The sequence below is a fragment of the Schistosoma mansoni genome, chromosome W, assembly GCF_000237925.1.
Source record: "Schistosoma mansoni strain Puerto Rico chromosome W, complete genome".
NCBI lineage: Eukaryota > Metazoa > Platyhelminthes > Trematoda > Strigeidida > Schistosomatidae > Schistosoma > Schistosoma mansoni.
Window position 1 is genome coordinate 26,680,865 of NC_031502.1, and position 130,047 is coordinate 26,810,911.

The 130,047-nt window shown below is 34.0% G+C and overlaps 5 protein-coding genes across 5 annotated transcripts in view; 3 read left to right on the forward strand and 2 right to left on the reverse strand.

The window, feature by feature from the left end:
- The window catches only part of Smp_165460 (hypothetical protein), a gene marked incomplete at its 3' end in the record, with an annotated part of 10,035 nt that extends 8,526 nt beyond the window's left edge, over positions 1–1,509 (forward strand). The window contains exon 7 of the mRNA XM_018789171.1: positions 1,312–1,509. Within this exon, the coding sequence (XP_018654641.1) occupies positions 1,312–1,509 (198 nt within the window). The remainder of the gene's footprint in view (positions 1–1,311) is intronic.
- A 25,891-nt stretch (positions 1,510–27,400) lies between these two features.
- Smp_080420 (hypothetical protein) lies at positions 27,401–29,134 on the reverse strand (the record flags this gene model as incomplete). Its single annotated transcript, XM_018789172.1, has 2 exons — positions 27,401–28,821; positions 28,857–29,134. The coding sequence occupies 2 exons, from the start codon at positions 29,132–29,134 to the stop codon at positions 27,771–27,773; spliced, it is 1,329 nt and encodes a 442-aa protein (XP_018654642.1). The 3' UTR covers positions 27,401–27,770.
- Positions 29,135–35,524: 6,390 nt separating this feature from the next.
- On the reverse strand, positions 35,525–96,376 carry Smp_165470 (putative receptor Tyrosine Kinase; the record flags this gene model as incomplete). Its single annotated transcript, XM_018789173.1, has 25 exons — positions 35,525–37,208; positions 39,491–39,588; positions 40,632–40,778; positions 41,798–42,003; positions 43,443–43,660; positions 46,852–46,996; positions 47,150–47,369; positions 48,580–48,828; positions 48,973–49,067; positions 52,818–52,980; positions 53,837–54,067; positions 55,046–55,262; positions 55,714–56,081; positions 59,588–59,737; positions 60,916–61,079; positions 63,737–63,872; positions 66,481–66,585; positions 68,934–69,069; positions 72,637–72,752; positions 72,986–73,060; positions 82,746–82,976; positions 90,425–90,658; positions 93,031–93,102; positions 95,614–95,669; positions 96,339–96,376. The coding sequence occupies 25 exons, from the start codon at positions 96,374–96,376 to the stop codon at positions 35,997–35,999; spliced, it is 5,082 nt and encodes a 1,693-aa protein (XP_018654643.1). The 3' UTR covers positions 35,525–35,996.
- An 18,697-nt stretch (positions 96,377–115,073) lies between these two features.
- On the forward strand, positions 115,074–115,538 carry Smp_194830 (SmKK7). The gene is made up of 2 exons (XM_018789174.1): positions 115,074–115,104; positions 115,221–115,538. Exons 1-2 carry the CDS (start codon positions 115,099–115,101, stop codon positions 115,452–115,454), a joined length of 240 nt encoding a protein of 79 aa, XP_018654644.1. The 5' UTR covers positions 115,074–115,098; the 3' UTR covers positions 115,455–115,538.
- Positions 115,539–125,664: 10,126 nt separating this feature from the next.
- On the forward strand, positions 125,665–126,962 carry Smp_179600 (hypothetical protein; the record flags this gene model as incomplete). Its single annotated transcript, XM_018789176.1, has 2 exons — positions 125,665–125,677; positions 126,429–126,962. The coding sequence occupies 2 exons, from the start codon at positions 125,665–125,667 to the stop codon at positions 126,791–126,793; spliced, it is 378 nt and encodes a 125-aa protein (XP_018654645.1). The 3' UTR covers positions 126,794–126,962.
- Between the last annotated feature and the right edge of the window lie 3,085 nt (positions 126,963–130,047).

The window sequence follows — 130,047 nt, forward strand, 5'->3', positions numbered from 1 at the left end:
CTCCACAAAACCCCCTCTGATCTATAATCATATGCTCACTAGTGACTGACTTCAAGAGATATTTCCTTGAGTTCTAGTGGGAAGCAGTGGCCAGTGGAGTTCTACCAAGTCTGTTGTAGAGATATCAGCCCACTGAAGACAATTGGTGAACGGTCGCTCAAAATCGTGAATTGGTTGACATTAACACCATCGGATGCCGGCTCAGTGGTCCACCGGTTAAGGGCTCTGGCTCGGGACTGGTAGGTCCTGGGTTCGAATCTCGCGAGTGCGGGATCGTGGATGCGCACTGCTGAGGAGTCCCATAGTAGGACGAAATAGCCGTCCAGTGTTTCCAGGTTTTCCATGGTGGTCTAGCTTCAATTGACTCATGATTTCAACTGTGAAAATTGGTGATTAATTGATATTGCCGAACAGACAAGTGTTAGACTTGTAACCTATTCCAAAATTTCTGCCAAAATAAATTTCAGAGGACAGAATGACTGCTCCATTAACTACGAATGTACAGCAGATATATAGAACTGTCACGATGCTCACAAATACAAATTAATTAATAACCAGATAATTCATATACAATAAAGTATCAAAATGGTTTTAAAGCAAACGATTCTACATCTCTAATCACCTTATTACTTTCTAACTATTGCATCTAATTATAGCGGTTGTGAAGTACAGTATTTTTTGCTTTTCAACATAGTTTGTGTTTAATTTGATAAATCATCAAACGGAGGTCACTTAAAGCTGAAGTCTCATTTTTCTAGTATTGATTTTTAGTGGGCTATAGTCTGTGAAACATAATATCATTCTTGTGTTCAGCTGACAAAGGACTGATTACTAATCTTCATGTGCTAAAGCTGTGGTAAAACCCATAGTCTACTAATTTACTAGCCATAAAATTAAAGATTTATGACATGTTTTCACTTGTTCAGATAAGTGATTCGGTTATTTTTTTCATCCATATACATATTATGTGAATAAATTTGTGGATTCTCAGATAGTACGTACTACTAAACAGTTCTCTGAAACGTGTGGTTCAGCCGTCTCTTTATTTATTCACTGATTAGCAAGAAAGGACGATTTGTCTTCACACTCACCTTGTGAAGACATATAGTCTTCTTTATGAGCCGCATGTGTAATAGTAATAACAATATTTGTCTCATTTCTATATAAGAGATGTGAAGCAATCATCTATACACTATGATAACCCTTCATATTGTATTTTGAAGCTAGTTAAAAAAGCTTCATTTTTCAATATATACATTTGTGGAAAACATACACCACTTTTGTCCTATTCTGTACTGTTTTCTTTGACAGAGGTCGAATATTTCTTCAGAAGAAGCAAGCATCTTTATGGATGATTTCTACCCTGTTTCAGGTATGAGCCAAATAAAACTTGACAGCTTGGGAAGTGAAGAGCATAAAGTTTTAAGACAAGAAATTGATCGCGTTGCTGCATCCAATCGTGAGCTGCTTCGAAGACTTGTCAATTTTGAATTGAGATCGTCAGTGTGATTTTTTGTAAGATGCACAAAATACACTCTTTTCCATGAAAAAAACGTAGCATTTAGTTGTGATGTTTTCATTCTGTCGTAATTACTTGACTTCGTGCATATGCTTGGTATCTTCAGTATCAAGGATCTGTTTGAATCTAGATGTATGCTACGATAAATAGATTGCGTTAAAACACAGTCTAGGTTTTAACTCTGTACTTTGCGAACCATCATAAATCAATAACAGACATAAAAAGTGGGAAAATCACCTCTTTAGCTTCAAACATTCTATTTTCTTTCAAATCGATTCTGTCCATCGGGTTTTTATACTATAACACCGGTTTAAACTTGCTCTATAAATGTTATTGCAGCAACTTCTATATAAAGCATTATCTTTTTACTTTACGGTTGCTTTATCATGACTAGTTGGAGTACTGGTGATCACATGTTCCGAGATGGCGACAACACCTCCACATTTATTCCGTTTTGCTTCGTCTTCTCCCATAATCGGTCACATTCACTATCGTCAATTTATGAACTCTTTAAACAACTAGAAATGAGTGTTAAACCCATTTCCAGTTTATTTGTCTGTAAAAACGTGGCTTCGGTGACCATTTTGATTCACTTGTCTACTATCCCAGTAGGATCATCAAATAGACTGACCTAATATAAACATATCCTCGGCTTTAGGTTACTTCTGGTCTTCTCAGTGTAAATATGATGTATTCTTTTATATAAATTGGCATAAAAATAATTTAAATGTAGGCTATCGAAACGTCTACACAATGATTGTTGATAATGGCAATAACAAAGAATGAAAAAGCAGCTATGTTAGCCTTCACGTAGTAGGTGTTTAGGTTGATTAAAAAGCAGTTACTGTAAAGTTAGGTGTGAGTATCACTGCTCTGCAAAGGGCAGAACTTTGGCTACTCATCCTAGGTGTCTGAAGAGATGAGATATTAACCTACCTAGTTTCTCAAATAGACCCTATGATCTAACTGTCCCTATTTGACTGTACTTGTTTGTGCACTGATATGTGAAACTGTCTTCTTGAATGTGTGCATTTATCTCGCAAATTACAATTGAGTTGAAATAGTTTCAATCAGATTCACGTTTTTCATGTATGAAGTTCACTTTAAAACGTGGTGTTCACGTGATCGTCTTTTGGAGATAACAAACAGTGGGACCACAGATATAATGTTTGGATTAGAAGACAAACGTACAGTTCCATTTGTATACTCTGTACTGAATCTTCAACATACTGTTCTTAAAATCTTTTCTTATGTCTATGATCTTAAACCTGAGTGGCTGTGGCAACTTGAAAATTAGCCTATTTATCCAACTTTCCAATAAACATTTGCGTCATTGGTTTTGAACATTTTGATTCGAAAACTAGAGACTATTTTCCGTCAAAAATTAATAAATTAATATTGGCGTCCAAAAAATACTGATATTTTTTGTCTCATAAAAGTAGTCATTAGATTCAGATAATGCCATGGTGAAGACAAAGTTTATCAGAGCTATGTAATCTAATAGCACAATACATTTCGAATAATCTGGTCACAAACTTATTTACCAAGACATTTGTAACTAAAAACACAAAGTTCAAACTAGCAGATCATAAAAAACAAAGTTATTAAACACACCACTCTGAATAATAAATCAATACTACCTGGCCAGTTTGGTTGAACTTCGTCTATTCATAACAGTATCAAAGGAATTAACTAAGTTTATAAAATTCAGTTGTCATAAAACTATATCCAGAAATAGACCCATAGGGCTTATGTTGTTTTCCAAAATGAAGGATAAACACTTCTGGAGAGACTGTCAACTAAGATAGAATTCCAATATTTTACCAGGTAGAACCAGTCGGCTGGCAAGTGGATTGAATTAGTCGACCTTCTTCAACCGAATGATTAGGCATTCACATTTTTAAAAAGAAATATTTATTTGAAATCTCTGCATAAATATAAATACGTTACATTGAAACAGTAATTTATCAATAAATTACTGTATGTTGATATCACTCCTTGGAACCGTTGAAAAAATGAAAGTCAGGCCTACGTGATAAATAGTGCTAACTGGAGAAAGCTTTCTATGTTGTTCGTGTGGTAGATACTTCCATTTAGTTTCGATATTAGCCGGAGTCACTATCACAGACACTGAGTTTTGGTGAGTCTCTATCGTTAACACTAGCTGAACAAAACGTTCTTAAATTATTCAAATGCATTAGGATATATGTTTAACGAAATCACGATAATTGTAGCGCAGTTAAGTAGTCAAAGAAGTTTATTCGCGTGACTAAATGTAGTTAAACTTGGTTGGAAAATTATTGCATAGATTTGAAAAAATTCACCAACAGAACTATCTTTGTTCCCGATGAGCAAGGTTATTGAATTGAGTTTGTAGCATTGTTTGGAATTAAAAATTTGGTTGGAAGTCGACCCATTTATGTCTTAGCATGTACATTTTTTCATGAGACTAACTTTTATTTGAAATAAGGGTTAATAAGTCATGAAATCTGTGTAAGTTGTGTTTAGTGTTTTCAAAATGGTCACGTGGTCAGGTTTTCAAACAATTATCGGACAACATCAGGTAGCGAATTGCATTAAGCTACAAAATGTTTTATATAATGGAAAATACAATAAAGTACGATTAAAGAATCTATCACATTATAATTATTCAGGACAACAATTTTTGACTTGTAGCACTTAGTACACAAACATGGTTATGCTAAAGTGTTCACTAATTCTTCTTAAGTTACTTAATAGGGTAATTGGCGGCATAGGTAATGTTACTTAGTTTGTTACAAGAAATATAAGTTTGTGTGCATGTATGTGTGTGAAGAAAAATCTGAAGATGCTTTAATAAACATAACTTGGTAAATCAGCAAAGGAATTGTTACTTCCAAAAAATGTTTAAAAATCCCCGTCATATTAAAACACTAATATATAGATGAAGCATATTCTTTTTAATAAATTCTCTTCAGGTTGTAAAATTATTTATCTTAATTCATAAGCCAAAAGAGATCAGGTTTAAGGCATTATGCATTTAAATTTACAATTGCTTGTAAAATAGAATAAGATTGTTAATGTTGGGATGACTAACATGAAATGTTAACTTGAATGAGGTTATGTGATAACTGAAAATTTGAGATTAATAATCAGCATTAATATGAGTCTATCAGGGTGAGAGAAATAACGTTTCAAAAATCTTTTCACTTAAAATGGTTTGATTTTAATTCAAAGCTTACATCTGAAGAACAATTAAAATATATCGTTTGAGAAACCAAGTCAGTTTCTACTACTTGGTAATGTTAGTTTATTAGGTTCTGAACGAGAGAGAACACTGGAATACTACTTCTATTTAGCCTATGATTTCTCAACACTGCGCAATCTCATTTCCATCTGAGACCCATAGGATCATTCTTCTATGAAGACAATCCATTTTTTTACTACTCTTTAATCAAAGTTGATCCAATATTGTTTCCACAGAAGCAGACTCACTTCTTTTATTGTAAAAATTGGCACTTACGCATAGTTTCGATGCTGGAAATAAATCAATTGAAAAATCGTCGAAGTAAAATTTCAGTTTAAAATATTCATATCACCGTTTTAGTACAAACAATTTCCAAACTGCTACGTATACTAACTGCCGATTCGTAGTAAAAAAAGTATGGTGTATATTCTGATTTGTTGATCGGGTAGAATGTAGATATTAAATCATTACTTTATATCGTGGTCCACATTCGTCTAATATAACATTCAGGTTGTGTCTACAAAAGCTGTTCTTTCATTAAATCTTAATTAGATTTCATGTAAGTCCTTTTATCTGATATAGTGATGATGTGTTATCAAATCGATAATTGTGGTGAATTTATAGAACAAGTTTGTACACGTTACGAATCCATAAACTGTTGAACTAATGTCTCACAATTAAATTAGTTAACCTAATTTTATTAGTTATCTCACCACGTATTTAATATGTAGTAAATAACCATTATTGTGCTATTGTACATATTTATATCTTTGAATGAATGGTTGTTCATATTATTCTCTGAATAAAATTCTACTATTACGGCTTTCGTCTTGATAATATGAATTCAGATGCTATTTCTATCGAAGATTATTTTCGAGTAGCGATGTGTATCACTGATTGTAAACATTACGATAACATTTTAGACAGTTTATGTTTCCCATAACTTTTTTACTAGTTATTACTTATAATTATTGTCCACTATCTACCATTACATCACGATACTCAAGGCCTATTATTATGCCTCGTTTAGTGTGACCCTACTCAAAATCCCTGTTATAAATAGTCAACTTTTAGGGTCGATTTCTTCTTTCTAATTTCGGACAAATAAAGTGAAATGCATTCATCTTCTTGTAACGTTTATGTATGAAAGGAGACGGAACTTGCAGTATGTTAGCTCCAGGATATATTCAATATTATTTCCGTTTATAGACTTTTACTATCGAACAATGCAGAGACATAAACTATGATGGATTTATGAGGCAACCCTGTGAAGGTCAGACATTTACAAATTACTATCTATCTGTTTGACAATCTAGTAAGTCATCCTCATGATAAGAATTATCATTATAGGTATGCATATAGCTTTAATATTCATTTTGAAGTTAATCTGGACAGTAAATGACTCCCATCACTCAGCAAATTTAATATAAAAACGGTGTTTATCGAAGTTAAACTCTAATGGACAGTATGAACAAGTGAAAACCGTAGGAGAATCAAGTTATTAGTTAACTGAGCAGATTAAAATTTTATTGAAGGACGTACTGCTTATGGCACTGTTTTTATTTTGGGTAGACAAGTCATGAAGCTCTCTCTCACGTATTGTAAAAAATTATCGATGATCAACTAAAACTTTGTTATGGTATTTATTGGCTCGTAGAAAATGACCTATTGAGACTGATACATTGTAATTTCATGAGAATATAAGACATACAATCGTCTTTATCGATCTATATTAGCATTTTTTATTAGTATAGCCTATCTAGATTTTTAACCATTAATCACTTTACCTGCTCAACAAATATTTTTATTTTAATGTTGCATTCTCCCATGGTTTCAAAGAATGGAAAAAGCTTATTATTCTCGTCTTCCTTCTGCAGAAACCCTTCTACAGCCAATGTTATTCAAAGGCTACCTTAATTAAGGTTGCTGAATATTGTAATTGACCGAATCTCGGTGTGTTCAGAAAGTACTTCTTGCTATGTTATGTATTACAAATCCCTTGGCTGAAGGTGTATGTATTCTGTCTAATGTCAGTTTCGACACCTCCCAAAAACTACTATGTATTTGACAAACGTCAGACACTTACTTTGTCTCGATTTCCTTGTTTTAATTTGGTTCATAAGAAATATTTCTTCTCGAATCTCTCACTCGATAACTGTTATCGTCATAAACTGATAGTATGTATGAACACAGGAAAAACCGGGAGGTTGTTTTGTCTATGTTGGAAACTCATCAGGAGTGTGTCCGGAATATTTAAGTCTGGTAGAAAAGGCGATACATTCCGATCAATGACATAGAATTGATTTGTGATATAGGTTGATCTTCAGTTAATGCTAGCAGTGAATTATTATTCTATTATCGAATTCGTTGACTTCACTATAGCTGGAAATTCATCACAAAGCCAGCTTCTAATAGACCTATGTCTACTAGTTATTTATTACTTAGTCGAGAATGAAACAATTAATGAATACCCTATGGTTCGCGATATATCATTCTATGATGTAAACTACCTTTAGGCTTTACGAATTTCGTAAAAAATACAGCAAGTCTCATTAGTTGGTACACCGTGACTACTGTTGTTGCTCATATCAGTTGTTTTGTTTCGAAATGAACACTAAATTAACATCTTAACACAGATTGGTGAACTAGTTTTTATTCTCGGGATAAATCAGTTTAATTTTTAAAATCCCTACTGCCATTCGAACGAACTAGCTCGAAGCAGTTAACTAACACTTGGATTCTATTTAATCAGTCTTCTACATAATCTCTGATCACGTGACCGATCGGCGAGAAACGTTCAGGTAATAGTGTACTAAATTATGACAAACGGAATTACAAACATATCTTTACAGCTGTTAAGGCCATAGTCTGTCTGTTAAACGATCGATGCTTGAATGTCAAATTCATTTCATTGGTTATTTCAGACTATACCTTTCCTTCTTCATTAGTCCAAATCACCAAAGGAATAGACTATAAATACACTCATTGAGTCAGCCACAATCAATAAACGTTTAGTCAGCCACAGGAAGATTGGTGTTTTTGAATCTCGTTGGGCAACGAATATTTATTTTACCCGCGTTATACTTTCCTAACATAATATCGGTTTCTCCTATGAATTCAAATTGTCGAGACACGAAATAATATTACAGAAACCCAGGTTTATAATTGACGACGTATGTATAAGCTTTGTATACACATACGGAGTAAATTTGTAACATGAACTGAACAGTCTTTTAGTGGGTTTGGTAACCAAGTTTAGTGAACAAAGGTGTAAAGAGGCGAAAACCATGTTGAAGAGCAATAATTTTGAAAGTACTAATTTATTTACATGTATAAGCAAACAAAGATCTACGACAGGAAATCTCGAATTCATTTTAGTTGTTTCTTTATTTGATGGTTTTCCCCTTTAAATGATACGTTAGCTATATGGACGGATTTAAATGATTCCGAATCTGACTAAACTATTGTAATTAACTCAATGTAAAATAGAACATGCAAAAAAATATTCCTGAAGGACACATATAGTCAATTATTTTGACAGTAAAATAAGACTAAAGTTTACATTGGGTCGTTTTAGTTACCTTCATAAGTAACATTTTTAGTCTCTATGACTAGAAGAAAGGAGGTGAACAAGTCATTACTGAATAAATGATGGAATAGTGACTCTTGATTGTGAAAAACATCTGTCTTTGAAGTTATGGGAAACAGGATGATGGCATTAGATACTGTCCGAACTAAAACGTTGCCGTCGTTTTTCCTTGGTTCTATGTTTTTGGGAGAAGAAATGTTTATATTAGGAACATATTGTTCAAAATTTTCAGTAACGATTACCTGATATGCTAGTTTTTATCGATAGGATAATATGAATTAACAACTGTTACTGTTAAAATGTTTTGACTATCATACTCCTACTCCGTCAGATTTCCTATGGAGATTATGCAGTCAAGATGGCTATATGCTTTTTCATAAGGCTTCATAAATTAGTATTTCTCACTAAAAGGAGAAATCAGATAGATATTATTCTACAAACTACTAGTTGATGAACCACCGAGTTATGAGAATTGCACGCAGTTCTCTCCTATTTTTAGAAAACATCCATCCATATGAATAGAACATGTCTATCCAGAAGTGTGATATGCCTGAACATCTTGGACCTACATTTATTTAGTACTTAGATAAAACTAAATTTGTGATATAAATTCGTTTCTGTACACAGCCAGTATAGAACTATTCATATCATTAGTGTTATATTCTGATTAGCAAAACCACCCAAAACTATTGCATAACTAATATACACTAAATACACATATTCAGAGGAACTATAGCGTCCCTAAAATTGATTTGTATAGTTAATGACTTATTTAAATGAAATAATCATGAAAACCATAAAGTGAAAAAAATCATAGGTTCGAAGTTCGTTCGCCATCCGGTATTTTAATAGTCTTCCAATCTTGACTGTTATTCCAGAGCCAAATCAAACATTTTCAATTGATTAATGTATAAAATAAATTAGTGATTTATGTACCTTTAAATAAAGTCAAAACTATTTGAGATAAAAAGATCTGACAGTAAATGAGATAGTGATTGTTGTATCATGAACTAGCTATTTATCAAGACGTGAACTGTTGGCCTTAAATTTACTCTGATCTCGTGCAACTTAAAACTGAGTGGGAAAAAATAGTTGTTCTTAAGTTTTCGGGGATTCTTTATTTGTTCTTAACTTGCTGTGAAGACAGTATTTATAAAAACTGTGTCTTTTGATTAAAAGTATGTGGTTTATCCAAATTATTTATGAGTAATGTGGAATAAGTATTTGGATGAAAGTAATAGCTAGAGAATAGTAATAGCTTTTTCCACTTTGCAAGTCTTAATTCAATCGATTTTAATATTTTTATTTGATTTCACTTGCTTGTTACCTCAGTGAGGTTGAAAGTTTACAAAACTATGATTGCGTTACTCAACCACTCTAAATATTATCAAACAACGTTCTAAAATTATCAGACAGTAATTCAATCAATAATAAACAAAGATTCCTGGTTATCATTTGTTTTACTGACTCTGCTTTTGTATCATTCTTTATTACATTGTGATATTGGTCGACAAACTCACAAAAAGATTCCTTTTACTCATTTGTTAAAACATAAGACACATTTTTATTACTCTACTCGTTGGGTGGTCACTTAATTTACTCATTCCAGTACAAAAGACGGACAATATGATGATTTAAGGCATAAACATGAGCTTATTGATGGAATATGAAAACTTCTCATAATCATAGTTTTACATGGAATTCAACACGTACAATCATGTCTTTTACATGAAGTATTTTACCACTCATCCGTCTACAGTTATACATATTAGAGAATGGAGTGAAATAAAATAAACCTGTAAATATGTCAGTTAACATCTGACAAATTGGAAGTATATGAAGGATCAAAAAAGAATCCGACGAACTGAGGATTACATTATTATCATTTATCAGCTATAGTTTGGGCACCTGGGCAATATCACAGCCCTCACACAAATCAAATGAGATTTGTGCGGCGCATATATATCTGGTGCCCCTTTGTATCAATATTTATGTGTTTAAATAAATAAAATTTATCAGAGAACAAGTTGTTTGGATAAGATAAATGTCACTGTCAATTTCTTTGAGGCTGTATAGGGAAAAATTTTGTTTTCAAAATGAAATGTAAATGCTTTTAAAACTTTAATAAACGAACACAATCACATTATCCTACGTTAACAGCTCCATGACAAATATCTATCGTTTACCAACACTCATTGTGTATTAAGGCAAATGTTATGTAGCTAAGTACTAGATATGAAGGCTTTCAAATTGTAGATATGATAAATATTGTTGTTTTCCAATTACTTAGCAACATTTTAGAAGTCGGTATTCGTTATTTTAATGATGAACATGAAATAGCAGTCATATATTGTTGAGAAGGTACATCCGGATATTTATCGTGATGAACAAACTATGATTTAGTCCCTTTGATTTATTTAGAGTGTACGATAAATTACTATTCAAATCCAGAAATAAATGATGGTAGGTAGGTAGGTAGGTAGAACCTATTACTATAAAGTAACTTGACATATAAATATAACACTTAGACTTACTTATCAGGACATACCTATGTTGATTTTTTAATCGATATTATACCAGATGTGTCTATCTTGTGACGTCCGCCTACATTATTTGCTTTTACTACTAATTGGAAAGTGGCTGATAATTTTTATGAATTCCATTAGAACATCAAAATATTAAGTTCAATGAAGGAAGCTCTTTATAACAGATTTATTATCAGTCTAAACATTCGTGGAAAAATATGCAATTTTAAAGGCTTAATTTCTTGAAGACTTCTAAACAGCGAATAATCGCGATTACGCAATAACAAAGAATATCGTAATAAATAGTAAAAATGAAAACACTAAAAGTTCACATAATTTATTCAGGAATATAGAACACTGACAATACATCATTATGTTCATGAAGACAGATAACTAAAACAAACCGTTTTTGTCGCAACAATTAGGCATAAATATACCAGAAGAATAAGGTAAAAGGATATCAGAAATACTATGTATTGTTGGTGTACAAGTTCTACATTATTTCTTTATAAATACACATCTTGCACATGTTATACGGACTTTTAGTGTTTTTATTTAGCATCCATTCATTAGAGCAAGTAAAAAAGGGAGCACAACAAAAAAATTATATTCCCCTCTTTTAATGCTCGGTTTTATTGATAAAGACCTTTTTGGTGGTCGTCCTCATTCGTCTTCACCCTTCTGATCCTGCTCTTATCAGTGTGAACTTTTTCATTTATATGACTTAATAATATATCCTTTAACACTACGCAGTTATGAGTATTCATTGTTAATAAGTCCTAAAAAAGTTAAGGCTTTTAGGATCTATATCTATATACGAATGTTCATATTGGTAATAAATCTATTATAAGGAGATCTCTTCACTCGATTTCGTGTTTATGATATGTATTGTTATTGATCCGCCTAAATTTTAAATCGGCAACTGATCTTTAAGAACAAACCCGTGAATTGTTGTCATCTATTATAAGATTTTGGTGTAACATGGTAATATTTAATTAAAATCATCTAAGTACGAATGTGAGCTAATTGTGAAAATGATGTGCAGCTAATCTATTATACTGCTAAACATCTAAATTCAACGGGTTTTGATACATTGAGATGGTGGTGGTTAGCAGTGGAATCCAGGACGCGTGTTTCGTCCTATCTGGGACTTGTCAGATGAATGTACCTGCATCCGAGAGTTGATTTTAATGCCGAGACTCGATCAATTACAGTCCTAAACATCAATGGGAAGTATCAAGCAACCAATACAAAAATGAATTAAACTTCATCCCATTGCACAAGCTAGAGGCTATCAGGACTCAGTAGCTAAGTGGATAACGCGATGACGTTTGAAGAGAAAGGTACTGGGTTCGAGTTCCGGAGTGAACATCAACTGTATGATCCAGGTACATCCAGCTGACAAGTTCCAAGGATACCACTGATATCCATCAACCCTCTCTGCTTATATTGCTTGTGATTTAAGACAATATTGAGGCAATGCGCACAGGATGCACACATACCAATAAGAGACTGACCAATCACAGTCGTAAACACCAATGGAAAGATTTAAACAAACAATACAAAATGAATTAGGTTTTATTACAGCTCGCGTTGTGGTGTGGTCTACTTATATCCATATAAGTAGTATATGGTGTTGGTCAGACATAGAATTTATTTTGGCAGAAGACCGATGAGGAAAGAACTGAAACAAAGCGCAATCGGTAGGAAAATGCACGAACAATGGAATTAGAGAAGAAACGGTGAAGATCGAGACTATTGGTTGTTAATTTGCAAATTGACTGTCAATGGTATGGTTTTCAAAATTTACTGAGATAGTCTGTAACTTTTGCTTAAATACGTTCGATTGTCCTCAGTCGTGTTGAGTTCACTACACCGTTAATCAAAATAGACTAGTAAGTGATACTACTGTATGAAATGATGGGTGTTGAGGTCTAGTTTTATGATGAATATTAAATTGTTTGGATGATCATTGGGTATTATCACTTAGTAGGTATGAAAAATAACAGTATGAAGCATTAAGTAATGCTCTAAAATACAAAGGTCAATGTGTATTCAATACCTGTCCCGGACCTAATCAACTTTAATGAAATAGACTAATCACAGCTACGTGGTCAAGCACCAACGCCACCATGAACATGTCTAACATGTTCACAATGGCATATAGCCAGCTAAACAATATAGTCTTCGTCTACTTCCATAATCCAACAAATAAATCACTTCGCCCAGAATAGCGATGTTTTCTCGATATTAACGATTAATTGGGTGAATACTAAATATTTGAATAAAGTTAGTGGTTCCTTGCTATTAGTGTTGTTAGTTTTGTCAGTATCCAGTCCTTCATAAGAACTATAAACTGACTAAATGATCTAGAACACGATATGTTTAGAAGGTCATAATGTAAAATATTCTTCAACATTTCCGACAGAACAAGCAGATTTAAATCAAAAAGTGAATAAGATAAATAGTTGTTGGCTGTCATTGATAAATAGAAATTATAAAAAATGAACCTCAAAATATATCGAACTAAGGCTTTAGATAAAGTTGAATTTAAAAGACGAGAGAATCAATATCTGCCGAAAGCGCTGAAAATTAAGCAATCTACAAGACTTTCCCAAAGGAATGAAACAACATCATAAGCCGCAGCTGCCTACTTCTTTGATATATATATATATATATATATATATATATATATATATATATGTCGAATAGGACGAACTAAGCCTTGAAAAGTAAACCATGTAGAAATATTGAAACTCAAGCCTTCGACGAAGATAAATAATATACACATCTGTTACACTCCTGAACATTTTGAGGCTTATCGGTTACATAAACCAAACATATTATTATAAAATTCAAACGAACTAAAAGAAATAGAACAGATTTAACACTAAATTGTAAATCATTACTTTGGTTTTGTTTGCTTTTGGATCAAATAAAGCAAATGGAGTGGGTTCAGCAACTACGCGTAATCAATGGTAACAAATGTGTATATATGAGTCCATGCACAAAATCCACACATAAAAGATATGACAGATAATTATGAGAAAACGGAAGAAGCATGAAATTAAATGTTAGGTATACAAAGATTAAAAACGACTTCTACAGTAAGCAACATTAATAATAAGAACAGACAAGTGATGAACTCAAAATAGTTAATATGAAAGTGAGAAAGATGTAGTGAAAGATTTTTGACTGGTGGATTATAAACAAGTTGTCTCTAGTAATATTTGCAAACACACTTTTAGTTCATATACAATTTCCGGCTATTTCTACTGAAAACAAAATCATTTACGGGAAAATATTTTTGGCAAAGATCTAATATTTCTATAAAACCATGAAACTATCTTTAAAATTGGTTTTTAGGATTTTTAAAGGCATATATAGTCAGGATATTTATTGGTTGAATTTGAAGATAATTTAGTATGACAGGATGATGCCGGTAATAAACTCTTTCGAATGTTGCACCCGAGAAACAAAGAAGAACAGTACGTTTAACCGTAAAGGTACGTAAAACTACTAGGCTGGCTACCTGTAAGTTGGGAAAAATGCCTCACTAAGAAATGATCAGGAATTCTGACAGAAGTTCTTCAGTCGGTTTAAACTAATAAGGTCAGAATCATTATTAAATGCCTGCCAGGTTACTTATTTTGGGTCTATTTACCGTTTCAAATCTAACCTAACAGGAGAACTTATTACTGAGCGGTTTACTAATAAATTTCACACTACTATGTCATTCTTGTTAATGTGTTAACTGTGATGAGTAAACAAATATATCTTTTATGCCAATAAAACTTATTGCCATCCTGTGCAAATATATTCATAGAATAAATATGATACGAAAATCAATATGTTTTGTAAAATAAGGTCAGGGTCATGTCAGAACTGAATGTTATCGTGAGATCTAAGAAATATTTATCCATGTCGCAAAAACCTTTTCTCGATATATTTTTATATTGAGAATTACGAAATCAAGTCATACGTATCATGAATAAATTGCAAATAACTAAACAACTATTACTTAATATAGACTGTAAAACAAGTGTGAAAACTGAAATAATATATCAAAGGAATTCAGAACAAACAAGCAGAAATATAATTATTATACCTAATATAAGCTTGACCATAGGGATTTTTGTAGTGAAAATAAGTGAGTTTGTATAGAAGCGCTGTGCTAACATTGTTTTGGGCTTAGTAAAACTGGAAGATTCGAAATAAGTAGGGAAATAATAATATAGTTTGTTGATCGTGGATGACTTAAAAATGAGACAAGAGTTTGTGGAAATAAAATAGTTTGAAAACTTGAGGTAATTTGAAACGAACTTGCTTACAGCGATACAAGCTCATGTGTTTAAATAAATATATTTTTCATTTTACGTTGTAAATGTTTGTGCAATGGCTGTAGAGAACCAAAGCGAAAGGAAACCGATTTATTAAAGAATCATCTTCAATTCAAAAAATGGGACAAAGTCAGATGTTCTGCTTTAGTGGTTGGTAATTAAAATAAGATGAGCCCCCAAATGCCCTGGTACAGCCGAGAGTGGGAAGAGTCTGCTCCCCCTCTCGAAATGCTATCACATGGCCGTGCGTATATAACCTCTGCCAGGGAAGTCCTACTCACTGCCTTCTCGTGGCGGGGGTGTTGTTTCAGTCAGTCAGTCAGTTACAACGTAGAACTTCGTACGTACGTACATCAGTTCGAGTTGCCATACCACATTAACACAGAGATGAAGTTGTCTATTCAAATCCCATAGTGGTAGAAGTAGTAAGAGTATAAGCATTATGTGAAAGATAAGGGATTGAAGATGTTATTGAAGGAGTATAATACGGTGAAATAAATTTGGAAAGCGAAAAAGGATACGGACATGAAGAATTCAGAAGATTAGAATTTGGTAGAACACAAAGAGTGGATGCACCTTCGCCATTGCAAGCGATTTTGAGTCATGTCATTCAAGGTCTCTAACCATCGATTGCTATCATCTCGCGAATCCCAACCAGGTAGTCTACACCTACCAACATGGCCCAGTCAACTTGTCAGCGACTTCATGGATTTGTGCCATGTTTTGGTCTGGCCGCCCCTAGCTTTCTTCCAACCTGCTCCTACACCATAAAATATTGCATGTCGGGGCAGTCGGTGGTTGGGCATACGTAACACATGTCCCAGCCATCTCAACTGATGAAGTTTCACTACTTCATCTATCGATTTGCCATCATTACCTAGTACCCATTTTCTAACAACTGCATTATTTACTCAGTGGTCCCAGGATATACGAGCAACGCTTCGAAGACACCTATGATCGAACACTAGTAGCCTACGAATATCCTCTACTCTTATTGGCCATGTTTCACTGCCATAAAGTAGGACGGAACGGACTGCTGCACAGTAAACCCGTCCTTTTGTTGCTAGACGGATATTTCGCCTACGCCATAAATGGCGCAAGTTGGCGAAAGCTAGACGAGCCTTCTGTATCCGTGCTGAGATTTCGTCATACACCAGACCACAAGGGCTGATGAGATTCCCAAGATAAGTGAAGATGTCAACACGCTCAACAACCTCACTACCTATCATTAGTTCAGGTGTCGATTCAGATTTCCTATAGCTTTTTCAACCTCGTAGAGAGTTGGAGGACTTACTTCAATTTGCCATTCAGGACGACTGGGGATCGTGGGTAACTGAAGTGTGGCTGAAGGCCAGTTGAACTGATCCCTAAAGTGTTCTGCCCATCGATCCAATCTCCTGGATTGAGAATGAATGATATGCCCATCTTTGTCTGAGATAGTTTCGCTAATAGTTGGGTTCCTAATGCCGGTTTCTTTAATAAGTCTGAAAAGCTATCTGCTGTTACCTATTACCACTGCCTTTTCCATCTCTCTTGCTTTCGCTACCCACCACTGTTCACGATCATTGCGTAGGCTTCTTATTAGCCTTCGCTTAAGCTGACTCCGCTCTTCGTTATGTTCAGAGCCAGATGGGATGAGTTTACGAGCATCTATCAGTGCGGTAGATGCTGTTGAGACCCATTGTTTCTCCCTGACCTTATGGCTTACCTTACTAGCGGATATCACTGCTGTTTCCACAGCTTTTCGGACGTCATTCCACGCTGCCTCGGGGTGGGCACAACTTACATGTCTGTCTAACTGTTTTTCCAGTTGTTCCTGAAATATATTCTTAGCTTGCTTATCATTAAGTAGAACCCTTAGAGGCTTCCCTGCAGTGTCTTTCCTACGTCCAGTAAGACGCAGACAGATACGTGCTCACACTAGAGCATGATCTGAGTCTAAACATGTGCCCCAGAATGATCGACAGTCTTCTATCGAGCCCCTCCATCGGTGGATGATAGCGATGTGATCTAATTGGGTCCAACGTTGGGACGAATTCGGGGGTCGCCATGTCAAAAGATGTTTTTCCTTATGCTTAAAGTTAGTATTTGCAAGAAATAGGCGGTTATCTGAGCACAGCTGCAACAGACGGTCGCCATTATCTGTTCTTTTAGCCATGACACCATAAGATCCACCCAGGTGTCTTTCCCTTTCACTTAGTTTACCTGCTTGAGCATTAAAGTCACCTGCCACTATTACTACATCAGAACGCCTAGCTTTTCGGAGAAGGTCAGAAAGTTTCCTGTAAAACTCATCTTTTATATCGTCTAAGCTGCAGTCAGTGGGAGAGTAGTCAGAGACGACGAAGAGGCAACGACGAGTTTCCCTATCATTCCGAGTCCTTACTGATCCGTTTAGTCGGACAGCGCATAGACGACTGTCTACTGGGATCCAGTCTAAAAGAGCTAGTTCTGCCCTAGGACTTAATGCTATACCTACTCCAGCGAGGCCACGGGAAGCAGCATCAGGGCTTCCAGATACACGAAGCGTGTATCGAGATGGTTCTTTATTTTGATTAGGTGAAGTCAAATGAATGACACTACTCGGATCTTGTATGCGCGTTTCCGAGACGCAGCACACATCGATGGTGTAAGATTCTAAAGTCCTAGCTAAGGAAGCCTGTTGTCCTATTTGGCACAATGTTCGGACGTTAAAAGTTCCTATATGTAGTTTAGAGCGTGGTTTCAGGAGACCAGGAATAACGTTCCGTGTACTTGAATCGTTTGCCCTAGCGGTGCGAGGTGATAAAAGGACGTGGGAAGGGTTAGTCGTGGAGATAAGAGAGTTATTAGGAGGTGTAGGAAGGAATTGAAAGTGACCAACTTGGTCTCGTGTGCTGTTACGGGTATGAGGGCTAATATCACTTCCCGGCTGCCCACACTGTGGAAGGGTATTTCTTGAGGGACCTGAAAAAGAAGTTGGATTAGTGTTGGTCTTAACGACCTGGGAGCATGACCGCAGTGCCCAAGGGACAACTGATTGAGGCCGGTCACGCACGGCCTTTTTGTGAGGGATTTTTGACGTTAGCCCCGTTCTTCAAAGGACCTTACCGCCGGAGACGGAAATCCGTGGGATAAGGCGAGGTGTGCATTTTTAGGGTCGACCTTTTATAACCCCACCCCTCCTTGTGGGAAGGCAGCATCGCTGTCATGCTGGTTGTCTGAAGGAAACACCTTACTGCCGTCACACCTCTGTACAGTCGGCAGTACGACTTCGCCTTCGGACCTTGGGATTGCTGCTTTTAGTCTTACCGCTCTTCAACCGACCTGTCTGGCATGGTAGGACCTCGAGGAACGATTGTTCCAGCCAGCATAGCTCGATTGCTTCATCACGATAGGCAAGCCCGACCACCACGTCAAGGTAGCAGCAACGGTCGGGGGGGTGTTGTTTACGAAAGTGAGAGGACGAAAAGCGAATGTCCGGCGCTTTAACCGGGCCAGTGGACACGGAAAGTCCACCTAGAGGAGTTGTAAAATCCTGATTCCAAACCAATGGTGCACATGGGCTCCAGTATCCTGAGGGGACAAATGGCGTATAAATCAATCATTGGTCACCGGCTACCATGGGACTGAATCTCCTCACGACGCACCACTGCCTTGTAGATCAGACCTTTAGGTCGAAGGTTCCAGGTGTGGTCCCCTAAGAAAACCACCTGCTTCAGTTTGGGCACCCGAGAAGTATCACAACCCTCCCACAAATCAAATGAGATTTGTGCAGCGCATATACATCTGGTGCCCCATTGTACCAATATTTATGTGTTTAAATAATAATAATAACAAAAATAAAAATAAGATGAAGTTATTTATAGTGAGTTGAAATTGTATTCTATATGGGCTTGTCTATTGATTAATAAAAGAGTGTTTCATGAAATTAGTTGTGTAGTGCAGATTCAGGAGGATAATCAAGATAAACGGTGACTTTTTTGCAATGGGAAAAAGCTAGGTCGAGAAGTAAACACTAGCTATTAGGGAAACAATTGTGTTTTGTAGTTTGTCAAGAGTCAAGGCTAGCTGTTATAGTAATCCACTAATGTGATAGAATGACCGACAGTATTGCTTCATTTACTGTTTATTTCAACATTAATTTTAAACCGCACTAAGCCCCAGAGATGTAGAAAAAGAATAAGTATTTCGTAACGACCAAGACAAACAAAGGTATAAAACGGTTACCTAGCAACAGTCCACTAGCATCATGTTACACCTTAGATACATCAGTGACCTGATGTTGTTAGGTAATCCTATGATTTGCATTTTAGCTAAATTTTTATTTTCAAAATATAGTGAAACGCCTCTTTTGCAAGAAAAGTATTTTTCTGAGTAGGTTTTACCTAGATTTAATGAGAATATCAACAGGTGGAAATATCACGGAAGAATAGAAAACACATGCGTAAAAAGTATAATACACTTAAAGAAAACTAAGATTTGTTTTTCTTAAAATTAGTTCGGTAGTCCCAAGTAGAGCAACACTTTCTTTCCGATAGAGAATCAATATCCAAAGTAAAATATATGAACTGAGAAAACGTGTAATACTTGATGAAAGATTGATCCAATGTAGCAGTGTTTTAAGAAGTTCAGATGGCGTGAGTTGAATATGTTTGGAGAGCTCTAATATAGATTATATTTAGGGCAGAATTTGGAAACTAATCTTGAGAAATTTAATTAGAAGGGAAATAAGAATCTTAAACAGTAATGAATACGATATAGGAAGGTTGAGAAGCTTTGGGTAGTAGTTTTGATGAGATGAAATAAATCAACAACAACAAAACTGACTGGTTGATTTCCTTTTGGTCATAAAATTCTGTACTTAAATACAACTTGGCTAAGACTGTGATAGTGGATGAGAATGTAAGACTTTGAGAATATATGATTTGATATTGCTAAATAGAGACCAAATGTAGGATTATGGATTTATTAAAGCTGACATTCGATATTTTTTCCCACACTTTCAGTATAACATTCGTATAAGTTGGTCATTAAAGTTTAGTCAATAATCAACTTAAATTGAATCTATATATGAATGAAGAGATATTCAATCTTCTATTTGGATATGGAATTAATCTTCGCCTAGCACTGGTGTATTTTTCTCGGATTGAATCAATCCAACCCGCATTCAGTCATAACAGATATGATACATAACTCCGAATTGAAAATCTCCGTTTCCATAAATGAGTTGGTCAGCGAGACTATAATTTATAAACGAACCAATCGACTTTACGATAACAGGTCTTGGATTTCGGCGCGAAATTCTTTATCCTTTTGGCTAAATAGCGTCTTGACTTTTTGACTGATGTCAATTCATGATGAAAACCTTAAATCTAATCCCTATCCCTAACCATCAACTGTAAGTCACAATCCTTACCCTTCACACTGGTTTGAAACCCCCATTTAGTCCCAGTCAGTAGATGGACATTCTCAAGGCCACTTTGGCGTCGCTCAAAGGTCGTCCATAAATTATGGTCTCACTAGTTGGTCTAGTCTACCTACTGTTTGTTAAAAACACTTTTTTACAAATATGAATTCGCTTCAGTTTAAAACCTAATTACTCATTTGTATACATTCCAAATGATTTTAGACAATAGTTGCCGTGTTGGATTGTACAAAATTCAACTTAAAGTCTTCTAACTAAAAAGATATAAACCATTCGACTTACTGCATTGACTAATTTCGTTCTATAGGCAACCATAAGTAAAATAATTAAAATTAAACCATCTATGGTGTTGTAAGCGCTATCACGAACACACTAGAAAGGTAGTTTGCAACTATAATAGGTAAAACTATCTACTTTTAGTTTCGATTCCAAGATTGTCGTAATTTGAGGCTTGTATTACTGTTTTCCTTGTTAAAAGTGCATTGTATGTGCATGCCGGATTATCGATTTCTTTCTTTTGTTCTTCTCTTTCCAATTTCTCAATCACGTCAATTTGCATGACGTCCTAGTACACAAAGTGCTTTCTGGCTAGACGTGAACTGCCACACAACTTTTCTCAACAAAAGCAACTTGGTTTTTTCTAGGTTTCATGAAATTAACAGACATACGATGTATTTTAGTTGTTTAGAAGACCCGAATATAACATTTGATGAGTTCAAATTTAGGTTTTACTTATTACATATTTTAATTACTTTGATCACCAATTTACTTAGAATTCATAAATTTTAATTTTGAGTGCGAAAAACAACAAGACATGGGCAGTCCAATTAGGTGGTTTCACTTGATAAAAGGTTAAAATTCATCGTTAAAACGCTTTGGTTGGCGAAACGCTTGGCTCACAATACATAAGTAGAAACAAACCCAATATGTTACATTTACAGTAGTTTGTTAGAACTTAAAAACTGTCAAAACACCCAACTAGTACCAATATTCACGACATTAGTGTACATTTTTATAGTCTCAAAATAGACCACACTTAAATGCTGAAACCATATGCTTAATCAGAAGGTAAAAGTTACAATTCATTGTGTTAATCCTACGGATAGGGGACTTCGTGTACAATAATGGGCATTCTGAATTTAAACTACTTGGTTAAATAACCACGTTTATAATGAAGGTACTTTACAGTGTTCGACAAGAAACTAAATGGAAATGTAAGACCATCTAGTGAACATGAACATTTTCTACCTACAAATAAGCATGTTTTACACAAAATTAACGCAGCTTTCTTAAACACATTCAAGCTACCATCTGAACCAACGCTGAAAATAAAGAGGACTTCAGTGGTATGCTACATTTTGTGACTATTCTCAGGTTCTACTTTCATATAATCAATTAGGTTGGTTAATGAATGAGCGATTTAAGAAGCAACCATACACTTAAATTTGTAGGATAATTGTGAGATAGACCATTTAAGTAGTTTGCTCACAGATATCGCTTGAACTGTTCGAGCGACATCATTTAATTTCAGATATCATGGGTAACAGGCGCAGAGTACAAGAATATCTTGAAGCGTAGACATTACCTAGTGGTACATCCATAATTCTTTGTCTGAACGAATCAATGTCTAAATAAACTAAGTGATTTAGAAAATGAGCTTATCATGACTATTTACTTATTTGACTTATGTTAAACGTGACGATTTGATTATAGAATTAGACAGTTATAAAATTTTCTACTCGAGGTACAGGCGTGAAACTACCAGTTGGCTATCTAAAAGACGGGAGAAATGTCTCACGTGTCACGTCCCAGGAAACGGATAGGATGTTTGGTCGAATGCCTCTACCCAGTTTAAATTAGCAAGGCCAGGGTCAACATTAAATCCCTATCAGACTACTTTGTTCGGAAAGTTATTTACCAAAACACATGTAGTACACACAAAATAGGTCAATACAGAGTGAAAATAATGTGGGCGAATCTAGCGGTTATTTATGGTGAGGTCGTGTAGACTAATTCATGTACATGTTGCTTAGTAAATCGATTTTTGGTATGCCTTGCAACTATCCACCGATCTAGTGTTAGGTGACTTACTTCCTAGTTCCAGGTTAAAATTCTCGATAAAGTGTAAATAAATTCATATGGTACACATCCTTAGCCACCCATATCTTTAGTAGTTAATCCTTAAAAAAAATATGTATTGTCCCAATAAGGCTGGTCATAAGCAGAGTATTACTTGCATCTTATGGTAGTGCACGTTACTCATAATATTCTGAAAACCACTTGTTACTGTAAAGTGGGATTTTAAACAAAAATGAGTGAACATACGTCGTAGGAGCAACTCCTGAACCTAGCAAAATGAGTTTATAAACGATGATTACAAACAGTTGCTGCAATTAGTCTTGATAAATCAAATAGTGTATGAACAGAAACTGATCCCCAGTTGCTTACTTCTAAAAGAAAATTTCGAATCAGAGCTGAAATGTGATTCCCTAAGACTACCATGAAGAATTAATAAAGACACCTGAGCAGTTCAACAACTTATCAGTTGGTCAAACGCAGCACAGCGAGATGAAATTGTCAGGAAAAACCCCATAGTTGAGACAGTAACAGTATATGTGGCAATAGAAAAGATCAGGGATCCAAGTCAGCCAGCAACAACGTAGAACTTCGTACGTACATACAATTGTCGATCCAAATCCCATAGTGGTAGATGTAGTAAGAGTATAAGCAGTAATCCGAAAGATTAGGTTTGAAGATGTTATTCAAGGAGTACAATCCATAGAAATAAATTTGGAAAGAGAAAAAGGATACGGACATGAAGAATTCAGAAGATTAGAATTTGGTAGAACACAAAGAGTGGATGCACCTTCGCCATTGCAAGCGATTTTGAGTCATGTCATTCAAGGTCTCTAACCATCGATTGCTATCATCTCGCGAATCCCAACCAGGTAGTCTACACCTACCAACATGGCCCAGTCAACTTGTCAGCGACTTCATGGATTTGTGCCACGTCTTGGTCTGGCCGCCCCTAGCTTTCTTTCAACCTACTCCTACACCATAAAATATTGCACGTCGGGGCAGTCGGTGGTTGGGCATACGTAACACATGTCCCAGCCATCTCAACTGATGAAGTTTCACTACCTCATCAATCGATTTTCCATCCTTACCCAGTACCCGTTTTCTAACAACTGCATTATTTACTCAGTGGTCCCAGGATATACGAGCAATGCTTCGAAGACTAGTAGCCTACGAATATCCTCTCAGTCAGTCAGCTGTTACGGGTATGAGGGCTAATATCACTTCCCGGCTGCCCACACCGTGGAAGGGTATTTCTTGAGGGACCTGAAAAAGAAGTTGGATTAGTGTTGGTCTTAACGACCTGGGAGCATGACCGCAGTGCCCAAGGGACAACTGATTGAGGCCGGTCACGCACGGCCTTTTTGTGAGGGATTTTTGACGTTAGCCCCGTTCTTCAAAGGACCTTACCGCCGGAGACGGAAATCCGTGGGATAAGGCGAGGTGTGCATTTTTAGGGTCGACCTTTTATAACCCCACCCCTCCTTGTGGGAAGGCAGCATCGCTGTCATGCTGGTTGTCTGAAGGAAACACCTTACTGCCGTCACACCTCTGTACAGTCGGCAGTACGACTTCGCCTTCGGACCTTGGGATTGCTGCTTTTAGTCTTACCGCTCTTCAACCGACCTGTCTGGCATGGTAGGACCTCGAGGAACGATTGTTCCAGCCAGCATAGCTCGATTGCTTCATCACGATAGGCAAGCCCGACCACCACGTCAAGGTAGCAGCAACGGTCGGGTCGAATATCCTCTACTCCTACCGGTCACGTTTCACTGCTATAAAGTAGGATGGAACGTACTGCTGCACAGTAAACCCGTCCTTTGGTTGGCAGACCGATATCTCGCCTACGCCATAAGTGAAGCAAGTTGGCAAGAGCTAGACGAGCCTTCTGTATCCGTGCTGAGATTTTGTCACACACCAGACCACAAGGGTTGATGAGACTCCCAAGATAAGTCAAGCGGTCAACACGCTCAACTACTTCAATACCTATCATTAGTTCAGGTGTCGATGCAACCCAGTCCTGAAGTAACATTTTGCACTTCGAGGGGGAGAATCGCATCCCGAACAAGCCTGCATTGTTGCTTATAGTGGTGAGAAGACTGCACCTTGTCAGTGTCTTTACTAAATATATCTATGTCATCGGCGTATTCTAAGTCAACAAGTGAGCCTCCCGGTAAAAGTTCAACTCCTGGAGATTTAGATGAGGAAAGCGTTATTTCTAAGAGCACGTCTACGATAAAGTCAAACAAGACTGGAGAGAGTGGACAGCCCTAATGAACACCACTTGAGGTAATCAATTCTGATGACAGTTCGCCATAAGCTCTAACTCAACCAACTGTGTTCGAGTAGAAAGCCTTTATAAGGCTAATGTACTTCTTTGGTACTCCTTTCAGTGACAAACACTGTCACAGAACCTCACGATCAACAGAGCCAAATGCCGCCCTAAGGTCGAGAAATACTACGATAGTGTGTCTATGTTCTAGGACCTGATGTAATGTGAATATCTGGTCTATACAACCACGTCCAGGTCGAAAACCAGCCTGGTTTTCTCTAGTCTGCTCTTCGTGAGATTTAGTTAGGCATCGAAGTATTATTGAAGCCAATATTTTAGACACTATACTCAGTCAATCTCGTGTGCTGTTACGGGTATGAGGGCAGATATCACTTCCCGGCTGTCCACACCGTGGAAGGGTATTTCTTGAGGAGCCTGAAAAGGAAGTTGGATTAATGTTGGTCTTAACGACCGCAGAGTTCAAGGGACAATTGTTTGAGGCCGGTCACACACGGCCTTTTTGTGGGAGGTTTTTGGCGTGTTAGCTCCGTTCTTTAAAGAGCCTTACCACCGGAGACGGAAATGCATGAGGTAAGGAGAGGTGTGACATTTTTGGGTCGACGTTTTCTAACCCTGTCCTTCCTTGTGAGAAGGTAGCATCGCTGCAGATGCTGGTTGTCCGAGGGAAACACCCTACTGCTATCACACCCCTCTACAGTCAGCAGTACGACTTTGCCCTCAGACCTTGAGTTGCTCCTTTTAGTCCTGTCGTTCTCCAATCGACCTTCCTGGCATGGTAGAACATACAGGAACACGTGTTCCAGCCAGCATAGCTCGGTTGGGTCATCACGATAGGCAAACTCTACCACCACTTTAGGGTAGAACCTACCATCGAGAGGGATCCAAGATACAATTTGAGAATACAAATTAGTGAAATAATTTAAAAGAAATTATATAGAACATAGAAACCTAGGATCTAAGAACAGATAAAGAGTGAATGCAGTAGCTGTTTCATCGAAAGTCCTCACTATGATTATCATGGAAAAATATATCGATAGTTTTATTGATCATTAACTAGAAGTGTACATAACAAGAATACGTGGATGACTTCGACGCGAGTGAGGGAAATACTGAAAATAGGTTATTCGAAATAGTCAGTCAACTCGTTGTTGGGCTAGGTGATCTTTTCATCACGAAATCTAAATGGAAATGTATACAGAAGCTTCTAGAAATATACGGAAAATGTAAAGAAAACTCCATCTGTGGTGGTGGGGCGAATTATTGTTGAGGTACGTACATATAAGTGGAATATTATAGTTACTATTCTTTTATTCTTGTAGGATTATTGGTATTCAACCATGAACCAAAACAAATACACTTGCCTACACTTTGACACAACGAACTTGATTGTCACTAACTAATCTACTATGATGGTCTAGTAACAGCAATAATTCGTTTTTCAATATGAGGTCAACAGGTTGCTGTGGCTGTTAGCATAGCGCCCCCAGTAAGTACCTAGTTTGTACGAACAATATTCAAACAAGTCATGGGAGCATTTGAATAAATATTAATAAAAATACTACAATGTATATTACATAATACGTGAGAGTAGTAGAGTCGAATAGATCATTTCTCTGCGGTGAATTATGGCTAAAAACGAAATTTCATCGTCGAGATGAAAGTCAAAGCAAATAAATCAGGACTCATGGTCTCTTTAGGGAAATAAGTATTACAAGTACTGCGCTGTGAAAGACTACCGGGAACAAATGCTTGAGTAACGGAGCAACTACAGTATGTAGCTATACTTGATAGTACACCACAGCTCTCTAGAGTTAAGGAATTGCTTATATTAGGTTACAGAAACAACCAACAACGCAATCAATCACAAAACACGTTCTCAGTGGACAGTTTTCGTTACCTATTCGTAGATGTTCTTAACACAATATACATAACGCAGTGGTCATGTTTAGGATGTCCTCGCGTTAAACGAAAACATACGAGCTATGAAGTTATTTCTAGCAGAGTATTTTTGAAGGGGAAACCCTTCTTGTATGTTCAGAAAACTTCAGATGTTTTACTTAGTTTGATAACAGCACTTTGGGATTTAGTTCCAAAACAGTTATAAAGTCTGAATATTCAAGGACCTATGCATGGCAATGATACATCGCCAGGTAACGAGGGAATTTACTACGATGTCCAAAATCTTCAATCTAAATAACTAATTTTAACGATGAAAATAAGTGACACATGACCAAGCTAGAACGATGTTAAGCCGACGAGTGTTTTATGATAGTCTAAATTCTTTGATTATACATTTAGTTTCTTTTACGTATTTCTGACCTGGAACTAACTATTGCTTCGTTAAATAGGATGTTTTAATTTGGGATCCACAATACCCTAGCAATTATGTGTAACAAAACATACCGATACAATGAAAAGTGAAACACGACTAGATAAGTTAGATTTTTTGAAATAGCACACAAGATAATCTTTGGACAACAGGTTAGTAAATATCAAACAAAAATCTGACTTATAATAGGATAGCTTTTAGATGCCAAAAGCGATGAGGTAGATGAGTCTGTACAATGGAAACGAAGTGCGAATATTATCAAGTGGGTGCACAGAACAAAATCACATGGACAAAGTCACTAGTTAATATAGTTTGGATGGCAAGAAGCAAGGTAAATTAGACTGATAATACTTGTGAATATTATACGAAATTAACTAACTTATTACCGATTGGCGCTTCACACAAAAAATAAGAAAGCAGGAGGATTGTTAAGATAAAATTAAACTAGCTACTAGTGAAGACTGATTTAAGCTACCTTACTAGATAAAGCAGGACAGTCCTTGTCAAGATGATTGACAACAAACATTTTCAGACGTTCTACCTCAATTCTGCTGCGAGATAATCGATTGCGTAACGCCCTGTTTTCTTCGGAGAGATGAATGACGTCTTTCTCCAAACTTTTAATCAAACGAATCTTTCTTTCCCTACATTTACGAGCCGCATCACGGTTTCTTGCTCTCTTCCGTTCTAACCGCATGCGCGACTGCTCAGTAGGATCCAAACGTGTGTCCTTGAGATTAGAAACCGCTAGGTTTCTAGAACTATTTCCTTGAGACGAAGAAGAAACAGAAGAAACGGAAGATGACCTGACGTCCCGCATCGGATCATTTTGCTCTAAATTAATATCTACTGAAGAAGGACGAGCATCATCAGGGTCTTGTGGTGAACTTGCTGAAGCTGTACGACGACTATCGGAAGTGTCGTTAGAGGGTAAATTTGTTTGTATGTTTAGAGGCCAAAGAGACGGATCTAAAGATGGATTCTGAATATGGGCATGATGGACAATCTCTGGTTGGGGCTCAATACCTAGCATCTGAAGAACTGATGCTTGTGAAGCACCATTGGTCGTTATACCAAGACGCAAACCGTTAGGCAGTTGAACAGTTGTAACTTCACTTTCCGTGACTGGTTGGACAGTATTGGGAAGAGAAATAGAAAGCGAATTTTGTAAATTTGTTAGTGTGATACTCTGTTCAGACGTTGAGTTGACCGAATCAGTCTGTTGAGGCTGAAAAGCAACAAGACCTGGAGTAACAGTCTGAACACTCGGGAAAGACTGAGCATCGAAGCAAGCTGGCGAGTAAAAAAGTATAGATGCTGGAGTTGTGTTGATTCCACTTTGACTTGCCTGACGACATAGTTCGGCAAAGTTTGGTAGATTTTGAGAGTTGAAATCAGCCAAATTAATATTGTACAAACCACTATTATTTACCGCAGAAGTAACAGGACTAAGAGCCGCAGTCAGAGAGGCAAAACTAGATGCATCCCGTAGCTCATTCAACTTCTGAGTAAAAACACTGGAAGAATAGGATGTACTAGGAATATTACTTACTTAGCGAACCTCTCTTGTTCTTCAGTAACATGCTTAGGATTGAGGAAGCTTCCAGGAGTCTGTGGAGACGCTTTCAGGTGTTGAAGAATTTTTTCCACCTCTGAACGTAAAATCGGTTGTAGTTCTTCTAAAGAAGGTGTCAGGAAGGAAGATAATGCTGGACTTTTTATTGTATTGTCCAACAGTATGTTTAGTGTTGTTGGGCGAGGTGCAGTTGTAAGTTTAATAGAACTGGATTCAGCACTGGGAGTTTCATTTGGAATCTGACTTTTATCCATCTTATTACATAATTGCCCAGCGACAAAACAGATGACTCACCCAAGACCAATCGGATGACTCAAGGTCTGAGGCGGGAGACCAAGGGGTTAAACAACTGGTGCAGTTAAACAAATACAAAGTAGAAATTTCTCACCAAACAGTGAAAACAGTTCCAAGGCACAGATTTTCGTATATTTTTTGTGTTCGTTCATCGGAGAAGTAATCTTCTCTTTATCTCAATTGCGAATTCAATGTTGACCATTTTTCACACTAACCTTCACAATGGAAAATGGAGTAATTTAACAGCTTCAAAATTTATCAAAGTAAAGCAGTATTTTCTTTTAATATTAAGTGTATTATGACTGAAGGATTTTCGTTGGAATTCAATCACATGAATCTATGACGTGCTATAAATCACTAACACGTTGCATTAACATCAAATGAAAAGATTATGTAGATATATAGAGCTGCCCGAACTATTTGTTGGCATGTGGCACTTAGGTCAACCGATGATGCTAATAAAGGCACCATAATTAGCCTCGAAAGTTCTGGTTTGTATATGTCACTTGATGATCATTTTGTTGTTGTTTGACATCAGGAATATCATGGCTGGAAAAAACCTCTCCAACGTTACATAGCAGTGCTGTTCATGATACTAGACAATTGACTCGAGAAAAAAAACTTAGGTTTAAATATCATGTGCCAACAGGATCCAGTAAATTGCTCTTCTATAAACCATCATTTTGACTATCATCGTCCATGTTATCACTAAGATTGTAGCAAGTACTGAGTCGTTACCAATACTGTTCGAAGAGCGCTTGTTCACTAGTATTTATAACAATTTTCCGAGTTTAGGTGTCGTTGGAATTTTGTTTACTAACAATCGCAACCTGACCTGCATGTCTAGGTCGATTTTAAACTTGGAAACCAGATCAACAGTAATTTTTTACAGTGGTTAGATTTTACCGAACGTATCTTTAAAATTTTACCACAGTTTACTTGCGAATATGAGTGCTAGTAACTGAATAGGATGTGTAACATGCATGTGGCTTTGTCATTCTTACTTTCTTATGGGTTAAAAACGTGACTCCAACATTTGTGCATGCATGAAGGTAAGCCTCATTTTCTTTATAAAAGAGTATTTCAGTGATTTCTAATGAGATTTAATAAATCAGCAACACCGTAGGGAGTATGTGTTTGCCGTTATAATTTTTGTAAGATTGTGTACTTTTTCACCATGGAGTTTGTCCGAATTCCGGTGTTCGTAGTTCTACATGCTTTCAGCAGCGGGAGTGACCACCATTATTATGTGTTGTTGAGTAAAAAGTACTGACATTACATCTGACTAGTCCTGTCTTTAGTTTTCAGACAGGTCGCATTGCAGGACGTGATCGGTACTGAGAGGCGACTGTGTATAACATATGCTGAATGGAATAACTGTAGGGCACAGACACGGTAACTTTTTAAAGTGCAACTCTATCAGATGGCTGTGCATTTGCGCCTAACATATCATGTATTTTAGTAGATGGGAAGGAATTGAGTTCTGTAATTTCACTAGGCCTTTGTCAGTCAATACACGGCTTTAGAGACTCGTAGAGTTATGATTCCCTAATCTATAGGACGAATTTGCGATTCTGAATGCTCTTTATTTCAACCTAAATACTTCCCAAATTTGATGAATATATATATATATGACACAGGTCATACGGTTCATGTTAGTTTTACTGTACTCCTGATAACCATAGGATGACTATTGGCAATTTTTATACCTATTTTGTTGATATCATAAAATGAAATACCGTTGTAGCTTCCGACCTTTGTAGCAAAGCGAATAACTATTCTGTATACAACTACATAGCGAGTGCACGTCTAAACAACTCGGACAGTTCGAACGGTTCTGGAGGGAAAAAATATTTTCACTAAACAGGTTTCTGTAACTAGTAGAAGTGGATCACCGTTGCCTCAAGGTAAAAACCTATGTATATTTAATTGTAGAAGACTCCTCATACAAATTTTAAGAAAATGTTTCAAAACTGCAATATCAAATCAACAAAACATTCAGTATATTCACAACTTGATCTTCATAAAACCATTTGGAGCGATCGCGGTTAACTTTTGGTAATGGGTACATAATAACGTTAGATAGAAAATCCTGCCATTTTCGCACACTTTTAGAGGAATTCGTTTGTCAAAAGACTTTCACATTGCTCCAGCAGCTCAGCTCCCCAAATTTTATTCGAAATTTTCAAAGCTACCCTTTCACTGTAAAGACTGAAACTTTCTGAGGCTAGCTCCATCAATATTTTTGAAATGAATTAAAATTCACACCTGCAATCAAATGATCCGGAGCAATCTTCTCCGGTCTTATTCATTTGGGAGTGCTTCCTTTTGAAGGCTCTAGATCAGCATGAATATTGGTGTCCATCATCTTGCTAAGTATGATTTGACTTGTTATCAAGAAAACTATACTTTCTTAAAAACCCAAAAACCATTCTTCTTCTTTAATGGGTGAGATCTGGGTGTCTATTTGCATATGTTTTTTTAATGCCTCTCCAGGAATAAGGGGGCTATAACGAATGAAGATTAATAACTTATAAAGTTTACTAAGGGTGGTTCTTATTAACAACTCCGTAGAAAACGATTAAGCCATCCGATATTAAGCGGATAGTTGTACATTCTGTCCAGCTGACTGTCTGCCTTTTAGTATGGCCACTGCTTCAAATAATTTTCACTGCCTACAACAATAGTCTTTTAACGCTGTGTCACATTCATTCTTTGTAATGGAGTTATCTATTCCTACTTCAGGCCTATCGGGATTCCAAGATGTTTTCAGAGTCTAGACTAAAGATCAATGTTTAACTACTTTTCTTCACTGGATTTGCCGTTGGAGCCAATTCTCTGGTGAAATGTAAGTAAGCAATAGTAACTCATAAAATGGAAACCATCAAAAATATAGCCTCCGTAATACCAGTAAAATCTGGATCTCCATACCCTTATAAAACATCTGACGCATATCATGAGTGTGTACGCCAGAAACCACATTGAATTGATCAGTTTATTTACACAACCATTTACTCAACTTGATACCACTTCAAATCAATGCTTGATCTGCCTTAAGTAATATGAGTTATCTACGGGTCCTGGTTCCCTTTATAGAACTCACATTTTCGTATAATAGAAAGTCAGCTGTTTCAGGTCCAGATATTCCTACAAAAACAATTACAACCTCCGTCGTTATGACTGAGGCTCCGAAACTGGAATTTTTGCCTAATATTCATATCTAGAAGCACAAGGTCGGAAACCGTTGCTGATGTTGTCCTCACAAAAGCGCTTGGTGTGATAATGTCCATGGGACATATTTTTGTAACTACAAAATATTAATGGGGTTTAAATAGGGAGCCCCAAACACGTTTTGTTAAACAGACATTATTGTGAATCGCCTGCATCGATTGCTACCCTATATTTCGACAGCAAAATGATGTGCAGTGATCTCAATATGCCAGGCATTAACTGGATGAAACACGCTGACTCATAGTGCCTTGAAATTATGCCAAGATCTTTAGCCATATATGATATACAGCGACACGTGAATTGAACACATACAACCACAAAATTATCGACTCCATATTCTGTCACAGCGTCACACTGGGATTCATAGTGGTTGATAAAATGTTTAATAACAGCGATCATAAATTAGTTCAATGCACACTACTGTTCCGTGAAAAATGAAAGAAGTCCAAAATGTTAACAACTCTAATTCAATATAGAGACATGCACACACCTACTGGTAAAGCTCTACAGGACTCCAGTTGCATCCATTGTGTAGATTATACGTTTTAAAAACCACTGTTTTCAGTGTGATCAACTGACCAAGTTAACAAATTCCATGTGAAACAGTACGTTAACATGGACCCCATTTCATGAAAACCATGGTGATTTAAGATACATAGCCACACACTTCTAACTCCATAACTGTCCCTGCACCTTTTTGCAAGGAAATATTATGTAAACAAGCTGATTTCATACACATCACCGTTAATTTCATTTTACAAATGCTTTATCCAGGGTAAATCTAAACTGTCTACAGTTTAATTTGAATGGAAATACAAATAAATTCGTTTATACAACCAAATTAGTGATTATGGTTATGGTTAGGAAGAAAGTATTGTAAGATCCAAACTACGGTTTGAGCTGAGGAATAATTGTCTGGGTAGTCTAGTAACGCGCTATTGCCTAGTTGAAATCAAAACAAGGTGATTGGAAACATAACGGTTCTAAATTTCATTATAAATACAAATGTACATTATTACCTAGACAAATATTACCGCTCAGTTATTCAATCAATAACTGTTCCCTCAATAATCGATCTAAATTACATTAAGAAAGCGAATTGATAAGGAATGTAAGAAAATTGCCGAGAGTCCCGAAAAATAAGTGTTGTTCTATCCTTTCTGGATAGATCGCGTAAAAATCCGTTCAAAAAGTAATATTTTGTTGCTTTATAAAACAAAAGGTTTCGAATTCTTGAAAAAGCTTCAATTCACAATCAAAATGCACAATCCCAGTCAACTCAAGCAACACAATCAAAGGGAGAACAATCAATATGGATGCCGCCAAGACTAAGTATCATCTAAAACAACATAAATACAGTTCAGGAAGAAACACAGTAAGGTCGAGAGAAAAAATGAGAAAACTGTAATAAAGTAAAATATTTACCATCTCAAATGGCATTAAAAAGATTTAAAAAATGTTCAATCAAATAAAACAATAGGAACAAGTTGAAAATGGATGCATAGAGGGATTTTTACACACAAAAACTTCAAAATGGATCTTACAAGTATTAAAGGTAATATGAGGATTAAAAGTATAGGATTTGCCTATGTATTTTCTCACATATAATTATTCACTTCTGCTTCAAATTCGCCCGATGTGTCTTTAGCTTTGTAATCTGCACTATCCGCTAATAAACTGTAGTTGCCGCTTCTCATTGTCTTCTGATTTCAAACACCTTTGAGACTTATGTTGTAACGGTTGTCAAAGTGATCGATTAACGAAGCAAAGCCACTGTAAGCTATCGATTTGTAATCTGGGTGCTAGACTTGTTCAATGTCCAAACTTTGATTAAGTAGAAGGACTTTTCGTGGGTCTTTCTATATGGAGTGGAGTGTTCTGGCGGGTCGGCGTTGGTCATAACGGTTGCTGTCGATGGATAGAGGCATTGGGACGTGCGTTGCTGGGCGAACATCGGAGGTAGATGGCCCGGAATGTCGACAATGTCATGAGGGTCAGCGCACCAGAGAACTCGACATTTTGACGGGAAGAGTGTCACAGAGTGCAGCTGAAAAGAGGGTGGCACGACGAGCAGAAACACCGCAAGAATAACCGTTCAAAGAGGGAACAAGTGTGATAGGTGCCACTTATGCCGATTGGCATAAGTGGTAGGTAACACTAATCGGAAGTGGAAAACCTGGTAGCAAAAGGCTAAAAAGGTCAAGTTGAAGAAAACAGTAAGGGAAATGGAGAGGAATTGTGAATTGGAAGAAGCATAAATAATGTGAAGGACGATTGATGAAAGATTTACAAATGAAGTATACATGTATGGTTCTCATATTTTACCAATACATATTGTAATTTTGTAATAAAGAATAAATTGGTTGTTCTCGCCTGGGTTCTTGTTCACTAAAACACCAATAGCCACTAGATTTTTCGATTGATGTGTGAACTTCGTCAAATTGATTCCCGTCAATTCACGTTCATTTCTAACTCCCATACTACAGTTGTTTTCTCTATGAGACCTCACAAAAATTCGTTTTACATCATTAAACATGAAAATCAACAACCTCCCCAACCCATTACTGATAATTATCGTGTGCTCACTAGTGAATAGCTTCGAGAGAGCATTCTCAGAGTTCTAGTAAAATGCCATAACCAGTGGAGTTCAACTTAGTCAGATGTTTGGCAGTTGCTTACCGAAGAAAAATGAAGATGACCGCACAATATTGTGGACTAATTAAAATCAGACATCCTTGGATGCCAACTCAGTGGTCTAGACGTTAAGCGTTAGTACGCGAGACTGAAGGTCCTGAGTTTGACCCCAGCTTGCATGTCGTAGATGCTTACTGCTGAGGAGTCCCTTAATAGGAGGAATCGGCTGTCCACTGCTTACAGGTTTTCAATGGTGGTCTAACATTGACTGGTTCATGATTTCAATGAAACTCAACAACTCCCATAACCCTATACCGATAGACATCTTGTGTTAGAACAACAAAAAGAGAGTCATTGAATTATTCTTTACTTTCCGAAAACTAATTCTCTTTTATAGTTTTGTGTAAGGTTCACCTCATTTTGATTATATTTACTTGTTTGTAGTCAACTGCTTATGGATAATTAAAAACTGGTCATAACTTTTAAATAATTCATTATATTTTCTCCAGCCATATCTTCGAAACTTATAAAAACCAACGTAATGTTTTTAGCATGGAACAACTCTTAACCGTGTACACAATAGTAAACTTGATTAGTTTACAATACAGATAAGATCATTCTTCATAAACATGCTTTTTTTAGAGATTGGTAAATAAATATTATGAACCTAAATATACAGGATGATACATTTACAGAAAGAATGGGTTTTAATTTTATGCAATCAGTTTCGAAAATGACATAGTCGCTAGGTGAAACACAAAGTCAGTTTATAATATATTCATATTAACCGAAAGTAAATATGGGTGAGGTATTTACACATTTCGAGCTGTTGATACTTGATAGGTTTGCTGTATCTGATGAGATCATGAATTAGAAAAGACATTTTAAACTCAAGATGTGATTATAAAATTGGTCATAAAAAGATGTAAAGGTACAAAATCGTAAACTAGTATAGTGCTACACGTTTTGTGTAGAATATGTTGGATCGGGCCAGTATCTATCCGCAGAACCTGGATCAGTATCACTGTCTTCTTGCTGCCCATTGGGGTTACTCTGATTTGATCGCAAGGGTTCTGCCCAACTAGAAGTTTCATCCATAGCATCTTCACCTGCTTGTTCTGGCAAACTGGAATCAGCAACGCTTCTGTGCATTTGCAGCTGTCTAAGATAATAACGCCGCTGACGAGCATTACGTCGAAGCCAAAGTTGGCGGTTAAGGAACGGTAAATTGTTTTCCGATTCTGAATCGATTGCGGTCAAGACATAAGAAGTTTCACTTGAATTTGCCTGGTCTAAATTGCTATTTTCTGGATTAGGAATGGCATCAGGCCATTGAGGCCATACATAACCTGCAGCAGCCTCGAATGATGTATTGACTGGAAGACCACTTCTCACGTCAAGTCCTATTCTCTGTGTGTTCGACGTAGGTTCATCTACAGATTGTTGTTCTGAGTTTCTTGATTCCGTTGGAACTGATGAACCTGCTAACGAAAAATTTCGATTGTGTTGGCCAGGGGAGTTGACTGTCATACTGCTTCTGCTTTCACTACTTGTGTAACCGAAATTTGACAACATTAAATGGCTTAATGAACTTTCTTGGTCACTTGATAATAAGGGTTGTCCACTACTTGCCCATGAATCAGTTGAAAACAGACCAACATTAAACTGTTCATTATTTCGGTTATTTCCAGATGTATTGCTATTTATCTTAAAATTATGGCTAATATTTGCTGTTCCGTTTGCTTCATCAACTTTAATTAACGTTGGGTGACTGTGTGTAGCGAACGATGAATTGCCCCAACGCTCACCAATCCCAGAGTTTATACTTAAGGATGCTGACATTGTGTAGTCAGTGCGAGCTCCAACACTACGTCGTTTATGTCGCGGATATTTCCCAGTACGATTAGCTTGTAGGACTGTTGGAGGTAGTAATAAACTGGTACGTGTACGTCTACCAACATCAAAGCGCCTATTTGTTAACCCACTACTCGAACTTGAATTTTGTAGAGGCGAACAAGAGTTCCTACTTTTCATTGACTGAAATGAAGGAACAGTTTGGTCTGGTTGTCGAAAACGTTCACCAGATAACCGAGTAGTTGGATAGATTGTTGTACGACTTCTTGTGTCACCAGTGCTACTGTACACTTCAGTATTTGAACTACTTTCATTCTAAAGTATCAAGTGAAGAAAATTTGGATAGTCAAGATTTCTCGAAATAAACAATTAACTTATGGATAATTTTTAATAATTTGAATGTCGATTAATTAAAATGGAAATGTGACTATTTAATTTTTTTCTTTATGAATAGTTACACACCTCATGATTTATGAAATCTTATATGTTTTAGTACTTATGAATATCAGATACTGCGATCTGAGCGTCAACGTGTTTAGCAATGTACGTAGAAGTCAATATTATTAGTCTGAACTTATCAAATATTGAAAAACTGTGTTTATTTTCTAAAGCAAAATACTTTTTATTCGGTGATAAAAGTACTGAAGTCTTTTTACTCAAACATCAAGCCTAAAGATTTGGATACGGATAGATATCCAATGACTTAATCAATTTTATGGTATAAAAATATTTGTTTCATCGTAAATCAAGAGATCACATTCATTGAACAATTATTTTAAAACTTTGATTTTGAAAAGTGTTTATTTGCTTAAATGTCCTCTAACAGTAAGCCATACAGAATACAAATGAAATAAAATGTGTTTATCTAGAAGAATACTAAACAAACTTCACATTTACAGTCTTTCTAAAATTGAAACTCACCCGGTCAATGGATTGTAACAAACTTAAGAAGCTACACTACATTAACTAATCACCATCTTAATCGTTTGTCAAGAAAGCTAACGCATTAAAAGCCTTTACATTTTAAGCCACATTGACAAGCAACTTATCGGTCAGTGTGCGGTTATGGATTAGAGTAAATTAACTTATGAAGCTCAATACGTTGTCTATAGCTAGATGAGCTCACTTGCAAGTTCAGATGTTAATTATCTCACTAACCAGGAACATTTAACCTACTTTAATACATGTTTGTAAGTGTTTGACTGAATTGTTTGAAATAATCTATGATAAACCATTTACACTTCACTAAAGCATTGACAAAAAAAATTAGACATTATATATATAGCAAAAGACAAGAGGATAAGTTTATGAGTATTTCTGTCTCACACAAACATGCGTGTATATATTGTTAGCTAGCGGTTTAATAATAGTTTCTGAACGATTGGGAGTTCACGAACTGTTCCTGTTATTGGTGTTTATTTTGGCTTGGAACAGTGTATTGAAAATAAAACTGTCATTTGAAGTGAGTGGGCATTTATTTAAACGAAGTGATAGGAAAGAATCGATGCTGTTTATGAGTCATATTGATTTTCTAAAGATTATTCGAAAATATTTCCTTACCACTTAAGATAATTCGGCATTCAAGTCCACTGGTAGCTATGCATCAAACACAATTTTTCCATTTTTGAAATAAAGTTTGTTCAGTGTACTAGCTAATGTTTTTTTCTTTGTATAAAACTATAATATAGTAGGCCGGGTTCCTTGATACTAGGCGAGAAAGATATTTTATTTAATAGAGATTTGTAATGTTAATGATCGTACAAAAACTGTTGAATAAGCAGTAAGGTGTTTGAAATGTATAGTACAATTATTTCTATAAGATTTAAAATTCCATTCGTCTTATTTTTGTTCCATAAAGAGCTCTTTATCTCTTAGTTGGACAGCTGTGAGAGGTAGTTATGAAAACTTTCTTTCGATGTACTGATAATGTCAGATGTTATTGTAAAACAGTCATAATTTCGGGTTTCAGATGAGTATTATATTTTGTGTATGGTTATCCATCCTTGTTTTAGTGCTCAATAAATGTGGCGTATCCAACATTTTCCGGCGTTTACCCGTTCATTCGGTGTGTAGATGCCGCATATGAGAGTATAATTTTCACTGAAGATTTTATTTTACGCATCTAAGGTTATCCCCATCTGTCTGCTATGAAAACATCATCGCATCCCGACATATTCGATAACAAACACAAATAAAATGATAGTTAGAGCATTAAGTGAAATATCCAGTGAAAATTACACACTTATATGCCTACTCACCCGCCATATGAACGGAAAAATGACTGTAAAAGATGAACATTGAAAAAGGGATGCATAAGCCCATACTTCCTCTTAGCTGCAATTTAACACATACCTATCAGATTGTAGGAGCGCATAATGAAATAAGAGTAAAGTGAAACAAGTTTAAGGGTAAACTACCGTTTTACCCTAAATACATCCATTTACTATTTAGAATTATCGACCTGGAGTTGTTGAATCACATCAGTAAAGCCAAGTTGATGATGTTTTTGAAGGAGTAATAAAATGCCTTTTAGAAAGGCTCTAAAAGGCTATTACTAAATGTAGAAATAAAACTCGTCAGAAAATATAGAATCTTACTCTGGGATGAAGATAGAGATGTGGTTGACGTGCAAAATCCTTAAACATGTTATACAGTTCCACGAAATTCGGTCGAGCATCAGGATTTTCATTCCAACCTATCAGAAGACAAAGTTTAAAAACTATTATTAAATTAGTGAAATGAAAAGGTGAATATTGCTTTCTACTTCAATGTTCTTCCATCTATTAGTAAACTCCTGGGTAGTTGATTTATCATAAATGTTCATGGAAATCTACTTTACCAACATCAAAAAAGGAAAACTGCATCTATTTTTTTAGAAATGAAATGTTAGCCTACGAAAAATTACGTTATCTATTCATGCTGTAATTAGTAATTGTACACAAAATGAATAAATATGATGAAATATACAAGGACTGCATAACAGAATAGGAATGAAAGAGTATAAAGCTTTCCGATATTATAAAATACGTAAAAATTGATTGCTTCTGCTTTGCGGTAAATAATCTTCAATCATCGTGTATTGGTGACCTATCCATGTTTTCTGTTATCAGCAAATATGCTTCACAGCCGTAGATTGTAAAGACGGGTTATTATAATATTCCATATTAGGAAATCTCAAGAAACTCAGAATGATTGAAGTGGGGTTTTAGAGCAGAAAGACTATTTGGAACTTTGAATATTAAGTGAACCAATAACTATGGTCTGTCCAGTATGACACAGATACATGGCTTGTAGCGTAAGCACTTGGGTATAGAGTAAAAACTTATTCTGAAAATGTATGATTATCCTTCTAGTAAGTAAGCGTTTACATGTTTTAGTATTCATAATGCTACCTAATCAGTCTAGAGATAGTTTGTTAACTGAGCATAACAATTGTTAGTTTTGAATTATTTTATGCAGCTAGTCGACTAGAGCAGAAATTGCGTTTATTTACGGGGTATATTTTTAGTTGTGAAATACTGAACCGTATAATTCTGACTACTTGCTCTCATTAAGTAAAACCTGGATTATTTAATTCCAAGTATGACAATTATTTTCGGACAATGTCAGTGATTTTTATGACTTATTCTCTTACTTATTTTAACGGAATTATTGGTTAACATTGCTTGACTGTAGTAAGCCCTTGAAAATTAGTTTGAAATAATGAGCTTCATATCATGACATTTTAAGTGAACTTACAATTTAACATAACTTGATATAGTTCGAGAGTGCATATATCAGGTTGTGGAAGACGTCCACCTGCTAAAACATGATCTTTTACGTTGGCCGTTTCTATACGATCGAATGGTTTGTCGCCAAATGTAAAAATCTCCCAAATGGTGACACCTAAAAATTTGAAGCAAATGTTAGCACTTGTTACACAGTTCACGTTTATCATCCTCAAATTTTTATATTTACAGAGTTATGTGTGTCATAATTATTAAGAATCAAAATCTTGAGTTTAGAATGCCTAGTTGTTATCTTTAGTTTAAAATTATCCAGAACTCATCATTGCAACACATAAGGGTCTAACTTATTTCCGTTCTTACGGTCGGTTTCATTCGAATTACACTAATCGAGAAATATTTTATTTAAAAATATTTATGTACATTTTGACGCTGCAATAAAAATGTACAACTTCCTGTGAAAATAAACTTTATTTCAAATATAGTAATAAAAATATTCCCAACACATTTAGTAACAGCCTATTTGAATTGAATTATTTTATTTAGTATTGGTTACCAGGGGATTTTAAGGTGAATATTTTGTATCATTTGGGGTTCATTATTCACTTATTCTCCAATTCCAGTATGTGATTTATTTGGAACCTGATTTTAACTATCGTTTACTTTATACTCCAGAATATTTCTTACAAATTTATCGAACAACGAAGAGAATATTTTGCACCTTATGTGTTGGGTGTTATTTTCCATTAGGGACATTTTCAAGAGTGAACTAACCAGTTTTATATATAAAAACAAATGAACATATGTCTTTTATTGTTCTTCATCTTCATATGGTTTCGTAGTTTAAATATCTTGATAAACCATAGAAGTATTGGGATTATTTTCGTCTAATTAGTTCGTCCTAGTTAGGTATTTGTTTATGTGGAGAATGTATATCAGATAGTAGATGATGGTATAGTAGCACAATAATCTTCATAATAAGTATAGTGATTTGAAAGTAAGTAGAAATGTCTAGAAAATCTGAATAATTTTTTACTGTGGAGCAAGATTCTCTTATTTACACTCCTGGGTTTTCATATTTGTTCGTTTCAAAACTCCTGGTCCCCAGAAATACCACAAATGTTTTGATCGAAATCTATCTCAGAGAGGTTGATGAATTTGATCTAGATGTTTACTTACCGTACGCCCAAACATCTGTTTTGAATGAGTAAATACGATGAGTCAGCGTTTCACAGGCTAACCAACGGATAGGAACGCGTCCAGAACAAACAATTACTTCGTTACGTTTAGCTTCTTCTTCACTTTCTAGCATTTTTGCTAAACCAAAATCTGTAATTTGTAGATGTTCTGGTGATGTAACTAGAACATTTCGAGTAGCCAAATCACTGAAATTTACAAAAATATATTACGAGGTTACTTAGTTGATATTATATGTAATTGGTAACTTATTGAATATGCCTTCAAATTTATGAGAGCTCATTTGTGGATGTAGTAATTTTCTATTTTGATCCTTATTTAGTACTAATTTGAACTCCAACTTTCAGGTTAGAATTATTCGTTAATTTACTTATGTTAGTATTTTAGTGGAAATCATGGAGTTCAGTTGGTAATAAAGTGTAAAAGAAATACTTAAATAAATGAATCGATTGACAAGTTAGAAATTGTCAGATATATGAGAACCGAAGACTAAGGATGAAATTACACCATTAAAAATTTTGTCATCACAAGGTTATTATGAAAATATGAGTTAATTAGAGGTGTTCATATGATAGGATAAATAAAACGAGCGAATGTTAAAGGGATAGAGGAGAATGTTAAATAAAGGATACTAAAGGCAGATGAAAAAAAAGGCAAATTTACAATTTGTTTGACTTTTTAAGTCATCTCAAAAGACGAGCCCGATACTGCATGAACAGAAGGAAATTAAATGTTGTAAAATGGGAGATTTTATACTGTAGCTAAGTGTTTTAATGAGCCTAGTGGAAAGATGTTTTCTTATTCTCAGAGAGATGTTCATCGATATTTGGCTTATGTACTTGGCTCCACAGGAGTAGATAAACAGTTAAGTGTACACTGAAACGGTCAAAGGAGGTAACTTATCATTTATCCTTGGAATACTTTCCGCGGTGATTTGGTCAAACGATTTTTAGGGTTTTATTTATGACTCCACCTCTGAATTTCAGAGCAATATGTATATTTTTCATGACTGTTGAAGGGTTCGTGCTACACTTTATATTTGCTATAACACTGAACGATAAACATGATCAATTAAATTAGCTTTAAGAGACCCAAGTACCTGTTTTATGCTACCTTCTGAGGATATTATTGTGGTAAGGTGAGAGAAAATACCAGACTACTTTTGTTCATGGGGACAAGACTATGAACATTCATCATTTATTTATTTCAATCAGATCTCCTATGGATGGAAATTTTAGTTACTATAAAGCTTCTGTATCTAAGTATACGAAAGAATATGAGGAGTGATTTTGAACATCTATTCATCCGAATTTTAGTTTATGAGTTATTGTTCTATTTCTCGTCAATGTTAATCATTTAAACAGAATCGAATGCTTAGTTGTATCTAATAAATGAAGTAGATAGCACTGGTTATCTTTGGAAGTTTGTTGAGAACTTCGAACTCAAACGAAACGCACCATGTCACCCAGTGAGCATAATCAAGAAAGTACACAACATATATTTTATGTAACGTTGAAGTTTATGTTCACAAACTAACAAGAAACCTCAAATGATTATTTTACGATAAACAGTCCTAAAATGAAAATACCTGACAAGTGGCGTGTTATAATTAAAAAAAATTACTCACCGGTGGATAATTCCCCGGGATTGTAAGTATGCCATTCCATCAGCAATCTGAGATGCCCAGTCTAAAAGAATTAAAGAGTCAATATTTGGTGCACGCAGTCTTAGATAACGATCTAGACTTCCATTTACTACGTAAGCTGAAACTAAGCATTTTCTTGATTGAGATAAACATATTCCAAGAAGTGGGAGGCAGTGATAGTGAGAGACAGACGCCATAACCTAAAATATAGAAGTAAATATTTATTAATGGTTTATATTTTATTATTTAGAGAATAATTAGGCATAGAGTGTGTGGTCTGAAACAGCTTTCCATATATGTTGAAGCTATGGTTGATAATTATGCTAAGTTGTTGAAATCATATGATTTTACATAGAAATTTTTGGTGTGTATTAAGTGTATGTAACTTAAGATTAAGTAGCCAAATAATTAGTGAAAACTGTAGTAGACTTAGTTAAACGTTATATCAATGTACAAGCAAGTAAATTTTTCATGTGATGGTTACCTTTGCGTGGTGGTGTTCAACATAAATAATTAGTGATCTGTGTTTTATGGAATTCCTGACGTTACATAAAAGTGTTAAAATTTGGCACTATCAAATAGTTTGGTGACTCACGGCGCTCTGCGTTACCATATCAAAGTTCATTTAATTACTCAACTTTATTCATATTAATAGCACTTAACTGACGTTGTATATATTAAATAATCCAACTAGTTATTTTCGATTGTACGTAATTTATTTATTTTAGGTTGTTCATCTGCCAATAATAGGTTTCTGTACTCGTTTAGTAGCCACTTATTATGTATGAAGACTATCAGTACTACTCGACTGCCCAAAGTAAATTGTTTGGGGTAGAGCTCAAACTCGAGGCCCACTTGTTGTGAACTTAGTGTATCGACGAAAAAGTCACCGCTCTATGTAATAATACTGTATAATTTATCAAATATAGAACACATGAAGTTATTATCACATATTTTCTAAAGGCATTGAGATGGAGTAGGCTAACATTAAAACGACTGCATTTTTTCTCTAACCTTAAGGATAAATTTTGAGATTATGAAAGAAAATCTTAAAATAAAATGGTCATTGGTTTAAGTGTTATCGAAACAGGTGGTCAGTATAGTCTAGGTGCACCCGTTTTTAGCTCAAATATAAAGCATGCTAAGAAACAAATAATCTCTGGCTGTAACCACATTCACATATGAATCTAAACTGGTGATAGTGTAATTACTAGAGCACATTATTATCCAAAAGGTAATCACTGAACAAATTATCGGCTTTCATGTCCACCTTAAAACAATAATAATAACCGATTATACCATTTTTAAGATTAATGATATTTTTATTAGGAGACAGTTTACAGGAGTGCAAAGGAGGAAGGTATGAAACATTGTTTGATAATGCAAGGGCGGGCGTGAATAACTAGTTTAGGCCATAGTTGTTTTAATGTTTTCCGATGGAGTTAATTTGAAAATGTGGTGTGTTTGCGCTACACATTCTGAGCAGTCTGACCATATACATACTTGTCAAGGCAGTTATAAAAACTAATGATGGTCAATCAAACAAAAGTCGAATTGACATAAAGTAATAATTGTAAATAAAGGAGAGAGGAATTAATATAATATTGAAAGAATAGAAATTCGTCACACACCCTAGACCAGAAAAAAAGGTTTAGGATCACCGTGGCAGACTTATAGTTGTTTCTATACATATAAAGGGGGTTTGAGTTTTCGAATATCCAAAGCTTCCATAAGAATCGATCCTTGATAATTTCTATGCTACGTTTTGAAAGCTGTGTTGATCTCAATTCTATGGATCATTTCAATTATATGTTTTGATGTCCATGGACATGGTTTTCTACATCCAATATTAATCAGAGCATTTGACACCAACTGATTCTGAGACCACCTAGGCACACAATCCATAATCCTTCCTCGCATTTTATACGAATATTCGTGAAGATTAAAACGAATAGCTTGACAAAAATTGGGCGCCGAGTATAGAGAAGTCGTTGTATGTGAAAATTATATCTGAAATAATAATCTCAGCGATTGAAATTTAAATAATTCCAACGTTTCGTTCAGACGAGTTAGCTGAAAGAAATGTTGGAATTATTTAAATTTCAATCGCTGAGATTATTTCAAATGTAATTTTCACACATAATGCCGTCTTCGTATTGTCCGACGCCTCTTCCCTGTCTAGGTGTGCGCACACAAACATGTGGGTTGGTGAATGCAGTCAAATGTGACATAATCGTTTTTGTAGTGTCTAGATCTATGTGGAATCATGAGACTAGTTTTTTCAATAACAGACAATTCAGCAATATAGTATTTATCCTCAAAGGGCGCTTTCAGTTTGTCGCAAAGTTATCCTGTCTGATTTCCCGCTAAATGATAAAGAGATGTAAACTCTTTTTCTTCACAGAGCTATTAAGAAAGGGTTTTAGTGTTAACTGACTTTTACACCGATTCCACACGTTCAGCGGATAACGCCTGATATCAGTGTTCGGAACTGCAGTTTCGCATCTTCTTTGGGCGCATTTGTAATGCATACTTGTCGAGTTTAGCTGGGGACGCACTTTACCTATCCTCGCTCATGATGTAGCTCACAGAAGCTGTGGAAGTCTAAATTTGGCTAAGTCCAGGTCGGCTTTCTATAAACTGGCTGTTTTATAGTCCTATACTCTTTTCGGGCCAAAATTCTACCTCCTCCTCATAAGTGAGTACGATATCGTTCTGTATGTTGTCGAATCTATTTAATAACTCAGTCATATAAAACTCCTTATCATGTATGACTAGTGTATCTTACATGTATCTCCTACACAGAAATAATTTGCTGATAATCTCACTTGTTATGCTTTTAACATGTGACATACATGCAACAGCTAATTCTTTTAGATAATTGAAATCCAAAGAACATTAATAATAGTTCAACTGAAATCCAGAAAATATTTCGACTAAACAATATAGTAAGGGAAACATATTCGGATCTACAATGTTTCATCGTCAATACAATTTAAAGTAAGCGTTTGTGAAAAAGGGTGGCTATTCATTCATTATTGTCAAAGAATGTGTTAGGAAGATAGCTATAACCTGAATGACGACAAGGTTTAAAACAGATGTATTTGACTTATTGTATTGGCAAAGTGAAGACTTAAATTAAATAAGGCTTTTACACCAACAAAATGGAGCAAAACTAACCAAGCATCAACATTTTATTGGCTTAAGTATGCTCCTACTATGTTGCGCATTTATTTGTACCCACATAGGAACATTCTCTTCATGTTAAGACAGAAAAAGTCAGTACACAGAAGAGCTTTTGAACTTATCCTCCTGTCAATAAAAAGTTATGTTAAACTGATAAAAAAAGTGAGATCCGCGAGTTTCCAAGATCTGAACACCTCAGACTTACTTTTGCTTCGTCCAGTAGTGCTTGTAGATCACTCGACCCACGAACTTCATTCAAAATTTTAACAGCAACACATAGTAGTTTGTACTCCTTTTTAGATTTCTCTGTCGATGCTTTAGATGTTGTAGCAACGCTATTACTAGTTTGACTGATATCTTCATCAGTATTATTGTTCTTCTGGTTTATGATTGATGATTGCTCTGTAGCTGACGTGTTAACTTCATTCTCTCGAATATTACTAGAATTTATTTGATTTGTAGACACCACGTTCATTTCATTCATTGGAGTAGAAGTTGTCAACAATGAACAGGAACTTTGTGAATTAACTTTAAGCATTAACTCCTCTTCATTATTTGCTGTAATCACATAATTTATATTTGGTAAGTTTGGATAATCAGTTTGGCATACTTTCCAAATACCTTGATAGACTGCTCCAAATGCACCTGTCCCCAAGGGACCCGATTTTTCATTTAAGCATAAGTCATCCAGGTTGATCATGACTAATCTGCCTAGATTTGGGGCTTTCTGTCCGTTCACAATCTAATTCGTATGGAAGAAATGACCAATTACGAAATAATAAAGTGTGCTCAATTTAGTAGAGTGGGATTTTTCTAATTTCTTAGACCAGTAAGAACTGGTTGTTGGTATCCTTTATACCAATAATACAGTTCACAATAAAAAGCATGTACAATAAGGTCAATTAATAAATTTAAGTTACTTTAGCTTGATTATTTATTCACTGAAGAACCAACTAACATTGAATCATGAAACACCGGAAATTCAATTTTCTACTTGTTAGGATATTAAAAACATTATTGTTTTATTATTATAAACAGCCCGCCCATTATTCAGTCTTTTTCGGTTATTAAAGTGAGCTTTCGTAACGAAACTTAGGAGTGATCAACGTTCCAAACTACTATTTTACTTTCGTCAGTCTGCGCGTACCACCTACATAACCGTATTGAGTTATTCTGAAACGTTAGACTGTCATTTAATAACTTGGTGGATGTTTTTAGCTTGAATTTAAATCACAGCTATTGTTCGAAAGATAGAGTTACAGTACAACCGTTTGAAATGAAGCAAGTTACAAAGGTTTCAACGTCAGGTTCATAAACCATTGAAATGTTACTGCAAGTAGCTGATTGTGGTCGTTTGTTTTTACTTGATGTCACAGGCCACCTTTTTTTGCTAAGTTGTGTAGCTTTCTCAATATTGTCCTGCAAAAACATCTTAATTGTATAGTATATCCGTCCTGGATAGATATACACCAACATAAGGGTGATCATTAATGTGAATAGTTTTTATTACATCAAAACCAACTAGTGATTACTCAACTGCTGTTTCATACACTCATGGATTAACTTTGTAGTAGAGTGATTGCCTATCGAAAAAAGAGCCATGCCTGTCATATTTCGCAGTGAGCATGATCCCATTCACTAACTAGTTTACAATCTATTGGTTCATATTTCCTAACACTAAGAAATGCGTTTATATTTGAATAAAATGATTCAATGAATAAAATCAGTAAACAACGTACCTGATTTGGATATCGATGGGAACCTGTTACACTAGATCTTCTTAATAAACTATCCTCTGTTCCTGGATATTGCATTAAATTAATTTCAGTACCACTTTCATCATTTCTATTCTTGTAATGATAATTCGTAGGAGATAAATTTATAATCGGATTACCTTTCTTATATTTATAATTGCTTATATCGGAAACAAAACGCTTAGAAATAAATGATAGTGGACAAAACAATGATTTCAACAATAACAGTGGACTGTGTTCATATTTTTTGATGTATTGTTGATTTGAACGATAACGATAGCATATAAAAACTAGTACAGCAAATACGATTAATATAATGCATAGTGGTATCATAATTAATATTACTGGATCATTTTTTAGTTTACGATGCATAATACTACCGTTAACCGATGAAAAGTAAGATGAAGACTTTCTTAGTCCGATAATTCCTGCAGACGTTCCTTGCTCCAATTGTTGATGGTTATTTGAAAGTGGATAATTATTAAAGTATTGAAATGGATACACATTGTCTTGCATTATCAGTTCATAATCACTAGCACTTAAATATGTACTATGATGACATATTGTTTCACCTTCCATTTCTGGTATATTGACGATATGGTTGTATAAATCATTTGGACACTGAGGTAAGCAAATAAATTTCCCATGGTATAAATGTAGATTTAGACTGTTCATCCCAATCTAGAAAGAAAGTATACGTTTAGATAAAAAGTAAAATCTTATCTATCAATAGACTGACAGACATCATCAACGTAGGACCCGGAAAAGATGTGCATTGGTCCAAGTTGTCATACTTTATTTATTGATGGTTACTCCAATGAAAATATATTAAATATCTGATATTCTACAGAATCTGATGAGATTTCAACGAAACTTCCACTCATTCGCTAAATTTTTCATCCATTACTTTACATGTAATAGAAGGAATTATTAATTAACGTTTCATTTATTTGAACTTCTTCCATAAGCATTGAGAAGCAGTAGTCATGGAAAACAGAAACGATTGACAAATCAATTCTCGGCTAAAATTTAAGATGGAAATATAAAATAAAGGATACATTCTCCTTTTTTCCTATCATTTCATATCAGTCAACCAAGCTGAGTACTTATAATAGCTTTGAGCAAATAATCACCCCAATAAATTAGTGATTTTGTGGTTGAAGTACACAAAGTTCCTTGATAATATATGCGTCAAATATTATTTAGTGGTATAATAGACAAATATTTCAACTACTGAACATGTCGAACTCTTTAAATCAGTCAAAAACAGGCGAAACTCGATAAAATTATGAATCTGCACTGACTGAATTACATAAGGACTGGGCTACAAATAGTTAACTGTACACACAAGTTAACTTGGATTCTAGTGTGCGAAACCGAATGGGTTCATTTTATCATTAGAAACGTGTTTCTCATTATTATTGTCTTACTTTTCTCGTTATTTTGGTGTCAGTGTTGTGACAAAGCATCCACGATTCTAAAACCTTGACACTAAAAAAATGAATGCATTCATTTTATAACATATTATTATTAGTTGGACATAGAACAGATTTTGCGGTTTTTAGTTAATAAAAATTTATGCACAAAAATGTAGGATACTGTACTGTTGAATACCGCACTACCTACGGAGTTACAAACAAGTTTATTGTGGGAATCGTGGCAACGCTGAACGTACCTGCTAGTCCTAGTAGTCTTGGTTGGTTGACCAGCGATGAGGTTTGTAACCGAAGGTTAAAATCACTCAACAACTTGGACACTTGTGATTAAAATGAGATGTTACCCTGAATATCAATGATCGAATATGGGATGCAGCAATTATTATAAAAAACAGTAATTACTAGCAACATACTAACTAAATAACTGTTGATACATTTTCACTTCGCTAATAACAAATCTTAATCAACTGTTTTGACCAACCGTAATATGTAACAAAGAGTATCAAATAATCAGTAGTGGAATGCATATATCAAGCTATATGACGTACGTCCACTTAGTCCATCTTACTACGATTCAGCCTAGTTGAACTAGGGAAATAAAAACCAACCATTTTTCTGAAAATGACCTTTAAGTAGGCAAAAGATACAATAAACATAATAATTATATTTTGCTTGTCGACTAATTAGTCAGTAAAGTACCGAGTAATTCAGGTGGATAATTCTGTTAGAGTTTCATTCACTGAACTGGATGGTTTAATGATGAAGCTCCCGTCCTTCTGGACAACATTATCCGAATAGCTTACTTCAAACTGAAGTTTATGTCGATAATGTTGTCCAGATGGACGATGACAGCTTACCAATCAAACTTCCAGCTCAGAGAATGAAAGTCCGCGAAACGTAAACCTTATCCTAATATCATGATTATCAAAGTAATTGCTCTTGCAATTGTATATAATTCGAACTCACTAAATAAGAAAGATTTCGATCAAACGTATCTGGAATCATATTTATAAAACAGAAACATTATCATTTTGATAATTTGGACGCCACTCTCCTCTAATATTACTTACGGTCCTTTTTTGCAACCTGATCGTATGGTACCATACAATTCATTTTACTCGTAACAGAGTATTAAATCTTTTTAAGTCTACCAGATGATATAGTTTTTTCCACGTGCTATGGCAAGATCTTTTGAAATTTACAAACTGAAGGTATTTAGTAGAGTATTCATGGGAAGTTTAAAGTTAATTATCACAAAATGATTTACTACATGTTCTGAATATTATATCTACTGCAGTTGTATAGAATGTGATTTAAAAAAGTATTTACAGTACTCCTATTGAATGATTATAATTACAGTGGGGGATATTTATACCAGAGTCTTCGAGTCTTAATTGAATTTGCTACATTCAACCTGAAGGTGAGTAGAGATCTACCGAGAAAATAACATAGATCTAAAAAGTCATCAGCGTGAAATAAAATTACAAGTCAATTCAACAACTGAAGATAATAGTTCATTTTTGTATTGTGTGCTTTGATCTTCCCATTGATGTTTAGGACTGCAACTGATCAGTCTCCTAATGGCATATGTGCAACCTAAGTGGATTGCTCGATATTGGTACATCCAGCTGACGAGTCACAAACAGGTTGAAACGCACGTCCTGGGTTCCACCGATATCCACCATCCATCTTTGCTTATAATGCTTGTGACTTAAGGCGATGTCGAGGCAATCCGCACAAGATGCACATTTGTCAACGAGAGACTGATCAATTACAGTCCTAAACATCAATGGGAAGATCTAAACAACCAATACAATAATAAATTAAAATTTCGCCCCATTGTATAAGCTTGTGGCTATCAGGACTCAGTAGCTAAGTGTATAACGTGGTGGCGTTTGATGCGAACGGTACTAGGTTCAAGTCTCGGAGTGAACGATAACTTCAGGATGCAGGTACGTCCAGCTAATGAGTCCTTGATTTTGATGCTAGCCATTGTCCTCTTTGTTTGTAATTGAAGATAATACCTACAAAACGTTATTGTGAGAATGATTTTTAACACTTAGGCACTAAAGAACAAACTAGGTATTGCAATATTATTTTTAAATTTTGTTTCATATCGGTAGCTAGTTCAGCCAACAGGATAAAAGAAACTTCCTTACAAAATGCGGACATTGAATGGAATCTGAACGATGAATTTATGGTCTTGTGAATAATGTTTAATCTCAGGACCTCACTTAAATCTTCTTTTTACCTAGAAAACTTGAAATCAATGTTTTTTATTCATTCTCATCTCAAGAATGAATTTAATGTAGGAAGAGTGTTGTTCGATAGGTATCACAAAGTTAGTGGAGTTTAAATCTTTGAAAAAATAAAGATATTGTTCAAAATCTGTCACATAAACCTAGTTTGATAAAGCCAGAGTGATCTTTTAAGTTATATGAAGTAATTTTCAGAAAGCAAGTCGGGAAAGCAGTCGTTTTTTTTGGAAATATCTGGAAATATCAAGATATTGAAATTCATTATCATACTGTAGCATTAAATCGCTTTTGAAAGACTTTTAAAATCAGCTGTTCTTATTTATTGCTCTTATATTTGGTCAGTAACAATAGCATATTTTCTGGATGTAATATAATATATGAGCGTACAGTATCAACTATTTTATTCTTCGAAGAATTAGCTCACATAATACAAGGGATTTACAATTACTTTTTATCCTTATTTTGCCAAGACAAATGTATCTACGCAGTTTATAATTTATCTGATTTCAAGAAGTCGATTACTGGTTCAAATGTTTACAAATAAGAAAACTTATCACACTAAAACTCAGTCACGGAGAGTTACACACAAAAAGTTCATTCAACTTAAACATTTTAGGCAATATTAAGATAAAAAACTTTATTTATACAGTTAGACTTACTGATAGGTCATCTTCTGAAAACTGGTCCAGTCCGTATACGTTAGTAAGATTATCAGATATAAACCGGATAGGTACTTTGACGTTAAGACAATGGTTGCATTGATCTGGTCCAGGACCCCAGCATCCAGCATGACATTGCTCATGACAGGCTAAACACTGTCCATTTAAATGTCGTACATAAATACCATTGTATTTCAAATTACTGTCTTTTAAATTTAAGTGATTTTCTGAAGAATTTCCGGGTACATTACGATTAGTCTTAATCCATATAGCGTAGGTTTGTTCTTTATGAATAAGAGAACAAAATTATTAATAACTTCAAAGTTAAGATACTATTACTCCAAGGTTTATAAACTAGTTTCTTGAATCGAATATAAACTACAGTATTGTGTATTTTATCAGAACTTTTGTCCACATTTAAACAAACAACAGTCAAGCTCAGAGTTTATAGATGACATTAAAAAGGCAATCGTGTTTGTAAAAACCTCTCCAGTGAAAATTAGAAAATTTAATACAAATTTATTTCGTAAAATAAAAAGGCTACATGAAACATTCTAACAATCCCGCTGCTTATAAAAGTCTACAAACCAAGTGAGCCACAGGAACAGAAAAATGGCGTTAGTATCCAACCTACTTGGACTATCTCCTTTTAGAGTCACGCATAATCTATTCAAGATTTTAAAAATATATAATATTTACTGTAACATTAAAGATGCTTACATCGTTTAGAAGGGTTTTTACTAAGAATAAGGACGTAATCCTTGAGGACTTTTTGGAATCTTGGCTGATCTGTTGTCGTTTTTGGTGCATTTCCTTTCTCTGAGCTGTATGGTCAATCCATGGAGCTTTCACTATTCTTCTGAAAAACTCCACTCCAACATCATTAAAACAAAGTGAAGTCTACTTCTACTTGAAGTTTATGCTGATGATGTTGTTCATAAGAACAATGGAAGCACCACAACTAAACTATCAAGCTCAGAAAACAAGACTATACCAAAATCATTCACCCGGACTACAAATTTTCTCCACTATCTCAACCACCATAGTATTATAAAATATAAGGGAGATATTTGCACCACTTACCTACAGGACAGTGTTCTACGCAAGCATCTCTCAGCCAAAACCCATTACACTTCATGCATCCCAAACGTTGTTCATTAGCTCTTAAGAGGCTGTATGCTGTACACACTGGGCATCTTGGATGACATGATCGACATACGGCAGCAACACTTGTGAATATTTCAGCGTACTTTGCAAACAAAGTGTTCGGTTGAACCACTTCAGTTGTCAAATAAGTTCCTGGTGGACAATCTCCTCTGACACATAGCAAACTAATTGTTGTAAGGGAGGATGCCAAATCTAAGTAAGAGAAATAAGATACGAGAAAAATGGGAATTTTTAAAATAACTCCCAAATTTATTTATTTTAAATTCTTTAAAAAGGTAATAAACCTTTCAGTAAAGTAAACAATTTATAATTTGTATAGCCGGCCATCATTCTGAATAAAAGTTTGTAGCATGTGATGATCATGTTTCTAGATTTTTAGCGACTGGAAACTTCTTTACTAAAATAATCAAAGTACAAATCCCTTCAAGTGGCGTAGCAATTAGTATATTAAATTGTCATTGCTGTGAATAGAAAAGCATAATCTGCGGTACGATAAATTTTACCTTAAGATGCTGCTTCAGACAATGCTTGAAACAGTCTTAAGTCAGATCAGTAGATTAGGAGAAATACAACTGATATTGTAGCTATGGTCTTAAATTTAGTATCACATGTTATTCTTTTAAATAGTTATCAACTAGTATTGATTCATGACATAAGCCGAAACGTTTTCAAAAACAATTGGAATAAATTGTAAGCAAAGATGGATAGTGGCTAGTTGTGGAATCCAAGACGCGCGTTTCGTCCTATTCGGGACTCGTCAGCTGGATGTACCCGCATCTCAGAGTTGATGTTCACTCTGGGACTCGAACCCGACTCTGAGGTACATCCAGCTGACGAGTCCCAAATAGGACGAAACGCGCGTTTTGGATTCCACTGCTAACCACTATCCATCTTTGCTTATAATGCTTGTGAAATAAGGCTATATTGAGGCAATACGCACAGTATGCACGTATGCCAATTTGAGACTGACCAAATGCAGTCCCAAACATCAATGGAAAGATTCAAACAAGTAATACTAAGGGAATCGGAATAAATGTTCAGTTAACGGACAAAATATCATTAATTCAGATGTATATTGTTAAGTAATATTAGGTAACAAAACTAACTGGTATAAATTAAACTAACCTGATATTTCCGTATTCATCTGATTGAAAGGCGATTGTACAATAAATTTCTCGCATTTATTACACCCTCCTTTTCCTGGATGACGACCCGGACCGGTGCATACCGGCTGTTTTGTTAACTGACGTTGATGACAATGTGTCTGGCATGGCTCACAAATTCTTCTATCCATATTTAGGTAAGTGTTTGCATGACATTCTGAAACACACTGACCGTCTGACTGAAGATATTTTTAATGGAAAATAGAAGTTGTAAAAAAATGAATAATACTGTTAGTGCTTAAAACGAATTCTGAATTAAGTTCGTCCCAACTCAGTCACAATTTTAATGATGATGAAAGTGCAAAGCGAATGACCCTCATATGCCATGTTAAATAAATTCAGTGTTTCAAAATAAAAACTAAGCGAAGTATATGAAGTAATCCCATTTATATCATTTATTAGCTCCACTTATTTCAATTAAGTAAATAAACTGACAGGCTCTTGTATGGTTATTCGAAACTATCTGCAGTCCACACTTCAGTTAATATGAAAAAGTCCCCTACCTAAAGTCAAGCAGTCAGGAAACAACAAAAATAGAATTTTGTATTGTAATCTTAATATATTTAAACTGTGATAACCAAAAGAAGATGGAGAAATTTTCGGTATGAGTAACTGTTATGTTAAACTTACCCAAGCTGTTTTACATGATCCAATACACTCATGAGCACCAGGTCCTGTACAGGATTTGCCGCACTCTGGATGACACGGAACACAAACATCTTCAGTTTCTGCTGTATGGTAATTTAGGTGAAAATTTTTAGTTAGAGAATTGCCAAAATAGTCATTCTTTTTAGATATTTGGAGTTGTTTTTCCCATTGTTCGGACATATATCCTGTTAAGTTACTACATGATTGAACGCATGTATGTAATCCTGCTCTACGGTATGAACAGCGAACACACTGATCTGGTCCTGGTCCCCAGCATCCATACTCCTTCTTACATGCAGGATGACACACGTAGTTAAAAGATTCTATAATACCAACAAATGTAAGGCAACCTTCAATGTCTTATTTAACGTGTAATAGTAAAATAACATCGCTAGTTTACAATAAAAAGTAGAAGCATTATAGGAATAGCAAGCTCAGTTTAAATTCAAAGAAATTCATCAGTTTCTGTCTGCGATTCGAAATCAAAGTCTACCTATATATCGAACCAAATATATAAAAACCTCTAATCGAGTAAAGACAGATAATTTTGACATGAATGTTAGTCAGTAGTTAAGATGTTTATCATCACGTTGATGTTTAAAACTCGATCCAATTGTTTTTCACTGGCAGCAAGAAGTCTAGTGTGGATGAAACAATATGTGAAGCTGATGGGATGCTGATCACTAACATCTACCGAAGTCTTGGACTATGGGTAGAGTTTATCTATGAGCAGTCCAACTAGTCTTCCGCCGCGGCGACATCGATCAGACTGTCTTGCCCTCTATGGCCGGTGACGAAAGATCCACCTAACGTGGTAGAAGTCCTCAAAGGAATCCAACTATTGAATATATATATATATATATATATATATATATATATATATATATATATATATATATAGGGAATGTAAAAAGCTTTTATCGGTAATGTTTAAATCCTGTTCCTTGAATCTAATGAAACATTTAATTTGCAGGATAATAGGATGCCACCCAATACGTTATGGCCTATGACACAATGTATAAGTGGTTACAACTAAATGTCTCAGTGACTAATAATTTGATCGAGTGGGGATCTTACGAATGGTCTAAAGAAGTTTAGTCACCTCTAATGTCTTGGACCCCCCATTCTGATGAATGCTGTTTAGCACAAAACACTGCATGATTTGAGATCCTGAACGAAAAAAGATTATTTTGTTGTTACACAAATACAATCTTCAACTCAGAAAAGCAAAGATTTCATATGCGAAGGAAGTTGGCATTTGACAGTATTCTCTAGGTTTTTTCTAAATTCACGTAGCATGAAGCATACAATAATTTTAAACGTTATAATTCAAGGAATCAGTCATAGCAAACTTAACAAATGTGAACATAAAATTTTAAAAATCAAATAGTGATAATCACAAGGACAGTGAATATGAGGTATAATTTATTCGTTTCAAAATGATCTTACCACAATATTTATCACTTGGACCATCAATAACAGTAATTTGCATCGAATTTGTTTGATTCAGTGAGCTAAAGATACTTGTGTGAGCTAAAACAAGAAAAAAGTAGAAATATGAACGTTGAGTTCAGGAAAACTAGAATACATGCGATTTCAAGTTCAGATATTTCATGAAATAATTAGATGTACTTTATGAATAGAGGTTTTGGATAATTTGTTTGACTGGTTTTGTTGTCATGGAATTCTAAGTCTTTTTTGTTAAATATAATCGTGACACTATAATATGAACAGAGACATATTAAAAAGTCGAAATGATTTCGACATTCTGAACCCATTTTTAGCCACTGTGCAGAGACTGTATGTAACAAAAATACTTTACAACAGAAGTAATGAAAGTTATCACAGTCCAGTAATTTGTTTGAAGAGGTTTATTGGTGATTCAAGACTTATTAGTTCATTAATCTGGTTGTGAATATATCATTTTCTAAACCTTTCTCATACACATGAATATCTTCATAGAAAATTTATCATCGCCAACAAAATTAATGTTATTTATCTCGTTGAAATATAAGGGAGATGAAGTTGTAAGCCAATGATATGCGTAAGTCATGCATGGAAATCGTTAGCTATTTTAACACTCCTAATTCGCAACTCACCTATTATTCACCTAATCACTAATATTTTTATTTATTTGGCGTTTTACTCTAAGAAAATTCAGTTTTTAAGTGTTATTTACAATAGGAATAGAGAAAGTTCAGCATCTGACAATTGAGCATCGTCATAAGAATGTTCTTTTAATTTTTAAATATTCTGAGCCCTATACAGAGCTACTTTTATTCAACACTTTGTGATGTAAAATAGTTTACTCCTTTGTGAATTTTGCTCAAAAATATGGGCGTAATTTTCTCTATTTTCACTGATTTTAATTTATAGTTTAACCCATACAATAATGATAATAGTCCCATATATTATTACCATGTTTACCTAATTAATATTGTGTGAGCCTTTTATTATAGCTGGGAATGTCCTCAACAAAGATTATTATATAATGATAAGTGATATTTGATGGTTAATATAAAAGTCCTGATCTCATCAAGTAACCACCAATTTATTAGCTCAGTGTAATGGTATTTATGTAAGGAGGTCTATGGTTAACAATATTCAAGATTAAAATTTTCAATCACAAGCAGTGAAAGGTTGGAGATAGACAGTTTTTGTACGTTTGGTGATTTTGAAAATCCAGCCTATGTTTATCAGAAACTCTGAGGATAAAGTACCACGAATGCTAATCCCAGTGAAACATAAGAATCCTCATATCCTCTTGTTTAATTTTATTTGAATTTGGATTAATTAAAAAATGAATCTAGGTCGGCATGTTGTAAAACGTATTGTTCCAGGTGAATATCAAGCTGAATAACTATATCATATATCTAATATTATTTCTAAACATCATTCAGTCTAATTAAATTATATAAGTCATTCTAACTCCTTATTCTTAAATCGTAAAAATATTCATAAGCAAAAGGCAGCACTAGATTTTTAAATATGTGAACTATGGATGCGATACATGGATGCATTATGACCTGCCAACTTTATAAAACCTATTTATAAATGTAATTCTGTGAAAAGATGAAAATGATTTCAGGATACTCAAATAGTAAAGACTTCATATAACCGCGCTTATGTATATAACACACTATCCTACATTTACTTTTGTCATAAGTAACGAAAAACATAATAATCCGAAACTGCTTGTTGACCAGTATTAATCGATAAGAGACAACCTAGCCGCAATCGTTACTGGTGATCGAATCTCTGATATACAGTTTGTAAATGAATAGATGACAGAAGACCAACAAGATATAGATCTTTATTAAACAGAACCTTTGTTTCTCTACAAGATAAGTAATATGCAAATGACCATATGATTCTAGTTTGGTTTCGATCTGTAATATTAATTTGGACCAAAGAATTTTGTTGTATCGACAATTGTTAAGTCACTAGCTTATTCTCCTTCAGTTTGATTGATCCAAATAAGTGAAATGAAAACTGGATCATTTTCAAGAAACAACGAATTCGAGAACAAGTTTATATGTTTAGCCAGAAATGCTTGAAAAGGTTTCGCGAATTCAGAAAGCTGTGATAATCAACGTTTCTTCGAGGTAGGTGGGTTCCAAAAATCAACATTACAATCCATTTAATCAATTATTTACTGTGGATAATGATGAAAGTGACTGACTAATATCTGAAGGAAAGTAGTTATCATTGATCTTTACCGAAATAACCTCTGACTAATGGGTTGCTTGGTTTAAGGATATAATATGTCATGCCTATATGTATGCAAACTGATTCCTAACCATTACTTAAAGCTAATTAATGTCATGAACCATAGAAACACATAGTCCAAATTTACCTGAATTCGTCCAAGGCAGTGAGGATAAATAACACAAGTTGGGGTTCTGATGAAATATGACTCTTCCATGTGGAACCTGTCGAAGGCTTCTTAATCCAGGAAAATGTGCCTTACTATTGATAATCATTATACTCACTCGTGCAGAAGGTACTGGAATATAAATAGAAAAAGAAGTAAAGAAATTCGTGCATCTATATGCTTTCCTTATTAGATTGATAGACGAAATATTAGAGGGCTTGTTGAGTGTGTGTTGAGAGTTTTTACCTTTACTATACGGTTATCATGCCTGTAACAAGCATTTTACCGAACTTTTTTATAAGAAAACATACGAATGTCTATGTGTCCAAACCAAGTTCAGACTGAATAGCATGAAAATCTGGGTGTTGGGTAAATAATACCTATGACTGATATAAATTTATGTTCGCCGGTAAGCGTACAGAAACAGCTAACACTATCATTACGTTGATAAACTTATCAGCACTAAGTCGGGAAACTTTAGTTTAAACAATTTTCTTTTTTCACTCACCAGAAAGTATAAACTCCTTATGGGTAAACACTACTTTTCTAGTAAAGAGTAGTATAACTCAGAAAGACTAATTTACTTTATTGTCTTTTTGAGATAATTCAAGAAAACACTGACGAACAATGAAATTCAGTCATCTTTGCAAATGTTATTGTTTGGAAGACGTGCTTTTGAAGTCAGATACCCAATTTATGAAAAGTAAGATACGAGTACTTGTTCTGTCTTGATAAATAGTAAACGAAGCACTTTGTTTAATTCTGTGATTCATATTTCTGAATGCTATGTATGACTGGTAGTTATAATAAAAGCAACAGCAATCATAAAGTAGTACATAAAACATAAAGTTTTAATTAAGTGACTGATCTACAACACTCAATTCTGTTTGTGGATTTCGATGCATCAGAAAATCCATCTTAAGGTACGAACGAATCTTTCTATTTGCTCATTTGATAGCGGGTTATACTGTTAGATACAGACATGTTAAATATTGAGAGATTGTCAGAATCATTGAAACATTAGTGCTATGAATTATGTAACCAAGCTAATACGTTACAGAGTGATACAAATCTGTGCCACACCATATTTCGTGCATGACCTACTGATTAGAGAAATAGAGTTTTCGACACTATTTATGACGATTTTTAAAAGAAACTAGATATTAGATAGATGAAAGCTCCACGACCAAACCATCCACCTCAGAAAAAAACTCCACAAGAATCATCCACCTGAGTTACAAATCTTCTCCACCATATAAAATATCTGTTTAAAAGGACTATATATGAATGAAATACGTAAATTAACTTACGATAACCACTGACTTTTACAAGATTTTCAAGAAAACTAAAATTTCTCAGACTATCGCCAAGTAATTCCAAATCTAAATATATGTAACCAGTTACTTCTCTTAATGAATGTAAAGCCCATAATTGATGGTGATCTGTGATTGGGATATGATCGGTTAGATCAGAACTAAGAAAATAAAACAAGAAATATTGAGGAATAATATAATAACATCCATTTGATGTTTCAAATTTTTCAACACTTACCAACATGTTCACAAAGTATATTAACTAAACTCATGAGTGATCAGTACTATTTGATACTACTTATAAACTTTGAACGACAAAATTTGTGATTATCAAGGCAGTTTACTTATCGCAATGCATAACGCAATATATCTATTTCGAAAACTTTATTGTTCTTAAATATTATAAATCGTTTATTGTAAGTTCAAACTCGACACTTCTTCATACGGTTTTTCTCATTTATAAACTTGGATAAAAAAAGAACAAATTTCGTAGCAGAATAACATGGGTTCATTCATTTCATGGATTCACCTCAGCTGTTTACAACTTATAACTATAGTATTATTCATTCAAACAAGGCAAGTGTACTTATTTCGATTCATTGGAATGCAGAACTGTATTAAGTATGAAAAGTTTTGTAGATTTAGAAAATATCACATACTTTTGTTTAACAGTTTAGGAAAAGAGATCAAAATGATTAAAGTACAAGATCATTTGTACCTATACTTTACAGAAATAAGAAACTTTTCATGACTGTTTTAAGCCTTTTCTGATGCATTGTATCCAAGTACTTGAATTATCGTTTGTTTTGAGGTAATCATTATGAAGTTTCGTAATTTGTCCCTATTGTTTAATGGAGATTAGAAATTTGTAGTAGTAACTTCAGGTCGCATTTTACAAAGTCCGATTACTCTAATCAAGCACTATAATTAAGTACTATACGAGCATGAAAATTTACAAACAACAGGACAAATAACGATCAGTACCTTGAGTGAATCAATAAGTTGGTGCAAGGTAGTTTATTGTGGCTTTTTAAAACCCATCGCATTATATAAGCACTAGGTTTTTGGAAAAATTTGAATTTCACTAAAATTGTGATCACTATCATTATTAGAGCATTAGCAGAAGGTTTTGTGACCGTTGTGTATGGATACATTGTGATTTCAGTCTTTTGACTTGAAGGACAAAATAGGATGTTGATGTATTTTGCTGTTTAGACAATGGTGATATGTACAGACTATGTACACTTTGTTTTTCTGTTTTAATTTACACTTTAAAACTGCCAGATGAAATATTTTACGTCTACGAAAAGTCAGTGGAAGGGAACAGATGTTTGAACTTCAAAAGTGCTATGAAAATTATGTAGCTGGAATTGTTGCCTGTTTAGTTGGTATTGATAATCAAAGAATTTCACCACATTCTATGTATTTGCTCGAGGGTTAGTTTCAGAATAAATTACTTTCAAGTTTCTGAACATAGTGTCGTTCGTATAATCGGGTAGTGGTTAGTACAGGGAATCCAAACTATCCGTTATATTTCATTTGGAACTCGGTAGCTGGATTCACATACATTCTGGTGTGAGTAATCACAGTGAGATTTAAAATCCTGACGCATTACTCACTTAGCTACAGAGTTCAAACTGTCACTAATTTGCCTCACGAGTAGGATAGATACAATCCATATACGTTGAAAATCGTAAAAACGATCAGGATGGACGTTTGTCAACAGAGATTGACTAAAATCCGGACCTAGATATCAACAACGAGATAATGCAGAGCTTAGCAAATAGTAGCTTTTCGATCTTCTGGCGTAAAATAAAGCCTGAAGTCATTTTTATTCGTATTCTATAGCACATGTCACTAAGATATAATTTATCTTGATCTGTTTGTTTGCAAAATTCGGTTGTTCCATAAATGCTCTAATCAGAATTAATTCATTTACTTCTGGGTCATTTTTGAGGCAAGTATGTAGCACCTTTAGACTAAAATAACCAAACCAGTGTTCTATTTCTTCAGTTGATGTAATGTTCTACCGAATTTAGTGCTCAACAACGTTTAGTGTAAAACGTAGAAAGATTATTAATTAAATAGACACTTTTTTATATTGTGTAATTTCATTTTTCTGCCTAACAGTTACATTTTTAATAGAAAATAAAGCCATTGCATTCACGTAGCATTATTCATTGTTAACCTGACTTCCTAAGAAAATGTGAATAACAGCAGTTAGTGAATAATGTTTAGTATTTTTAATGTAAGAAAATTACGTCAGCATTCATCATGACATGAATATCTGGTAGTTCTACATTTCAATAACAGACCAACAGATTTCACAGAGTAATCATAGTATAATGTGCATGAAGGCATGTGCCGTATTAGTGCGAATTGTCTAGTCCCAACACTACACTATTAAAGTTTTTTTATGTGACAGTCTGTGTTGTACTTTGAATAATTCAAAATGGGAACTTAATGCATAGTACAAGTGAAAAAATAATGAATTCGTTGACTGAGGGAGAATACAGCTTGCAATTTAATCGTATTCTTCTACTATCACGACTATAATCCAATCCTAAGATATGCCTAGTAATTTTGTTTTAAAATAAATAGGAAATTCCACCTAGATTCTACATTACTAAACTATTCATAATACTGTTTAGAGATTGTCAGACAGAAAAAATACTGCCGCAATTAGATTGGATCAATTTTCACAATAATCATCTAGATCACCCATCTACATACCTTACCATGGCTTACATATCCATTGACAGTTTTATTTCTTTTAAATAAAATAACAAGAAATCAACACAAACAGCCAATAACCAACCTTGGGTTGAATGATTCTTTCGTCAGGATCAAGTTACCTTCCAGTATAGTACAGTTAATTAATTGATTTAAATTTCCTAAATCAAAATTACTCATTTTACGTCCACTTTTTGTTTCTTTGTCAGTGATTTTACAGGCTTAATAAGAAAACGAAGACAATGAGTTGATGAATGGGATGCGTGAATTTATGTACAAATTATGCAATAAGTCAATATTTCTTAAAGGTGAACTTTTAAATTATACTAACACAATTTAAAACTGATATTTATAAACAAATGCTTATGGACTTCATTGTCAGTACATATGGAAATCTAATGGGTTATAAAAAGGAAAACCTTTAGACAACCCAATATTTCAGTCAGCAGTACCGTTAATTACTTCACTTTATTCGACTGACATTTTAGTGAAATCATGAACCGATCAATGTCAAACCACCATTATAAACTTGGAAGCACTGGTCGGCCGTTTCGTCCTAATGATGGGACTCTACAGCAGTGAGCATCCACGCCCCGGGAATCGAACCCAGGACCTTCAGCTTTACAAGCGAACGCTTAACGTCTGGACCATAGTAGGACAAAAAACGGCCGACTAGTGCTTCCAGGTTTCCAATGGTGATCTAACATTGATCGGTTCATGATTTCAGTGAAACTCAACAATCACCACAACCTCATACAGATAACTGATATTTCTTAAAACATTCCAAATAAGTTTTAATAAGTGTCATAGTTTTGAGTCTGGTTGTGGTGAGATTCATTAGCCTCAACAATTTTCTAGTTTAAATAAATGCATATTAGATAGGTAAATCCAACTATAACAATAGCTAAACGACAAAATATAATGATGTATAAAGAGCATAGCATCTGGAACACTTCGTTATTTATAATGACACGTACTCGGTTATTATACTTTAATATTCTAGCCTCACGTAACTAAATGATTTCCATTTACCTTCATTTTACTAATTAATTTGGATCTACAGTTGCTTAAAAGCGTATCTTTCGTTTAGAGATAAGCAATCAAACTACCCTTACTTTTTGAAGATCTCTCACTGCTGAAATGAATTTCGGCTCTTAGAAGCGAGAAACGTGTTTTTAGCTTACATAATTTTAATATAGGTTTTCCATTGTCTGGCTTTTGATTTTCAATTCAATAATCTATTTCACTATACATCTCTTGACCATTTACGTTGTTAACAAAATAGTACAATACAAAGAATAATTTAAAAGATGGACTAATATGGAATCTTATCTCGCTATCTTTGAAAGTCTCTCTTTATCATTTGTTTCATTTTTAACTTCATATAAACATATTTGTAAAGTAATTGAAATGTACTTACGTACGTACTTACTGATATCTTAGATTTTATGTTCTTCAGATTCAATTTAAAAATATAAGTAGTAGGTTTATTGTATTTAGTTTGTTTTAACCTCTTGTGATACGACTTAGTTATATTTTAGAAAGTGCTTGCTCATATGCTAAATACAGGATTGCAGCAGTACGCTGGGTGGTACACATATAGAATGTGTAACTACTAAATTTAGCTGTAGGCGTTGAAATTGCAAGACTGAATGCTTTTACCATGATTGTTATACAATGCATACTGGGAAATATGTACATAAGTGATTAGAATCGCTAGATAAATTTTGGTTGAATAATATAAATGTTATAAAATCAAAACTGATTTCTCCCATATTCGATAAAACATATTAGTGTGGATTCATAGATGTACAGTATAAATATATACTAGGCGAAACCTTCTTATTGTCTGACAAAAGAAATTTACAAAAATAATGGGAAATTAAGAGTGAATGATGACCACGTACTACAATATATTTAGGATTAAACATCACATATTATATCAATATAACTGCACCAACAAGCCTATTCAGTGGTATGCTAATGTTTCATTTACGCTCTGCAAATTTATGAATCATTGAGGCTACGTTTTTGGTTTATCTTCTCAAGTTTATTCGGAATCCATTTAGTGATCAGCAGATTTAAATTTTAATAACCTTTCAAGATATCGATACAGTAAAATCTTTTGATCAGTTATACGCTATCTGAGAAGAGTTCTCGCTCTACTTATACTGTCAACTTTGATGTAGCCTTTTCGTTCGGCTATATATCTACTGTGGCTATTTCGTCTAATTTATTTTGTATTCCTAATGTTTTTAGGGAATGTGTTGAAGTCGAAGAACGCCGTTAACTTTTTTTCTCTTTACATTTGTAATATTAGATCTCGGATGAAATTTGTCGTATGCTTGATGTGTTTTCTTGAAGTCTACATGAAATAAATCACACTTCAAATCTGGGGCTTTAAGAGTCACCTCAACCTGTTCACAGTATTACCAGTTGGAGTGCATGATTGTGTATTCAGATGGTCTTTTTAAAATTTGTTCCCAGGATAGAACTATACCACTTAAAGAAATAGTGATTACCACGGAACACCAATCAGGCGCCTTCTAGTTTTTAATGCTTCATTTGCTCAATTCAAGTCTCTTCATACCAAGTAATTAAGCATTTATCCTAGTATTTTGTGATTCTGTTATCATTTACTAACTGTGATTTCAATTAATCTTTTACCACATAAAAATGACCAAATAATCCGTTTACAAACAAATAGTGTCCACTGTAAATAAACAAAAGTTCTATTTGAAGGTGGGTGGTACTAATTCATCGAATATCTATTTGTAAAATAGTGTTTGTCTATAAAAATACTAAGAAAAAGTAAAATAAAAAACTGACATTTTGGACATTTATCTTGACATGGAAGACATATACGTCCATCTGTGCTCATACTACCTGTAGAGCAATGAGTCACACATACATCACCTTCAACCATGAATCCATCTGGAAACCAAAATGAAATAAACAGAAAGTAGTCATTTTTTTAATGGAAATTTATCGAGCATTTTGAATTTAAATTTAAAATATATGCTGTTTAATTTTAAATATAAAATGCGAAATTCCTTGAAAGCTTGACCTCAGGACTGTAATCAAAGCAAATCCACAAAAGGGAGCTGAAACTCAGTATGTATCAACCCATAACGTAAACACTAATACTAATTTGGCAACGACATGTTCTGCTTTGAAGATTATATAACTTCCTTTTCGTGAAGTACTATTTCACAGTAGTTATTGTTAAACGTTATATCATGAACATGGTTTGCAATATTTTAGAACGAACCACAAGAAAGAATTAAAGTAATGGAAAAACTTTTCAGAACAGTGTGACATAATTTACAGAAAGTTATTCGACTGGTGAACGTCATAATAACACAAAATGTGCGCATTCTGTGAAACAGCTACCTTAGATTTGAAGTTCTTTAGCACTAATTAAACAATGAACAAAGCTGATGAATGACTTGGGTTATTTTACATCTAGATGGTTTTTAAATAAATTTGCCAAATACTTATTCTTTGTCCTATGATGATCCATATCAAGAGCCAATGGTAATGTCCTAAACTAATTTGTCAGTGCAGATATTGGGCTATTCCATTTACGTATATGTTGGTTTAAAAAGCATTTCTACTATTTACATGAACAACAGAACGTTTTCTATTATCTAACACGAATTGAAGAAACATCGATAACTAGGATGCAATAGACACTAATTTTCTCTTGACAAGCACTCTTCAAAGGTGAACACTTTTGACGCTACGTGGGATTTAATACGGATCACTCAAAGTCTTGAGGAGTAAGATACCTGTTTTGTTTTATAGCCTGTCAAATATCTCGTGATAAAATCGCAAGCCGGAATACTGACTTCTATGACCTTGTCCCTGTCCTAAACCAATAGCATGTCAACCATCACTAGCAGTTTTGAGTCAGCTCTGAATCCTTATTGGTCCTCGACATAGTAGCTTCCCTCATAGTCCTGCTCGTTGAATCCAGAACACAATGTCCGCCTCTACTGTATGAATAATGTATTACAGATATACGTTGTTGATATACGAGCAGACCAGACCTCATCACACCATAAAATGAAAAAAAATTATTATTCAAGATCAAGCTTAAAGGGACTGTGTATATAGGAGACTATAAATAACAGATTGGGAGCAAATCAAGAACAGTAAATAGTATAATAGTAGCCAATGGGTCAAATGAAAGTTTATGATAAAAGGAATATATATGTACAATCTAGTTACTTAATAATTATCCAATAAGAATATGTGCAATAATAGTCCATAAATAATTTCTAACGGTTACCATTCATCTAATCTTCGTTCGGATATAACAATACCCTTAAATTTCTGGGTTACAGTTTAATGTTTCATATTGTTAACCCTGAATCATTCACGATCTTTAACAAATCTCAATAGTTAGTTCCTGTCACATTCCAACTTGATTGTTTTTACGGATCACGACTGTTCACTAGGACGTTGAGAAATATATTTCAACACCTAGCACCTCTTTAGGTGTTTGTGTTCTCACAGTTTACGGTAAATAGAGAAGAACGGTGAGCTGCAGTTGCATCCTCACTTTTTAGTAAAATTCTATAAATATTGTTTTAATACTGGCTAGGACTTTCAGGCCATAAAGATTTACGTAACTCATAGGTCTGTACGATTCCCGACTAGTTATCTCACCGAATACTCTAGTGTTGACGTAATATTTTCTTGATCGATTTTGTTAAGTCGCAATAACACCTAGAAGCACTTTTATAATACTTGTTTTATTTGGGTTTTTTCAAGCAGTTCGTGTTCTAGTTAGGTTTCTAACAAAATATGTATAAAATAGGTTTATTCAGGCTTAATTTTTATAGCTGAGTTGTGTACAGTGACAGTGTACACTGTTATTTTGATCATACATATCATTATTTCCGAATATGATTCTAGCACTGTAATAACTTATTTAATATGCGAGAATTCCTAAAGCCATATTTAGAATGTAGAAATGTAAGTATTTCATTTAGTGAAATTATAGTTTTGAACGATAATTTTAAACATTCACATTCAGTTCTCTTAGTGAATAGGCCAATACAATATCAATAAGATTACACATAAAGACGAATGTAGTGGACTCTGTATCTGCGGGACTTTCAAAAACTAGGTGCACAAATTTAGGTTAGCAAGTTTTTATAGGATTCCGTATAACAGCTGTTTAGTGTGTTAGAAATCTAGGAAATATAGCTAGGTAGTAAAATAAAAATTGCATTATAAACCAACAGTAATATTTGTTCATACTAATAACCTACCTGGACAAACAGACAAGCATAGATTTCCTAAACGGTACTTGAACTCAGGATTCGAAATTAACTTGCCTTCATGAATTATTGTTCTAGACGGACAGTGTGCAACACATGTGCCAGAATTATAATATTCTTTACAACTCTGTAACAAAATGGCATTTAGGATAAAAATCAATGAATTCATCTACCTTAAGAATATGAAAATAATTTGAGATCAAAGTATCTAGTTACAAAGAAAGTCTACATAACCGTGTCATGTTTGACTAATACGTTATAGAACAGGTTTTTCAAATCCATATTTATATATCAAACACCGGAGTTATTCACTTCTGCTTATAAGATACACACAACTCCATGTCCTTGTCGAGCTAGACAATTTATTGAAACGCCATGAATAGATCGTTTTGTAAATACACTGAAATAATCAACTTAATACAATAACAAAACGAACCGAATTATTCTATTAGTTTACCATCTACATGGTTCCTCTGATAAATATCTTGTACGTTTTCTAATAGTTCACTGGGTTCTTCATCGGCAAAATACTCAATCACCAATCTGATACTTTAGCAAAACGCGATAAGATGTACAGCTTGGTTTCTCGATTATCGTCCATTCATTAAGGTTTTTCGTTTTACCCTTTGACTCATATTTTGCATGGACACTTCGGAAACTTTACCAAACAATATCGAACTAAAACCATCTTTCATGAATATGAATAAGTCTCTGCTCTAAACCTTTTGGTATTTGTTTTCGTTGAAATAAGTCATCAAAGGATTAGAATTACATTCAGATGGAGATAACATATCACATTTAAAGTTGCAAAATAATCGATTGCCTTACTTATGTAGAATAATTAATTTTCTTGCAACTCTATTTAAAACCTACACATAGATAAAAGTTCTAATAATGAAAAGTTGATCAACACATAACCAATCTCATCATGCTGATAAAGGTATGATTTTAACCTGTTTAGAAAACAAGTATTTGTATTAATTAAACTAACAAGACTTATCTCTCCGAGAATGAATGAATGAATTTAATCAGGACGGTTTACTGAGCTTTTCACATTCACAGCAGCAAACGCGTTTGCAGCAGATTTCAAAATAAAACATGACCATTTTAGCGTGCTAAGAGAATGTCGTAATTTTTAAATGGTGAAGTTCTCTCCTTAAACCTACCCTGGTAATATTAGCTTATTATCCAGAGTGATTAGGTGTCAAATTGTTTTCATATTATGTTTATTATTATTATCCTTGTCTATTCTTACCCCCGTTTCCAGTCTAGTTGACCTTTTGTTTTTATTATATAAATGTTCTTAACAAGTATGTGTGTGATCAGATTGTTCGAAATGTATTGAGCTAATATATCACATAGTTCTGATAATCTTCGTCTTCTTACTACATTATCAAAACTCAGGATTTTGTTTCAGAAAAATAGTGAGATATTTCTCGTCTAAGGCGCTTTCGAAGATCACCGGTGTTTTCATTTCGATAGTCAAGTTAATACTGGTTAAGATGAACTGTTTCGTTGATGATCTTGAATCTTCGAAAAGACAAAGTAGTTTCAGATTTTATTAATTCATTCTCATTATAGGCCTCAAAACACATTATGGCCGTTCGATTATATATTGAGTAAAGTCACTACAAGTCGACCTTTGGTCATAAACACACTGATTCATTTGGATTTTTTTTATCTCCGTATTCATAAAACCCTTTATTGTCTAAACACTTTTATTGTTTAGGAAGTCCACTATATCTCTAACCTGTTAAAATTCCTGTTATCTATATCACATAGTGGTGTATTTCAAAAGACGAATATTACTGAAAAATAATAGAGCAAATGTAGAAGAAAATGATTAATGAGATGTATCGACTTCGATAGTCTTATATAAAAGTCCGTCACGAGTTTTCATATCCAAGTAGATGAAGTCAAAAGTCAGATAGATGTTCCGATTATTTATAAGTAACTTGTTTAAATTTAAGTGAAGAGACATTTTTCTTATAGTTTTGATCAGAAGATAAATTACAACAAGTTCTTAGCAATTGTTGGTAGCTTAGAATCTATTTTTAATTGACTGAAAAGACAAAAAGGTATTTTGGAAAATATTTGTCATTTATAAATCAACCCACTGGGTATAGTAATTCACACGTTTGATAAATTTTCATAACGATGTTTCATAAATGAACTTGATTTTTAAGAAAACTATGAAAACTGTAAAAAGGATAACAAGAAAACCTCAAAATTTTTCAGTTCAATTTGTAATGTTCCTGGATTATCCCATTATTGATGCTGTTCACTAAATTTCTATCAGTCCTAAGTTGCTAGTGGGCATCCTGCGCATGTTACCTTGATGTATCCATCGCTTCACAATTCTTTATCGAATAGATAAAAATGTAACTAGCAGTGTTTTAAAAATGACACATTTCATCATATTTTAAACGTTTCAGCTGGATGCACCTACATCTCAGTTTTTATGTTCATTTTAGGATCCCAACGCAGTAGCTTACACTTCTAACGTTAACGCAATGTCCACCTTGCTGCCGAGTCCAAAACGCCACTCAGTTGTGTAGTAGGCATGAATTATAATTCGGCTATAATGGTTCGGATTATCTGGTTGTTATACTTTTGAGTGAATTTTGATCAATCTTATAAAATGAATTAAAATTTACGGCTATTTGAACTTGATAGCAGGATGTAAGTTACTGGGTTGGAATCCTGAAGTGAACGTCAACTCCGAGGTGTAGGCACATCCCACAAAAAAGTCCAAAATATTAAGGAACGGGCATCCTTGATAGCACTGTTAACCATATTTCATCCATTCAACTAGAACATTTTCATTGTCTACTTACATTGATCTGAAATATTTTTGATTATAACCATTGTAAAATCTTTGTATATGTACTATAGTGTAATTATGGTAATTAAGTCTAAATCTCTATATTCATAAAAAATTTCACGTCAAAAAACTGCTTACATTTTCGAGGAGATTTCAACGTGTTGTTGTCAGGACAAAGTTGATTACTTGACGTTCAATTCTCGTGTCGTTTGAATATAACTTACCAGATTTTATTACGACGAGTACTAACACAGTTGTATATTATCGCAGGCCTAACAACGAACGCTCCAAAGAATCAGATGATTGCTTAAAATTTATAACATATATTACCGGTACCAGTTTGTTTTATCACATGGTATATAGACCAAATAATTCCTTCAACAACCAAAATTATACTTCGGTTCCAGGTTTTTTGGATTACAATTATTGTATCTTCTCCAAACGTGCTATACTATTCTCCAGAAAACAAAATAAGTCTAATCGACGTCTGAGGATAGTTTGTCTATCACACTACATGTAACATGGAAGAAATTGCTTGCTCTGACTTCATATTCAGTATTTAAATACAAAATATGATTTCAGTACACGGTTTATGTATAGCTCAAGCCTACTATGAGTAAATGTAATATTTAGATTTTATTTATTCTCTATCATAAATTGTCTACAACGTCTTGGTGTTATGAATTCACGGTACCACATGTCACTTTATAATCAATGTTCATTGTTTCCCATTATATAAGCTTATCATAATTCCACTAAGGATAACCCTCTTTGGTTAATAATTTAAAATGACACAACCAGTGAACACGGTTTTCAAATGATATTCTAATGATAAATATGAATTAAATATACTCTAATATATTGACATACCACGCATTGTGAAGCTAAAGGTCCAGTGCACCCTCCTAGACATTGTTCGTGACAGCATGAATATGAATTTCGTATTCTTAAACACCGATTGCATAATAAATTTTGACATTTAGATTCTAAACAAAAAAGAGAAGTTAATATACTGGGATTTAGATTATACAGTCCACAATAGTTTCACCTAAGCAAAAAAGCAAGAACCACACCACTGAGCACATCATTCTTCAAAAGCCTCGATTGTCTATCGGTATTTTCTAAGAGGAAGGCATCTTAAGGCACAGAATACATAATGTTTGTGTCATTTTAGTTCTTAGATGACCACGCGAAACATAAAAGCTTAAAAACAACTTACGGTATTGACAGTCTGACGGAGAAGGGCCCCAACAATATGTGTTGTTGTTTATCTTTGGGCAAAGTTTCGAGCAGGCTGTCATGAAAAAATAAGATGATGGTTATCATATAACATTGTGATGAAGATGACGTAAAGTCTCTATTTAAATGTATCATTCATAGTTGAACTAAAAATGAATTATATAGTCAGTACATACGTAAAGGAAATTCAGATGTTATTTTCACTGATAAATTAAAAATGATTACCTTTTCAATATATTAATAACCATTAAAATAGCAGAGAATAACTGTTATGTAGAAAAGGAAGACTTTCTAATACGTAGTTATAACTACCAAAAGATTGTTAGGATTAGTTCAACTGAAAAATTTATGTCATCAGTGTTGTCACACAAGTAACAACTTATGGAATTTCTGGGTGAAAATAACATCAACATAGTTTGACTCTCGGATAATTCATATAATTTGAAAGTGAAATTTATCACGAGCTGACAGCAGCCGAAGATTCAGAATCGCGGAACCATGAATCAAGTAGCTCAAAACGATAAAAGGGCGTTCCTTACTTATCTATTATTGTAAATGCGAATCGTTGAGTAATTACTCACTGGGATTTTAGTGCAAAGTATTGTACATTTAATCGCGAGTATAGTGATAAACTCTCTGTGTTATTCATAGTTGAAAGCGTGAGTCTTTGTGAAAAAGTACAAGCAAGTGTACTGACAGACTATCGGTTAGTAACATTTGTCTGTGAATATCTTGGTTTCATCTAGGGTTGGTGTAACTTTTTACAAGACATTTATATAGTGCAAAACAATATTATAACTTATTTTCACCATCGAAATTGAAATGCTTAACGTTAAGTTGCTCAAGTAAATGCGATGTTCCTTCAGTCATAGTTTCAACAAGCTTTTAATATACCATCTTGATCGAATTCTCTGTTTATTGAGAAAAGATATGAAATAATATTCCTTATCGTGAAGTAAAGTCTTCGATAGAACGAAAGCACTATCTATTCGTAACTACTTTATTTACAAATTTTAAAAAACATCACATGCAGACACATGCTGATTTATTTACAGCAATTTCTCCTTAATTTCACTTTTAATTTCACGAAGAACCATAGTGATAATTTAATACACATACCAAATAACAAACGTCCATCTAAGGGATTTAAAATGTAATCGCCTAATAATATTGTGATAGTAATCTAAAACAAGTTTGAAAATCATATATGTAATGGTTATAAAGCGAAGAAAAAACGCGTTAATTAAGTTCTATTACATAACATTAGCATGAATTCTTAATTTAAGGAAAAAGTACCATGACCAACTGTATCATTATACATATAGTACACTTGCTCAACAACTGTTAGCTTCATGATTAATTAATCCATTTTGATTTCAATTTTATGGGAGAACAGAAATAATAAATGAATAACATCTAATTAAATGATAAAACATTACTGGAGGATATTGAGGATAATAATTACTAGAACAGGAGGGATGGTATGCTAATGAATATATTATTCAACGTATGTTGTGAACTTGTTTACTTTTCTCGCGCTGGATTTTCTGTATTATCTGTATTCCTATTCCAATTAATTAAAGAAATTTCATTAGCACAAGTTTTCTCGAATACCGTATCCCTCGACTTTTCCATCTAAATTGTTTTATCATGTTGATGTATAATTGGATTGCAATGTTTAAATTATTTTATCTTTATATTATATTCATCTGTAATGTTATTAAGATCTCTAAAAGACGTTAACTTGGATTCATTCAAGTTATTCTTTGGATATTCGTTATTCTGAGGTTATCCGAACTTTGTGAATCTATAACAGTGATTTATATGTATACGACGAGGCTAAAAATAGTTTATTCATACCGTATGGAAATAGTTGCAGCTGAAAGTTAGTAGAGCAGTGAGGTGAACGAAAAGAGCAATGGGAACAACCAAATGCATTTTAATACAGAATGTCTTAGGAAAATTTGAGGACCATACAATAAATACTTTATTTGCAAAATGTCAATCAATCGTCTCAGAGTTGACTGTTCCTTCGCTTCCACACCAAACACTCTCTGTTCTCGATCTCTTTTATCCGATCTTCTTAACCTTCTGCCGCCAGAAACTTCACTTTTGATTGCTGATATACACTACTTACATCTGTCTACAGCAGTAGCGCGCACCACAGTAGTGGTTTATTTTCGGGACTACTCAGATGACATAAAATGTTTTTCTGGCATTTAGACGGAAAGAGTATGTTCAAAAACTTCCAGCTGAAGTCTAAACATAGGTCTAGTTAAGAATGAGAAAAATCTTTAAATAAGCAACTAATTTTCAGGTCAATTTATATAGGTTTGTGACAAAGAGAACTGAGGTATCGTGTTAATCCATTTGAACTAGTTAATTTGACATTTCCATTATAGGTAGATATTAGTTAGATAGAATAGCTTTAAACAAGTAATTACATTTACAAAGAGATTGTCGTGCTCTTTTATATATTGAGACGTGACAATTGATATCTTGGGATAATCGAACTTAAATGTGTTGTTCACTTGTTTTTTCTCGCCGTGAATGCCAATAAAATAAAGGGTGAATAGTATAAGTTGAGCCAAAACATATTCTTTTACTCGCTCCTAGTAACTACAAATAAAGTGTGATAAAACACTGTAGCATAGGACAAAACGATGTTTCCAAATCTTTGTTATTCTGGTCACAGTTTGGTAAAATGTCAACAAAGTTTTACAGACGTAATATTAAAAAGCGGATAAGTGTGACCTGTTTAAGACAAGACAATTATTTTATCACATATTTTGATATAGTCACATGTGTTATAATGGGAAAACAATAGAGGCTTTTAATGTCAGTCGTGTTTGGACACATTATGCCAAAACAATGTGTCCGATTTCAAGCATGTTTTTTTGATGATTACAATGGATAATTTGGTTTTCTTGAAAATCTAGTTTTACTGATCTTAACTTATAATTAGATCGGAAATTTCTAACATAGTCTCCCAACAACAAACCGACGCATACAGTAATTAAAGGTTGTTATTAAAATCTAGTAGGTTTATTATGTGGCAATTCTTTAACATCAGGAAGAGGCAAATTAATACATACATAGAAATTATTCGAAAAGAAGGAAAAGTGTAAGTAAATGTGCTAAAACTAAGTTCATTGATAAAATGATCAAGATTTAAGTATGCTACAGATTTTCTGTTCACTCTTCAACAACTAATTAAATAACAGTCATCTATTCATAAATGTGTAATACAATACCCGTTTCAGTAGATGATGGCTATTTGGATCTGTAAAACAAAACAAATGTTACGCTATTTGAAGGGAAGAAGTACAATTTATCAGTTTTTTCCAGTTATGGGAGCTTATTCACTAATTTTATCAGAACTTTCGTCTAAATTTGAACGAGTAGTTTCATAGTGATTGGACGACGTGTTAATATATGACATTAAGGAAGAAAGATATATTCGTAAAATCTAAGCGATTAGATTTTAAGTCAGTAATTTGGTCCAAGCTTTGTCAAGGATTATATTTCCACAAGGTTTTGAAAATATATATCTCCTTAAAGTTTTATTCATTAATTGTACTAAATTTGTTTTTATCTAAATATGAAAAATATTTCTTAAATGCTAACAGAAGAATTGAATGCTGAAAAAACGATGCAATGATTTTCTGTATTTGATCAATTCTCACAAACTCTTATTAGATAGTACTTCGGAAAACCAACCACCCGATTCCCGTTTCAATACTTACTTTTCTGACTGAAACGTTAGTCCATAAGATGAATATTTAACTTAATGAAAGAGCAATGGATTTTAACAAGACACTAAATAGCTATTTGACATGCCCTTAGAGAAATATTGATGTATAAGAAATGACTAACTTTTAGAATAAAAGTTAACATTCTTTTCAATACTATACGTTTAGTACAACGTAGAAACAATTAAAGTTTCGCAAATATGGATAGTGAATAGCATTGGAATCCAGGACGAACGTTTCATCCTATTTGGGATTCATCGGCTGGATGTACCTGCATCTCAGAGTTGATGTTCACTCTGGGATTCGAACCCAGTGCCTTTCACTTCAAACGCCATCACGTTATCAACTCGGCTACTGAGTCCTGATAGCCACTTGCTTGTGAAATGGGGTGAAGTTTAAATTCACTCGGTATTGTTCGTTTGAATCTTCCCATTGATGTTTATGACTGCAATTGATCAGTCTCCTATTGGCATATGTACATAATGTGCTTATTGCCTCGATATACCAAGTGAATTTAAAGTTCACCCCATTGCACAGGGAAGTAGCTATCACGACTCAGTAGCTGAGTGAATAATGCGATGGTGTTTGAAGCGAAAGGTACTGGGTTCGAGTCTCAGAGTGAACATCAGCTCTGAGATGCAGGTACATCCAGCTGACGAGTCCCAAATAGGATGAAACGCGCGTCCGGGATTCCACTGCTAGTCACTATCCATCTTTGCTTACAATGCTTGTAAAATAAGGCTATATCGAAGCAATACGCACAGTATACACGTATGCCAATAACACACTGATCAATTGCAGTCCTAAACATTAATGGGAAGATTTAAACAAACAATATCAAGTGAATTTAATGATAGTTTTGGTTAGAAGAATCACACTGCTTTCATAAAAATTAGGAATTCACAACTATAACGTTCATTGCTGATATATGTCCTGTGAAATTGCACAAATGTTCCAAGTAATCATACTTCGTCATTCAACAAGCCAAGTATCAATTAATACATCATGAAAAAATAAAATGTTATGATATCGATACAATTAATTTCTATAACAACTATTCAATACAGTAACACCGAATTATCGATAATTTTGGTCAAAACGTGTCTACGGATAATGAAGGTTGACACATACAGTTGGAATGGAACAAAGTTTACTCTCTCTTATGAATTAGTTTCCACTTTTAATCAAACCAGAGACTAATAATTTTTTTTAAACAAATGGTTTAATTCTTATGATTTTCAAAAAAAAATATCCACCCATTAAATAATACTGGAGTTTCATTAGTGAACAATCAATCAGGGGTAAAAGAGGGTCACATACTAACTTTAAAATCGGCAAATATATAGTGGTCAAAGATACAAAGGGATCTCTTTCCGATGAATTTATTATCAAGCTGTGCAATCATATATATATATATATATCGACATTGCGGACATAACTAAAAAAACAATCATAAAATACATACTGGGTGAGAAGCCAGAGGGGAAAGTTGTAAAGGCTTTAGGCGTTATATATACGCAAAACCGTTAATTTACTGGCTGCGGAAATGATATAATAATACAGCGTTTAACGATTCATAAAGTTTAAAGGCAATTAATATATTAATTCTTTATTACAAAACAATGTTTGAGACAACCCAGAGATATTCATTTCCTACAGAAAACATTTGAACTATGGCATTTAGTAATCTCCATGTTTATAGAATAAAAATGTAATAAAAGGAACTCTAACCGAGAGGGAAAACTTGTCAAAGTTTTCATGATCGTCAGCTAGCAATAGCTATACGCCACTATTATCCGAGCTTCTTTAGAGAAAAGCTAATGCTTTAGACTTGTTTACAGTGACTTTGAGTAATATTTGGTTAATTCGGAAAATCATTTGCTGTCTATTAACACAAAAATAGTTTTTTGAATATTCTATTAAAACTCCAACAATAGAACAAAACGGCCGTTCACTGCTTACAGGTTTTTCGTGATGGTCTAGCTTCAATTGACTCATGATCTCAACTACTAAAAAATTACTATAATATCCACAAAACCCCTTCAAATATAGATTTGTTTAAATATTGATTTTAATCACATTGACGTGATTTTTTTCCACTGACGTCCAGGTACAATCTAACAGAAACCAACAATTATATATATATATATATATATATATAATAGTGTGTTTGTACTTCATAGAAAAGATGAGATGAAGAGCGACCAACAGTGTAGTATTTTTGAGTGTCGTTTATTAAAATGTCTGAAAATTAATATTTTTAAAAATGAACTGTGGTTATTTTTTGGGTCAATGTTTTGTTATGAGGTAACATGAGATTACTGTGTATGTACATGTATATAAATTCTGGTTTATTTATTTATGTGTGCCTTACTTCAGTTGTGAAATGGTTTAGATACATGAGTCCGTAAATATGTTTAGAAATAACATACAAAATCAGTTTAATAGAAAAGTCTGAAATGTATCGATGTACTCTAGTAATAAACGGCAAAAAACACGTATGCTAGCTTGTTTCCTTTAGAGAAAAGCGTGTACATGAAATTCCTTCCATAAACATATACATTTAGAATTATTGTGTAGATAAATCAGCAAATATTTATGACTCATAACCACTAATTACTCGAATAGAGAATCTCAAAAATTTAGTAGTGAAATAAAGTCAGTTGAAAACCACTTGTCGATGATTTTTACAAATCAAGTGTTAACTGTCTAATTATTTCGTACATGCGAACATTAGACATCACATTAAAATAGGGCTGATCAGGTAAATGGTTCAAGTATGTCTACTAATATTTCAACATACATTATCAAATTATATTTCTGTTTCAAACTGTAACCTAAGAAGTTTATATTCATCTCGTATTCCCTTTTGAATTACGAATTTATATTTATGCTTGATTTTTCTTTTAATCATAAAATTATCTCCGATTCAAATCATGATAAATGTTTGCCTAAATGCTCTAACGACTAAATACGATGCAGATGAATTTGATTTTTGAACTTTGCAAGATCAATAAAAGTTCATGAGTTTCGAAATCAAAAGAACCATAGTAGGAGTGAACATCCAGTTGTCTAGAAACATTCCTCTTAGGACAATAATGTAAGCGAATATAGTTCTTCACCCCTGTACATATTGCATCACCGTTGTTGGTATGGAATAACCCTAACTGCAAACAACTTTCCAGAACATTATTTTTAATTTTTAGATTTTCTAGTCAATTAATCACTTATTTTTCATTCACATTCATTGGTTACTTGTTAGTGGATCAAATTTACGCTACATTAACTTCTAGTATCTTATTTCATTACACTGAGCCCTCTAAAGTTTGTAGTTGTCTTCAGTCAAATCAAGCACTTCAGTTTTTCAAAAAAAATCTGGAGTTCGATAGATTGACGTCAATTATTCTTTACTCACCGTCTCTTATGCATTGTAATCTTAGGAAGTTTATGGCATTTCTCATTATTTATTATCCTTAAGATGGATTTTTCCCTCTGTTCTATTTATGATTGGTGAAAAATAAGAATCTAATTGCTGATCAGAAAAAAAGTTGAAATGTTGGCATTCTGAGTGCGAATGTTAACGTGTTGAACTCAAAAATCACATGAACTTAGAACATCTGAATCTTGTAATTGTAGTTATAGTGTTATGCCCCGATAAGAATAGTGAATGGTAACTTTGAGAACTATTTATGGACCAATATTATATGTTTATTTCCTATTGTATAATTGTTAAGTAACTAAACTATTCATATTCGTGTCCCCTTTATTATAGGGTTTATTTTGGCCTATGAACTATTATTATATGATTTGCCATTCTTGAGTTATACCTAGTCTATTAATTTCTGTTCCCCACATTCACAGCCACATTTGGCTAAATCTTGTGCAAATGTTATTTTCTACTTTATGATACGATGTGGTCTGTCTGTTTGACATATAAACCCAGTATGTTTGAGAATAATGATTTATATTGCAGAGGATGTTATTGGTGTTCCGGACTTAACTGGTTGGGCTGGACGGAAATCATGACCGATAAGGACTCTAGATTGCTCGTACGGGTTTCGTGTGTCATTGGTTCGATCGATAATTCACTGCTCTCGAATTGGCGGTATTAATCACGGATAGAGCTATTGTTAAGTCCATTTTGAAACTAGGTTTATGTAGTGAACGTGAAGGTTAACATAACATCTAATAACTACGGGTTGCGTATTTATTATTAGCTGCTTTGATCTATGTCTTTCAAGTTTAAATTTCGTTGTTGTGGCTTTTGGACAAATTTGTGTCAGGTTACCTCTTTCTTAACTCCATCACCTGGAATTGATTTTAATATCATTTAACTCAGGTATGAGGTGAATCACTATTCAGTTGTCCTTTTCAGTTTGAACATCGGATAAGATAGGATAGGAAACGTTTATCGAATGATGTCTCAGCAAGCTGAGAAATTTTTAGTGTGTTTGGAATGAATCGGTTTATGACATAGAGTGTATATCGGATCACTGTCAATTGAATAATCAGGATACTTTAAATGGGACTCCAAAAATGTCTCAACTAAGTGACTCAATAAGTGATCAGTGGAGATTCTACAGTATATTACCTTTTACAATGCCGCAACTTGTTATAGTCAACCAATTAAACCTAGAATGCAAGCGTAGTTTAGTCATTAAAAATTCTGGATTGTTTTCTCATTTGTTGAGTGCTAAGAATTTGCTTATTGAATTGATTAGTTTCTAAAAATGTTAATAGTCTGAAAAATCTGTTTACATGTACTGTAGAAATACCGAAAGGGTAAAATAAAATCTTTTACACTTTTTTGGTAGTTGTCACTTTTTCTACTTTTGACATAGATTCTTAGAAAATGGTTGAAAAAATCTATTTAAATTAACATTTTAGATTTAACTTCGTGAATGATTCCGCCCACGATTAAATCATGAGAATGATTTTAAACAGGTATATTTCATTTTTTAAAACAAAATATGAGGACATTAACATGTACAACTGAAAAAAGAACCTTCGCCAGTATTCATGTACATTTTGACCTGTACACGCGTAACACTTCATTTCCACCTGTTAGCCAATATAAAGATCCACTTTTCACGTCTTTAATTATATATCTATCTATCGAAATGCTGGAAAAGATTAACAGCTCAAGTACATCTTTATGGTGGTATGTTCTCTTAGCATTCGTTATCGTTCTAAACGAAAGCATCACCACTTACTTCATGTAGAAATAAGCTCATCAAGTGTTACACAGGCGCCGAATCAATTACTTCTGATGGCCTTATTTGTAACAAGGTATCTTCAGAGTCTTCAGGCTTTACATTCACTATACAAAGCATTAAAAACAGTCTTTTTTTATTTCATAAAAATGCCTACTACAGCAATTTCTTTAAAATACTCCTAGTAATTCTACATACCAAATTACCTAGGAAAATGAAAAACTAATTATCCTATTATATGTAGAAAACATCTCAGAAATCGTAATAGGAATTTCAAAACCCTTTAAAATCAATATTGCTCACAAACCAACATAATTACTTGATTTTATCCTTTTCAGACTAAAAGCTGTAACATATTTATTGTAAGGTTTTGGATTACCTATCTTCGACACATCTTATTCTTTGCAAACCAATGTGAGTAACCAATGTGATGAATAGATAAATTTCAGAACTATTAAATACTTTTGATTATAGATAACATCTAATTTTACTTATCCTGTTTCATTATCGAAATCATGTTCATAAAAACACATGCTCACAGCCTATAGTATTGCTACGAGAACATCTCTTCATACAAAAGGTACGTGGTTGAAATAAATATGAGCAATAAGTATTGCTAATATGATGCTAATAATCTTTCTTGAACTCTAATATCTCCGTACTATATAAGTCCAAATAAGATGGCATCTGAAATTGATTACGCATTTAACAACGACGATAATATACATTAAATACTATAAGGTTGATGAGTATAGCATAAAGTTAATTGTCTTACATGACTTCACACTAGCTGATACTGGCTCTGGTTCGATGTCGTGTGGATTATGTTCGTACAGTTGTAGATCAATAGTGATATTTTTTTCTCCATAACTATTTGTTTGAATCAGCTTATGACTGTAAAAGTTCTGTTCTCCAACACTTTCAAATAATTCAGTCCAGTGGATGCTGTCCGGCAAATACTGAAGTCCAGGATTGTCGTATATATAAACGCTACCACGAACTATAGCTGTATAAAACAAGAACAGTAAGGTGGAAATACATTATACATTTCGGTAAATATAATAAAATTTTGGAGTGGATAAATTTTCATCATGTTTTGCTTTTAAATATAATTTTTATAGGTTTATCAGATTCAGATAATTCTCAATTTTTTCAATTTCTATTTATATTCATAACTAAACAGATGCTCATTTGATGTAGTCTAGTGTTGCCACAAAATAAGTCTAGCACAACTTTTCTGAATAATTTTTTCTTTTCTAAAACCCGTTCCATAAATCAATTAACGATAGGTTCCCATTCATTAATAACACATAGTGGATGACATTTTTTAAATATTTTATGACCTCATGTATTTAATAGTCGGAACATTGTTTGACATTTTAAGTAGTTTATTGATAATCTATCATCTCATTAAATAACTTTTTGTTTCTTGGTATTATTTAAAATTTGGGATCCAGTTGAATTCAACGGTTTTAATTACATAGGTCTAATCTTAACATTCTTTTGAGCTTACGTTAAAGCTTCTTTGGTAGATCAATATGTGTCATTTTGAAAGAGATAAACGTGTGCTTTGTGAAAAACAAAATTTATATGCAGGTATGTTTAAAAGCTCATACAACTACACTTTATATACCATTATAAGATTCTTAGAATTCCTTATTATTATTATCAATGAAAAGAAAATCTATTGTGAATATATCTCTAGTCAAAGTACAAACAAATGATAAATAAGTATAAATTTACTATTTAAGTAAGGTTTTATAACAAATAGGGAAAACAGTATTATCAGACTGTTTATTCTCATCTTCCCTTTAAAAGTCTAAAAAGATTGTCTATCTCACTAGCTGTTCCTCTAGCTCCGACGCTGGATCTGTATATCTACACTCATACAGAAATTCAATAAGAGCTGAAATATGGTAGCTGACTGAGGTAAGGCCATATAATGTTGTATGGCAATTGCTTGGCCACTCTATACTCTATTTAACTCATTTGTGTCCCAATGACCGCGGAAAGTTAAAATAGCTACTAACTGGTATGTGTAACACATGTTTTAAATGCTCTGTCCGATGAGGTTCATCAATCTGATGACGTGACTTACTGACTTTACTAGTTATGTAATTCCGAAGACAACAGTTATCACTTGGTGACTAACTTTCAAGCAAATAATTCACGTGCATATTTAAACTTAATTTCATATTTCACCATGAAATGTTTTATGTGTGAACGCTGGTTCATTTAATTTTACTTGGTTACCAAAATCGCTATAATCTCCATCAGTTTAGTTAAGTCTGAGTGTATAATTAACTATATAGTGTGAAATTGATTGGGTACAAAATATATTTGACTCAGGCGTTATTGCTCTTCAGAGCACACTAACTGAAATGCTTATATTGATCTTAGTTTCATTTAATAATATCAACGTTTTTACTAACTTTTTAACGAGTTTATGTCATACAAGTGCAGGACATCTTAGTTGTCTGTCATCATAGTTTTATTAACGTATTAAGAGCGAGTTTTTGTCTCTTTACAAACCATTCCTCATAAACTGTTTCTTCTTTTTGAAGTTTTCTTTATCAGATTGAATTATGTTTCCAATGACAATGATAGTCAGCCAGTAATTTAACTGTATACTTATCGTTGAAATTCAATGTGCAGTCAACATTACTAACCTATAAAAGTAAACTAGTTATTCAGACAAAACTAATTTTAATCAGATTTTTGATGCTTTATTACAAAGTTAGTTACTTCCTTCTCATTTTCAATCTATTAGAAAAGTTATTTGTCGGACTCAAGTATAAGCAGGCACAGTAGAAATTTCAGCTTTAGTTTAAAAAACATGGCATTGATTAGGTGCGACCTAAAAAGAAATTAGATGAAAACATCACATCATTATACCTGTTACTTATGACGTTCCTCAACATACATATAAGGTTCTACATGGAAGTAAATTTACATCGGGTTCTTGAGATGAGTAAGGGAGTGATGATGCGTTCCGAAATCTATTACCTCACTTTCTTTGGAACACCAATAAACACTGAAAATAGCTTTATGGATGTTTTTAGTAGCGAATAACCAGGTTAAACTTCACGATAGTTACTGTCAGTTTAATAATAATATATGCAAGACTATAAATTGAAATTCTAAAGTTATTGTTTCTTAGCCTAATGAAAACATAGGAGAAAACAATCCACAGATTTTATGCGAAGCATTTAGAAGACCAGACAAAAAAATCCAGCATTAAACATGCACCTTCTACTGACTTGCCGTTATATTCAAACTTCGATTGTTATGTTTTAAAATATATAACAAACATTTTCAAGTTCCAAGTCATTTTAAATACAGCAAAGTACTTGTTCATCATATAGATGGTTACACAGTCTATACGTTAATGGCTAAGTCTTGGTAGACTTCATTTATTTACAATGCATTGTTTCCCGTTTTGTGGAAAAGACTATTTTGAAAGTGTGCATCACAGATCAAAGCGTACTGGAATCCATAATTCCGGCCAGAAATTTCTCCAACCTGCTCAATTCACAGTTTAGCTACTATCTATTGTGAATATTTTACGGATACTTGGTCTACATGGTCTCATTTTTACCGGGCTGGTTCTTATCACTAAATTTTGTGACAAGTTCTACAGCTCACTGATTTATTTCCGTCATTCAGTTTCATGATGTCTTGTTAGGCACTATTTGTATATTTTAATTATTGTTCTGACTGAAATTCAAATTTCTATCATCCACGTAGTCTAAAGCTTTTTGCATCAGTACCCTAGCGACATAACCCATATAGTCTACTAGTAAGTATGACGAATTCGTTTTCTGTTTTAAAAGGTGCTTTGTGGTACTAGTCCTTCAAACATTTCTTTTTATAACTATCTCAGTAATGATCCACATAATGTTGATTCTGTTCACATTCTTGGAATGAAATTTAAGTTCTAAACTTATACTATTATACTTGTGGCTTTATTGCTTGCCAGACTGCGTAACTTATTTCCATGCATTCATTAATCTTTGTTTTTCAAATTGTCTAGGTTTAAAATATGGTGTTTTTCTACTCAATAACTCTTAACATAAATATTTTCTTAACATTTAGTTTGACGTCGAATAAGAACTGTTCACCAACAATTGATACAGTAACACTAATTATTTGGTACAAAATTCATTCTAACTACTCTAAAACTATTACAGGTACACACAAATTAGGCTTTCAATGGTTGTGTAACATAGGCTGAAAGGAATGAATTTAACTTTTTCACGTCATAATTTTTAAATACCTGTTTCGTTTATTGATCATGGTGTATAACAAGTCTAATCTAGGGTATCTAAGGTATTGTTTGCCGCACATTATTGGTGGTTTCTAAAGGAAAGCTTTAAAGTGCTGTGTTATAATTTCAAGAGTTTATCTCTTACCTAGATAGATTGATCAATATGAAAGGTTTCTGAATATGCGAAAGCCATCTGATTTCACAAACTAGATTTCACGTAAGATTGAAACCATGCCTAGAATTTATATATAGATTTCATTTCAAGAATTACCTTGATAAGCATTGACGGCAAGGAAAATCTATTTCGATCATAGATCTCTAGGTAAAACAACCACCTAATTGGGTCTATACTGTGGTAAGCAGTAATTAATTGTGAAAGGTGATTAAGCTCTTGAGCACAAGGTTCGTTTTACTGCTTATTGTTTACGTAGATGACAAAATAAAGTTCAATAACTTCTGAACTCGGTGTTTTATGAGGTTAGACTTCGGATCAGCAACGAGATGCAATAGCAGGCTACTCTTACGTGAAAGCGATATATTGGACCAGAATTTTGAGTAAATTTACACCAACATCCGTTTACAAAATCTATACAGTTGTCAAATATAAGAGAATCAAACATAAACAGTTGATATATTTAAAGTAGTGACACTTTTGCAAGATGCCTCTGATGTAGAACTATAGTTTGGAAGCCGCATAAAATAATGACAAAGCACAGCAAACTAGTTGTAGAGTAAATTTTTGAAGAACTGTAAGAAGTTTTTAGCTTTATGATTTCATCAAACTTTTATTTAAACCTCTTTACAGTTAAGGCGAAATTCAATTATGATACTGAAATAGCATGAGTAAAATTGACGTGTTTGTTAGTTTATCTGTTTCCTATAACTTAGTGTCCTAAAACCCGTTATGTATATATATATATATATATATATATATATATATATATATATAACTGATCTATAAAGTTTGTATATTGAAATAATGTTCTGATTTATTAGGAATGCATGCTGTGAAATATTTATTAAAACTTAAAAATGTACTATTGAAAAGTAGTAAATTTAGCATGCTAGCACTTATATTTAATAGAATACAAATTGTATGTATCATGAAGTTAATGCACATCCAGAAATAACTCGAAATGTGGTAACACATCAGTTATGAAGTGGAGAACAAAAGCATGTTTATTTATGCAAAATAGGTGCATTTTCACTCCCGGCAGGTTAGTAACCGCTTTAAAACTCGAACATACTACTAAAAGACTTCTTGTTCAACAGATATCAGTTGTTTACTTAGGTTTAAACTGTTCTTTGTTGACTTGGTAGAGTTAACTGATTATTATACGTTGTCAATTTTAAAAATAAAATACAAGGAATTTGATGCATATGTAATGCAAGGAACATATGTGTGAAAACAAGACCATCGATTCAGCCACACGAATCAACAGTAGAAAAGTATGATTTCTCATGAAAACTATGACAGTTTAAGATTCTACGTACACTAACTTTTTTAAACGTACTGTAACGCTTCCATTCCTAGAGGTTCATAAGGATTTACAATCACATATATATATATATATATATGATGAGCTACTTGTACAGTCATCTTCGTGTCAAGGAGACAGTAGCTAATGACTAGCATTACTGGGGTTGATATAAATTGAGTCATCTTTAGGTTCGTTATTATGATAACACTTCATAAACTTTACTTCCTATCAAAATCTTTGACACATTCAGATATTTGGATACTAGTATACCTTATACACTGCTCAACTGTTGATATCAAGTTCATGTTGATGCCCATACAATATCATATTAACAATGCAAATAATTGAATAGAACCAAAATAGTGACAAAATGCTTTGTTCGACATGAAATATCAGGTCGAAAACCATTGGCATTTATGTTTCTAAAGACAGAAATATCTGTCTAAAGACTTTAAGAGCACTTAGTTGTTCAAATACTAGGTTGAACTTTCACTTCTTAATGTGGATTTATACAGCTAGATGAGATCCGATTTTAGGATTTTGTCGCTGTTTTAAAAATGATCCTTCATATGGTGGAGAAGATTTGTAGCTCAGGTGGATGATTTTGATGGAGTTTTGTGCTCTGGGCCGGATGATGTCGTTCAGAAGGACGATGAAAGCTCCATGACCAAACCATACAGCTCAGAGAACAAAACTCCATCAAAATCCTTCATATATTTTGCTGTAGGATTCGCTCTAATCAGACATTCCATTGTAAAATTTAAGCTTTATAATAATCTTCATGCTATATATATATATCCACTTGAAATGTTTTTCACTTGACTTAAATGTGAGAAACAGTACAGATGAGTCAATGACCTTCTCACAGTTTGTTTTTTTAAATACCTGTAGATAAGACTAAACCTATAAAGTGTGTGTATGACTACTTAAAACATTAGAAAAACACGTTTCTACATGTCAAATTATTATTTGTAAATATCATTCATTTTATGATCACTGGAAAGAAATATTCATTTCACATCAAATACGCAGTTGGCATTCATGTTTATCGTGCTGCATATATATATATATATATATATATATATATATATATCCATAAACTTATGAATTCAAGTGTCTACACAGTTTGCTTACATGTCTCTTGAAAATGATGATGGTCATAAAATTGTAACTAGAGTTTAGTTAGGAACTTACTCAGTTGCCATGGGCGGACGATTGTTCTCCAAGTTAATTGATTCCAAAACTTTATGCACGATAATTTAGCTCTTATTTCGGTAAAAAAGCCCGTGTTAGATATAACTGGTAATATTCACTTGTTTATGGAGTTTGAAAAATCACATTTAACATAATGAGTGTCTTATTTAGATGGTACTACTATCTTTAAGTTACTTTTTGGAGGTAAATTTATTCACACAACTAATTAACCATCAAGAAAGGTTTCATTTTAAACTAATGTCCGGTAAACAGTTCAAGAAGCAGAATAAATGACTGGAAGGAAGTCAGTATGATGCGCCATATCAGAATCTCTCTAAGTAGAAATAGGACGTTTTTCCATTTAAAATATAAGCATTTTTAACCATTTGTTAATCAGATTATCTAAATTAAACTGATGTGTATATAGTTTTCGAAACTTCGGTTTAATAATAAGTTACGATGTATGGGTCATTGATGAATATATTACTGAACAGTTATCTAACAATAAACACAAATATATTCAATGCAGCTGTTTAAACTTATATAACGTGATAACACGCGACTACATTTACTTATGAAATAAATAAGGATTTTCGAGATTTTGTCAAAACTCGAATTTTCCCTATATTTTGGGAGGATTCAAACAACAACTTTTCTAATATTTACAGTTCCAGAATATACTAAAACAAATATGTAATGGTATTAAACCTACAGCAATTTTTAAACTGATATCATTTTATAGTAGGATTTCATAAATTAGCCTCAAAATATCTTGGATATAGAAAACGTTTTGGACTAGTAGAATACAAAAAACCTATTTAATAAAATCATAAATAACCATTACTAACTGGATTTGTTTGAGTATATTTAGAAAATTTTTAAACCAAGTTGCCAATTGTTTGAGGATTTTCTACTCACAGTTACCCACTGAAACAATGGAAGATGGTCACGTAATATCGAGGATTGATTAAAATTAGGCATTACCATTATCGGATGCCAGCTCAGTGGTTAAGCGACCGAAGGTTCTGCGTTCGAGTCCAGCTTGTCTGGTCACGGATGCACACTGCCAATGTGTTCCATACTGGGACGAAATGATGTCCAGTGCTTTAAACTTCTCATCAGTGGTCTAACATTGATTGTTTCATGATTTCAATAAAAAAATATCAGTAGAATAATTTTTCCAACAATCAAGCCAGGTCGCTAAGCAGAGACTAATTTGTAGTTTATCAATAGCCTACAATCCATCATTTGAAACAAATTTCAGGTTGAAAATGTCTGCACATTAGTTAATGAAAATTACCCTGGTTTTCGGGACTTATGAATACCAAAGACACTACACTTAAGTAATATTCTCTGAGTTTTGGCCTAAAACAATGCTTTGAAACTTATAAAAAGCATTAATCCATTTATGTTTACTTTCCAACCATTAAATTCCAGTGAATATATAACTTACCACAAGTAATTTTCAAAATCGACAACCCATTTCAAAATTCTAACGAGAAAATTACTTACATTTTAAGTTATGTAAATCAACGTGCTTCAGAGTTTCTCCATCTTTATAGTTCTTTCGGATTATTAGGGCTGCAAAATCTAATTCATCGTGTATTTTATAGCCTCCATTATTTGCTCGTATAACTCGCAAATTAGACAGTGGTATATTATTTACATTTGAATGCATTATAATCAAGTAACCAGATATTTCTTGAATTGATTTCAAAAAACTCAAATCCGGATCAGATCCATCAGCTGATGTAAAAGAGCAAAAAGAGGAAATTATTTTAGTAGTTATTGCTTTTAGATTTCCTAACAACACCAGTTCATATCTATATAATATTTCATCAAACAATATAAAAATGTAAATACATAAACATCATATTCGTCTTTCATGCATTGTACTGGGATAGATAGTAAACTTCATTAGTTTCATTGCGATAAACAGATTAAAGAAAATCTAGACCACCCTGGAAAACCTGGACTCATGGATTCAACCACTAAATTACTACAATTTCCACAAATCTTCATTCTGACAACAAAGAAAATCTACCAGACCTAGTTTGGTTTCAGATTAACTAAATATGATGAGTTAAAAGTAATCAACTAGATGGCGCTCATTGATTACAAAATATTAGTAGTAAAACTTCGACACAGTAAAAAGCCTTAGTTTTTATGGAATCAAAAACGTAAAAGACTCAGAAAATAACAAATGATTTATTTTGTTTTAGATCAAGAGAAAAGCATCCACATTGCATTATTTAAGGGGTTTATTATTCTACATATGAATAAGTATTTAGAACAAAAACAAATACGTATCAAGTGAGTTTTCTCAATGCTCCCCTATATTTGGATGATTGAGAGACATTAAAGTAAAGATGCTTGATAATAAATTTCACTGACACTCAAAATAATCAAAATATATTTTGTTAGATTTGGTTTCTACTGTAATTTAGGTTTTTCACTTGTTATTTGGATCCCCTTGAGACCAGCTATGCCTTGAATTAAATAAAGAATTGTGTAAGACAAAAACAAAAGTTTGAATAAGACGCTAATTTGTGGGATTTCTGTAAATCCGTGCCCTCTCTAAGTTATGATACAAACAATTGATAAAGTGAAAACTACTCCACCTAAAATCAGTGACTGCGTTTTGCAGAATTTGTCTTGAATTGAAAGTTACCTCATAGTCCATTTACATTTCTGGATGTCAGTAATATCATTTTGAAAATGTATCCATCAATCAGGAAACAAATAGTATCAGCATACAGTTAATGCGTTGTAATTAAAAGATTCACTGACTATTTTTGTTAAATACGAATTTTAACATTAGGAGTCACCACATAAACCAATTTTAAATCACAACACATGGTGAAAATTCGGGAAAATTATTTTGCATTATATTAAAAACATCTTACGAGTACAAAAGAAATTAAATCACACTTAAAGAAATTCACATCATATGGATGGGCTGCTGCCCATGAAACGAGTATTTGAGGAAATGTTTGGTTGTTTAGCTTGACACAGCACATACCAAATAGATTAACTAGTATTATTTGAAACCCTGGAGAGGTAGTAAATAATATTGTTTCCGCAATTGAAATCACTATTCGATCTAAGCTACACCACCATTGAAAACCTGGAAGTATTGGACAGCAGTTTTATCCTAGAATGGGACTCCTTGACAGTGAGAATCTACCACCAGACACACTAGACCTGAACCCACGATCTTCGGTCTCTTGCACTAACACTTAACGTCTAAACCAATAGGCCGGCATCTATCGATATTACTATCTAACTTCAGTTAACCCATTATTCTATCTTACTTAAAAGTCATAAATAAAATTTGAAAATGAGGTAGCTCAATATTCAACTCTTTGTCAATAAGATCTCACACCAGTTTACCAGTCTAGAACACAAACCACTTTGCATAGTCAAAAATTGTGATTTGTAATATCATCCAACAGGATTGAATGCAGTGACAATGACAATTAGATGCGAACTTAATTTGACGGTTATAAGGTGTATTTGACGAGTATGGAAATGGAACCTTACCAGCTTTATCTCAATATAGGTTTTGAACACCTACAGTTGTAGGAATTTAGAGCAGAATTGATGGGCTGTTCTATGATGCCTGCATTTAAATGGTTGCTTAAATGAAGTGAATTTGTGTCGAAATCAATAACTATTGTTCTATCACTTGTCAAAATACATCAAACTTACTTTACTATTTCATAAAAATTTCAATTGATGTTATAAAACCTGGCATACTATCACCGCTTTTATTCACATGAATCACGTGTAGATTTGAATTGAGTATGTTATTTATCGCTTTCATCATATTGAGTATTGATTGATGTTATTCCAGAAAAATTATTTGTAGATTTATGCGCACACATCTCGGTTTCTTTGTGTGCCTGCATTCATTCATGTGAGAGCATTATATAGTAGGTAGGTAAGTAAGTACTTAAAAGCAAACTCCTTATACTTTAATTAGTCACAATAATCAATAAAAACGAAGTCCAGATTTTGTACTTAAGTGAAACAAAACTTATGATTTATTAGGATCAGTAAGTTTAAGAACAATCCAAAATATTTGAGCACAAAACTCCTATGAAAAATGAATTCACTTTGAAATATTTTGCCATTTTCTAGTATTAAACAGGTCAATACTATATTAAAATTATTACTGATAGGAACATCTGAAAACAAAAAAGGAACCTTAATTTAAAATTTAATTAGACTCCATTCTTTTAAGTAGTTATTTCATAAATATGTAATAAGTAGTATATTGTTTAAAATAGCGAGTTAGTATATGAATGACTGCACAACTTAAAATCAATTAGCTAGCATGTTAGTGAGCTGGGGTTTATTCAAAGAGCTTCTTCTTGAAATAAAGAAGAACATTTATATTGTTTACTTAGTTCCAGAGTAGAATAAGAAAGCAAACTTACATGATAAAAAATACTCACAAGACGTGTCCTTGTCACATTAACAAATAATGTTTATCAATGTAGCCAACTGGCCTGCACAGCTCAAATGAAAACCTCAGATTATTTGCTGATTCAGTGACAAAAAGCCCTGACTTTATGACAAAAACTGGAAACCGAGTTGTGTTACAACGTATATATTATTTTATTTTTAAATTCCTGGAATGAACCTCTTTAGAACTATGCAGTATGAGAACTAATCATATGCATGACTTTGAATGATATAGTTTAAGACTGATAACTTTTCTGCTCTATAACTTCTTATGTCAAATAAAAATAAAAATCGGCTACCAGGCTAAATAAATATTTTATAATGACTGTGCAGTTGCTGTATTAATTATTGACAATTTTGAAACTTGCGCCTAAAATGCAGGACAAAGTATCCCTTTGAACTACAAATAAGGACCGAATGTACCTTGAAGTTAAGATTTTTAATTTTTGAAAACTCAGATCAATCTTCTGATAATGTGAAACGGCTTTCTTCATTATAACCTCGGTAGGTTATTTATCTTCATCTAAGAAATAATAAAGTATCCTTTGTTAAATATTTCAGCACCATGTTAGTAAAAATACATTAACAGGAAGTATAGCCCTTTTTATTGAATGAATTTTCTGAAAACCTTTCGTTAGTGCAAAGAGAACCGACAGTAAAAAATAACCTATTTATGTTTGGAGCTTTCGCAAATAGTTTCTTTGATTAAAAGAAAATAGAAACGAAAACAATCTACAATTGAAGGAAACTTGGGAGATTTCCAAACTGCTTAAAACTTATTTTCAAGAAGTTAAATTTTATTAAAAGGCTAGTGATAACCTGTAAAAATGAAAGAAAATTAATTGTGTTATCTTATATGAACCCAAAACCCAGAAAACATATTTAAATACTGTCGACTAGTTAGTTATAAACAATGTAGGAAGTAGCACAACTGTAAATCGATCTACAAAATCAAACCATCTATACTACGAGAGAAAGATATTAAGGAGTTGAAATGCTTTTATGAATGTTAGTGAGAACTTCGACATAAAGAGTAAGGCTTAAATGTGTGAGAGATTCCAGTAAATGAAAACAATGAAAAGTACTAAATATAGGTTTTATGAGACGATAAAATATGTATCGAACTACACTGATGCAACAGATTTTTAACGATAGGATAGAAGGTCTATAACTACTTATTATGTTCATTTTACAGATGTCAAGCAGGACAACTGAACCTTTCTACATGGCTTAAACAGAAAATCAGAGATTTAATGGACTGATGCCAAGTTTTTATTTGATTGCGGTCAACCTTTTATCAACCTACTCCTAAGACAGACAGCGTTGTTAATCAGGGTAGATGATAGTTCAGACTATGGTCCCAACACCTAACTCCATGATTATTTGTAAGCTCATTGATCGACTTGCTGTTCTTATCTGACACCTTAAATTTCACGTCAGCACTACACACTACGGCTTCAATGCAAGCGAGAAGTACTACAAATGTAATGATGATCGAATACAAACCTACTCAGTTTCATATTCCAGGCTTCAGTTACATAAAAAGAGTCAGGTGTCTTAAACTTGCAATTACCACATGATCTTGTTAGTAATATGGATACACAAGCAGTTTTTTATTTCATTGTAAGTCATTTAGACTATTTTCTCCATATTAAGCCTAGCTTATTTCTTTGGTTGGAATATCGTATACTTTTACAGAGGTTAGCATGAAGACAAATTATACATGATTAGTGAATATGCAGCAAACGGAGTCAATTTAGTGAGTTCAAACCTGTATCTTTCCTCGTAAGTCCACCTATTCGTTTTGGTAAAACGTACTCCTCCAATAGGTTGGGAACATTGAGTACACAAACGGCAAAAATACTCTTGTTTATCTCAAATCCAATTTAACCAATGTAGATGAATAAAGAAACAAGTAATCGATTTTGAAGTTGTTAAGGCTGACTGAAATCGAATGCTGACTTTTATACTCAAAGACCCATAAAGAAACAAATCTAAAGAGTCTCAAGTGTCAAATAAATTGAAAATAACAATCCTAATTGGATCTATTCAATTCAGTAGTTAAATCATTGTTTTCTGGTTTAATAATCACCAGAGAAAACCAGTGATAGAAGTAAGAATAAAATCTGAAAAAGATTTTCAGATAAGATGTTTCTAGAAGGAAAACCCACTGCACCAAATAACTCTGGTGTCTGACTGGTACAAAAGTGATGAATGGACGTGTCACTTACTGTGATACTGATTTCTTGATTGTGTAATAAGCTTATTTTCATAAAAATTATTCAGACTGAAATAAAAAAGAGAATCTATTTATATACAAAGTGAAATCAAAACAAAGTTTAATGCACCTAGGTTCTTATCAATCAGGCGTTTCCGTAAACAAGAAGAAGACGTGTCATCTTTGTACAATTAAAGCAGTATTTCAGTTTACTGTCTATTTTTCATAAAATTACCGTTACCTTATATAAAATAATTGGCTTTGGTCCTCTGAGATGTTTATATTACTAACACGTCTTGTGCTTTTTTGGATTTTCATCAATTTACAACTACCCAACTACTGTTTTTACAGACATTTTTATGCAACTTTCTTTTGGCTTCAGGAATGATATTTTTGTTCAATCCTTTTCAGCAGTACTACACGTAACCGCAATATATTCGTTTAAATTGTTATATGACTTCTTGTAAGTGTGATGATACCAACAATCTACCCAAGAAATCAGAAAAGACCTAATTTTTACAACTTAGCACTTTAGGACTCTTATTTTGGCAGTTGAAGTCTATTTTTTCAAATTACTATCAATCTCCTGAACTGACTGTTAACCTTGATCACCTTTCTGAGTATTTGAAGAAAAGGAGAATGAGAGAATTCTAACCAATCTAAAATGTTGTTCATACAGCAACCAGTAAGTGATATACCATTTATTTAGTCGAAGCACAAACTCCTACTGACTTTTACTTTAATTCAAATCTAATGACTTCATCAGCCTCCAACATCTCGATTAGATATTAAAGATAATTTATCGAGTTCCAAAAAGCACAAATAAATCATTGCTCATCACTTAACGTTTGTATGGAATGAATATTCACTGCAATGTTATCCTGGTAACCAGTTTCTAACAATAAACACTACTTTCAAAAAATGATTGATAAAATGAAGAAATTCAGGATAAAGTGAATCTGTGGTGTGAAATAGAGTTTGTAATAAAGATTGAAAGATATTACCATCGAGCAATCGAAAAATAGTAATAAAGTTACCAGGTGAAGAAAAAATCGGAGTTGACGGAAGACAAGAAAATAGAATGTACGAATATGTAAAAAATTGACGCAGCTGTTCTATATCAACTGAAGCAATCCGTGTAGAATAAGTAAAGCTGTATGTAATTCAATGTATGCTAAAAAAGAAAGTTTCTGGATCCTAATCTGTCCTATGGAAAAGAATTCCGGTCATCGTTCACCTAATAGTTAGAGTACTCACTTTACAAAAACCATATCAATGAGAAAATATTCCATTCACCACAGATAACCACTTAGTACGATCTAATTGGGGTGCTATTCACCTTATATTCGTCTAAAATATTCATTACGCTACCCACCGTGAAGGTACATTTATTATCCAGATTTAAAATGAACATATATGGTGGGATCCAGTAGGAATGTATGGTATATCTGATATAATGGAGTTTATTTTAATGAGAACTGTTAAAATTAATTAATAATTGGAGATATACTATCGCATCATTTTCTGAGTCAATATGTAAGTGATTTACTGACTTACTTACTTACGCCTGTTACTCTCAATGGAGCATAGGCCGCCGACCAGCTTTCTCCAACCCACTCTGTCCTGGGCCTTCTTTTCTAGTTCTATCCAACTTTTGTTCATTTTTCGCATATCTGTCTCCATTTCTTGGCTTAATGTGTTCTTTGGTCTTCCTCTTCTCCTTTTGCCTTCAGGATTCCATGTGAGGGCTTGTCTTGTGACGCACTTGGGCGATTTCCTCAAAGAGTGCCCAATCCACTTCCAGCGCTTCTTCCTGATTACTTCCTCCGCTGGAATCTGGTTTGTTGTCTCCCACAGTAACTTGTTGCTGATAGTGTCTGGCTATCGGATCCGAAGTATTTTGCGTAGATAACTGTTAATAAACACTTGTATCTTCTGGATGATGACTTTCGTAGTTCTCCAGGTTTCCGCCCCATACAGTAGAACTGTCTTGACATTTGTATGGAAAATTCTGATCTTGGTGTTGGTTGACAATTGTTTTGAGTTCCAGATGTTCTTCAGTTGTAAATATGCTGCTCTTGCTTTGCCGATCCTCGCTCTCACATCTGCATCAGATCCACCGTGTTCATCAATGATGCTGCCCATATATGTAAAGGTTTTCACATCCTCAAAAGCTTCTCCGTCAAGTGTAATTCGATTGGTGCATGTTGTATTGTATCAGAGAGTTTTGCTTTTCCCTTTGTTCATATTGAGACCTACTGCTGCTGAGGCTGTTGCTACACTGGTCGTTTTCTCCTGAATTTGTTGTTGCGTGTGTGATAGAAGAGCCAGATCATCTGCGAAGTCTAAATCATCCAGCTGCATCCTGCATGTATCCCGTGCTTTCCTCCAGATGTTAACGTCTTCTTGATCCAGCCGATCACCAGGAGGAAGAGAAAGGGTGAGAGTAAGCAACCTTGCCTGACACCGGTCTTTACCTCGAATGAGTCGGTGAGTTGTCCTCTGTGAACGATTTGGCAGTTTAGTCCATCATAGGAGTTTCGTATGATATCGACTATCTTCTCAGACACGCCGTAGTGTCGAAGAAGCCTCCATAGTGTTGTACTATCCACGCTATCAAACGCTTTCCCGTAGTCAATGAAGTTGATGTAGAGTGATGAATTCCATTCAATCGATTGTTCCACAATGATCCGCAGAGTTGCGATTCGGTCTGTACACGATCGATCCTTACGAAATCCAGCCTGTTGATCTCGAAGTTGAGCGTCTACGGAGTCCTTCATTCTGTTTAACAATACTCTGTTGAAGATCAAATGTTTGTTTTATGACCATTTTCATAAGTTTTAACAGCTTTTCAAAGCCAGCTACCTTCATCTTTCAGGTGAGCTGAAAGCAAATATGAAGTTTGATTCCAATCTCACTTCATATTTTAGAAAATAAGTGACCTTAATGTATGAACTCAACAATAGATAGTTTATGAAAGTGGGTTTGCTTTAACCTGAAATAAATATTACATGGCTACTAAGAAGCACTAAGCAAAATTAACAAATGTGGTTCCTAAGTGATCTGATAAATAATATGTAGGCTAGCACATAAACTGATCAGGTAAAATTGTTTTATTTTATTGTTAGATATTAATAAACTAAAGAATGTACACGATATTTCTTGTCTTTACATTTTGGAATTAAATAGTAAAAGTTTAAACGGAAATATGTTAAAATGGACAAACTGCTTCATATTACATCCTGTTTCGATACACATTTTAAAGAAACCGAACGAGAACTAGAGCAATCTCGTATCCCTTCAATAACGTCGCGGAAAAATAGATATTTATAAATTTTTTTTGAAAAGTATGGAGAAATGAAATAATGGTCAAAAACATTTTTGAAGTCTTTGTATACAAATTTCTATCATCAAATTGTGGTGAATATTTTATGATACAAAACATTCTTGAAAACGTTTTGAGAATGTATTGCCTTAAAGAGACTTTAGTGAGGTTAAGTGGCTAGCTAATTTCATGAAGTGCTTTTTCCAAATGAATATACTTAATTGTTGCATTGTCCCAGATGCTTGTTCACACATTAAAAATCTTAAGCAAAGAAAATTTCGAATAACACTTAGTCAGAAATCTAAACCTGTATTCTGAACATACGGTACTCGGTACAACATAGGGTGCAACGTTTACGTATGGGTAACCGATATGAATCATATTCATGATAGTGAAATTATATTCAGCTGTCACATAAAAACAAAGAATCATATAAATTGTTCGCATAAGGAAGATGTCTTTTCAAAAAATCTCTAAGCCTTTACACTTGGGTTAAAAGCACTCAACACGTTGAGTACGAACAGAATAATCCATAGGAGATTGAGGCAACATCAACTTTAGTTTTAAATTATTCAACGTTTAATAGTTCTGTGTTAAGGATGATGAGTGGTAAATAAGATGGCTTAAACAGAAAGTTCCCGGTGTTGCTAAACAGGATGACAGAAGAGTATTTAAACGGCAAGGCAAATACCATTTGATTATAACTTCCTGAAACAAGGTAAGCTTTCTTCTAAAAAGTTGATATTTTACTTATAAGCAATGAGAGAGTTTCAAAAACTTTCGGAACCAAACGGAAGATTCGGGTTTGCAATTACTGATTAAATCATTCCAAAATCTTGAGTATTCTAACTTTACCAATGGAAACTAACTATAAAGCAGTCCACTAAAACTGGATAGACATGACAAGAACATATTTGGAACAAAAACTTTACACAGATACGATCACAGTTAGCGAATACAATTACAAACTACTTCCAAAATTCCACTACGAAAATGATACTCTACTCAACTACGTCGAAAAAATTAGTAACAGCCTAAGATTTCAAAAAGAGACCTTACAGAATTTGAACATCACTATAACTAAAATCGTAGGAGGCAGTGAAATCATTGCAGATACCATTTGCATTGAAGATTGTTGCAAGTGAACTACAAGGAGTGTTTTGTATTATTTTCTTACGACGGTTGAACTGACTGTCAAATAGTTGATGAAAATGACAATACAAAACCATGATCATCGGTAAATACTATCCTGGTAATAGCAGCTATATAGTTTGAAAATTATTGGAAAAACTTACGTGTATTTGAAAATGTTCAACGAAGGTGTAAGCCATATAATACCCTTATTCCAAATTTCTTACATATTATTTATTTACTTATTTATTTTACTTCTCAACATCAGAAGCCTGTATAAAATACTATCCTAAAAACTCGTACCCCGAATGGTTACTCCAGATGTACAGGAAGCGAAGGGAGTTAATGAATAATTCCCTATTAAGCCAGGTCAATAGTTGTGTAAACGATCGCACAAATGGAGTATTTATGAACGTGTGTTAATTACTTAACATTAGTGACAAGGTAACAAAATGAGGCGACTAAAAATATGATGAAGACAGATAAACAAGGATGAACGTGAATATACTCAAGAGTAGACTGCTTTGATAAGGGAAATAGCGATATATAACAGCTCAGAGGATAGGTTAGTTAGGTGATCAGGTGTTAAACACCTGTTCTTCCCATTATACGCTTACTAGCAAGCTTTAGTTCAATATTGTTTCCACCAATAATTATGAGGGTCTTCTGAAACTCTTAAGATCGGTAATTTAGTAAAATTGCATTAAAGTATACCTAGATTCCTTAAACAAGAGACACTGGCCGTTAATAAGCCAACAGTATCTCATTATTCTTATTTATTCTCATCTATATTATGTCGAACGTGATATTAGTTGTTCCGTAATCTCAGAAAATAGACCACACACTTTTTATGCGTGCGCGTTGACATCGCACTTAGTCCATTTGTCTAGAAATTCAGATTAAATGAATACAATCACTTCGATTAATCCGAAGAATTAAATACTAGTTTATAATCCCAAATGTTTACTGAAATGTGTATAATCTAGTCTTATATAACGCTATAGGCGTTCGTGGAAACTTACAGCTTCTAGAGCGGTCTATTTAAATATTACTTTATAGTAGAGCCGAGGCAACTACAAGAGCTTGATTTGTAGTAGCTAACGTACATCACATTTATGGAAGCATACAATTCATATGTACAATGGTGAATTGTTTATTCAGAACTGACCAAACACAAGATCAATTTTCCACAAAACCTATCGAGTTGTATTCAGACAAATTCCGCATTTATTCAGATATAACCCATATTTATGCACTTTTTTAATTGGATAAAAATTGTCTTCAACATTACATTAACTCAAACTTTTCCAGGGGAGTAAGATATACTTTTTCTAGCCTTTTGTGTAATCTACAAAGACAATCAACACCTTATAGCTTGTATCTGTACGGTTAACGTCAGTAAAATATAGGAACTGGGTCTTTTTTGAATATGAACTCGCGTACTGAAAGTCCATCAGTTAATGTGAATGCCATAGCTGACACACGAATGGCATTAATTACAATACTGACAAGAGTTGTTCACTGGGTAGCCAGTCGCTCAACAATTATGCGCACAGTCCTTACAGTTAAGTATGAAACAATGAAAAAAAATAAACCTTACAATTTATGAATCAATATCAAGTATTGAATTGGCCTTCTGTAGAAGTAAAACCTGTTTGACAGATCATAACGAAAGTTTAAATCAATCTATAGGTAGTATTGCAGATAAGGATAAGAATAAAAAGAAACAGATCTTTAGTTTACTAGTGTTACATACGAGTTTCACAAAATCTGAGAAAGCAAATTCTACTTTTTGAAGCAAAGTATAGGAGATTTCGGATTGCATGTGGTGTATTAAAGTCATCTGAACAAAACATGAAAGCGGAATTTCAGGTATGCTCTCTCTTACACTCTAGAGACTTTTGAGATGTCACAAATCCATCTTTGGCATTTTGTAATAGCCAAACAAAAGCGAATCTAAAACACGATCTATCGAGACCATAAAGTACTTTCTGAGCACAAAATAAACGATTCAAAAACTTGCACAGTATTTTCAATACCTGGTACTTTCTTAAATTCTTGATACATCTGAAGTAACAACTGTGCCTGGGCTTCTTGTTCAAATGTCGTTTACTGTCCAAAGTTAATAAGTATATACTCATTCGCATTAGTAATTATATAAACCTCTGAAACAGTGGTACACAAAGGGTGGTTGGAAATATTATCAAGCGAATTAAATGTTGGGAAGTCGAAAGTTGATGACAGTATGTAAAACTAATGGTCAATTAATTAGGATGTACCGAAAGGGTTATCGATAACAGTAATATACACTTTCATTAACAGAATAAATCAAGAAACAGTATAAGTTGCGCGGTATAACGCTCAATAAAAATGATCAAGAATTACCTTTCCGGTAAAGACCAGTAAGAATTAGGTTTCCCATGATATGTGTGCAATTTTGATCCAAGATCAATTTGATCATTTCGTAAGAACCTTCTTTAGGATACCCTCCTATGCTGTTCATATGCGTAAAACACACTGTCATTTTGAAGAAAAATATTAGACAATCAAAATCGATGTTCAAAATACCTTTAACGCTTTCCGTGTTAGCGGTAGACGCAACTAAATGACGTTTAAGTGTGAAAGTGAAATTCATACCTAGTAGTTTAAAAAACCATCCCATTAAATATATGAGCATGAACATCGTCAGTACTTCCTACGTTCTAAAAGTGGTCAAATGTATTATCGCTAAACAATGACCTTCGTGAAGTGTGCTTAAACAAGGTTTAACAATACACTGAAAAATGTTGAGTTAGAGAATGATGATTAATCAGTCTCTATATCTTGAAGCTCGATTTCATCAAATTCTGAATGAGCAACTTCATATCAGAACTTTGTGCATTACCCAAATGTTTCACGATATATCCAATCTACAAACTCAAGCAGGAAATTAGTCTGTGCCACTGCAACTCACTTTGTGGTTTATGTCTAAAATTTTGGCAATAGATTTGTTAAATAAATTCTGAGAAAATACACCAAAAGCAGTCAATTAGGCAAGCTCAGATAACACTGTCACAAACTGATAGTAACAAACGCCTACTAGAAACATTTGCTGGAAACCTTCAGATCTACAAGGGATATTCGGAATATTTCGTGAAATGTATTTCCACAATATGCGAACATCTTGTATTGAAAATCCTAAGTTCTACACATTTTTAATTATTGAATTAGGAATTTAATTTACGTTACCTTTCTGATAGAAATGAAGATGCAGATGAATTAGAGATTGGCCACTTTCCTAAGTAATAACAGTGAATTTGACTGCACATAGTGTCATGTAAGTTAGCGTAACTCCATTGTTTACAGTCACTATACTGTGCGAATTTCAGCCTTATATAAAGTTTAGATATATTGACTACATATTAGCCGTTAAACTCCTTGGTGTCATGACATTCGAAAGGTTAAGAGATTCTTGCTTCTAGTGAAAGGTTATGCGGTGAATCCCAAAGCATCTGGTGAGAAGAGAAAATGATATGAAATTCAGAGCTTGAAATGGAATCGTCAGAGAAAGATGTACTCTTACTTGAAGCACTCAACCATTAAATGACGGCAGGAATGTAGAAAAATGTGTAAAATTACGAACGCATTTATCAATAAAAGCCTCTCCCATTATGACCCAGAAATATAGACATCCAGAATTCATTCGGATTTACACAAAAAATATCTTTATTGGAATGCAAGTTTTACCGACAATTCAAAGGAATGCTTCACAAAGAGTAGGTATCAGACATAGGGAAAACATATTTTGGTCTACAGAATCCCCTTGCAAGTTACACCATATAAAAAGATGGGATTGAGAGCTAGCTTTCACCAATGAAGCTGAGTTAGTGGATGGTACGTTAGAAGTATTTATCGACAACAGTACTTCAGATGCTGAAATGTTGCTGTCTGTAATGATCCAAACTTTGACAATAATCATGATAATAGAAAGACGTCTAGAATTATGGTCTACTTCGTTATTAGTACTGCTCAAATGACCTAATCCTCAAATTGTAGATTTGTCATGATGTAACCGCCTAATGTATGAGATCTTACGTGGAAGTCACGTCATTGTCTACACTGACTAATCGTATCGTAACAATCACCAACATACGATGGAGGACACATTTGGCTGGAGATAGAACAACATATTTCTTATGAATAAGAGTGACAAAACTACACATAACAACAACCACACTTGAAGGGCTGAGCTATGCCATCCAATGCATTGAATTAATTCTTCCTGCCTTCCTCATTGTTGATTTTTTGCCACTTTGAATGTTGAATGTCTGTTTTCCCAGTTGTCTCGTGTTCAACTTTGAGGATTGTGTAGTTAGGGCTCAATGCCACTACAGACATATTCATTATTTCGTTACATATTTTTTTATTTTTAGCCGGAAATCTTTGTCCTGGACGTTTATAAGTACGCGCTAAGCTACATGCTCAATATGTCACATCTTTACTCAGATTATGCTAGCTTTGTTACTTCGTAATAACCACTGTATACTACAAGTTATGTAACATATTGAAACAGTTTGATCTACAACATTTATGCATGACTGAGCGTTATTTACTCGAACGAAAATCACATGGTTAGCTTTTCACCTTTTCATTGGGCTTAGTTAGCGGGGTCATTGACAATCAGTCGACCTAATGTGTCAGCGGTGATACTTGCGTATGCTTTAGTGTGATGATGTGCAAGTAGGGTTAACTTGTCGACAATACCTATTCTTGTATTGATTACGTCCGTTGTACTGCGGATACCAACAACGTTGATCTGTCAAAGATCTCTTGAGAAACTGGTAGTTAGGCATGAAACTACAACAAAAGCCTACCAGTTCGTTGAAATTTCGTAATTACATGACAGTGGACGATTTCAGTTGATCTGGAACTGCTCCAATTTAGATTTCAGAGAATATATACTCAAAGCGTTAATAATATACCCGTGATTTAAAGCATACAGAATTAGATGAGCAAAATTCATAATAAGCGCTCGATCAAGTATAAGGTTAGTAAAAGTACGATGATTAGACTCGAATCTGCATTTTGTAATGCCTGAAGTTATGGAATGTTGTTGGAGTCATTGAAAAGTGAGGTTCTGACACTGAATATTGGGCCCAATGTTTGGTTATGTGATACAAAAGTTCCTAAAATAGGCACTTCTGAAGTTGAAACCATTGAAAACGTTTTTAATGGATCCCTGAAAAGTTTTCACTCTGTTTTCTGACCCGAAAGATACGCAGAAGTTCGTACGGTTTTAGAATAGTTGTCGGGATACGGTCGTTAGCTTTGACTGAGTCGATTTCTTGAAAGTCATGACTTTCAAGGTATTCTTCAAGTCGTTATTACAGTAAGAGTTAATGACTTGGCGTAGGTCCTTCTTTAGGTCGTCAATAATCGTTTGCAGAAAGGCAGTCATTACTTTCTTTTCAAAGGACCGTAAGCAAAAACGGATGCCCACGAACCGTTCGATAGCTAGGTCTTGTACAACATCAAGTACTGTGACTGTCAACAGGTGCTATCGAAGAAGTTTTCTAGAGTACCAGTTGTGGTGTCAGCAGATTTAAAACATAGAAACCTCCAGGATTTTTTAGAGCTTCAGAAGGAAGCGCAACTTTTATGGGACTAACATCAACCGAGGTCATCAGTTTCCCACGGTTGATAAACATGCTCTCTATGTGATAAGCTTCCTTTGAGAGTTCTGAACCGTCCGTGATTATTTTTGAAGTCGAAAAATTCTAAGCGTGCTACAGAGATCTGTGATCTATCTGTTGATTTGATAGCCTTCAGAATCCGGTTGATAAATGAACTAGAGCATCAACTGCGTTAATCTGAGAAGAAAGGAGAGTAGCCCAAATCTATTTTATAAGCTTGGACAAGAAGAGTCGACCGAATAGGCCCTCATGGGAAGTTCATTGACTGATAATCTCTTCTGTTCGTTGTAACATTTCTGTTAATGAATATAACTGGCAGAATATCACAGTGACATGTCACAAATAGAAATGAATACTGAAGTACCAAGATAATTTTAATAATATTTCTTCAAGTAAATCTAGTTACCTCAAACCACTTTATGGCTTTGTAAATGTAAGACTTTAAATCTGGATAATCTGAAAACATGTTGAAATTCATTTCGTTGAATCGTTTTCTTTCTACACATTATATTTGGTGCCTCACAAAATCTATAACTTTTCACACATGAATAAGACCATTACATCTATGATCGATGAAGTTGGATAAGTCATTTAAGAATGTACAAGATAACTCGTTATGAAATCATGTATAAATAACCGACCATTAAAAATAGCGGAGATATATAGGGCGCATTGAATGAAAATAGTAAGAAAAAGATTTACTTACTTTTTAATCAATGAGCAGTTGATTTGTCATATTACATCTCCATGATTCACTTTATTCAACAAATATAAGAATTTCCTGCTTATCATGTTTCATTGTGAGCCAGGGATGATAATACGCATTTTCAGAGCCTTACACAAGTGTTTAAAGTAGAATTCAATCAATTATCGATGAGAATATAGCTCATAAGTTGTCTTCTAAAAACGAAAGAATATGGGTTAAATACACTACGAATAAACAGCTGGACAAATATCAACGAAAGTTCATCATAATCGGTCTGTCTTCCTCTCAGGTTCATCGAGTAGACCTGAAACTGGATAAAGGTCTTGAGTAGTCTCCAAATGCGTTAAATAACCTTTGATATATGAATACTTATTTTAAATTTAGATTGCAATAAAGCTCCCTAAGATTTAATGTTTTGTATTTCTAATAAATAAATCAGCCAACCCTTGAGAAATATTCCCTTATTGACAGCATGTGTACTTATGCAGCCACTTGTATCTGTGGAGCCAATTTATGGGTGGCGCATAATTTAATTTTTTAAAGTTCATTTACAAATATCAGCCTGTAAATAAAATAAATGCCCAATAGTTGAATACCTGTACAATTTTAGATCCGTAACTTAACTACAATTAAATTCAAAACTATCTATAAAGTCTTTTAGATTTGTTTTAAAATAATGCACGTTCATAACCTGTACATGTCGGAATGGTCGAAATTTCTCCAACTAAAGCCTGCAGTTCATGCATGGATCTGATATTCTCTACCTCTTTTTCTGTTGTAGCCTTAATCCTTACTACACTTTATTCAGTAAATTATTATTTTATGATTGACTGATGAACAATAAATTATCATAACTCACAAATTAAAGGGTATTTTACAGCGATGTCGATTTTGATGTGTTAAGGTTTGCTTCAATCGCCATTTGAGTTATTACGTGTCTTTTTTCCTGGAAATGATTTTGTTCCTTCTAACACATTTTATCACCAACATAAAAATAAGAGACTTCAAAGTGGTAAGCTAAAACGTTTTTAACAGCAATGGTTGAATTACCTCCTAGTAATATACATTTTGAAGTAAATTGTTGGTTTTCTAACAGTCTCTAGTAAAACATAAGTCCATCATAATTACATTCAACAACTTGATTATTTAGAAGAGTTTATTAGATAAGACTCACTTGTGGTCTTAGCTATAAAACTCTATCTTCAATATTCGTTATAATGGTCGAGTCATAATTACTAAACAAGTCTATAAACTCAAAACTTGGTTTTGTTTGCAAGTATTTTAATTTTGCATATCCGGTCAGGAGTAAGGTAATTATCTTCATTGACCTAGACCAATTTAATCATTGTTTTTCTAGTAAATATATTATTTGTTCTTAACTAGTAATTACAAATTTTTGCTTTTCAATACTTTGAGTTTAAGTTTTCTAATTCGCTAAATGAATATGTTTCAACCGAGTTGATTGAAATGTGGCCATGGAGTTATAAGGACAAATCGCTAAATTACCATTTTGATAATATTTGATTTTAATTTTGGTTAAAAAGAAATTATGTACAAAATTATATTTTGACACTATAATCTTAAAAGTTGCTCAAGTTTCATTGAGAGTGAAGCTTCTGAATTTGAAAGACTTTACCTGTAGAATTATGTAGTATTTGGCTAAAATACAATAATATGTGACCGAAAAAGTGCAAAAGCCTATCGGTTGATTCAAAAGTAAGTTACCATCACTAGAAGAGTTATAAAGCTTTGTGAATATCAAGTCTGTTGTATACCCCCCTTGTGGCTCTTCGTCTTAACCACTGCTGTGACATACGGTGAGTGTAAATTGGAGCCGTAATCAATCGGGTATGAAACTGATTGATAAGAAGGAGTTATATTGTAGTTTGATAACGAAAAATAATGGTGACATTGATCGACCATTTAGAGAACTGGTAAGAATAAATGACAATCTTCCTGTATGCATCACGAACTGACGTGCGTTCGAACGTTATATGGAATATCATGTTCATCGAGAATGTAGCGAACATAATCAAATCATCATCAAATAAACATAGAAAGCTAATAATGCCACTATTTTTTTTAACTTCAATAGTTAAGTTCATTTCGGTTTTTAACAATTCATTACACTTTAAAAAGTAGCTGACCATCGCTACTTAATCAATCAGAAAAAATAGATTGCTTATTGGGTAAGCTGTGAAAACTATTTGGAAAAACATCTTAAGTTAAACAAGAAATACTAGTGATTCTCCTACAAATTATAGTGTTGAAATTTTCTAGCCTGCTCTCTATTGTAAATTCCCACTGACACAGAGATGTCTGCACTTAGAACCTTCACAAACACCTTGTTAAGTCCGCTTTACGCTCTCTCTCCTTATTCACTTCCCTTCGACTCTTTTGTGTATTGCTTTATACTACTTATCAATATTCAGTAAATAGTTGTATTCCTAGCAATTTCTACGCATATGTTCTAATGCAAGTTTGTCGTGTAATATTCAGAAATATTTACATATACTTATAATATTTGTTGTATTTAAAATTATAATTATTTTATCTCAATCACTGTAGCAGTTGTTCACAATTTTTCGCAATCGGTTAACGCTTATTTAAACTCAACAGTTTTCATATTGCTTGCTCTTATTTCAATTTTTGACTATTGATAAAAGGTTATCGAGTTTAGACACAGACAACTGCTGTCATTTCTCACTATCGGAGCCTTTTTATTTCGGGCAAAAAGACGCGATAAACGCCACAGATGCCTCACAATTTGATGCTTGTGACTGATTTTTGTATATCATTCAATAAAGAACAGCTATTTTAGACTAATCGCTGCTTTGTGGACTTCGATTTTGCGCGTATCCTAACTGGGTGATTCGGACGCTCCGATAAACTTAACACACCTTATAATCTTAATTAGTCAAACATCAGCTGTCGTAACAACTGACGAAATCCATTTAAAACAACTAGTAGCTTCGAAAAAAATTTAAGTGATTGAGGCTCATAATATTCAAATATTTTCTATACTAAGTGCTAATTGCTATATAATTAAACTGAACCTATAGAAAGGTTTCATATGTGTAATGTATAGTTGATTTGGAGAATAATGCGTGAGACGATTTCCATATCAAAATAATAATATTCAGCAATCAGATGAATTTATCAACTGCTTAATTATGACATTCTTTCTTGTCAATAATTAATTCTAGATAACTACTATTAACTCACAACTCCGCCTGCAGCCCCTCCGTGGGCTACTGCCGGTCCCAAGCCCGGATAAAGGAGGAGGGTTGAGCATGCGGTCAGCGACCCCATCCCGTAGAAAACTAACTCACTAAAAAAACTCTAACCACAAAATATAATTCAAACCATTTAAACTCTGTCCTCCGAGTTCAAGGAAGCATTATGACGTCTCATGATGAAAGCCGAGTTCCTTCGGAAGTCACGAGGCCGATGCCCCTTCTAAAAACCAGAGCAACAATTTTTATAGGTACATGGAACGTCTGGGCAATGTGGGAGACCGGAAGAGTCTTCCGAATTGCTGCGTAAATGAGGAGATACAACCTGGAGGTGCTTGGAATCAGTGAAACACATTCGACGCAGGTTGGACAACAACAACTATCTTCAAGGGAGCTTCTGTTATACTCCGGCCATGAAGAAGAAAATGCTCCACATACACAAGGAGTTGCATTGATGCTATCCAAACAAACATATAATGCACTTATAGGATGGGAATCTCATGAACCAAGGATCATCAAAGCCTCCTTCAAAACAAAGAGAGAGGACATTAAAGTGAACGTCATCCAATGCTACGTGCCTACTAACGACTACAATGAAGACGTTAAAGACCAATTCTGCGATAGGCTGAAGTCAATCGTCGAGAAGTGCCCAACAAAGGACCTGACCATTCTGATGGGAGATCTAAATGTCAAGGTTGAAATGGACAACACTGCATACGAAGACGTCATGGGACGACATGGACAGGGAGAAAGGAACGAAATAGGTGAGAGATTTGCAAACCTATGTGCCTTCAATAAACTGGTCATAGGCAGCACTATATTCCCTCATAAACGCATTGACAAAACCACATGGACTTCACCGGACCACACTACACAGAACCAAATTGACCATATCTACATCAACAAAACGTTCAGGTGGACGATGGAGGATGTGAGATACTGACAAACTCAACAAATTCAAGATAGCCCTCAACAATAAATTCCAAGCCTTTCATGACTTACTCAACGGAGAGGGAAGTACTATGGAGAGCAACTAAAAACGAATAAAAGAGGCAATCATTTCAAGATGTCAGGAGGTTCTGGGCCACAAGTAGCACCATCACAAGGAATGGATCACTGTTGGTGCACTTGATAAGATTGAAGAAAGGAGGTACAAGAAGGCAGCAATCAATACCAGCCGAACAAGAGCAGAAAACGTCAAGGCACAAGCCGAATACACATAAGTAAACAAGCAAGTGAAGAGGAGCATCAGAACCGACAAACCTAAATATGTGGAAGGTCTAGCAATGTCGGCGGAAAAGGCTACAAGAGAAGGAAACATGAGAAAATTGTATGACACAACAAAGAAACTCGCTGGAAATTACCGTAAACCAGAACGACCAGTGAAAAGCAAGGAAGGCAAGGCAATCACTAACATTGAAGAACAACGAAACAGGTGGGTAGAACACTTCAAAGAACTCTTGAATCGACCAGCTACACTGAGCCCACCCAGCATCAAAGCAGCACCCACAAACCTCTGATCAAGATACCAAAGAAAGGTGATCTCAGCAAGTGTGATAACTACAGGGGCATCACTCTTCTCTCAATACCAGGAAAAGTCTTCAACAGAGCATTGCTAAACAGAATGAAGGACTCCGTAGACGCTCAACTTCGAGATCAACAGGCTGGATTTCGTAAGGATCGATCGTGTACAGACCGAATCGCAACTCTGCGGATCATTGTGGAACAATCGATTGAATGGAATTCATCACTCTACATCAACTTCATTGACTACGGGAAAGCGTTTGATAGCGTGGATAGTACAACACTATGGAGGCTTCTTCGACACTACGGCGTGTCTGAGAAGATAGTCGATATCATACGAAACTCCTATGATGGACTAAACTGCCAAATCGTTCACAGAGGACAACTCACCGACTCATTCGAGGTAAAGACCGGTGTCAGGCAAGGTTGCTTACTCTCACCCTTTCTCTTCCTCCTGGTGATCGGCTGGATCAAGAAGACGTTAACATCTGGAGGAAAGCACGGGATACATGCAGGATGCAGCTGGATGATTTAGACTTCGCAGATGATCTGGCTCTTCTATCACACACGCAACAACAAATTCAGGAGAAAACGACCAGTGTAGCAACAGCCTCAGCAGCAGTAGGTCTCAATATGAACAAAGGGAAAAGCAAAACTCTCTGATACAATACAACATGCACCAATCGAATTACACTTGACGGAGAAGCTTTTGAGGATGTGAAAACCTTTACATATATGGGCAGCATCATTGATGAACACGGTGGATCTGATGCAGATGTGAGAGCGAGGATCGGCAAAGCAAGAGCAGCATATTTACAACTGAAGAACATCTGGAACTCAAAACAATTGTCAACCAACACCAAGATCAGAATTTTCCATACAAATGTCAAGACAGTTCTACTGTATGGGGCGGAAACCTGGAGAACTACGAAAGTCATCATCCAGAAGATACAAGTGTTTATTAACAGTTATCTACGCAAAATACTTCGGATCCGATAGCCAGACACTATCAGCAACAAGTTACTGTGGGAGACAACAAACCAGATTCCAGCGGAGGAAGTAATCAGGAAGAAGCGCTGGAAGTGGATTGGGCACTCTTTGAGGAAATCGCCCAAGTGCGTCACAAGACAAGCCCTCACATGGAATCCTGAAGGCAAAAGGAGAAGAGGAAGACCAAAGAACACATTAAGCCAAGAAATGGAGACAGATATGCGAAAAATGAACAAAAGTTGGATAGAACTAGAAAAGAAGGCCCAGGACAGAGTGGGTTGGAGAAAGCTGGTCGGCGGCCTATGCTCCATTGAGAGTAACAGGCGTAAGTAAGTAAGTACTATTAACTCATAATTGCTTCACATTGAAAACCGAGTCCATCTTTATGAACGCTGCAACTATACATAATAGTTGTCTTCTGTATCAGAAAAATTTGTTTATCGGAAAAGTGTGGGCTGAATCTTAAAATTTCTCTACTTCCAGTTCCTTAATTGAACTTCTATATTTTGCAAGTTTTCAAATGCTGAAATGAGGAATTTCTGAGAATAATATCTCTTCATTATTCATGTGAAAAAAATCCAAAGCGTCTCATTAATGATCATATTATGGTAGTTGAACTTACTCTTGTTCTTACTACCGTGTCAAATGGATAGGAATGATAATGTTCTGTGATAACCTTTGGATAAATGACTTCTCGCAATAGGCGCGGAATGTAGAGTGACCATAAACTTAAAAAAAGCACTTCAAAAATTCATAAATATTTATTTTCGATATTATTTAGTTATTCGAGCAATCTGGTAATTCTAGGGACTCAGCATAACCTTGAGATTGAAAGCCCAGAAAGTTAAGCACTCGAATATATATATATATATGATTAGAGGCAGAATAATCATTAAGTTCCTAAATTGCAAGTGGTGTATGGCATTGTAGTTGATGAATCTCTTTTATTATACAACTCAGCGATACGGAAAAAGATGATAACTCAGGTGGGCGTCTTTATGGGATTATTTTCTAAAACCTGTATGGTTCAGTGATGATGCAGTTCATTAAAACTTTGGTAAAATCAATGACAGTATTTATAGCCAAATAAGCCTGTACTTGGAATTCCTAATTCATATTTACATTCTCTACTGATACCGAAACGAAAACCTATTTTAATGCTTTATGTTTTGATTGTCTAATTACTTGCATCTTGACGATTGGGTAAAGGAAAAGAATTGCTTTACACACTATTACTAGAAGACCAGGCAGTATCTTGAAAATTTAGTAGTATCAAAAACCAAAAGGTCTATGTATATCCATACTTATTAAATTATAAACGTGAGGATTGATTGGGTTCCACAGCCCATCCTTATCTAAAAACTTTTTAAGTGATCGACTGTAAAGTGAACATATTATTATGATATGGACTGACTGTTATATAACCATCAACATTTTATTTATTTAACCATCTGAAACTCAATATTTTAACATGTGTGAATCGACAGTATGGAATTTAAATGTGAAGGTGCTTTATTGCAAACAGTTAATAACTTTGATGAAATAAATATTAAAGTGTAAAAATAAGATATCATTAAGATTAGTCGCAATGTTGGTCGGTTGTCATCAATTTTTCCACTCGATACTTATTGGTCAATTAAATAAAAATAAGTAATTTATCATTTGTAAAACATCTGCCTTTATACATGCATAAATATGTCTCACTACTGCGAATTTAAACTCATTTCCAGAAGCAACGAAAACTTCCTTTAAAAATTGCGACATTCCAATAACTAGAATATTTACGCAGAAAGAATAAGGGTATTTGTTTCGTACTTGGGTGGTAAAAGTAAGTTACATTTACAATAATAAATAAATACTAGGCTGTAGAATAAGTGGGTATGTCTTCTTCGGGCTATAAAGTTTACTTATAAAATCTTGTACATTACGAAATGATGTATGAACTACAAAATATAAAACTTCAGTGAATTATGTTTCGGGATATTGGTCTTTCCCAATTAGCAACATACACTAGACAAATATGAATGCTGGGTAAGTTTAAGAACATTCTGAAACAAAAAATACGATAAATTCACTTAGTAATACTTGTTTGAATCTTTCCATTGATGTTTAGGACTGCAACTGGTCAGTCTCTTATTAAGAGTGAATTTAAACTTCACCCCATTGCACAAGCAAGTGGCTATCAGGACTCAGTAGCTGAGTGGATAACGTGATGGCGTTTGAAGAGAAAGGTACTGGGTTCGAGTCCCAGAGTGAACATCAACTCTGAGATGCAGGTACATCCAGCTGACGAGTCCCAAATTGGAGGAAACGCGCGTCCTGGATTTCACTGCTAGCCACTATCCATTTTCGCTTACAAAAAATACATTCGTTTTAAAGTAAGAAACGGCTTTTGTTATACACAATTTACTCTCCTTTTATATCCTAAGTGGTTTTCAGTCTGACTGAAGATTATACTTCTTGTCATTACTATTCCTAAGTTTGTAGTATTCTTCTATTAAACTCACTCTTTTAGAACCCTTTGATAAAGTCACGCATTCTTAACTCCGATCGCCATAGTTGAAAAAGTAGTTGGGACGTGATCCAGTTATTTCTTATTTACGTCAGCGATAATAAATTTGTCCGAATTTTCAATCAAAGTTAATAGTCATATTACTAACAATGGTTTAGGTCGAAATTTCTATAAATCAACATTATTATAATTATAGAATAAATTCCTGAAAAATTATACTTTAATATGTCAGACCTTAATTACAAATATAATTATTACCGGATGAAAACGATCTAATAAACATTTAATTTTCCCTCTGATACTATAACTAGTATAATGACAATGAATAAATGAATCTCTTAAATTTAGTATAAAAGGATACGTGTTTGTAAACATTTGTCTGCAGGAGAATAACTGTTCATTATGAAGGTATGTATAACATTTTGTAGGGTGAATTTTGTAATATATTTGCCAGGAAATTCACTTACTGTATTTTTGTCCACAAACGAAAGTTCTAACACCGGTTATGCACTTTATTGTTACAGCTCTACTTCATTTTCTTTCTGTTGGTGATATACTGTGGATTTTACAGCGAAGCCAAACCTGGCCGAGTCAAGTGCAGCGCACAATGTTGGGAAACAGGAATAAAGTGTAAGAATGACTGTAGAAACAATGCGTGTAAAAGAAATTGCCAAGATGGAGTTAGAGATTGTATACGTGAAGTATGCAAAGTAAGCGAGCACGTGGATACCTATGATGAACATAAATTGCATGACTAAATGTGTTGTACTGAGAAAGTGATAAAACAAGTAGTTCATGTATAAGACGCAGTTGTGTTATCTCAATAAACATACATACAATGACTTTTTGACTTTTAAAATATTTTCTGTGATGTTTACTTTTACCGATCTCATTATTCAACATCAACTACGAACGAAGAAACATAGTAATAGTTAACAATATTGATAGTTAAGTACGGAATACGCACAAAACCATGTCAACATTTGAAATAAGGAAATTACAGCCATTTTACATAGAAGCTACACAGTCACAAACAAGAGGAATAAAATGCTACATCTGATAATTTCATGGAAAGTCATGACTCATGACATTTAAAATAATAAACAGAACTAATTTTATCAAAACTGAGAAGTTTGGGAGTAGAATATCTGCACTGATCTAAAAGTAGAAATTATTGTCATAACAAAACATGAAGTCATTTATTATTTAACGATAAAAATCTCTTTTGTGTGTAGTGACCGTCCAACCAAAGAATAATATAGTTAGAATATAGTATTTATGGTGATACTGGATTAAAAATAGCATTAAAGTGTTTATTAGACACATTGACTCTCTTTAATGACCAGTTGATATTATCCCCCGATGTCCGATCATTGAGTAGTTCCAGTCAACAATTCGAACTTCGTGAGAAACTGTCATCCGAGTAGATTACGAACATCAATTCACGTGATAGATAACACATTCGCACAATCAGTGTGCGAGACATAACCTTCTGATCTATAATTATAAAATAGGACATACACGTTCATCTAAGTCATCCTAATGAAAATGTTCGAACATCAGTTGTACACAACCATGATTGGTAAACGAATTTCGCATGCTGGTTAGTTCGAAACTGAATTCTACAAATCTATCGCAATATAGATTTATGTTTCCGATTTTTTCTTCGCTAACTGATTAAATATTGTGTATTTGTAAAACAACCGTCCATATACTTCTACTTTCCACGTTAGTAAACGCGACATTGATGAATAAGCGTTTCTCGATAGGTTTTCTCCAATTTGAAACTTGAGTTAATCCATAGTTACTCATCACAACTGTATAATGTGTGTTATATCAATTATGTTCTTATTTATGTAATTATCTGTATTCTGGAAATGGAAAAATAATTAATATTACCTGAGCAGTACTTACTTACTTACGTCTGTTACTCCTCGTTGAGGAGTATAGGCCACCCACCAGCATTCTCCATTCAACCCTGTCCTGGGCAATCCTTTCCAGTTAACATTCATCCTTTTCATATCTTTTTCAATCTCCCAGCATAATGTGTTCTTTGGCCTTCCTCTTTTCAACTTCCCTTCACCATTCCAAGTTAGGGCTTGCCTCGTGATGCAGTTCGGTGACTTCCTAATGTATGTCCGATCCACTTCCAACGTCTTTTCCTAATTTCCTCTTCAGCCGGAAGCTGGGTTTTCCTCTCCCATAAAACGCTGTTGCTGATAGTATCAGGCCAGTGAATGTTGAGTATTTTGCGTTAACAACTGTGTATAAATACTTGTATCTCCTTGACGATAGTTGTAGTAGTTCTCCGCGTCTCAGCTCCGTACAGTAGGACTGTCTTGACGTTCGCATTGAAGATTCTCACTTTGATATTGGTTGACAGTTGCTTTGAGTCCCATATGTTCTTTAAATGCAGGAATGCTGTTATTGCTTTGCCAATCCTCGCCTTTACGTCTGCATCTGATCCTCCTTGCTCATCAATGATTCTGCTCCTTGGGTATATGAAAGATTCCGATTCTTCTTGAGCTTCTCCATCAAGTGTGATTGTGTTGGTGTTCTCCGTGTTGTATTTGAGAATCTTGCTTTTTTCTTTGTGTATGTTGAGGCCTATCGATGCAGAGATTGCTACTACATTTGTTGTCTTTGTTTGTATTTGCTCGCGTGTATGAGATAGGAGGAAGGAGTCATCTGCGAAATCCAAATCATCTAATTAATTCTGAGGTGTCCATTGTATTCCGTGCTTCCTGTCAGATGTCGTTTTCATAATCCAGTCAATCACCAGAAGGAAGAGAAAGGGGAGAGTAGACAGCCTTGTCTGACTCCAATCCTTACTGGAAATGCATCTGTCAGCTGTCCTCCATGCACTAATTTGCACTGTAGTCCGTCGTATGAGTTCTGGATAATGTTGTTAATCTTCTGAGGAACTCCATAGTTTCGAAGAAGTTTCCATAATGTTCCCCCGTCCATACTGTCAAACACCTTCTCATAGTCATGAAGTTGGCGTATAGTGATGAGTTCCACTCAACTGATTATTCCACGATTATCCGTAGTGTCGCAATCTGGTCTGTGCACGACCGATCATTACGGAATCTAGCCTGTTGATCTCGAAGTCGGGCGTCTACTGCGTCTTTCACCCGGTCCAGCAACACCGTTGGAAACTTCCTGGTACTGACAATAGTGTGGTGCCTCTGTAATTCTCACATTTGCTCAGATCTCCTTTCTTACGCATCTTGATGAAGTATCCTTCTTTCCAGTCCGTTGGTACTTGTTCCTCCTCATAAATCTTGAATAAAGGGCGAAGCATGTTTGCTGTTACTTCGATATCTGACTTCAGTGCATCAGCTGGTATACTGTCAGAGATCCATTCCTTATGATGATGCTTCTTGCAACCCAGAACCTCCTAACACGTCCAAGTTAGTGCTTCTTTGATCCCTTTCCAGTTGTCCTCCATCGTAGTTTCTTGTTCTTTCAGTAGATCCTGTAAAGCTTGAAACCTGTTTTTGAGAGTTATCTTGAATTCGTTGAGTTTGTTAGTATCTCGAAGGAAGGCTGTATTGAACCTTTGTAATGCTGTTCCATCAGTTGTCCAGTGTTTCTTTGGCTTCAGTTTCATCTTGGTCACAACTAGGTGGTGATCTGAAGCTATGTCAGCTCCTCACCTGATTCTCACATCTTCCATTGTCCTTAGGAATTTTTCGTTGATACAAATATGATCTATCTGGTTTGGTGTGGTGTGGTCTGGCGAGATCCATGTAGCTTTGTGTATGCGTTTGTGTGGAAATATTGTGCCGCCTATAACCAATTTGTTGAATGCATATGGATTTACAAATCTCTCTCCATTTTCATTTCTTTTTCGCAGTCCATGTCGTCCCATTATATCTTCATATCCTGTGTTGTCCACTCCGACTTTCGCATTTAGATCTTCCATCAGGATGGTGAGGTCCTTTCTTGAGCACTCAGCTATGATTGATTGAAGCCTCGAGTAGAACTGATCTTTATCTTCGTCGTTGCTATCATTGGTGGGTGCATAACATTGGATAACGTTCATTGTGATCCCCTCCTTCTTTGTTTTGAATGATGCTTTGATGAACCTGGATCCATGAGATTCCTATCCTATAAATGCATCACGTGTTTCTTTGGATAGCATCAATGCAACTCCTTGTGTATGTGGGGCATTTTCTTCTTCATGGCCGGAGTACAGAAGTATCTCTCCCGTATTCAGCCTTTGTTGTTCAGCTTGTGTCCAATGAGTTTCGCCGATTCCGATTACTGCCAATTTGTATCTCTTCATTTCCATTGCTATTTGACTGGTCTTCCCGGTCTCTTACATTGTCTAGAAATTCCATGTACCTATAAAAATTGTTGCTCTGGTTTTTAGAAGGGGCATCGGCCTCGTGACTTCCGAAGAATCTCGGCTTTCATCATGAGACGTCATAATGCTTCCTTGAACTCGGAGGACAGAGTTTAAATGGTTTGAATTATTTTTTCTGGTTAACGTTTTTTAGTGAGTTAGTTTTCCACGGGATGGGGTCGCTAACCCTATGCTCAACCCTCCTCCTTTATCCGGGCTTGGGACCGGCAGTAACTCTAGAAGAGCTACAGGCAGAGTTACCTGAGGAGTAGAATTTTTAAAATGCTTATTGTTATTCCTGACTTGGATATTACATACTTAGCAGTTATAATCGAAATCTCTATACAATATTACTCATAAATTGTTGAATAACAAGTAATTGACACCATGCAATGTAATGAGGTAGTGACGTTTTCTATAACTGTAACTCATTATATTCTCAACGTCTGACCTTTTCTGACCTTATATAAACTTGAAGTAGCATGACCTTTTTGCGAAACCTACATAAACCTTTATGTTTCAATCATAAAAGAAAGTAAAAGCAATAACGTAAAACTGTGCTGGATAATTAATATACATCATTATATTCTCCAGTTTCTCACAAACGACTTCACTGAATAAAATTATTCATCGTGGGTCAGCTTACATAGCTTGCGGCGTAGGTGTATATTGTTCAACTGTTTGCTCTATCTCATTCTATGGTTTTAAAACATGGTTTTTTAAGGTAGAGAATATTGATAGACCTCAGGTTTCTGATTATAGATATCTTCGAAGCGTTGGTTGCGTTTTTTTTGCATAACCGAGTGAAAAATATTGACGTTATACATAAGATTTTACGCAAAAGTGGCGAATCATTTAATGAGATTGTTAGTCTCCATCGACGGAAGTTGTTGGGATGTGTTACGCACGCCTAATTACTGCCTACCTCGACAAGCAGTGTTTGCTGGGATAAGACTGGGTTGGAGGAAGGTTAGATGAGATCAGAATATGGCATCAGTCCATGATAGTAGATGCACACTACCTGGTTGGGTAGGGTATGATTAACTCAACCGGCTGTCTGAGACTTGTTAGAAATGTCTTGTAATCATTCATAAGAGCGAAGACTCATTCATCCTTTATCCCCACTTCAATCTTGAGGTCCAATATTCATCTAAACATATCTGTACATTTTGACTTTCTGAACCCTGTTCTCAGTGCTTAGCTTTTTTCATTAACATTGCAACTACATTATTGGTTTCCATATTGTTGATTTCATCTCCTTGTATATATAGGTCTATATATGATACATAGTACTTTAACACAAATCTATATAAGTAGAATAAAACAGTCCAAATAAAAAGTCATAAATCAGGGAAAACGTTGACAGAAAGGTATCCTGATGTATTAAAAAAGATCAATCAAGTTCGAAATTTTGTCAAAATAATCTGATTTTCCATCAAGACAGTGACCTAATAAATATACCCATCCGAAAAAGCAATAATGTAGTCAAGCTAAATACTATGGTATTTTTCCAACATGTTTCAGCCCTATACTTAATTTCCTAAAACAACTTTTTATCATTAATGAAATACTCTTCAATAAATTGTTGACAAAACAGAAAATAAAAACTGACTAGTGGATTTGCTCAACTAATTTTCGAATGTTTTACCTATGGTCTTACGAACGTGATGTTTATGTATGGATAAAGGTAGCTTCTTTCAGTGAATAGTGCATTCACTAAGAGCTACACGAATCTCTCTGATGTTTTTTTCATTGTCACGAATCACTAACTAGAGTCAGTGTCTGAATCATCTAATATACGGTAATCACAGGCTTAGAAAAGCTACTGAATAATCGCAATTTATGAAAAAGATACGTCGCTTGAAGCCACTGACAGTAGTATGGAAAATAAATGTTGCAAGTTTACATTCATAATAATTATAACATACCTGACTATTTCTCTTTTTTTAGCAGAGATTCGATGACCATTTCGTGAACTCCATCATTCATGAGTTAACATGGTCACTAGAAGACTATGATGTATTGATCATAAACGAAAGAATTTTTAGCCGGCTGAAGAAATCAGCATCAATAATAATCACAAGAAAAATAAACTCAAGAATCCACTTCAATATTTATCTATATTTTATCTAATATTAGGAAACTATTTTGAACTAAACATTGCATATTAACGGAGAGCTTGTAACCAATTTCGTTAGGACATTGTATGAATATGACTGTCGGAGACTTTTCTTTAAAAGCAAATCACTTTCATTTTTCAATAATGGCGTTTGGCATTAACTTACATCCATGTAACAGACTATAAGAGAGACTTGATAAGTATATATATATATATATATATATGTACTTATCAGGTCGATTATTTACAGGACTTTTTTCGCTATTAATTGTGGTTTTTATACCGGATTTCGCCACTTCCGTTGATATATGATATTTGCACATTGACATGAATTCTGAAACTCGTAGAAAGCTGTTTTATACAAAGAGGAACTTTTGCAACTAATTTTCATCAAATAAATAAATTCAGGACTTTAGGGCTTATTCATAAACTTGCTCGATAAAACTCGATTACATTCAAAAATAAGATAATGCGACACTAAAATTATTTTACACTGACTGATTGAGCTGAACAATACGACGTTTTCGTCTCATTGTCACTACATGTTTCTTAGAGTTCAATGGATTAACAGTAGTTTCATGTAATATTAATTATTTTTCCATTTCCAGAATACAGATAATTACATAAATAAGAACATAATTGATATAACACACATTATACAGTTGTGATGAGTAACTATGGATTAACTCAAGTTTCAAATTGGAGAAAACCTATCGAGAAACGCTTATTCATCAATGTCGCGTTTACTAACGTGGAAAGTAGAAGTATATGGACGGTTGTTTTACAAATACACAATATTTAATCAGTTAGCGAAGAAAAAATCGGAAACATAAATCTATATTGCGATAGATTTGTAGAATTCAGTTTCGAACTAACCAGCATGCGAAATTCGTTTACCAATCATGGTTGTGTACAACTGATGTTCGAACATTTTCATTAGGATGACTTAGATGAACGTGTATGTCCTATTTTATAATTATAGATCAGAAGGTTATGTCTCGCACACTGATTGTGCGAATGTGTTATCTATCACGTGAATTGATGTTCGTAATCTACTCGGATGACAGTTTCTCACGAAGTTCGAATTGTTGACTGGAACTACTCAATGATCGGACATCGGGGGATAATATCAATTGGTCAACAATGAGAGTCATTCATTATATCTAATAAAAACTATTATATACAAATTACTTTATGCAGTATTAAACGGGACAAATATTATTTCATATGTTAATGATTAAAAGATCCGAATATTGTTGGTCATCTAACATCACATCAAAATAAAACTTAATTATCACAATCTATTTTTATCATTCGTTTAAACTGTTTGTACTGATTCTTGCCCATTGAATACTCATTGAAATACAAATCCTAATGGTTTTGAACTATATTTCTATTCTGGTGGATATCTTTGTTAGGAATTGCTAAATAAATTTGGAGTTATTGTTTTGATTTTAAAAAAAGTCTTATTTATTACAGGTTTTTGTTAGAAAGTCATGATATTTGCAGTTTACTGATAACTGATTAAGAATTTTAAGGTGTCAAGACAATTAATATTAATCAAAAATAGATGTCATTCAACCTGTTTGAAGAATTGTGAGACGTTACTGCCGAATACTTCTATACATGGTCTAATGAATTTTCAAGGCTATTTCGTTTCTAATTGTTTCCTACTTAATGTCATTTTTTGATGTCAACCAACAGGAGGTGGTAACAAAGATCTACAAAACTTCATTAAACAATTACTGTGTCTTAACCGATGACTGACATCGAGATGGTTTCCTGAACTTTGATTAGTAGGTTTAAGTATGTCAGAAGTTAGCCAAATGGTCATCGACAATAGTGTGATACACTATAAGTTGACGAAAGCTGGAAATATGAACTGCTTGTTTCTTGCTCGGTCATTTAAAGATAATTTGTTCAGTTTCAGATCTGAGTATCCTTATTTTGATCTCTTCTATGATAGTGTTTGTCCAACACTGGTATATCACATGGTAGGCTGAAACTCAGCTCTATTTCCTCTTGTTTTACAATGGTTTTCTCATTGTTGTCAGCGTTCGACAAAACCCACTTTATAATGATAAATAGGTTTTGAGATATAATTTTTGACTGAGACTGTTTTGTCAGTAATCAGGTTTCTGATGTCGTCACTAACACTATCTCAATAAACACACAAATCATTATTTTCAGGATGAAATATAGGGACTTTAAGATCCATCGTGCATGCATTAACACGTATCACAAGTACCAGCTATGGTACTATGGTTTGAAAACGTACTAATTAAATAGCTTAAATTAATAACTTTGCTGACCAAAGTATTCAGATTTATTATGACATTAAATATTCCGTGTATGTGATATTAAGTTTTCGTGTTGATCCTGAAAAAGAAAAATTGTTATTTGGCACTGTTTAGATGTATATCTTAAGTGGAGAATTTATCCGTTTAGTAATCCCCTGAGGATAATGATTGTTTAAATAATGTCACTGAGTGGAGAACACCATAATTGATTAAAATGTACAGGAAAATTCCAAAATGAAATTTTTGTGAATAGATTTACTTACTCTTTTATTTAATAAATTCCTAGAAGAAATACATTGGACGAAGGGTATCTGAAGACATGCAAATGACTTTTTTTTGCTATTGCTCACTATTTAACTACGATAGTTAATTAAAGTTTGTACAAACTTTTAGAATAACCGAATATGTGTAAGGATTTCTTACATTTAAAATCCATTATGTGTCCTCAAGAAATACACAAAGAGTTAATGATTATAAGTGACACATTAACCGCAATATATATACCCTTAGGTAAATGTTTTTGTCTGGAATTTGTTGATGTAACAGAATCCTGTATCCGTAAACCCATGATTCATGTTATTTAGTGACTTAGGGCATCACCACTGACAATTCTATTTTGTTTTTTGATGAAGACATTAAAACTAACTAAAAAAGTAACAAATACTAACAAACTCTTTCTCGATTATGTGATGACATGATACCTGCCCTCACTACTATTTTATTACTATGTTTCCTTATCTGCGCTTCTAAAACACTTACGCAGTAAACAAAAGTTGTAAAGTCTGATTTATCAATTTCATGATTTGTAAATGGTAGTCTTCTTACAGTCCCTACGAGCCAGTAACAACAAGTAGGTCATTGTTGTTAATAGAGTTTATTAGAGACTTCCGTTTGCCTAAGGTACTACTTGTACCGATGATACTTATTCTATCCATTTGATATGTCCTATTAGTAGTAGGAGACTTCATTCAGTTGTTGTAGTAGGTTCAATATCAAATCCAGTGAAGGTGAATCTCATTTAACGTAATTGTTCAAATTCTCTTACAATGTGACTCTCTTTTCTTGTCTAGAGAGATTTAAAAAGTAATTAGGGAAATCAGTCATTCACGGCCACAGAAGGCTAAGCTTGGTTTTGCTGACAGGCTGGAGTCTGATAGTTCGTTTAATCTTCAATTACTATACTCCAAGTAGAGTTACGGATACGTGATGGTTTGAGATGGACGCCCAATCAATGAGGGGATGAAAAAAAGGTATTCATATCCGTATTCAGAGTTCCGAATAGCTGACATTTAGGACTATATTTTGGATGAGATGTATCTGTGAAAATGTGTACCGAATTCACAGTTTGTTTATCTTCAATTCTGTTTTCAGTAAAATAAAACTGACAACATAAAATACAGAAATAAATAAGAATTCTAAGAGCAGCTGAGTATCTTAACACACGATTACACTAAGCCCCTGGTTAATGAACACAAATTACCATGATTTTTCAGCCTTTTATTCTACACAACAGTCATACTACCTCATTAAAAAATATCATAATATGTAAATAAAAGGGAACACTGTGACATTTGGAATGACTAAAACGATAAAAGTCTCAAGAGAAAACCGATGTATTCCGGTAATGGAAGAAACCGCTCGAAGAAATGTTTTCTTTTACAATTGAGTAAACTATTAATTTCTTCGGTCACTCGGAATTAGTCTCGCGATAAATTTTATCTTTAAATAAATAAAGTTCTCCATATCTAATTTAAGATAATTCTGTACACTAACCGGTGAACTGAACTACTTTTCTCTGTTTTTTTAAATAATAAGAATAACGACAAGTTCTTCTCTTTTAAACGCTCATAAATCCATTGCTCACGTTTCTTTTGTTTTTTATTATAATTACTTGTTGATAAAAATCGATAAATCTTATTGCATATGATATCTGTTTCTGAGTGTTACAATAATTGACCTTTCCAGTAATTGTAAGAAAATTTATGATGACCTGTGACTCATTGTGACCCTGAGAAATTAAATAAATACTTCACAGAAGCAAAATTTTCTTCAGTCTCAGTGAACTTCATCTGGATTCTTATTATCTAACTTCTCTGTTCATAAGAACAAATTAAGTCTATAGCATATTTACTTGAAATCGGAATATTTCTAAACCTGTTTTTAACTATCCTGTGAACAAGCTATATTGTTCAGCTCAGATGTTGCAGCTAGGTAAGTTGAGAACAAATCTTAAATGACTATCGTAGTAATCATTTTAAGAGTGAATAAAATTTTAATAAATTCTTTGTATTATAAGACATAGTATTTAGGTATTAGATTGCTGAAAAATATGTTAGAAAATGTGACAAAATGTTGCTCATCGTCGATCATAAAACAAAAAAACTGTACATTCAGCATTTGTCGAAGATGGTTCGATCTTTTGGTTCGATCTTTAGAAATTTTTTCTACATTTTACAATAGAAAAATATACATGTAGAGTATTAGGCATATAACAGCTACTTGAGTAGTTGACGTAACCCGCATCAATAGCACAGGCTTTTTTCATAATATCATTATTTATTACCACTAAGACTTTAACAACCTACATTACCTCATTGCTCCCATTAGGGTAGATATATTAGTGATCATTGTTAAAAATCGTACATTTGTTTCTGCAGAATAATGCGTTGAGTGCTTCCATAGAGTGTACTATCATACCTTGATTACTTATGCTTCAGCTAGATAATACCAAAACAATAAGAAATGTTGTGCTGATGAGGATAGTTGACGGGAAACCCTTAACTCCTGTTCCATGTTATTTAGAGTTTGCTAGAAAATTTTATAAACCCTAAAAATACACATAAGATATTTACCTCACAGTTAGACTGCAGAGCTCTAGTAGATATTTTCAGATCTCAAACCTTATTTTTCCTAAAGACAACCGTCTAAAATATTGTTTTATTTATTTATCTTTCATCTCAAGATTCGAAATCGAAATACAAACCTGAATTTAACGATCAGTCACAGTCGTCCATCCCAAAGCTCCCTGAGTTGAGTTTTCAAGATGTTGAGAAATATTTTTCCGATTTATGGTTTGAACAATTATCCATCAGTGAAGCGGTTAACAGAAGTGAATATCATACATCAAATACAGCTGAGGGAAATTATCAAACGATCTCATTATCTGACGAACAGTTGTATAACACTGATAATCATATATTAGCGAACCAATTGTCCATATTTCCTAAAAATACCGACAGCCGTAAAATGAGCACGGTTGAAAATAGACGTAAAAGACGCTGGAAAACTATGGCACGTGCTATGATTCCTAAAACACAATATTTTTAATAGCTTTAAATAATTTCAGAAATTACAAAGTCCTAATTGTCACTCACGTCTATCACATAAAAACTAATCACAATAACTTTATTTAGATTCACAAGAATGATGTATAAATTTTTAAAAGTAACTTGATAATTTCTTGCTGAATATTGCATTTCATAAAGTTTCTAATCAATGCCTTGTTTTCCATATATCTGTCAGGTGATTTCACTTTTGGCTATCAGGTTGGATACAGAAGTTCCATAATCTATCGATGTCAGTGATTAAGAATATAAAGATTTCAATGATCAAGCCATCAACTTCAAGTTAGTATTTATCCATCACTTTAAATGAATATTAAGAAATGCTTTCCCTAAAGTATAGGGAATGTCATTCATATATGTTAACATTAGTGATCTTGGTGTAACTTGAACAAAACTGGTACTTACCACAGGAAACCGTGATTCTCACGGTCCATGAAAGAAGACGAAGACAATAGATGAGGATTTGTTATACATCAAAAATAAATCAAAGCTATATCCTATTATGTGAAATTTTATGTATTTTCTTTACACCGATCAGTATTCAGGTTGGAATACATTAAACCGAATAGCACTTGTCACCAACGAATTAATAACTTACTTTATGAGCAGAAATTTATCATATAAGACTAAACGGTTTTAACCAACACATATAGCTAATTTAGTAAACTATATGATTAAGTATCATAGACAACTAGAGGAAATCTATTTTGTAGATCAGTCTCACTCCAATCCATTAATATCTGTTTCATCATCTTACCAGTGCTAGAAATGGACACTCGTCTCCTGAAACATCAAATAATTGTTTGCTAGAATCCTGAAATAGGATATTAATTTACAGTGAGTGCCTACTGTTTATTATTGATATACCCTATAATCAATGTGAACTAGAGTAAGTAGGTATAGTTAAATAAAACAATTCAGGCTACAAACAAATCCTTATAGAATACCACTGAAAAAGGTTATGATGTAGTGTTGGTCAGTTGTAAACACTAAGTAATCATCATTTTTTCTTGATGATGTTAGTGAAGTATTAATCTATGGGGTAAGATAATGAGAACTGAAATAAATATTAACGAATGTGAACATTATCGTATAGAAGCTCATACTTTCCGGAGGACTTTAAATACCATAAATCATACTACTACTTCAACTTCTAAAGAAAAGTGATTTAGAAATTATAACAAATTTGCAAATCTATGAAGTCATATGACAACTTTTAGTTCAAATTTGTTGCTAGTTCGTGTACCACTGAAAAGTAAATTTCAGTGTTGTTATAAAGAAGAAATGAATAAGAATTTACGATTACTAACAGAAGCGAAAATCTAAAACCTGATGAATTAGTGGATAATGATTGAGGATTATGTAACTAAAATAACATGGAAATTACTATTTTCAGTTTCTGAAAAAGAAACGTAATTCATGTCTTAATAAATCAAGGGGAATTTTGACTAGCTCAACTTCCGAAGTTCGAAAAATATCTATCTGTAGTTCAGTGACAACTACACGAATAAGACAATTCCATTTCATCCGTCACATTCTCACGGATAGACCATTCTTTATTCTCGTGTAAAATAACTGCTTGGAAGGAGATGGATTATTCAGTTTACACTGTAAATGGAAACACAGCACCTACTGGTATTTAATAACACAAGTCAATAAGCCATTCGAGATAGTCTCGATAACTTGACTGTAATATATATCTAGACTTGTGTGGGGGATACTCTTTTCGTCATTATCTCTCAGGTATTATCACTTCTAAAGTAGAGATATTTGAATATTAGATACGTATTTATTGATTTCTAACGTTTTCATTGATAAGTTTATTAGTGAATATTCGTTTTTCTAAAAGGAATTATTAGAAGTCATTGATAATTCATAATCTAATATATATTGACATACTATCTAAGTTCCTATAAACAATATTATTTATAGTGCTGGATAGTAACTGCATGTGAAGCTTCTTAAAGGCAGTTATGTGTCTTCCTGAATAGGCTGTTTTTAATAACATATTAAATTGTACTCACTTTCATCCAGTACAGTAGGTAAAATAGGAACCACCATTATTTTCCTGATCTACTGTTAGCCCACTGTAGTTATGGACAAGGTGAAAGCGTCAATTAACATAACTAAAGAGTTTTAAATGAGGATTAGGCACTTAAAAAATAATACTGTAGCTGAACCTTGAGGTTTAATCAATATTTCAGCCAACAAAGTAAACTTAAATGGGAAACGTTAGGATATTCCAGGAAGTAAAATGTTCATTTCAAATCTGTTATTTGTGAGAGACATTTATTTATTTATGTATCTATGATTATTTTTTTATAGACTACACAGAAATTGGGTCATTAATAAAGTGATCGAAAAATTCAAAGCGTAATAGTTTAGGGTGTAGTAAAAAGCAATAAGATGAAGATACATTGTGGATGAAAAGAGTGGAATATGCAAAGTAGATGAAGAAGTAAAAGACAGATGATGGTGATGATAACTTGCAAATTTAAAGATAGGTTAAGACTATGACAAAATGGAGGATTAGAGATGTTCTTTTAGCACAGAAGTTGCGGTCCAAGTAAGTGAATTTTTACGACAGCGACTCTGTACAAGTTCCCTATCCATGTACCTTAACACCATTTTATCTAGTTTTGTAGATAAGTCTGAAAAATAAACAGGGCAGAGCTGTGTGACTGGAGCTGATAAAGCATTAGACAGTAGAGCTGCTGATCATTGCATATTCACCATCTAACATATATGCAGGATATTGTGATGGGACAAGTTTGTGAAAACTACTCTTTTTTGGCCTACTAGTTCAAATAAGCTCAGTTTGGCCAAACAGCCTGTTTTTTCCTTGAATTATCCCCGAATCATCGATCAAACATAAAAGACAACTTGGAACTCCCCCAAATGAAAGATATTGGTTAAAGTTCCTAGAAGTTGGTTTCACAGGATATCTGCTCTTGCACGTCCCTTTGGATACAAATGAATTGGCTTGAGTGATAGCTTTATAAGTATCACCACACTAACTATGACTTAACATGCTTCTATTTTTGTTATAACCACCTGATTTTACTTCATTAGTTAGAATTCGCAAGTTCAATCAAAAACGAAATGACCTAGATAAAGAAAATTATCTGCAAACTTGATTACTATTTTACTTAAATATAGTCAATCAGTCATTTAGTTTATGAGTTCAATATACTACTCAACTTGAGTATATGCACTCTTTCTTTTGTTGTTTTTGTG